The sequence below is a fragment of the Xenopus laevis genome, chromosome 3L (genome assembly GCF_017654675.1).
Source record: "Xenopus laevis strain J_2021 chromosome 3L, Xenopus_laevis_v10.1, whole genome shotgun sequence".
NCBI lineage: Eukaryota > Metazoa > Chordata > Amphibia > Anura > Pipidae > Xenopus > Xenopus laevis.
Window position 1 is genome coordinate 92,936,703 of NC_054375.1, and position 106,975 is coordinate 93,043,677.

At 38.0% G+C, this 106,975-nt stretch overlaps 2 protein-coding genes across 13 annotated transcripts; one reads left to right on the forward strand and one right to left on the reverse strand.

Annotated features, from left to right (window-relative positions):
- Positions 1-12,439: 12,439 nt before the first annotated feature.
- tspan33.L (tetraspanin 33 L homeolog) lies at positions 12,440-97,519 on the reverse strand. Of its 7 annotated transcripts, none has more exons than XM_041586602.1 (9): positions 97,296-97,516; positions 89,608-89,766; positions 25,060-25,117; positions 22,355-22,482; positions 21,324-21,362; positions 21,057-21,152; positions 19,455-19,583; positions 16,510-16,671; positions 15,433-16,074 (listed from the first exon to the last, which is right to left on the reverse strand). In XM_041586602.1, exons 1-9 carry the CDS (start codon positions 97,350-97,352, stop codon positions 15,973-15,975), a joined length of 930 nt encoding a protein of 309 aa, XP_041442536.1. In that variant the 5' UTR covers positions 97,353-97,516; the 3' UTR covers positions 15,433-15,972. The 7 variants fall into 7 exon arrangements, 6 of the variants coding, with proteins under 6 accessions (XP_041442536.1, XP_018106401.2, XP_041442537.1 ...); XM_018250912.2 differs by having other exon boundaries at positions 21,324-21,398; positions 97,296-97,513; XM_041586603.1 differs by lacking the exon at positions 97,296-97,516 and adding an exon at positions 92,487-95,101 and having other exon boundaries at positions 21,324-21,398.
- LOC108711245 (coiled-coil domain-containing protein 136-like) lies at positions 45,407-74,993 on the forward strand. Of its 6 annotated transcripts, none has more exons than XM_041586597.1 (10): positions 45,407-45,802; positions 51,493-51,588; positions 54,911-55,102; positions 57,029-57,103; positions 58,668-58,982; positions 60,391-60,508; positions 63,162-63,423; positions 64,521-64,655; positions 68,421-68,529; positions 72,341-74,993. In XM_041586597.1, the coding sequence occupies exons 1-9, from the start codon at positions 45,754-45,756 to the stop codon at positions 68,517-68,519; spliced, it is 1,341 nt and encodes a 446-aa protein (XP_041442531.1). In that variant the 5' UTR covers positions 45,407-45,753; the 3' UTR covers positions 68,520-68,529; positions 72,341-74,993. The 6 variants fall into 6 exon arrangements, with proteins under 6 accessions (XP_041442531.1, XP_041442532.1, XP_041442533.1 ...); XM_041586598.1 differs by having other exon boundaries at positions 73,014-74,992; XM_041586601.1 differs by having other exon boundaries at positions 45,414-45,802; positions 68,467-68,529; positions 73,014-74,992.
- Positions 97,520-106,975: the final 9,456 nt, after the last annotated feature.

Here is a 106,975-nt window from a genome sequence, read left to right on the forward strand (position 1 = left end):
GATAGCTGCTATCTGGTTAGCTGTCCATTGTTCTGTTGTTAAGGCCCCCATACACAGGCCGTTAAAAGCTGCCGACTGAGTCGGCAGTTTATTGACCTGTGTGTGGGGCCATCCGACGGGCGTCCCTGTTCGATATCTGCCCGAAAGTCGGCCAGATCTCGATTGGGCAAGTTAAAAAATCCTGTCGGATTGTGGTCAAATCTGTGCGTCTATACGGTCCTGCTATTCGACCACCCATATCGGATCCAATCGTTGGGCCCTAGGGCATTGCCAACCAGGCGGATCTCTACGTCTATGGCCACCTTTAGGCTGCAGAAGGGCTGCTGGGGAGGGAGGTGATATCACTTGAACTTGCAGTGTAGCAGTAAAGAGTGACTGAAGGTTTATCAAAGCACAAGTCACATGACCTGAGGTCTCCTGGGAAACACAATATGTCAAGCCCCATGCCACAATTACAAAATTAATTATAAAAAAATCTGTTCACTGTTTTAAAAAATGGATTTCAAATCAGAATTCTCCTGGAGCAGCACTATTATGTTCTGATCGTTGGGCCCTATGGCATTGCCAACTAGGAAGGACCTCTACGTCTATGGCCACCTTTAGGCCGCTGAAGGGCTGCTGGGGAGGGAGGTGATATCACTCGAACTTGCAGTGTAGCAGTAAAGAGTGACTGAAGTTTATCAAAGCACATGTCACATGGCCTGCGGTCTCCTGGGAAACTAACAATATGTCAAGCCCCATGCCACAATTACAAAATTAAATATAAAAAAATCTGTTTGCTCTTTTAAAAAATGGATTTCAAAGCAGAATTCTCCTGGAGCAGCACTATTAACTGATGCGTTTTGAAAAAAATATGTTTTCCTACAACAGTATCCATTTAAGCAACATATAGTTTATATCAAATTAAATGGCATATTAAAGAATATTACCAAACTGGTATATATATTTAAGTAAATAATACCCTTTTACTTCTCTTGTCTTGAACCACCATTTCCTGATTGTCTGTGTTTTGCTTTAGAGATCACCTGACCAGAAATACTACAACTCTAAGGGGCAGATTTATCAAGGGTCGAATTTCGAAGTAAAAAATTGAACGATACGAATGATTTTAGCGTATGATCAAATGATTTTACTAAATGCTGTAGAAGGTCCCCATAGGCTAACATAGCACTTCAGCAGGTTTAATTTGGCGAAGTATTGAAGTCGAAGTTTTTTAAAAGAGACATTTCTTAGATTATCGAATGGTTGAATATTCAAACTATTTTACTTTGAATCGAATTCGAAGTCGAAGTTGTAGTATCCTATTCGATGATCGAAGTATCCAAATATATTACTCGAATTCGAATTTTTTTACTTAGAAAATTCCCTCAAATTCACTTCGACCCTTGATAAATCTGCCCTCAACTTTAACAGGAAGAAGTGTAGAAGCAAAAGACATAACTCTGTCTGTTGCCACCTTTTAAAATAAACTTTACCGGCAGTTGGAGGGGCGGTCTTAAAGGGGCAGGGCTGGGGCGCGCCATTGGCTGGCCGGATTGTGACGTCAAAGGGGCGGAGCCAAACACACAAATTTGGCAAGAAGCCCAGGAAAAAAAGTAAGTTTGGAGCAGGCTGGGGGCAGGCCACGGGCTTTTTTTAAGTGTATTACAAATTTACCGGCAGCTACATTGCCGGTAAATTTGTAATACCGGCCCCGGCCTTGGCTGGTGTTTTACCGGCTAGGCCGGTAAAATACCGGCCGGGTGGCAACACTAATTGGCTCATGTGACCTAACATGTATGGTTTGTTTGTGTGCACCATGAATCCTAGGATCCCACGGGGTGGCCATTATTTTTTAAAATAGCAATTTCTATTTATGATTACAAAATGGCACATACTACTAAAAAAGTATATTATTATGAAAATGGTTTATTTTCATGAAGCAGACCTACATTGTTCGGGGGTATAGTTTTCCTTTAAGGAAGATATAAAACAGGGATGAACAAGTTCAGGAAGGCACAGGTATGGGACCTGCTATCCAGAATGCTCGGGACCTGGGGTTTTCCGGATAACGGATCTTTTTGTAATTTGGGTCTTCATGCCTTGTTTACTAGAAATTCATTTAAACATTAAATAAACCCAATAGGCTGGTTTTGCTTCCAATAAGGATTAATTAGATCTTAGTTGGGATCAAGTGCAAGCTACTGTTTAATTATTACAGAGAAAAGGAAATCATTTTTAAAAATCTGGATTACTTGGATAAAATGGAGTCTATGGGAGACAGGCATTCCGTAATTCGAAGCTTTCTGGATATCTGGTTTCCGGATAAGGGATCCTATACCTGTATTAGATTACATTTTGTACATTTGTAAAGATATAAATGTTCCCTAATTTACTAATATGGCAAATGCAAAAGTCAAATAGGGGCAAACTGGAATGTTTTTCTAAAAATGCAGCATTTTCCCAAGATTTCCAGAATAAACGTGCCTGTGAAATTTGCCACAAAATTGTGCGTTCTCTGCTCTCTATTCTATGCTGGGATTGTCTGATATGCCCTTTATGTACTGTATGATTTGCATGTCCAATACAGAAGAAATCAGATTTCTCCAAAATTAACACACATATTTTTTGAAGGCTCATATTTTTACAGCTGGCCAGGATGGAAAGGAAGGCAGCACCACCAGCTCAGCTCAAGGCAGCCAAGAAATATTGGTGCGGCATCCAAGTGTTACCGCCCAGATTAGTACCTGTAAAAAGGTACTGTAGGTACATGATCCAAAAGGAACTGTGATACGATGCATTAAAATATTTTTTATTTGCATTACGTAGAGGGCTATGTGATTACTTATTTACATCATGGCTCTTCATTTTAAGTCATCCTCTGTAATGTGTTGCATTTAGGGGCTGAAAAAATGATTTAAGTGCTCACTAGGTACTCCTTGGTTACTGTGATAACAGCGAATTTGTACTGCAATATATTTTAGGGAGGGCGGCAACATGATGAAGTTTGCATTGGGTGCAAAAACACCTTTTCACAGTTTTATTGAATTTAGGTTCTGGTTTTCAAATATAAAGTAATGATTCAGTTTGTTCAGAGAAGGTGGAGGGCAGTACAATTGACATACTAGCTTTGAATCGGCCATGTTCCTTTTAGCTAAAGAGTTAAACTCATATAGCCTGAGCCAGTGAACAGGAGGGTGTGAGCAGGAGGAGGTGCAGGGTAGGGATGCAGTGCAGACCACACACACAGCCTCCTGCTTCTAATCCTCCTCTGTGTTTGGAGCAAGCCAGGCAGAAAGCAGCCAGAAGAGAAATAAAAACACCCATGTTACTCAGAGCTGCCAACTTCTCTTTATTCAGTTTAGGGCAACTTTCACCCTCATACACACTGTAGGAATCTAAGGAATGTTGCCTGGAGGGGCCTGTATAGAAGCTTCTTATTGAATGTGATGCCATAATATAAGGAAGCCTATATTAGATGTTGACTGTCCAGCACTAGTACTTTTCTGTTTTTTGTCCTTTTTTGCACATGCCCTGGGCTGCAGTCAGTTACTTGGCTTAGGGACCGACTCGAAATTTACAGCACACATAGAATATCAATATAAGGTGGATTAGTAATTAACATGGGTAATTACTATAGGGTGCCGTTTGTGCCAAATACATTCTGTATACAAAACTATCCCTAATACACAGAATGAATGTCTCTCATGTTATATAAGTATTTGTGACCATACACAGAGAAAAAAAATATACAAAAGACTTATTTCTATTAAAGAATGAAAGCAAAATCTGGTTAGTGCACAAAAGGATGTCATTATATCACAAACTCCATTCTGTACAGTTTAACAAGCAATCTGTCGCACAAATGTATAACCTCCATGTAACGGACGCACTTATGTGCAAAATTACTTACAGAATGAATTATGTAAAAACAAAGTTGGACATAATATATAATAGTGTAACTAACTAGTGCTTGTCAAGCTAGATTTGACTGACAAAATAGATATCTGTGACAGAAAGCAAGATTTTATAGTACAGGATTCATTCTTTCCACAAAATGACAGTTTTGTTTCACAAAACAGATAAAATAACCATTCTGTGAAGCAACACTGTCAGTCACATTCCTGAACCAATAAGAACAAAGCTTATTGCCATATACAAACAAGATGAGAAGTGGCCAGCTCTGCTCCACATGGCTAAGGCAAAGTATCTGACCTGCTATAGAGGCGCCTCTAATGTCCCCTGTGCTGCATAGTAATAAACATGAACAAACCTTTCCTAAAAGAGCTGCTGTTAAACACTACAGGTTCATAAATGGAAGTTTTTACAAATGGCTGAGAAATATAATGCTGCACTTATAATGATTGTAGAGAAAGAAAAGTATGCAAAACTTATATAAATATGATCATTTTAGGTGATATGGCTATTCTTATTGTAGTAACCTGCTTGTGTGGCCATTTTGGTTAAGGGCATTCCTGCTGTTTTGCCATTATCTTATGACTCACTCCTGTTCCTCTTCCTGTCTAAGCTGAGAGCAATAATGGGACAGGCCACACCCACCTGCGATGTTGTATTAAATGTACCAGAAGTTACTGTGCTTGTCTGGCTGCTTTGCCTGACTCTCAGTCCCTTTTTCAGAGGGACAGTCCCTCTTTTGACAGCTCAACCTGAGGTCCCTCATTTGTACTGGAAAGTCCCTCTTTTCTCTGCACCGAACAGCCAGAAAAAAAAACAAAGTTTCTAACTTAATTGGCTTTTGGCAGAGAGGCCAGTACAGCTAACAGGTGCAACTAAGATGCTTTATAACAATTTTGAGATAAGAAAATAAGTAATTTTAACAGTTTAGATAAGGAGAAATATTTTCACATTTTTATAACCTGCCAAACTTTGTAAAATAAACATGGTAATTAGGGGGTGCAGCCACAAAATGGGTGTGATCAAAAAAATTGCTGCACTACATGCAAAATAATTTTTTGTCTCTCTTTTTATTTCCAAAATGTTGGGAGGTATGGTTCAACTACTACATAATAGCTTTAGCCAGAGACTTGGGACTGATCATGTGCACAGTGCATACCTCCCAACTGTCCCTTTTTCGGAGGGACAGTCCCTCTTTTGACAGCTCAACCCGCAGTCCCTCATTTGTACTGGAAAGTCCCTTTTTTCTCTGCACTGAACAGCCAGAAAAAGAAACAAAATTTCTAACTTACAAGAAGTCATCTGTAGTGTGGGTACTTCAATGTGGTAAACAAATTACTCACCACGTAAGGGAAGTGGCCCAGATGCACTGCCCTGAGCCCTCAGCATAGGGGGCGGACGAACCGAAATGTAAAAAGGAGCAGGCACTCAATGAACGCAGACTTCCAGCAGGCACCAATTCAAAGTGTAAAGATCTTTATTGTGTCCGAAATTTCTAACTTAATTGGCTTTTGGCAGAGAGGCCAGTACAGCTAACAGGTGCAACTAAGATACTTTGTAACAATTTTGAGATAAGAAAATAAGTAATTTTAACAGTTTAGATAAGGAGAAATATTTTCAAACTTTTATAACCTGCCAAATTTTTTAAAATGAACATGGTAATTATGGGGTGTGGCCACGAAAATGGTGTGGTCAAAAAAAATTCGCCGCTCTACATGACTACAAATTTTTTGTCCCTCTTTTTACTTCCAAAATGTTGGGAGGTATGACCATGCATTCTCTATAGTATGATGTGTAGGTTATATGAGCAGCCACTCCTGAGTACTGTGTGTAAACAAAAGGGGGTAATTTAGGCAGGGGCAATTTTAGTGGTTCATAATCTATTTATATAGGCATATAAGCAACAAGCTGCCTGAAGGGGGGCCCAGAAGTGCTGCATTTTTCAAAGAGCCGGGTCCCCTTTACGAGCGCCCGAGCCATGCGGCCATTTCGCATATTACAGAATGCGGAAGTGCCGAAAAGACGAAGCTGAAGTCCCAAAGCAGCGAAAAGACCCGAATTCACGAAAGGAGGTGAAGTTGAAGTCCTGAAGCCTTTTGTTTACACACAGTACTCAGGAGTGGCTGCTCATATAAGCTACACATCATACTAAACACAATGTGTGTTCACATGATCAGTCCCAAGTCTCTGGCTAAAGCTATTATGTAGTAGTTGAACTATAGCTAAGCACATTATTAAGAGACTACTACAAGCTAATTGGTGCAAGATTACAGCTAGGAGGAGATATTGGAGTCTAACTATCATATACAAAACTTATAACTGACTCTGAGAGTCAGACAAAGCAGCCAGACAAGCACAGTAACTTCTGGTACATTTAATACAACATCGCAGGTGGGTGTGGCCTGTCCCATTATTACTCTCAGCTTAGACAGGAAGAGGAACAGGAGTGACCGAGTGAGTCATAAAATAATGGCAAAACAGCAGGAATGCCCTTAACCAAAATGGCCACACAAGCAGGTTACTACAATAAGAATAGCCATATCACCTAAAATGATCATATTTATATAAGTTTTGCATACTTTTCTTTCTCTACAATCATTATAAGTGCAGCATTATATTTCTCAGCCATTTGTAAAAACTTCCATTTATGAACCTGTAGTGCAGTGGTCCCCAACCAGTAGCTCGTGAGCAACATTTTCAAATTCCAGGCTTGGAGGCAAGTTTTGGTTGTAGAAAAACTAGTTGTACTGCCAAACAGAGCCTCAGTCTTGGTTGACAATCCATATAGGGGCTACTATAAGGCCAATCACAGCCCTTATTTGGTACCCAAAGAATATTTTTCAAGCTAGTGTTGCTCCCCAACTCCTTTTACTTCTGAATGTTGCTCACGGGTTCTAAAGGTTGGGGATCCCTGCTGTAGTGTTTAACAGCAGCTCTTTTAGGAAAGGTTTGTTCATGTTTATTACTATGCAGCACAGAGGACATTAGAGGGCGCCCTCTATAGCAGGTCAGATACTTTGCCTTAGCCATGTGGAGCAGAGCTGGCCACGTCTCATCTTGTTTGTATATGGCAATAAGCTTTGTTCTTATTGGTTCAGGACTGTGACTGACAGTGTTGCTTCACAGAATGGTTATTTTATCAGTTTCCCAGCTGCCTCCAGTCATGTGACTTGTGCCTGCACTTTAGGATCAAACTACTTTCTGGCAGGCTGTTATTTCTCCTACTTAAAGGGATACTGTCATGGGAAAAAAATTTTTTTCAAAATAAATCAGCAGAATTCTGCACTGAAATCCATTTCTCAAAAGAGCAATTTAAATTTTGAAATCTGTCACATGACTGGGTGCAGCTGGGAAATGTCTAGCCCCATGTCAGATTTCAAAATTGAATATAAAAAAATCCGTTTGCTCTTTTGAGAAATGGATTTCAGTGCAGAATTCAGCTGGAGTAGCACTATTAACTGATGCGTTTGAAAAAAACATGTTTTCTGATGACAGGATCCCTTTAATGTAACTGAATCAGTCTTAGTGGGACTTGGCCTTTACTATTGAGTGTTGTTCTTAAATATACCAGGGAGATGTTATCTTGTGTTAGGGAGCTGATATCTGGTTACCTTCCCATTTTTCTTTTGTTAGGCTTCTGGGGAGTGATATCACTCCAACTTGCAGTACAGCAGTAAAGTGCAGAATTCTGCTGGAGCAACACTATTAACTGATGTGTTTTGAAAAAAAACATGTTTTCCCATGACAGTATCCCTTTAATAATCTGCCCTTTAACATCAGCTTATATGACAGGCCAACCTCATTTTCTGCTTGATAATTTGCGTTGACCTCTAAGCTTAGCTTCTCAATAGGGTTGCCACCTTTTCTGGAAAAAACACCGGCCTTCCTATATATTTATCTTTTTTCCCTATTAATAAAATTGGGATCAACCATCATTTTTACTGGCCAGGCCAGTAAAATACTGGCCAGATGGCAACCCTACTTCTCAACAGCTGCTCAGAGCCCACTGAGCTTGTGAGTGACACTTTCCAAGATGGTGACCCCCTGTGACAAGTGTGAAGTCCTGGATCATCGCTGCTATTGAGAAGCTGAAACTTTAGGCTGGTGCAATAAGTTCATTATAAAAAAATATGGTATTTTTAGTCCTATGCATTTTTAGGGTTTAGTTCTCTTTTTAAGGCATCAATGACGGTTCTCGGGTCTGTAGCATAATTAGTAATTAGTAGCCAAATTAGATTTTAATCAAACTGAGTCAGTTCTTATGCTATGCATGTTCTTATGGCTGGCCTTTGTGGTGCTGATCTTGGCTGTCACTCAGTGTAGTATAAGAGGAGGGAAAAAATGGCCATTATCCTTCTCTATAAACCCTTGAACACACACATTACAGTAAATTTCTGTAACATTGAAGCACTCATGGGCAGAGTGGTTTATCTAAGTTCGAGAAATATTCTCAGCATTTTAGCAGTGAAACGCAAGATAAATATCTCTATATTTCCTGCATTTAGAATTTACAGGCATGTCTGAAAATTCTTCTCAAGTTATATGAATATCTTATAGGCTTCTACTAAACAGATTCTTTCATAACTGGTTTGCCCTATTGGATACAATGGATGTCGTAACCTCTGCCAAGCTGTTTAAGTGAGAAAACTCCAGTGTATACATGTTTGCAGAAAGTTGACAGTTCTAGTTTTTAGACCAATACAATGCTTCTTTTTTTTTTACACCATCATTCAGCTACCAACATGCTTGGTGTAAAAAGGATATGACCACCTAGTGCTTAAAACTCTTTAAATAGTGGCAGATACAATCAATAATAATAAATATACTACAAATTTGTTAAATGATTTTCTAAGTCAGGGGTCCCCAACTGCCGGGCTGCAGACGTCATAAAACTATGTCGCCGAACCTATCATTCAATTAACGTGATGCTCCGAATTGGACGCCAGTGCGACAGTATTGGATGCTGACCCCCCCCCGGTCCCTGCAAAAAATTTTGCTCTACACCTAAAAAGGCTGGGGACCGATGTTCTAAGTAACATTACATGCTTATAGCAGTTAAAGGTTTTCATGCCTAGCAATTATCCAAGAATACCATAGACCTATTGAACTATATAAAATAGTTTTTTATTATTATCTACAGGGTGTTACATGCAGGCTTTGACAGCGAATGCAATGACAGTTATCCTTTGCATTGCTTTCATATCCATTTATTTCAAATTCTCATTTAACCAACTGCCTATGTATAAGGTATGATTAGTTTCCCTACTGAGAAAAAGGAGAAGGAAACACCTGCTTTTACATATACACCTAAATAAGGAAAAATAAGGAAATCCGACCTTGTTGTTTCTGTGACCAGGATCAGATTGACAAGCAATTAAAATACTGTATACCCTAACCCTACCCCAAGGGTACAGTAACAGCTAGCTATTGTACTGTACCAGAGGGCATAGATCAGGGATGCCATTTTACAGTATTCACAGAAAAATGATAGGCCCAGATCCTGCTGTAAGAAGAGCATAGGATTCAGAACAGAATGACACTTCCGAGCTGGATGATTAGTGCTTAAAAGCTATAACAACATTACACCTCAGTGAAATAGGCCTAAAAAAATAGCACCAGACTTTGGTCTTAAGCCATACTTTCTTTGGCTATATCCAGAGAAATTGGGCAGAACTCTGACAACACCACATGAAACATGAAATTCTTCTTTAAAAGAACCTTTGTGCTAGGGAAGGCTGCTGCCATGACATCACTCATTTGAGCAAAATGGAGGCTTTGATGGCAAGCTATCAGGAAGGAAAAGCCTGTTTGCAAAACACTAATTTACAAGAGCTTTAAATAATGATATTCTGTATTCAGTACATGCAAATAAGTGCAGTCTAATCTTATGCAGGAAACTAAAGCAGTGTGTCCTGCCTGTGTAGCAGTTTTGCTAGTCCTAACCTCTCACTGCTAGGATTCCAGTAACATACATGCAAGGAAATTTGTAAATAACATGATGCAGTTAATGTGCACAGTTAAGTATACATAGTCATCTTTTTACAGGTATTGTCACATACACAACAGTTTGGCGCTTCACGGCAACATCGCTAAGTTGAAGCAGTACTGTGAAGCCAGTGTCAATACAAAGGGACCTGGCAGATGCACACTAGATACCATGAAATCATGGACATGTCAGCACTCCGAGTGGATGTGTAATTTATATCCTTAATGACCACTGATGCCAATGCTCTGTGCCAGGTAGGTATGCCACAGTCCTGCTGGTCCAGTGTAGGTGCTCCAGATTTGTTCCTGCATTACCCCAAGTGTGTATTACCCTGATTCAACACTGTGGGGCAAATTTACTTACCTTAAAAGTTGCGCCAGCGTTGGCTTCGCCGCAATTCGCCAGGCGTAGATTGGCCAGGGCTGTGCAAATTCACAAAGATCCGAAGTTGCGCACAAGTTACCGATCGTTTGCGAAGTTGCGCTAGTGATGTTACGATCAGCGGTTCGAAGTTACACTAGCATAGGCAAATTTGCATATGACCTGCAGTTAAAGTACAATGGCCGTATATGCAGCAGCAAACACATTACACTAAACAAGGCCAGGGAACCTTAATAAATGTGTTCTAATGCCCTACACATGTGCCCACAGTATAGTTTAGGTGCCGTATGTTATCAAATGAAGGGGGAAGGAGGGTAACAGCGTTTTTTTGGGACTTAGAAAAAATGTAAAAATTTTTTGGACCATCCCTGTCTAGTCTATTGCACTTCGCCTGGTCTGAGGTGGCGAAGTAAAGTTTGGCGCAAGAGGTAACGTTCATGAAAATCCGCAACTTAGTGAATTAGCGCAGTTATGTCCCTTCCCCTTGGCAAAATGACGTCACGCCGGCGAATTTTCGCTAGCGTTAGCCACTTCGCGCTTTAGTAAATTTGCCCCTGCTAGTTCTGCCCTGCTATTGTTCATAGACTATGATAAGTGTCTATGAAAGTGTTAAATTAGAGCCTACCACAGTAAAATTCCACTAGTCTCAGGATTTTTTGAGTTGTTTTTTACAGGGGATGAACTCTGATTTCACACATTTTTTTTTTTTTTTAAAGATTTTTGTTTTCCAATCGATTATGACAGATGTAAGAGAAAAGGGAAAAGAGTAATGAGAGAGAGAATCTGGAAAACAATTAGAAACCTTTCTCAAATCTTTCCTAAGCAGAAGAACATCAGAGCAACCTCTTTCTATCTCCTGACAACTTCCTTGACTACTTGGTGGTCAGAAGCTGACCAGCAAGTGGCGCTGTTGGAACAAAATTCATTCATATTAACAGCACATGTATCCCTTAATATCTTGGAATAAATAAATAAATAAATAATGAATGTAAATAACAGAAGTGCTTAGAAAAGCACTCTCATCAATTTTACATAAACTTCTTTTAAAGGTTTACTTATCCTTTAAAGATACATACGCACACAAACTACAGGTAAAAACACAGAAAGTTGTTAATGTGTACAACATACATAGTAACATAGTAAGTAAGGTTGAAAAAAGACACGTCCATCGAGTTCAACCTTTTTTTTTTTTAACTACCTATCTGCCAGTTGATCCAGAGGAAGGCAAAAAACCCATCTGAATCCTCTCCAATTTGCCTTAGAGGGGGAAAAATTCTTTCCTGACTCCAAAATGGCAATCGGACTAGTCCCTGGATCAACTTGGACTATGAGCTATTTCCCATAACCCTGTATTCCCTCACTTGCTAAAACGCTATCCAACCCATTCTTAAAGCTATCCAGGGTCGGACTGGGGGGACCGGGGCCCACCGGGACTGCTGGTCCAGGGCCCCCGCCCCCCTACTGCGCGCATGCGCGAGCGCACTTCTCGGCGCGCAAGCGCCGATACGCATGCGCAAGCGCCGATGCGCATGCGCAAGCGGTGATGCGATGCGCATCACCGAAAACTTTTTAAAATTTTTTTATACTATTAGAGGGGGTCTGGCCCGGCGGGGGCCCACGAGGGTCGGGGCCCACCGGGTTTTTTCCCGGTGTCCCGCCGGGCCAGTCCGACACTGAAGCTATCTAATGTATAAGCCTGTACAACTGATTCAGGGAGAGAATTCCACATCTCCACAGCTCTCACTGTAAAAAACCCCTTCCGAATATTTAGGCGGAACCTCTTTTCTTCTAATCGGAATAGGTGACCTTGTGTCAGCTGGAAAGACCTACTGGTAAATAAAGCATTAGAGAGATTATTATATGATCCCCTTATATATTTATACATAGTCATCATATCACCCCTTAAGCGCCTCTTCTCCAGCGTGAACATCCCCAATTTGGCCAGTCTTTCCTCATAGCTAAGATTTCCAATACCTTTTACCAGCTTAGTTGCCCTTCTCTGTACCCTCTCTAATTCAATAATGTCCTGTTTGAGTGATGGAGACCAAAACTGTACAGCATACTCTTACTGCTTTGAATAAAAATGTTGCATTGTGTATGGCTGAGGAATGGGCACAAATGGAGTTGCTGGTTTCTAGTCTTACAAAAAAATATGGGTATGTCAAACACAAAATTTCCTTGTAATATGTTTTGTTTTATTAGACATCTTTACACATCAATTGTATTCTCAATATTGAAAAAAGTAATATACCAACTCTTCACTTTTCATATTACAATGTAAAAGCAATATTTTGTTTCAACACAAGGAAAAAAGGCACATCCATATTGCAAGGAATATAAAAATGCATCCTATATGCTTACCTGCTGCACTTATAGGTCAGGACAGATATTATATAACACAGTGGTGAAGACATATTGTTTTTAAAACACAGTCTCTACATACTGGAGTAATTCGATATTAAGCAAAACAGAAGTGTATTTAATACTGCTACACTTGAGTGAGAACACATTTTTCAATATGCCAAGACTACAGAATTCTACTTCAGAGTAGGCATAATCCATCCATGTATATAGGTGTATTTATTAAGGTGGTCATACACCACCTATGCTTGTATATGCTTGTATGCTTCCGTCTCAATTTTCCTGTTTAATGTTCATTCTATGATTGTTCATTAAAGCCAAATACACAGACATTTTCAAATCTTACGAATCATCCACCACTGATCACTGTGTCATGATTAATTATGGCCATTGGTAAAAACATGAAAGCTCTGTGCAAAGCACCTACACATCAATAGAATTATAGATCTATGTTGTTTTAAACAATCTAAAGAGATCCCAAAATAATTGTATCAGGGCTATGGGATATTTTATCATTTTTATTGATGTTAAGGACATCTTTAAAGTACTGGAGCAAGAAATATCAAAAAATAAAATAGTGAATAGTCTTCTGTAGGGATGCACCGAATCCAGGATTCAGCCTTTTTTTTTTTTTTTTTTTTTTTTTTTTTTAGCAGGATTCGTATTCAGCCGAATCCTTGGGCCTGGCTGAACCAAATCTGAATTTGAATATGTAAATTAGGGGTGGGAAGGGAAATCACTTGACATTTTGTCACAAAACAAGGAAGTAAAAATGTTTTTTTTTTTCACTTTTTCCTTTCCCGACAATAATTTGCATATGCAAATTAGGATTCGGTCCGGTATTCAGCCGAAACTTTTCACGAAGGATTTGGCCGAATCACAAATAGTGGATTTGGTGCATTCCTATTCTTCTGTAACAGACTACAGGACCATGTTTATCTATGGCAGGGGTCCCCAACCTTTTTTTTTACCAGTGAGCCACATTCAAATGTAAAAAGAGTTGGGGAGCAACACAAGCATGTAAAAGTCCCTTGGGGTACCAAATAAGGGCTGTGATTGGCTATTTGGTTGCCCCTATGAGGACTGGCAGCCTACAAGAGGCTTTACTTGGCACTATACTTCGTTTTTATGCAATTAAAACTTGCTTTCAAGCTCGGAATTCAAAAATAAGCACCTCCTTTGAGGACCCTGAGAGCAACATCCAAGTGGTTGGAGAGCAACATGTTGCTCGCGAGCTACTGGTTGGGGATCACTGATCTATGGGGACTATTACAGAAAAGCTATTATATTTAAAGCCATTCACGGAATGACTACAAATGAGCACAGGAAAGAAAAGACACACATGATCTTGCATGAAATGGTCTGCATAATTTCAAATATAGACTGCAGAAATATTCAGTGCACAACCACAGAACCAACATTTTGAACATGTACATGTAAAAATATTAGATACATTTCCCTTTAGTTCTTTGTAATTTTTCCAAAAGCAATCACAACATTTTTGAATTTACACGTTTGATAATTGTTCATTGTATCATAAGCCTTTGACCATTATACCCGTCCCTGGGATCTGGTGTGCAACCCTCAAATTTATGCACAATGGTGACTATTAGAATAAAAGAAAATAAGACAGGCACTCTATACAACACAAGTCTGCACTCTATTCAGCTTCAAAATGAAATTATAAAGTGCAAAAAGTAAGGATATTCAGTTGTAACAGACATTCATGATCTATTTAGTGAGCATGTCATGTATTTTTATTTCAGTTTGATAAAGGGTGTTGCTTTGTGTGAGAGATCCATCAGTTAAGATGCTACATCTTCATAAGCATATAAACAGGTGCTGCAGACTTTGATGCATCTGGCACACACTAAGCAAATGGCAAGTCATTCATTTTTGTGTAATGAAAGATGTTGAGAAGGGATATTGAAGAATTAATATTTTCATACACATTCAATAGTCTGTCCAGGGATAAAACATAAAAAGAAGAATGCATCAAATGGGCATTTAGGGGAATTATGGCCATTAGTGAAAACAAAGCTCTCTGTGCACAACAACCTTCCATTTCCCAACTACACCAAGAGAAAATAGTGTTACTTCTAAGAACATTATTTTTCCTTGCCCCTGAGAAGCCACTATTTAAGTTTCTTTATAATACTTGTCACATTCAACTAAACCTGCTCTGTACTACATGTTGTGTCCTAAACTCTCTGCAAAAACAAAATAGCATGACCTGTCTGCAGTAAAACACATTGAAGAATTTTCATTGGTTTTTACAAGACACAAATGAGTACGGTTATGCTGAGAATACTGTGTGATACTAAAGGGGAACGGTCATCAATATAAACACGTGCTGAAATTATAGTGGACATTTAATTGGTTTTTTGAAAATGATCCTCAATAAGCAACAGCCAATTTTTTTAACAAAAAAAACAAGGATGGTCTCATGACCACCCTGGGTTTACCAGGAAGAGAATGGTGCACCCTTGCTCCAATTCATTGCAAATGATTTGTTTATGACTGAAACGTCTGACAGGCTGAATAATGAACTTTCAAGGTTAGCTTGAATTGGAAGGTACAGTTAGAAAGAATTCTGATGTGATCCATGATCAAGGCCTTAGCTCAGATATACAAGTGTGGGTTGTCTTTATACATTTATACAGTACATACATCTGGATCAGGGTTAGGGTATTAGCTATTATTCTCTATTTTTATAGCACCAACATATTTTGCAGCGCTTTACAGAACCAGTTAACCTGCTTGTATGGTTTTAGTCAAATGTGTCTTTTTTTGTGGCTTCTATTATAAAAATAACAGAATATTTTAAAGGCTCCATATAGCAAGAATCATCTAGTCTTCTGAAACAGCTGTCAGTATACAGTGAAGAAAAAAGTAACAATCTTGGCAATAATTACAAACTATTTCTTTTGTGTATCAGAAAATAAATATAAATTGCAATGATAAAAAAGTCCAAGCTTTTATAACATTCCTCTCTGAATAGCACACCTTGTTTGGACAATATGGATCCTTTTCCTCCTGGACTGCACTAATTCATATATTGTAAATCAATTAATGTCTTCCCACAGAAATGCAGACTTTATCCCTTGAAGTGTTATGCTCTGTAAAATACATTAAATCAAAATGCCACAATGCAGCCTCTGCCAAGACAATTGGAAACTATTCTGGGAAATGATAGTGCACCACTGTAGCTCTCGTTTTGTTTTTCCATAAAGCTAAAGCTTTCTGTGGCAATCAATGTGACTTGAAATCTGCTAGTACTTTTCCTGGTCCAGGAGATGTGCTGCAGTAATTGTTTAAAGCAAAGTTGGGCGCATGCACCTGGCCCTCTGTCAGTACCAAGGGTCTGTCTTGTGCTGTTGGTTATACCTCTGTAGTTTGATCTGGTCCCGAATTTGATTGATGAGAATTTGGGACAGGAGGATTCCAACCAGCTTTTCAAAGAAATAGAAAAATACATTTACAAAGCATTACAATAACAAAATTCAGCAAGGGCCTCTCTCTATTTGGTGGCATCATTTAAAGTATACTCACGTGTTCTACATGAATGCAATAAACATTATTTTTGGCTACTCCTTTACTCAAAAAAAAAAATCCAGTGTTAGTAATTTCATAAGCTAAACAAGGAAACTGAAACTAGTCCATGCTTGGGCCTTGTAATGTAGAGAATTTCATTCCAGTATACAACACCCCTCTTCCCTCTTGTTAGCAGGAATCCAATATGCAGGATTATATGTGCACTGCCTAGTGGAAAGCCTAGCCTGATATTAATGGCCTCCATATTTGCATGGCCTCCAAAATGCACTGTATTACACTTGTATACCTATCCTCCATGTATAAATTAACTTTGCCCTCAAATGCTTTGTTACCTGTGGGATTGCCAGTCCCAGGGCCACACCTCCCAGCAGGAAAAGATTACTGTGAATCCAGTTAACAAGTCTGTCAATGCAGCCATTGGTATGGATAAATTCGCCTGCCTCTAGATAGTCAAGCTCCTGCATTCCCTGTCCGCACAAGGTGTTGATGACAGCCTACAAAAGTTAGAGTATTACAAAATAAGATGTACAGAAAAGCACTTGACCATACAGAGTCATCTACTGTGTATATTTGTGAATATAATGCAGTGGGCAGATGTTAATAAGCAATACTAGCTTCAGTGATAACTAGCTTCCAACATGCATGCACATGTTCACTGGAAGCCGACCTATCATTCCGGTCCAGTGTATACTCGTGGCTTGCAATTCCTGCCATGAAACCTTGTAATGGAAGTGATGCAGCTAAACATGGTGGCTGCAGACACTGCTGTACAGCTTCACAGCCAAGAAGGTGGAAAATCTGAATTGCTGGTAATTTGCCCGCCCTATCCCCTGCGGTAAGAGATAGGGTGGGGAAATTGTGCCCTGGACTTTAAAGGAATTGTTCAGTGTAAAAATAAAAACTGGGTACATAGATAGGCTGTGCAAAATAAAAAATGTTTCTAATATAGTTAGTTAGCCAAAAATGTAATGTATAAAGGCTGGAGTGATTTTATGTATAACATGTCAGTCTGAACACTACTTCCTGCTTTGCAGCTCTCTTGGTTTACACTGACTGGTTACCCTGGTTACCAGGCAGTAACCAATCAGAGACTTGAGGGGGGGCCACATGGGTCATATCTGTTGCTTTTGAATCTGAGCTGAATGCCGAGGATCAATTGCAAACTCACTGAACAGAAATGTACCATGTGGCCCCCCTTCAAGTCGCTGACTAACTCAGAGTTATAGAGCTGAAAAGCAGGAAGTTGGATTCTGGACATCTGTTCACTCCAGCCTTTATACATTACATTTTCGACTAACTAACTATATTAGAAACATTTTTTATTTTACACAGCCTGTCTATTTACACAGTTTTTATTTTCACACTGAACTATTCCTTTAAGGTTAAAAATGGCTGGCAGTGTTTAGTTCCCCTTTAATTATATATGTACATTGCTTATTGCAGTGATAGTGTCTGACAAGTGCGGCAGGGTAGAGAAAGTAGAAAAAAATATCAAATTACTGTGCCTTCATTTTTTATGGGAAGGTAGAAAACTTGTTCAGAAGACACTGTGTACTTTCAAAGGTGATCAATAAAGTTTCTCTCTTGGTCTAGTGCTTCCACCTACTGGGTATTAGGGAGTAAGATAATTCTAAATAAACCAAAAAAAAGTAGAAATTTGGAACAAAATTAAAATTATGTAGTTATATAGTGATCTAGAAGATTCAATTGGTCATAAAAGTATGTTGCCAACTACTAACCCATATATATTAAACATCAGACAGCACAGTCTGCTCTTTAAAAGGGCACCTAGCATAGTAAAAAAAAATTTCCGCTGGAGGTACAGTCTAATAGAGCCAACACTCTGGTTCAGGAAAACCATACAATTTGGGACAGAAATTGCTCCTAGCAAGTGCTATGCAGTTTGTACCAGGAGTTAGGGTGGCAATGTTGGCTCTGCAATGTGAATAATGAGGAGCACGCAGCTCACTCATTCTGTACGTGTCTGACATTACATACATAATAAGTTTTATGTTATATTGTGAACACAGTAATGACTTATATGCTTTGCCACAAACTACAGTGGCCCTGGCCCTAAAGGATAAAACTACACTGAGCAAATAAAATAAATAGCAAATAAAGGTTTCGTTTATGGCTAAAGATATATGTATGATCCAGAAAAGACACAACCTATGTGCTGTTCATTCTACACCCTACAAGTTATCTTTCTCTCAAGCTTTTCAAAGATATGTTAGCTGCTTGCTGAAGAAGCAATACCTCTGACAATTAGTCTTTACTTTCTTGTTATTTCTTTGTGTTTTTGTTAAAAACACAACAAAACACAGCAAAATAATATTTAGCCTTGGAAAAGTCAGAATCTATAAATACACACTCTGCAAATGTCAAGATACTGAATTTGCATACTGTATCGACACACTGGAGTATTCACCTATAAACATAGCCACATTCTATATACAGGATCATCCATCCAAGGCTGAGAAGAATTGGATGATCTGTTTCAGACATTATTCAAGCCTTCTTAATGCAAGGGCCCTCAGCTACTGAAACTCCTGTCTCTACTGATGAACTACACAAAAACAGATACACTTCCCTTTAAGTACCAAGCACCAAATTATTATATTATTGTTACACTGCATTTAAGAAATGAGAAAACAATAAATGTGATCTTCTAATTAAGCCCCAGTATAAACAGCAACAGCGTCTGGTTTACCTTTTTTCTTTTATATGGGATGATGCATTTTTCCAATAATTAAGGGACTAAAATGACTGATTTCAAGGATTCTTAAAACAGATGCCCAATAGAATTCAGTGTAGTACTGCAAGATTTCTGCCTATTAAACTATGGAATGCCATGGCTTTTAACCTGGCAAACACTTTCTGATGATTATAAAATGGAGACAGTCAGGAGAGCGAAGATAAATTAGATAAAATTGGAACTGTTGGGAGAATGCCAGGAAACATTCAAGAATATTTAATGTTTAATATCTAACCCACCCAATGTAAATATCTGTTACTAACTAGTATAGAACAGCTGCATTTCTATCCCCATCTGGTCTCGTACACCCAATTATTTGTGCCGTCTACAGTTCAAATTTGGCCTATCGTGACAAGAACCATGTGTTCATATTAAGAGGTAATATGTGGAGAAAATAAACAACTGCAATTATGCCCCAATATATCACAGAAAGGCATGTAAACTTCACATCCTCTCTCCTGTTCTGCTTGCGTTGAAGGCTGCAGGATTGTTGTATTAAAATTGTTTTAATTCAGGCCTTACCTCCCCTTCATCATGTAGGCAGCAAGAGTAGGGTACAGAGCAGCGCTCCTGGCTGCGGTTTTCTGAGGAGCAGTTGAAATACATGTTCTGGGACCAGTCCTTGTAAGAGATGCCCCCACAGCAACTAAACTAGCACCAGGCAAAGCAGTTAAATGGGAAAGAAAGAAACACAGCATGAATTATAAAAAGCTGAATAACGAGTCATGACTGATAAACTAATATAGGGCAGTACGAAGCCAGTGGAACCATGCACTGTAACTATAAACCGTCTCTTTACATGTTTTGGTAGATTGTGTATTTATCAACTACTTTCAGGCAAGGTGAGAGAAAGATATGTACAAAATCTTTTAAAATTTTTACATTATTAGGTTATGCACAGGACACATGTCCATGCAGCACACACAAATACGCCATGTAAAAGGATGGAGGCGTTGTGCTTTAGCAGGATCTAATCTGGTGCAATTTAGTATTCATATAGATAGCCAGGTTGCAGCTATCTCGAGGAATACTACCTGCAATAATGAATTCCGTTCCTCTAGCAGTGTTATGCTGGGGATTTTAAGGGTTTCCTGGCATTTGCTGCTCTCCTATACACACCACAAATATTTAATGGCAACTTTTCTTTATCACCTTTTATTCTTTTGTGTAAGCAGTCTTTAGTATCCCATAACTTTGTTTTTATTTGATCTTTCAGGTTCACGTACTTTATGACAAGCATGCCGGCAGCTCTTTCACATAGCGTGTGTTTAAGTGCAGCTGTGCAGAGATGGAATGTTTACTGCACACAGGAAGCTAAAGGCTCATACTTTACAGTGTATGTAAATACAGAGACGATAATCCACACATATAAATGTTCAACAATACCCCTTTATAAAGTCAAAACATAATCAGCATGGTCTATTTATAAATTAAGGTGTAACTCACACAGCATATTGCCTTAGATAATGTTTTAGAGCTCATTGTCATGGTTACTCTGATTTGCAATACCTACATTTCATAGAACAGGAATGTGATCTTATTTAAACATTTTAGTTTGAGTTTTTAATACTTGATATCAAATTGTGGATGGTAGAATGATTTAATTTGATCAAATCAAACTCACTGCTTTGAACAACATTGATGTTTAATTTTTTTCAACAACTGCCCAGGAGGAACAGAAAAGTGTCTCTGCCATATACTATATATATATCCAGTTAACAGGTGGACAAAAAACACTTTACATCCCTGATACTGACCTCTCTCTTAACATAGGATGAGATTGATAATAGTAACACCCACATTAGAATAATATATTTTAATCCAGTAAACTTGCATTTTCTTACATTATATTAAGGTTCAGGTAAGTGAACTCCACAGTCTCGCCATTCTCACGGTCATACTCTTTTTATACCTTTCTTTGATCTGAAGGGATGTTGTTATGCCTCCGAGTCTACTGGTAAATCAACATCCATCAAGTTTGTTCAGGTGTCTTATTTACTATTACATTGTCAACATATACATCTTTTAGCTACCTAGAACCACAGCCTTCCATTTCATATAAGTTCCATTTCACTCATGTTCTAATATAGAATTTATTTACTAGCAGGGTCAGGTAATACTCACCTCTTTCTGCCCAAAATCTATGAGATTCTGCAAGTCAAGGTCATCGCGGTAATGTTCAATGGCATTGCTGATAATTTCACTTACTTTTCCACGCGCCTATAACAGATACAACCCACATTAAACTTCAATATCTTGTATCATGTAAATGTAAATTATTATTTTCAAACAGCTTGTACGGTACACAGTTAAATGATGTCAAAGGTCACCAGGTAATTCCTCAATTGAATTTCTTTATTCAGAAGCAACTTGGTCTTGGTAAAAGATTACCTTGTCTGAAAAGATGAATCCCACAATGCCCACAGCCAACTGAAGTAAGAAGACAAGCGTAAGACAAATTGAGAACTGTGGGGGGGAGGGGGAAAAAAGCAAAAATACTGCACATTAAACAGAGCAAAATACTACCACTATATAACCATATTAAAATCAAACACTGGCTTCAGTTTAAAATGAAAAACTGGAGCTCACTGTTGCTATTTGTTGCCTTAAACATGTATTTATGATGGATTAGATAAATTACAAATCAGCATGTTATTATTGGAGTAATGTCTTATACCTGCAAAACCAACCTCACCCACCCCTTGCTTCTCTTCTACGGAGACCTAATAAACATACATAAAGTACAAGTAAAATAGAATTTAACTGTAACCATAAATTTGCCTTTAGACCAAGGGCAGAGGGAGTGTTAGCTCCATTGCGCTCAGCTTTGTATTTTTCAGGCAGAGAGAAATGGATCTGCTCTGTGCCCCATCTCCATTCCATTCCATGGAGATGGGGCATGGGGCAGATCAGCTTCTTTTAGTTTGAAAAAAAAAAAATGCAGGCTGAGAGCAGCGGAGCCAAAGCTCCATCTGCCCTTGGCCATAGTCTGTGCAGAGAGATGATAAAAAATACACATGCCGATACAAAAATCAACTGCTGTGCTTTATGTGACCTACTTATTTAATAATACTTACTCCAATAAGGTAAACATTCAGTTTAAGATAATGGTGAATAGGTCATAGAAAAAAAACAACTTAATTTTTATCTTAGGTGGCAAATCTAAGTCATGCTTAAAAGTGACACATTTTTTTTTAACCTTATGAAAAGAGCCTGTTCAGTAAATAGGTTAAGCATCTGCAATATAAAGATGTGTGCAGCTCCTATTTCTCCTTTATGGCTGTGAAGTAGCACACACACAAATAAATTGTGTTTTTGAGTCTTGGAGTGCCAATTAATTACCACCTTTCTGTAACTGTCTGGCTTCTTAACTTCTAAAACCAAATCTGCTTTACTATTAAGTAGCAATATAGAGAACTTACGGTTTGCAGCAGGCAGATGTTTTCCCTCAGAGATCCAATGCAACCACAGAATGTGATAAGGAACATTAAAATCCCAACCCCAATAAGCAACAGGGCAGGATCCACAGCAAGACAGGCCATGGCAGCCTCTGCAACAAGGGAACAGGTGATCAGATTTTTGACTGCTGGAGCCTTTCAGCTTTTAAGTGCCCAACTTTTTCTTAATTAAGAAAGTTCGCTCAAGGAAAAAAACTCAACTAACAAGATTTTTTCCACCAAACCTTGGGTAAGTTCCTTAACTCACGCATAGGGTTGCCACCTTTTCTGAAAAAATACCGGCCGTCCTACATATTTATCTTTTTTCCCTATTAATAACATTGGGATTAACCATAATTTTTACCGACCAGGCTGGTAAAATACTGACCAGGTGGCAACCCAACTCATGCAGGGTTTCCTTAATTACTGCTCGAGTTAAAAGGCTTGAGCAGTCATAAACTGGCCCTAAAGTGTAGCAGTGAAAAAAAGACAGAGAATTCTGAATTACACAAAAGGTCATCTCTCATAGAGTCCATTTCAAGCAAATCATTTTAAAATCATTAAAATTCTTTTTTCTTTACAATAATTCAGCAGTCCCTTGTACTTGACCATAACCAAAACTCACATTTGGGTTTATTAAATGTTTTTCGCAGACTTTGGTGATCCAAATACAGAAATACCCCTTATCCGTCTAAAGGACCTGAATCAGCATCTTAAATCTGCCCATGTATGGCCAACTTTAGTATGGCATGGAAAGGATAAAAAGCAAATTTATGGTCTTTTGCCACTGCTTACATTGTACCTGTGTTGCACAAGTGCACAAATACAATAAGTTTAAACCGAAGAAGGTTACAGGAAATTATTCTAGGGGTTTCTGTCTCACTTGTATCAAGTGATTTATTTAAAATTTCAATGTCCTCAAATATTTCAGAACTTTACAACCTATTAACATAAAATGATGGCCTCTCCCTGTGCTATGATCTGGTGGGGTTGCCCCTTTCATGAAGAAAGCCATTTAAAGAAAAACTAAAGCAACCTTACTTTTTTTAAATGTCGCTATTATACCCCCCCAGGTCCCCTCCCCAACCACATAATCAATTGAAAAATGCTAGAAGTTTACTGTGACCCAATAATAAAATGGGAAATGCAGTGTTACACAACACTGCTGGTAGCCCTGCTTGGATCTCCACAATGCCTGGGGCATGTACATAGAAAATGCTCAGAAACATTGTTAAACGTAGACAAACTATATAAGACAGTAATGCTTCCATGGCTTAATAGTCTCTCTCTCCTTTCCAATTCCAGTGCAGATCCATTGCCATTTATACCAGTGCTTAATAAGGAAAGGGAAGCTTGGCAAATAGTTAAGGGAAAACTGTGCTCTTATCAAGTCAATAGTGTCTGAAAGAAGATGTGGCCACCATTTAAGATTTAGAGAATGCTTATTTTATACTATTTGCAACTTGTGTTTTTTTAAATCTACTTTTTGATCTGAAATTATCCATTCTAGAGTTTAAAATGTTGTCTAGTTGCTAGAGTCCTACTTACCGTGTTTTTAATAACAGACTAAAGAATTAAAAAAAAAAGATAGAGAGCCTAAATAAAGAGATAAGAAAACAATATTTGCAATAATAATCTACCATCACAATCAATAATTTCTAGCTTTCTAGTTGCTAACTCATTTTGGCTGTGTGGCAAAAATTATCTTTTGTGTTGTGCCCACTTTTTAAACCCATGTACAGAGAAGTGAGTGGGTCAGAACAAGTACACAATTATTTGAGTGAACCACAATTTGTGAGCAGCTCAGAGGGAACATTGCTGACAACCAGCTAGCATTTTACATTTAGGCAGAATATAAAAGCATATACAGTACATATACAGATGCTATTAAACAAGACCAACTGTAAAACAGTCTTAGAACAACAGTTTATATATCATCATATAAGTATAACATATATATCAATTTCACTTAAATGGCTTCTTTTAAAATAACTGTAAGCAGTGTTAGGTTTCTTAACTGGAATTATACTCGAGACCTTATGTTTGCCAAAAGAGAAGTGCAATATGAAACCCTTCACTAGAAAGGGAACATTCTCTCATTTCCAAAAACAAACATTCACATAAACCTATTACTACAGTTCAGCCCAGCAACCATTCACATGCACCTTAAACAAAGATGCTGCTTTATTTCATCTGATTTGAAAGTATGTATTAGTAGATACTCATTGTAAGTGTAAATAAATCTGTTTATAAAAGTAAAGGCTTATATATATGCAGTGTGGGTAATCATTGTAATCTTTGCTTGTGATTAGCCTATTCCAAGGCACTGTAACCAGTGCATGTACCCACCAGTAGTGATGGGCGAATTTGCGCTGTTTCGCTTCGCCGAAAAATTTGGGAATTTCGTGCGAAATGGAGAAAAATTCGCGAAATGGCCCGTTTTTGATGCTGGCGCCGTTTTTTTGACGCCGGCGCCCGTTTTTCACGCCGGCGTCCGTTTTTTCGGAAATTTTTTTTTGACGCTGGCGAATTTTTGCCGCAAATTTTCGCGGGCGTTTCGCAAATTTATTCGCTGGCGGCGAATTGCGCAAATTCGCCGCAAATTCGTGCCTGGTGAATAAATTTGCCCATCACTACCCACCAGAAAAATGTACTATAAAAACATTGCACAAGTGGGTCAGTATACTCACCAGCATGTTTCAAAAGACGGGCATAAACTCCAATACCCACCATCACCATGGATATTACCTGCAGTGCAGAGACAAAGGCAAATCAAAAAACATTTTTAGATTTCAATAGACATTGAGCCTCACCTCAGTGATGAAATCAACCAAGTAACCAGGGTAGAGCATGATTTTAAAGAGTATGGCATCGGAACCTCAGCTTTTCACCTTCAGAGTTACATTAAGACAGTAACAAATAAAACATATGTGCATGTATATTTTTGCTATATAACATTTTCCATCATTTCTTTAAAGGGGAACTATCGTGAAAGTGAATTGAATCAATTAAAAATTCTGTACCGTTTCTGAAATAATCAAGTTTATCTTTTTTAATTTCTCTCTCAGTATCTTTTTCTGTTCATTCTATATTTATGGAGGAGTTGGGTGTCAGATTTTCATTGACAGGGTAAAACTACACGGGAGATTGTGATCAGATTTTGTGGGTCAGATTGTATCTGATCTTGCCGTGAAACACCACGAGATTTGTAGGATCCTTCAAAATCTGATCTATGGCTAGAATATAAAGTCAGATCAGATTAAGCAGGATGAGTTTTTTGAAAAATCCCATAAATTCGAAATTCGACCAATTGAAATTTATTCTTATAAAAAACAGATTTTTTGTTTTAAACTCGGATAAATGGAATCGGAAAACTCTCCGAAAACAAACTCAAAGGTCAGGAAGGCTGCAAACAACTCCAAAATTATCTCTGGACCTCTCCGATTGACTTAAACAGCAATTCGGCAGGTTTTAGGTGGTGAAAAGTCAAATTTTTGTTCTTAAAAGGGCCAGAGTATGATAAATCTCGAAAATCTAATTCAGATTTTTTTTTTTTAAAAAAACGCTAATCGAATTTGAATAACTCCCTAGTCGAATTTGACAGTTTTGACCATAAAATTATTTGAATTTCGAACTTTCAATTCGACCCTTGATAAATCTGCCCCCAAATGTCAAAGGAAAAAAAATAAATCAGATTTTATCTCGTCAAATAAAGACACAGCATGCTGAGTTACCATCTGACAGCCACGTTGGATGGAAAGATTTCCATGTAGTTTACACATCAGATTTTTGTATCAGTCCCATTATATTTTGAACCATGTGACTACATCTGACTTGTGTCTTTCTGACACCATCCTACAAAATCTCCCATGAGCAAGCCCGGATTCGTGGCATGGACCAGTGTTGGACTGGGACACCAGGGGCCCACCCAAGAACCTTAGACCAGGGGCCCACTCTCAGTACTATTATTTCTCCTCTTCTCACTCAACCTCTATTCTTCTAATCTCTATTCTTTACACACTATAAACTATTATTCCATCTATTTAACTTAATAGAAATAGGGAATGGCCATGACATCTGGGCCCACCGGGAGTTTTCCTGGTATCCAGGTGGGCCAGTTCGACACTGGCAAGGCCACAAAGACCCAGGCCAAGGGTGGAAAAATTTCAGGCATGCCTCCCAGGTGTGTGTGTGGGGGGGGGGGAATGGGAGCGTGCAAAATCAGGTGGGTGCTATGACCTGGTTGCCTAGAGGGGCTAAAGAAGTAATTACAGGCCTGCCAGTGGAGTTAGCCAATATATCTTTTAGGGGGGGCTCCGTTTCCAAAGTGGATGTATTAAAAGCAATGTGGTCCAAATCTCCAATTCAAAATGTTTATCTCATTTCTTAGAATTGATAGAACATATGATGAATTCTGATTGATGAATGTTCAGCTGTTGTTGTCCTTAGAAGTTGTGAACCTTCATTTACTAATAAATACACAGATTCAGGAAGTGATTCAGACATGGATACTTGAGTTGTAAAGTGCCTTAAAATGAGCAACAAGGTGCTCTATGCATGGAGTATGCAATAGCATGGTAAGATAAGAAATAAATGAATGTGCGCAAAACACAGGCCCTATAGAGACCTATAGAGTTAAAAGTAAAAAAAAATAGGAATCCTGCACAATGATTTGCAGCTGATGGAAATGACCTTCTGTTTCCATTAATAGAACTCTTGGCCATTTTAGATTAACAATTAACTTAGGATGTCAGCTAAAACCAACCCATAAGTCGTACAGAAAACAGAAGTTTAGAAAATGAATCCTTTCCTTTCACAATAAGGAGGAACACTGATTATATAGAGCACAGCAAAGATGGCCTGGGGTAACTGCAAGGAGAAAGGAATATCATATTCACTGCTTACTACCCTGCAATCATCTAGCAAAGGGCTTTACAATATATCACATATAGGCTATAGATATCTCTAAAGGCTATTTTTTCAGCAAGTGTTTTTTTTTTTAATTTAAAGTCATTCACAGCCATAAAATTTCACTAGTACACCTACACATCCAAGTGTTATAAGGATTGTAAAAATGAATAATCAACAAAGACATTTCTACAATAAAAAGATATCTTGCACTTTCCCAAGATATATGGTGTGTAATCAAAACACAAGATACAAGCCGAGTGGGGTCTAAAAAAAAAAAAAAAAAGGAAAATTGTCTCTGAAGAATTCAAGCTATTTTTTATTTTGCTTTTCCATTCTAAAAAAAACCTTCAAGATTTTCAGCATCATGAACATTGAATGTAACAATGTTACAGTTGAATATTCTATGCAATACCTACATATAATACTGCCAGTATAAGAGGTTACTTATAGTTACAAAAATGTTTCCTTCCTTTATACAAATCAAATGTCTTTGTGAACTGCAAACGCCCAATACATTCACTTTCATAGAACAGCCGCTGACTGTAAAGTATCAGAACCAAATATGCTGGTTATTTGCAACAAGCACTGGGAGCATTTGGTCACCATAGAAACTGGATGTTTTAAAGCATCAATCATCTCAAGCAGGTAACCAACTTATATTGCAGTAGAATATTATGTATCAAGTCCTTGTTAGATAAGCAGCTATGTTGTGTTTTAAAGGGGCTGTTCACCTTCCAACACTTTTTTTCCATTCAGTTGTTTTCAGATTGTTCACCAGAAATAAAAGCTTTTCAACTGCTTTCCATCTTTTATTTTATTTTTACTGTTTTTCTAAAATCTATGTTTAAAGTTTAATATTTCTGTCTCTGGTGTTGCAGTCTGGCAGTAAACCAGGTGCAGATTCTGAACTGTTACAATTTGCTACATTAGTTGATACATTTTTCAGCAGCATTAAGAGTATTAGCAACTATAACCCTTTAAATGAGCACAAAAGCCAAAAATAATGTACACATTCTCAAAGTGGTGGCCACCTCTGCAGTTTATTTATTTTTTGCTATTTAAAGATATTACCCTTTTCTATTGTCAATATCAGTATTTTAACTCAGCAATAGGTACTTGCCAGATTGCTGACAGGACCTGACCTGAGAAATTGAATCGGGGCATACATGTAAAGATCCACTGGTTTGGTAAACTTTACCTTTTTTTTATCACCCATAAACTGTGCCAAAACGGCTGATCCTAAAGTTTTGCACTCTCTGCAAAGCCGGGCCCCCCTTTCAGCTCAGACTTTGCCAGGCCCAGGACAACTGTCCCCGCTGTGCCCCCCTGATGGCGGCCCTGGATGCAAGGAACACTGCCACAGGGAATTATTAGCATAACCCATCTGAAGTATGTTCAAAACCTTGAGCACTTCCTTACTTTTCATTATATAACTAAAACTAAAAATATATATGTATACATAGCCACCAGCAAACACAGTTGTGCATCATTATGTTTATATTTTATATGTTATAGTGATAACATAATAATGAAAGTGTTTTAAAGTAATGAAAATATCTGGTAAAACTCTTCTTCGCACGTGTCAGTTTTGGGTTTTATGCATGCGTTTTTTCTTTTCGGTGCATGCATGACATCACTACACTTGCTGTGAAATTCAAATACTCCCATTGCCCAATGTAGGTCTATTGTACATAGTTCCAGGGTGCACCTCTAGTCTGTGTTCTCTGTTCCTTGACCATCACTCAGGCGTAGGCAACCCTGCAGGTCCGGAGCCTCATGCAGCTCTTCATCCTGCTTGCTGTGGCTCGGTCTTGCGGCTTTGCCTGTCACGTCATCTATACAGCCCTCGCACTTTCTGGCGGCTTCAAACAGTGACAGACAAGACCAAGCAGCAGCAATATTATTCATCATGGTCCTTACCGCGGTCACACACTCAAGACAAGAGAGTGAAGATCAGCATGGAGCTTCAGAAACAGACGTCACATTAAACAGATAAGAACACTAGCATTGAATTGGGCTACTCAGTGTTTAATTTATTTCAAAGTAAGCCTACACATACACACTGCACTTCTGTTTGTTGTATACTGTTGTTGTACCAGTTACAATTAAAAAAAGGTTAGAACTTTTAAAAGTTTATAAGCTGTGTTATGTTTTGCGGCTCCAGTCTATTTTTCTTTAGTGGAAGAGGGGACAAAATGGCTCTTTTGATAGTAAAGGTTGCTGACCCCTGCCATCACTGTATCGCTGCCTAAACCCACCTTTGCCTGTTATAGACTACTCTTCTGAATCCAGAGCTGGGCCAACCCGGCCAGGCGCCCTAGGCAGCAACTGATTTGTTTTGACCCTGGAGTGTTCTACGACTAAGCTTTGCTCTAACCCCGTTCCTTCTGTCACAAGTTTTGGTTCCTTTGTCTGCAGAAAACTTTTGCCTTGGTTCTCCCACTTTAAGATCTGGTGGCACCTGAATAGCGGAGGGCTCCTCCCGAAGCAGCTGTTATAGGCAGAAGCATGAGCTGTGACAAGAACCTTGGTGTCTGTTCTGGGTTTTGGGAAACCATATATCTTTTTCCCCAAAATGACTCACTAGGGTGGAGTGGGGGGCATGGTTTAGGGTGACCCTCAGGATATCCATGAGATGAAGCATTTGGCTGATAAATACTCCTAATGGCATAAAGGCATGTAGCACTTTGGAAATCTACATAGTTATCGATATCACATTTGACTTATCAGTAGCTTCTGATATCTTGCGGACAGGATATCTCGGCTTACATTAGCTTTGCAGAAAGTAGTTATAAAGGAAATATAAAAGGGAGTAGAGGTTATACAAGTATATATATGACAGACAATGCAAATGGGTGGAGAGGGCTCTGCTTGACAGAATTTCACAAATCCAGACTAGGCAGGTGCATTATAACTATTTACAAGGGCTGGTTTTAGTTTACCCATAGTACAGTTTTACCTGTGTAGCTCCAGTGGAAATAACCCAAAAGGTGATTCAGGGGATACATAGAATCAAAGTTCTTTTATAGATCACGAGTCATTTTACAGTAAGAAAGTGGGAGATTTTTTGAAGCATATAATAGCACATAAAGTAATGGAGTCACTAGAAGACACTCAGTAGGAACAAACTGTACTAGACAGTAACATCATCCGTTTATGCAAGAAAGCAACAATGGCCGTGCTGTTTAGACACAGGATAGGTTATTCCAACTGATCCACAACTATAGCTTATAACTATTCAGAAATAATTGAGCTGACAATAACCTGGCCGATAAAAGATGCTTACATGGCCCCTCTAGACTGACATGACAATAATTATTGACCCATATACAGGGCCCTTCCAACAGCAGGTTCTAAAATCCCGTAGAGTAAGGACAGCACTGTTTAGTTGATGCAGTCACTGCATCTCTGTAGGCCACATTATGATGCCAGCCCCCTCCTAGAAGAACATTGGGGAGCATATATGTAATGTAAAAGAATTGGCAAACACTTGTACGGCAAAATTATAAATAGTATGCACAGTTAATGTTATGATAGATGTAAATAAAGGTTTAATATTCCCAACTTTGGTGGATCTCTGAAAGAAATGTGAAAACTAGCACTTTAAGCCAGCCATGCTTAACATGGAACTACTGATTTATACAGGAGGTTAAAATGGCCCTGCTCAATAGAGTTTGTAATCTAAATTCTAAAATACCACATACATTTGGCAAGTTAAGAATCTTGGACTTAATGTCAAACGGTACTCAACACTAAAAAGGTAAAACCTTGGACAGAAGTTCAGGAGTGTTCCTCAGTACTAATGCAGAGGGTGGTACATTGGGTGGTACATCTGGTGGTCAGGCAGCAATGGATTCATACAGGCGGCCACAGGTCTCTGTGCTGTGAAATGGAGCAGTTCATATAGGGGGGAAGACAATGCAAATTGCAAAACAAATGTCAGATTGTTCCATGTACTTACATGCCACTTAAATATAATTGGATCTAATGTGCCTAACACAGAATGTTTCCATAAATTTGTAACCTTTTAATGAAGTGTGTGTGTGTGTGTGTGTGTGTGGGGGGGTACATACTAAACACAAGATCAATCTAAAAGGGGTGCTTGAACCAAAAATGTACTAAGATCATAGGTGCATTCTTAAAAAAATATTGACTGTCCACAGATCAGCAAAGATGCTTTACAAATCAGGAGCCTTTAATATATGGTTCACTCTGTTGAACTACAACTCCCATCATCCTATGTGCAACATTCTGGGCTAGGCTGACCAGTTTCTCAACAGCAGCTGAACATTCCCTTAATAAAAGCTACAGGTCCCCTTCTATAACAGTCTGTCTTCACTCTTAGCCAGCTAGAACCCGAGGCTATTGCAATCCTAAAGATGTTGCTGTGACAACAGACAGGAGGAGCAGCAGTATTCCCTCCAGTGCTGCAGAATAACGCCACACATGTCTCACGGTTTAGACTAGTGATGCAGCCGCTGTTCGTGTATAAAGCACAGGGACCAACCTTGCACTTACCCAGAAGAGCATGTTGAAGAAGATCAAGAGATATTTCACCACGGGGCTAACGAAGGTGAAGTCTTCCTCCTTACCAGAGCCTGGAGATTTCCTGACCATGGCTGGAGGAGAGCAGGGAATCTGGGCTGCTTAGTGCGGCACTTGCAGGCAGGGTCTTGATCTCGCAATAATACAACGACACTAGCGCTCACAGGCAGCTCAGTTGCCTTCTGTATTTCACAATTTTTCTGGCCTCACGTTCAGAAGCTCTATTTGCAAACTCCGCCAGCAGATTGGAGGCAGTCCACTAATGGCGCCTGTTGATTGGTGGGTCCAGCAGTCGATCAGAATGAAAAGGCACGGAAGGAATGAACACCTGTATGGGGCAGTGACCGATCAGGGAAGCAGCAGGGAATGCTGTGAGGTTCGCTGGGTTTGGGGAGGTGCGTGTGTCAGCTCTTGCTGCCTGGCTTGCGTCTTAGCGCCACCCAAACTAAACAACACAGTGCAGGAAACTGCCAAAACCTGAAAATCATGGGCTTTGGGTATTACATGGTATGGGGAATTAACACACAGTGAAATGTAATAGTCTTACGTTGCTGGAGTATTGATTTCTATGTGCTGCAGGCATTGATAGTGACGATTACAGTAGAACCCCCATTTTACGTCTTTCAGGGGACCAGGGAACAACGATGTAAAATCAGGGAAAACTTAAAATCAGGGAAATGTGTTAAAGACCCTTAAATGAGTATACAAAGGAAATAAGGTCAGAAGTCATCATTTTATTTAAAACACATATACTGCTCCCCTTATGCTCCAGCAATGCTCACCACTTCTCCGTGCTGCTTCTCAGTCTTCTGCTCTCTCACAGTACAGCTCCATACAAGCCCCCTCCTGCTCCACTGCAACACACAGCTTTCTTCCTTCCCTGCTCACAGCTTGCCATTTTTGCCTGTCAGGTCACATTTCTACTGCCTTCCTTCTCCATTAGGGCTCACCACTTTTGCCTGGACAGTCATATTTCCCTCCCTCTCATTCTCACTGCTGTCGAGGGAAAGTTTCAGGAGCATACCTCCCAACATTTTGGAAGTAAAAAGAGGGACAAAAAATTTTTTTCCGCATGTAGTGCAGCATTTTTTGACCACACCCCTTTCTGTGGCCACACTCCTAATTACCATGTTTGTTTTACAAAATTTTGCAGGTTATGAAAGTTTGAAAATATTTCTCCTTATCTAAACTGTGTTTTTGTGTCTCAAAATTGTTACAAAGTATCTTATTTGCACCTGTTAGCTGTTCTGGGCTCTCTGCTAAAAGCCAATTAAGTGAGAAACTTTGTTTCTTTTTCTGGCTGTTCAGTGCAGAGAAAAGAGGGACTTTCCAGTACAAATGAGGGACTGCGGGTTGAGCTGTCAAAAGAGGGACTGTCCCTCCGAAAAAGGGACAGTTGGGAGGTATGCAGGAGCCTTAAATCACTAAGTAAGGGGTTTTTATCTGATAATATAGCGATTAGCATGCCACAGTGCTTAAAAAACGATGTGAAATCAGGGAAAACATAACATAAAATGAGGGAATTGCACCCATAGGAATGCATTGAGTCTGGTGGGACTGTAAAAAAAGAGACGTAAAATCAGAGGACCTAAATTCGGGGTTATACTGTATTACATATCTTCCAACATCTGAAAAACAGAAAGAGGGTCAAAAAGATCTGCTGCTCTTAGCATAGCGACATTTTTTGGCCACGCCCATTTTATGATCACCCCCCCGTAAATAACACATCCATTTTACAAAATTTGGCAGGTTATGGAAAGCTTGAACATATTTCTGGGGGTTTTAGGGTCAGGGTTTATGTGTTATTATAGTTGTACAAATGAAGGTGAATTGCCCTTTAAACTGCAAGTCACAGTTTCCCTAAGAGACCTGCTTATCTTAAATAGTTACAATTGTATCTCTGCTTATCTTAAATTGTTACAAATATATCTAAGTGCAACTGCCAAGTATTCTGACTGCCAAAAGCCTCTGATTTAATTAAATATCAGAAATGTTGGATCTTTTTGTAGCTGTTCAGTGCAGGAGATCAAAGAGAAACGCTGGACACTTCACTAACTATTCAGGACTGCAGGTTGAGCTGTCACAATTGGGACTGTCCCGTGAAAATCAGGACAGTTGAGAGGTATGCTATTAAATAGTGATGGGCGAATTTGTGCCGTTTTGCTTCGCCGAAAAATTAGCGAATTTTGCTTCGCCGAAAATTTGCGAATTTCGCGCTATGGCGAAAAATTCGCGAAACAGCTCCGGCATCTCGTTTTTGACGCCGGCGCCCGTTTTTGACGCCGGCGCCCGTTTTCGCTGGCGGCGAATCGCGCAAATTCGCCGCAAATTCGTGCCTGGCGAATAAATTCGCCCATCACTACTATTAAACTCACCAAACATACTTATTGCCTCAAACTGCCCTTACTGTCCATGACCACCACCGTTTGTATACTCCCAGCATACTTATATAAACAATAGTAGTGTTTCTGTTGTCTAGCAACAAATGAGCTGGGATTAACAACTCTGCATGGGAAATATGATGTAATCAGTATTGCTATAAAAGTGTCATATGAATGGGCTGTAAATATAGAAGTATATGCCTTGTTCTAAAGCTAACAGGCCAGGACTGCAATGTCTCCACAGATGCTGTGTTTCTGCCCATCTCTCCAACTGGTCCCCTGCCACATGTCAATTGTGAATGATTACTAAAATTTGCACTTTTACACTCCTTAGCACACTTGGACTAGCACAGGGGCCATTTAAATGGCTTCTAGCAATGTTCTGGTGTTTGGAGAGAGATAAGGTTTACACCCAGAACTGCAGGCAGTTTTGGACTGGGGGGCCCAGGGAAGAGCCCCCTCTCCTCCCCAAGCCATCCCATCCCATTACATTTTTGGTGTAAGCACAGACCTTTGAAAGACACAAACTTTACACAGTTTAGAATAACAGGACATTATTTGCCACAGCTATGTTTCTTGGGATCTCTAGAGTGAGAATATGAAGATTTGTTATGATTTCCACTGTTATAATCAGCTGTAATCACTAGAAGCATGCAGAAGGGTACATTTATTGGATGACCTGTTTAGGCAGTCGTTGCTCCAGTTGGAATATTACTCAGATTGAATTTAATGATCAATATTTATTTGATATATTTATTTGGAACTGAAAAAATTGTTTTTTGATTAGAGACCGCTGGTCTAGACGTTAAGTGATCAGCCTTTGATGTTGAATCTCTTGCTAGAGATCCTGGTTGAATTCCTTGTGACCCTGGACAAGTCCCTTAACCTCCTGATGTCCCAGCTACTTAGTGCATTTATAATGCATTTATAATGGCTGCCTTGATTGCTGTAAAAAACGCTATGAGTCCCATGGGAGAAAAGTGCTCTATAAATTAATTCCCTTTCCCCCTTTTTTGTTTACACGGCTGCTAGCTGAAAAAGGCCAGGACAAGGGTATAAGAGAAAGAGAGAGAAACAAAACAAATAAATATTTAAAGGAGTGGTTCACATTCAGGTTAACATCTAGAATGGCCTAGTATTAGAAAGTTTTCAATCAGTCTACTTTTTAATAGGTTTTTTTTTAATTATTTGCCTTCCTCTTTTGAATCTTTCCAGCTTTCACATGGGGGTCACTGGCCCCAGAGGCCAAAAAAACTATTGCTCTGTGTGGCTACTCATGTATAGATACACATGTATCTATTTAGGCCCTCTTATATTCATATTTGTATCTATTTTTCAAACCAGTGCCGGTTGCTATCTTTAATCAGTGGCGGAACTACTGGGGGTGTGGGGGCGCAATTGCACCAGAGCCCGCAACCACTCAGGGCCTGCTATTGGGAGAGAACATTACTGTTGGAGGGGGGCGGTTGCACATCCTGTACCCGGGCTCTGTCAATTAGTTATGTTACTGCATTTAACTTCACCCTAGCAACCAGATAGATGCTGAAATTTCCAATAGAAAAGCTGCTGAACAAAAAGTTAAATCATTAAAAAAAAGCATGTGCTGCCATCTGTCTGTCTGTAGCTACATGTACTGCATGACAGCCACCCTCCTACATCTGATTTATCATAATACATTTCACTGGAATGATATAAATTGTGCCCCAGACACTGGAATTTCAAATTATTAATATTAAATGCTACTTACAAACCATTTACATTTCATCCAAACTATTTGCAGCCAAATTTAGCTACTCACAAAGTGTAAGCCTATGAAGCATGTTGCCATAGTGTTATTCTACAACACCGGCTGCTTAGGCTTCAGCAACTGCCCGTGATTTTAGAGCAACAAGCTGACAGCTGTTAAGAAGCTTACATCATAAAAATGCTCTTTTAAAAACCCTTTCATTTTCAGCAGTAAGAGTAAGTAGATTGTGTATATATTATTTATATTATTAATGAGTCACTTCTCGTTGAAGTTACTTCATCATAGATGCAGAAAATCCCTAAACACAGGCAAAAATGTAAAAAGCATTGTTTTAATGAAGGGGAAGCTGTGTTTAGATTGAATATCATGCCTTTAGAAAATCAGCCCTTTATTAAGAGAATAATTTACACTCCAGTCACAGCCTAGTGAGAATTTCCCATTATGTGCAGAAGAACAGGCTCCATCTTTCAGCTCTGCAGGAGATTGGCATGTGATGGCAATCCTTCTACTCAATGGAACAAAGAGTTATAATCCCTGTCTGAATATCTACTGCCTGTATACACTATTAAAATAAGCATAGACGCACACACTCACACGTACCAAACTGAATAAAAATAATTACATTTTTAGTTTATAAAGGCGGAGGTATGATTTATGTTAGGGGGGGTAAAAGTTTTGCCAACCTTTATTCTAGGTAGTTCCCTTGGGAAGGTTATGGGCAGTTAAGAGCTGGTCCTGATTTTCAGTTGGAGGGGGAGATGTTTCCCATTCCTGGGTTAAAGTATTTTCCTGTTTATGAAAAAATAGCCGATACCTGTTTTTACTGCAAACGGGGATCCCCCGTTTGCAGTAAAAACAGGTATCAGCTATTTTTCCATAAATTGGATTCATTGCTGGCGTGTGGCTGGGCCAATGCCATATACCTGCCTCCCCTGAATTGACTGTGTTTATAAAGTATTTTCCTGGCAATTCAGAGGGCTGTGAAGTTCCCTAGTTATAAAAAGGGAGACCCACATGTGCTCCTTTGGTTCCTACTTGCTGGAGGAGGTAGTGGAGGGCCTAAAATAGACGTAGGTTCCACTACATAGTAACATAGTAACATAGTAACATAGTAAGTAAGGTTGAAAAAAGACACATGTCCATCGAGTTCAACCTTTTTTTTTTTTAACTACCTATCTGCCAGTTGATCCAGAGGAAGGCAAAAAAAAACCCATCTGAAGCCTCTCCAATTTGCCTTAGAGGGGGAAAAATTCCTTCCTGACTCCAAAATGGCAATCGGACTAGTCCCTGGATAAACTTGGACTATGAGCTATTTCCCATAACCCTGTATTCCCTTACTTGCTAAAACGCTATCCAACCCCTTCTTAAAGCAATCAAATGTATCAGCCTGTACAACTGATTCAGGGAGAGAATTCCACATCTTCACAGCTCTTACTGTAAAAAACCCCTTCCGAATATTTAGGCGGAACCTCTTTTCTTCTAATCGGAATGGGTGACCTCGTGTCAGCTGGAAAGACCTACTGGTAAATAAAGCATTAGAGAGATTATTATATGATCCCCTTATATATTTATACATAGTCATCATATCACCCCTTAAGCGCCTCTTCTCCAGCGTGAACATCCACAATTTGGCCAGTCTTTCCTCATAGCTAAGATTTTCAATACCTTTTACCAGCTTAGTTGCCCTTCTCTGTACCCCCTCTAATACAATAATGTCCTGTTTGAGTGATGGAGACCAAAACTGTACGGCATATTCTAGATGGGGCCTTACAAGTGCTCTATACAGTGGAAGAATGACCCCCTCCTCCCTTGACTCTATGCCCCTTTTAATACAGCTCAAGACCTTATTTGCCCTTGATGCTGCCGACTGGCATTGCTTGCTACAGCCAAGTTTATCATCTACAAGGACTTCAAGGTCCTTTTCCATAATGGATTTGCCTAGTGCAGTCCCATTAAGGGTATAAGTGGCTTGGATATTTTTACATCCCAGGTGCATGACTTTACATTTATCAACATTGAATCTCATTTGCCACTTAGCTGCCCAGATTGCCAGTTTGTCAAGATCATGTTGCAAGGATGCCACATCCTGGATGGAATTAATTGGGCTGGATAATTTTGTGTCATCTGCAAACACTGATACATTATTTACAACACCCTCCCCTAAGTCATTAATGAACAAGTTAAATTAAAGTGGACCCAATACTGAGCCCTGGGGGACCCCACTAAGAACCTTACTCCAAGTAGAGAATGTCCCATTAACAACCACCCTCTGTACCCGATCCTGTAGCCAGTTTCCTATTCACGTGCAAACGCCTTCATTAAGCCCAACGGACCTTAGTTTAGAAAGCAGTCGTTTGTGGGGCACAGTATCAAACGCTTTGGCAAAATCCAAATAGATCACATATACTGCCCCCCCACTGTCCAGAATCTTACTTACCACATCATAAAAAGCAATCAAATTCGTCTGACATGACCTATCCTTCATAAAGCCATGCTGATTGTTGCTCATAATGCCATTCATTAGGACAAAATTTTGAATGTGATCCCTTTACAAGCCTTCAAATAATTTGCCTACCACAGATGTCAATCTTACTGGCCTATAATTGCCAGACTGAGATCGTAATCCCTTTTTAAATATTGGAATAACATCAGCTTTTCTCCAATCCATAGGCACCATACCAGATGACAGTGAATCTGAGAAAATCAGAAATAAGGGCTGGTCTAAAACTGAACTAAGCTCTCTTAGAACCCGGGGGTGTATGCCATCAGGCCCTGGAGCCTTGTTTACATTAATTTGTATTAAAGCTTTTTGAATCATATCCTGAGTCAGCCACTGACTAGATTGAGCTGAACCATTCGTGCAGTTATTAAGTGAGCCTGTGAACCCAGACTCCTCTATTGTATACACTGAAGAAAAGAACTGATTTAGCACATTTGCCTTATCTGTATCTGTTACAACCATACTGGTACCATTATTTAATGGAGCAACACTCTCAACCTGCATCTTTTTACTATTAATATATTTAAAAAACTTTTTAGGGTTAGTTTTCACCTCCACCACAATTAACTCTTCATTTCTTTTCTTAGCCTTCCGGATTGCTGATTTACAACATTTATTAAAGTGTTTATATTCATTAAATGCAGCTTCAGTCCCTACAGATTTGTAGTTTTTAAATGCCTTTCTCTTCTTTCCCATTAACTTCTTTACTTCTGTATTAAGCCACACAGGATGATTCTTAGAGCTTCTACGTTTAGTCCTTAAGGGAATAAATTGAGAACAGTAATGATGTAATATCATTTTAAAGGACAACCATTTCTGTTCTGTGTTTTTAGCTGAAAACCTAATGCCCCAATCAATGCTCTGTAGGGCAGCCCTCAAGGCACTAAAATTAGCTTTTCCAAAATTCATGGTTTTTGTTGCCCCAGTACTAGGAGTAGGCAAAATTTTGTAATAGCTTGCTCTAGGAATGAGAGGCTGGATCAGGGTAGCTAGTAGAGCAGCACTGTCAGTGTGCCAGTATAGGGACCGAAGTGGTGTGGCTCAGAATTCCTGTGAGGTTCGTCTAGTGCTGGGGATAGCTTCATCAAGGCAATGAGTACCACCTCTGCAATGTGTGAATGCTGTAGCTGAGTTTGTGTGAGTATTATCTGAGGGATGAAAGTATTTGAAGTAGCTGTAAAGTCATTGATGTCTGTGGTAGTGATGTGCGGGTCAGGGTTTTCCTGACCCACACCTGACCCTAACCCGCCCTGCTTGTCTACTACAAACTACCAAACCACAAAGCAATGGTAAACGTTTTTTAAAGGGGACCTGTCATCCTAAGAAATAATTCCAAATTATTATTTATTGTGCTTGTTAAGCAATATAAACTTTTCTTACACTATATAAATCATTTAAATCTTGGTTGCAGTCAGCCTTGGAATTTACCACCACAGCAAGCAGGCAGCAGCCATTTTCTGGACAAAATCTTGTTTATGCACCAGAATTTGTGATGTCCATGCCTTTGCATTAGTTACACAATTATAGACTGTGAACAGTGAGGGGGGATGTGGGAAGTGCAGCAACATGTAGGAAATACAGAATGGAAAGTGAAAGTAATTGCCTGCCCCTCCTCTATGCCTTACTAGATGTCACTGCTCTCCTCACATTCCCCCAGTTCTCTTCACCATTCAATTGGGCAGCCAGTACATGGGGATGGACATCAGGTCACTCATTCTGGTGCACACACAAGATTCTAATATTATGCAAGGCTTGCCTTAATAATGGTGTCCACAAAATGGCTCCTGCCTGCTTGCTATAATTATGAGTTTCCAGACTGATGGAAACAAGATTTAAATAATTTATACAGTCTGATTATAGTTTGTTTTCTTGACTTCCATGATAAAATAGGATTTGGAATAATGTTTTTAGGTGACAGGTCCCCTTTAAAAGAAGCAGTTACATTCACAAAATGTATGAATAAATAAATGAAGTATATCTGAATCAATTTTAATCAGGTCCCTATCACATTTACAGACTATGGTTAATTTTAGCAGGAGACAATTTACCTTCCTGTTTGTTTTTGAAATGTGGAAGGAAACCAGACTTCTCAGAAGAAACCCATGTAAGCATGGGGAAAGGTTAGCTCAAGTTACCCCCTATGAATTTATTATGGTCACAGAATTCCACAAACACATCTAATATCATTTTAATTTTATATTTCAAAGTATTGAGGTCATTTATAAAGATAAATATGGTACATTACACAATACAGATAGATTGTGCGAGGAGAAGGCATGGAAGACAGCATGCTGCCATCTAATGATAAAACAACAAATAGCAGCAACTTTACAAGATGATCACAACATATATAACAGTATAACAAGCATGTAAAAGGTAACAATACAATATCCAAAATATCACATTTATTCCAGAAAGCAAAACGTTTTGGGATTAAGCCTGCTGCTTGCATGTGGATTTTGGCTACGTCTCCCATATGCATTTCTTCCTTTAATTGATGTAAAGTATTGTCCCTGCTTCTCTGTTTGTTCCACAGATTATGTTTCAACTTACATATATTCAGAAAAGTAAAAGTAACAGATCATGCTGTTGGACAGGAGCAAACTAAAGGCCACTTGCAATTTAAGGTTGTAAATACTGAGCCCTATTGTTTTCATTGCTAGAAAGCAAACAATATAGTGAATGTACTGCAGTTCATTTTTCGGGGCTGAATTTATGGACTTTGGTTTTTTTCCAGCTTCTCTGCATGTGTGTGGGGCCCTTAGATGAGCCTGCCTGCCTGATATCTGGCCAAAAATTGGAAATTATAGTATATGAGCATATGGACTGTAGGGGTTCAGATGACCATACACTATAAAATAAACAATCGGATTACAACATCAGGTATACAAGCGATGCAATGCCGAAATCAAACCCGCCCAATTGACATCTTGCCGATTTTTGGGCAGGTATTGGTCAGGTGGTTCCCATACACAGGCAGATAAGCTGTTGAAACAGTCTAAAGGCCTTTTGCATGGAAGATTCGCTTCCATATAGTTTTGGTTGTGTTGCTGCTTTCCCCCTGCCCTCTTGTTCTGAATTTTGCACAGTTGTACATATTGATACCGGCTAACCCTGGTGAAACCAAGTGGTAGCCTCCAGGGTTCCAACAGAAACCTGTGTCAATCTCTGTGGCATGTGCTGGAAATGACACCACAAGAATTGTACTTCAATCGCCTCTGGTATTGAGGTTGAAGTGTAAAAGCAACTGCATCAATTTTGAAGTATGGGACACAATTGTGTCAGGTGTATGTCTCCCTTGTGACCACAATCATGGGGAAAATGCTGGACTGTGGGTAAGAAAACATGGTGAATTATGTCTAAATTGCACTTTACAAACTGTGGTGCGGCAATTAAATTACCCTTTGTGTGTGAGAGAAAGGGAACACATTACTAGCCTCAATTTAAATGCATGTACTCTGTACACTTTTGAGACACGTATTTTTGAGCAGAGACGAAGCCCACTCTTACACGTGCTTCATACACAGCTTTTCCAGTAGTCTCCTTAGAATATAGTGTTTGTTCAGTGTTCATCAGGGGCAGGCTGGAGGAGGGACATAGGTGTGTCCAATCCCCCCCCAACTTCCATCAGACACGCAACTGGTCAGACACACAAGTTAGTAGTTAGGTAGTAGACAGTGAAAACTTAATCCATCAGTATACACAAGGCATGCCAAGTGACAGGCAATATAACAATGCCTATATTGAATACACTTCATACCCATATAACATTCTTTGAGGATCTAAGTATTGGGTAGGCGACTCACAGAGCAGGAAACCTGTATAAGTTATTGAATATTGTTGGAAGAAATGGCTATTACTGGATGTTATTGCTGTAGCTGTGAGATGCAATGGCCCCTTTTCTACTAAATGAAACATTAATTACAGACATCCTCTCAACCATAACCAGTATCTGTTGAGAAATGTAATTTCACTTTGTTTTTTCTTATATGTTTTCTGGGTTGCAAAATGGGCCCATATCAGCAATCACCACTTTTGTCACAAAAGTCTTGCTTTCAGAGGACCACATTGATATCTGTGGTGTTAAAGCTACTGTGGGATGATGCCTACAGCAGAAAAGGGGGACCCATGGTTTCATGTTGTTTTAACTGATTATGGTTTTGAGCAGGCACATGAGATTGTTTTCATTATAAGAACACTGAAATGCACACACACACAGTATCCTTGGAATTATCTCTACGAGCTACTAAATAAATATGCTTGACACGTCTTTCCTAATAAGAATATACTTATCAACAGAAAATAATCAATTGGTAAAGTTTGTTTTAAGGGATCACATTCAAAATGATGTCCTGGTGGATTTATTATGAACAGTAATAAGCATGGCTTTGTGAAGGATAGGTCATGTCAGACAAATTTGATTCCTTTTTGTAATAAGGTTAGTAAGATGTTGGACAGTTGGGTTGCATTAGATACATTGTCCTACAAATGACTGCTTTTTAAACTAAGGTATTTTGATCTTAGCAATGTTGTCTGTATGTGAATTGGAAACTGGCTAAAACATTATGTGCAGAGGGTGGTTGTTAATGTTAAATTCTCTACTTTGAGTAGGGTTTTTAGTCGGGTCCCACAGGGTTCTGTATTGGGTCCACTTTAACTTGTTCATTAATGACTCAGATGGCATTGTAAGTAATGTATTAGTGTTTTCAGATGCACAAAACTATGCAGCCCAATTGATTCCATCTATTATGTGGCATTTTTGCTGCAGTATCTTGAAAACTGGCACTCTGGGCATCTAAGTGGCAGATTCAATATCAATAAATATAAGGTCATGCACCTGGGATATAAACATATACAAGCCACTTATACCCTTAATGGGACATTTTTTTTAGGAAAAACCATAATAGATAATGACCTTGTAAATAATATACTTGGTTGTAGCACACAAAGCAAGTCAGCAGCTGCAAGGGCAAACAAGGTTTTGAGCTTTATTAAAAGGGGCATAGATTCAAGGGAGGAGTGGGCCATTTGTCCCCTTTACAAAGTACTGCTAAATTACCATCTAGAATATGCTGTGTAATTCTGGTGCTCAAATGGGATATTATTAGAGATTTTTAGAGAGAGTCCAAAGAAGGGCAATAAAGTTTGTAAAGGGTATGCAAAGTTTCAGTTATGAAGACAAACTGGCCAGGTTCGAGTTATTTACACTGGACAAGAGGTGATAAAGGGGGGGGGGGATATGATAACTATGTATAAATATGTAAGAGGACCATGTGTAGTACTGAATTTTGGATATTCAACAATAAGCCCATACACGCAATGGGTTAACAGATATCTGCCTTTCCATCAATGGCAACTGTGAAGGTGCAAGCCTGGACAACAGTCATCCTGCCATAAAACAATCCTTGCAGCTACAGTAATGTCCATATCAAAGAGATGCAAATAACTGGACACACTGGTGTGGGTGCAAGGATAGCAAGAGTTCCCAAGGGAATGACACTCTGCTGGATCAACAAAGGGATATCTGGAGCATTGGATTATGGGATTTCTTTCACAGTGCATCCTAACTTGATTTCAGTCCCTTGTCTATCTAAGAAGAGATGAACCAACTTCAAGAACAGCTAACATCGACCTGATTGGCTGGGACTGTCTTTTGGGTGTGGCTGTTTTGGGAACAGGGTAGTATGTTTGTTTGAATGGTCTTACTTATGTGTATATAAAGAGCATTGTAAATACCTTGTTAGTTAGTCACTTTCCGCTCCCTTCCATTGCATCTTTCCCTATCCCTTTCTACCTCCCTCCATCTTAGTTAGTTCCCTTTTTATGTTATACCTTTTAGCTCCTTTGTAAATAAATACCACTTATTTAAAGATCAGTCTGTCTCAAGTCATTAGCCTGGCACCCCAAAATAGAGCAGATCCAACACCATGTAATAATTATGGTATGTCTAGCAAATTTCTGTAAACAAATGTGTGAACTTCCAAGTCAAAGGTGCATAAATGAAACATATTTTAACCAAATCAGGCCTGGTGTATAACTAGTTTGCAGTACCCAATATCTTATACACAAGGGCACCCATTCCGATTAGAAGAAAGGAGGTTCCATCTTAATATTCGGAAGGGTGTTTTTATAGTGAGGGCTGTGAAGTTGTGGTATTTTCTCCCTGAATATGTTGTACTGGCAGAAACATTAGATAGCTTTAAGAAGGGGTTGGATAGCTTTTTATCAAGTGATAAAATGCAGGGATATTGAAAATAGTCTTAGTACCCTACCAAGCTGATCCAGGGACTGGTTCTATTGCCATCTTAGAGTCGGATGGATTCCCCCCCCCCCTCTGAGGAAAATTAGAGAGGCTTTGATGGTTTTTTTTAACCTTGGAACAACTAGCAGTTAGGCAGGTTTTATATAGATATAATAGGTTGAACTTGATGGACATGTCTTTTTTAAGTTACTATGTTGCATTATATTACAGGTAGGTCTAGCCTAAATAATTTAAACTGTATGTGGCACACCTCCATGAGGTCTTCAGATTTCACTTAAAAAATTTGGTGACCTTTGTCTACGCACAATATAGTCTATGCAAATGCAACGATCGGTTAGGAGTGGGGTAATCCCTTAACCCTCAGCTCCATTGTCAGAATTTGGAGCAAATGTTCAGTGATGTACTCCGGGTAAAAAAAAGTGGATTTCTTTCAATATCTGCACATGTGTGCTCATTCCCTAAAGCTTCATACAGTATATTAAATATGGCTTGTCTTTTTGTTGAAGGCTGCTATGTTGGTGCCAGAGACTAGGCTTACACTGATTCTATTGTTCTGCAGTGCCGGCAACACAAGATAGAAGAGAGAGACATTAGTTCTGATACAGTCAGGCAGTGCAGCAGTATTTAAGACTCAAAACCTCCCTTAATTTTCACACCCCTTGCTAGTAAAACCCACCCTCCGCTATTCTGGGCTAATAGCTGTGGGTGAGTAGGGATCACCAACTGTGCCCCCCAGCAATGCCTGCACTCCCCTCCTCCAGCACTCCCAGCCCCGCCCCTTATTCTCACTGATTGCTATGAGCTTTTGCCCAGCATATCTCTCACTAAGATCCCTTTGCTCAGACATGTACTAGTTAATCATCCTCTGTATCCATTTGTTCTTGCTGCTACCTCCTGCTCCAATCTCTGCTATTCCCAGTCTCCCCGCCTCTTATGTTCTCCCTAGAACTGTGATATTCCTGCGGTGCATCCTATTGCCTGGCACAGCCTGCATCTCCCCTTGCTTGGGTTTGTGCCTGGCTGTGGTACAGCTGCAGTATGGAGGATGTGGATGGTCAAGCTGCAGGCAGAGCACAGCAGATGGCAGGTCAGTTATACTGCATGCATTCTCACTGCCGGTCTCCTCTTTTCACATCACTTTGGCTTTAATAGAAATACATCACATTCCCCACCTCTGCAATAGAGCCCTAGCTGCCATAATAACCCATTGTGCCTCTTGTTCCCTAGTGCTGCACAATGCCACTTGCCCATCGGCTCCTGAACCCTGTGCTGTTAACTTGCCTCTCCTTTTACCATCTGTGCCTTATCCTCAGCACTGCTGATCATTGCATGCTTTTATTTCTCTGCAAATCTAGCCAATTGAAGCAACTGCATTAGATAATGCATCAGATAAATTCTAGCTCACTGTCATTACAGTATAATGACGTAATGCTAACCTGATATAACCCATATGTTCCCACAGTGTACAGACTGTTCTGCTTAAGGTGCGACTATGCAAGTGGCTCTGGTCCACTCTGCTCATAAAATTGCCTACACCTCATAAAAAACAATGGTTTGTACATGGTTTGTAGAATCAATACAATGAAGCTATTTTGTGCTCTTTTGCCAGATGCTGTAACTTCAATATGTGTAGTTCAGTTGTATAAAAAACTGGAATTAGGCTGCACTAATTTTTCATAACATGCTGCACTAGTGATAAGAGTCTGAAAAAGTTCAGTTTTAATTTATTTTAATTCTACAGGACATAATGTGTGGGACACTGAGGTTAAAAGAAGTGTTGATTTTCAGTGTTAGGTTCTCACTGCTGACAATAGGCTTTTGTAAAATGAAGTATTCTTTGCTGTAGGAGTTTTCATTCATCTCATTGTCAACGAAGAACAAATTATTTAAAAAGTTAGATCATAACACTACCATTATGGTGCATGTATATATTAATGTATTTATTCATTGTAGATTAGAAAATGAATGTACAGTAGATACATAATCACCAATGTAACCTTTCACTGCTAATAAAGGTTTTGTTCTGTCCAAGCAATTCTATGTGCATTTTGTTTTTGCTTTTATTTTTTTATCAAGAAATGATTTTACCTTAAAGGGGTGGTTCACCTTTGAGATAACTTTTAGTATGATGTAAAGACTGATATTCTAAGACAATTTGCAATTTGTTTTCATTTTTTATTATTGAAGGTTTTTGAGTTATTTGGGGTTTTATTCAGCAGCTCTGCAATTTGCATCTTAACCAATCTGGTAACTAGGGTCCAAATTACCCTAGCAACCATGCATTGATTTGAATAAGAGATTGGAATATGAATAGGAGAGGTCCTGAATAGAAGAATCAGTGATAAAAAGTATATAAGGGAGTCAGCGACGCCCAATTGAAAGCTGAAAAGAGTCAGACGAAAAAGGCAATAACTATAAAACTATAAAAAATAAATAATGAAAAACAATTGAAAAGTTGCTTAGAATTGGCCGTTCTATAACATACTAAAGGTTACCTTAAAGATGAACCACCCATTTAACTCTCTCTCTGTCCTCTAAGATACAATTTTTGAGTTATTTGTATTGAGGAGTGAAAACAGAGTTCACCACAGTGCCCCAGATGGAAATCTTATAGTGCGCTATTAACTGCATAGAATTTTAGGGGCTAGGTTATCATACAGAGAAAACAGAGTTTGCTTTTCACTGTTTCCATGCTCTCATATATCTATATATATATATATATATATATATATATATATATATATATATATATATATATATATATATATGTCCCTTAAAATCATATACAAGTGAATGGAGAGCATTTATATACAGTATTCTTATTTATTTGTACTTTTTAAATGCTTTCTATTTTGCCTTGGACCTAAAGTTTAAAATGCTTTATGATAAACAATAGCTAGATATACAATTGCAAGGAAATGGAAACCTCCGTCACACCCACAAATGCAAGAAATGAAAGAAAGGATCAATTCTCAAGCAAATATGGATAACTTCTACCAAAATATTTGGGCAGGGGCGTAACTATAGAGGAAGCAGGGGGCCCAGGAGTGTAGTGAGGCCCTAATTAATGAGCAATTTTAATAAATCCTGGTAGAATAGGTCAACTTATCAATATTTTCGGCCCTAAATTGAAATTGCTATGGGGCCCAGTAACATCTAGTTACGCCATTGTATTTGGGCAATCCAAATAAATAAAACATGCGGTGGAAAGGTTGGTTGAGAAAATATTGGGAATTGCCAAGTAACACCACAGAATAATTTTACTATGGGTAATAGATATATCCTTTATTAGCATGTGTATTGTTATACCCCCCAAAGCAACAATGTGGTCTTCTGTTATTATTGTACATATGTGGTTTATTATACAGATCCTGGTTAATAATCTACTTGCAAAGACAATTCAGTGTTATAATAATAGCACATATGTTATGGTATAATGCTGAAAGTACAATATGTAACATTCTGTCAGACAACCAAATGTTTTGTCAATTACCATGTTAAAAATCAAGATTATGGTAAAAAAAAATGTTATATGATTATAAGGGCTAATGAAAATGGCATATATTGTAACCTCCGCACACCTGTAGTTCACTCTCCCTGCTTATGGTGGTGCTGGACTTCCCTAGACCAGGCAAGGTCCGTTAGCAACAGTGAAAAGAAGTAACCTGATCCGCACACACGCAACTTTTTAGCAGTCGGGGAATATCCCCTTTTATTGTGGACTGATGAAGGGTGGGTTAACCCCCCAAAATGTTGATCTTGTTGTGGCACAATAAAAGGGGATATTTCCCGACTGCTAAAAAATTTCGTGTGTGCGGATCCGGTTACTTCTTTTCACTAATGAAAATGGCAGCCAAACAGCGGTTTAAGGCAGTGGTGTTAGTAAATGTTACTGGGCCCCACAGCAAATTCATGTTAGGGTTTCCAACATAAGCAGAGATTGTCTATTTTTTTACCAATACATATTGTAATTGCTCAATATTTAGGGCCTCATGGTACGTTCTGGGCCTCCCTGTAGCCGCAGAGGGGCCCAGTAAGGCCCTAATTAACAAACTATTTCAATATTACCAATATTGGTAGAACCATATCAAGTTATCAATGTTTTGGGGCCCTAATTAACAAACTATTTCAATATTACCAATATTGGTAGAACCATATCAAGTTATCAATGTTTTGGGGCCCTAAATTGAATTTGCTGTGGGGCCCAGTAACATCTAGTTACACCACTGGCTAGATTAGCATTGCAATTAATATTGTCCTACTATTTATACCACATATTTGTCTTCCAGTGACCCTAGCAACCAAGTTACAATTACAATTATCTATTGTCAACAAATTATTTCAAACAATTTAAAGATTATCCTAGAATAACACTGTCTACATCATACAAAAACAAGTTAATTACAAATTTATCTTCCTCTTAAGTTTATTAAATCAGGCATATTAGTATTTCTCTCTATTCTTATATGACTCCACATTCTGGATTGTATAATTGCTACGCATTTAGAGGCACATTACACCAAAAGAAAAAATGCTTTAAATGCATTTAACCAGCGTTCAGCAGTTATTAAAATCCTGCATCAAGAAGACTACCCTAAACAGCATGGCAACCCAAAGGTTAAGAATCTGTTCTGTATGGGAACAGACAGTGAGGATACAGTACACAGCAGCAGCCTCCCTATCCGTGCTGTTCTGTACAGTCTGTTTTGCAGTCACTGCAAATCCCATCTTGTTATCTTTTGCTAATCATTTTGCTATGGTTTGCAGTAATTGTGGCAGTGATTGCATATGCATCTTCATAATATGTTCAATGGCTGTATTTACTATATTTGATTATTTATAAATTAAGGAACACAAAAAGGCAAGTGTGTATTTGTGTGTAGAAACTATTACACATATATATATGATATGTGTCATGTATTTAACCTCCAGAACTGATAAAAATGCTTATGCAAATTAAAGATCATGGCAGGTACCATATCCCCCAAAAAAATTCTGAACCCTAATTTAAAACCTCAAATATGAAGCATAATTTGCATATTAAAATTAGAGAATTTTTTTAAAAAAGCCATTGATTGTGCATTCATACAGATATAGCAGGTTTCTATTTTATGAAAGTTTGAATCTATGGATTAGTATGTATCCTTTTTGGGGGCTGGAAAAGTGATCAGATCTCCAGGGTCTTCATCACTTGAAGATGCTGAAAAAACATCACCCTGCTTCTGTCCATTATCTAAGCTAGTAGAAAAAAGGGGTGCTTTGCAGATCACAACTGAAGTACCAAAGTTGCTTATTATTGTAAGCGACCCACCTGGCCTTAACTGTAGATAACTGTGCATAATTATAACTGGCTGAGAAGATCTACCCTATTCTAATGTAGATGTAATCAGGGGTGTAACTACAGAGGAAGCAGACCATGCAGCTGCAGGGGGGCCCAGGAGGTATAGGGGCCCCACGAGGCCCTGATTCATATACCATTGCAATAAATATTGGAGAAACAAGTCAACTCTAAACATTTTGGGGGCCTGAAAAATAATTTGCTGTGGGGCCCAGTAATATCTAGTTATTCCACTGGATATAATGTGAGAAATATTGTATGTTAGTTTTGAGAGTTACTTTGTGCGGTGTGTACCTTGGCTGACTCTCACACTTACACCATTGCAGTTCTAGGGCATTGTAGTAGACACTTTGGGGTCTATTTATCATGATTTGTAAAAAGTGGAGTGAAGCATTACCAGTGATGTTGCTCATAGCAACCAATCATATCTTTGTTTTTGTTTTCTAACTATTGAAATCTAATTGCTGATTGGTTAATCTTGCAAACACCATTCACTTTTTACACTGCTTAACTCCACTTTTTACACTGCATAATAAATAGATCCTGTAGAAATGACAGAATGTTGGGGCTCATTTATAAACACATGGCAACTTTGCTCCTGGGCAGTCATTCATGGCAACCAATCAGATGATTGCTTTCACTGTTCAACCTGCAGCTGACTGAAAAACTAATCTAAACCTAACTAAAACCAATCATTGATTGGTTGCTATAGGTAACTGCCCATGAGCAAATTTGCCCAGTGTTTATAAATCAGCCCCTTTGTCAATTTATCGGCTCATGTGACCAACATGTATGGTTTGATTGGTCTGTTTACAATATGAATTGTAGGATCCAAGGGGCGGCATTAGTTCTCAAAATTGCAATTTTCTATTTAGGATAATCCAATGGTATATACTGCTAAAAAAGCATATTATTATGAAAATGGTTTATTTACATAAAGCAAGAATATACTATATAATATGATCTGTTGTATGCAATATATATTTTATAGAGATCTACATCTGGAGGTATTGTTTTCTTTTAATCTCCTTATCCTTGGTCCCTAATCTCTCCCTTATATAACGTCTCCCTGGGGACTCCCCCTATGCAACATTACCACCTGGTGACCAATTAGAATCAACCTAAGTTACCCTTCTCCTTACAACTTTCTTCTGGTTTCACTTGAAGAAGAAAGAATATACTATATAATATGATCTGTTGTATGCAATATATATTTTATAGAGATCTACATCTGGAGGTATTGTTTTCTTTTAATCTCCTTATCCTTGGTCCCTAATCTCTCCCTTATATAACGTCTCCCTGGGGACTCCCCCTATGCAACATTACCACCTGGTGACCAATTAGAATCAACCTAAGTTACCCTTCTCCTTACAACTTTCTTCTGGTTTCACTTGATCTACTGTCAACTGTTGTACTGTTTTTCACCCTTTGCCTCACAGGATCAAGTCCAGTTTCTGGAGTTACCAGTAGATGGCTCCCTCAGCAAATCGCAGGAAGAAGCCATTCCTTTCCCAGGGAACTGCTGAATGGTGAGTGTAAGTGCTAATTATATATTTCCAAGCATTTATTCATTAACTTCATCCATGTTTGTTTCTTTGAATACATCAGAATAAGGAACATGAAGGGAGCCACAGAAACTGCAGAACTGTGATGCTACTTTTTCTTGTACAACATGTTTTGGATTACATGGACCCTAGAGGTGGCCATAGACACAAAGATCAGCTCGTTTGGCGACATCACCAAACGAGCGGATCTTTCCCCGATATGCCATTAACGAGCATGGCTATATCGGGGGTAATCTGAACGTACGGCCGTAAGACCACACGACCGATCACCGGAGGAAAGATGTCGGCACTCTCCACACACGATCCGAAAATCCTACGAATCTTCGATTCGTACGATAGGATCTGTGCATCTATGGCCAGCTTTACTCAAGTGTTTCACCTGAGAATGGGTCCATGTAATCCGAAACCTACCGTGCATAAAAAGGTGCAGCACAGTTCTAGGATTTGTGTGACTCATTTCATGTTCATGTTTCTGATGTATTTCTGGTGTTTATGTTGTGACCATGTAGAGGTTGAACCAAACTTGTAACTAATAATAGGGGTGCCCTGGAGAGCATCTACTGCTTATTTATTTGAAAAGCCTTTGTAAAATTGCTTCTTTGTGTATTGAAATCATATTTACTTGCAGACACCATTTATTGCAGGTTTATTTAATTTAATTTAGGTAGCACTAGTAAAGGAGTTGGGTTGAGGTGCCAGATCACATGGGGTTGTGCATGCTGCAGTTGACATCAGTCATCACCAATGTGATTTTCTACTTTACTCAATAGTTGCATTTGCCCCAGTAATCTTTTTGGAACTATACATGTGCCAGTAGGCAGGCTGCTTTGATTGAGTTAGTAGCCAATTTCTTCTTTATGTGCATCTATACAGTTGCTATTGTAGCAGGAATATTATATATTGCAATTGTCAAATGGGCACCTTCTTTTTCAACATTCATTCAACAAATATGGCTTGTATTGAATTTAATTGTACCTATTATTTTAATGAAGAAATATTTAAGGGCAGATTTATCAAAATGTGAGTTTAGATTTGAATTAATAAAAACACATCTACACTCTATTCATAGTGTCTTCTAAAATTACCATAGGAATTAATAGAACATGGGTGAGCTTTTATTTATTGAAACTCACATTTTGATAAATCTGCCCCTTATTGTTGTATTATTTCTTGCACTACACAGGGCAATGTCTGATATTTTAAGTAAAGTTGCATTTTACTTCAGGTTCACATAATGAAGTTAGATCACCAGCCCGCTGAGAGGCCCTCTGTATAAACAAATCGTGCATTAACAAACCCCTATCCTCCAACAATTGTGGCCTGTTAGTCTGTAAAATATGGAACAGCTGGGCTTCTCAGCGGACTGTTAATTTGTCTGTAGACTGGACTGTAAATTGTAACCTAGTGACCTTGAAGAGGTGCATTGGTATTGTGGACTATGAAAAATGCCTCATTATAGTCTAGTTTTCACACATATAAATGTAAATAATAAGCTTTGTGATTATAATGTTAGGTATCAAAAAAAAAAGAATTAGTGAAATAGGTTATGAATTAACAGCCTCTTACGATTCAAAAAAATAATTGAATTGAAATTGACATTTCAAATTTCAGGGATTATTGTATTCTCAACTCTTCAGACAACATTTTTGTAGAGGTAACAAAGGTGCTACCCTGGGACTAGGAGCTCGTGGTCCCATGAAGCACAAGTAATTTCATGAACTAAACATTGTCAGAGACATTTAGGTTGGCGGCTTACATTGAGGGTGTTACATATTGCCCTAATTCAGGCTTTTTTTTAGGTTCCCCTGCAACCATGGGCACAGGATATACACTGATACGAATCAATAAGTGATTCGCTTTTCATAGCTAGTGTAGCTGCTGGCATAACAAAAATTTGATTGGTTACTAGGGGTTACAGACCACATGCAAATTTCCCTGTAGTTGATAAATGAGTCATTTTAGCATTCAAATGGAATTGAGTTAAATCATCAACACTTTTTAAGACGTTTCACATTTCAATACACTAGGAAAAGATAGGTGGCAAAGTTTTTGTTGCCTAAAAAAAAGTCAGAACCCCTAGAGAACCACTCTGTGGCTCCCAGGCTGGAAACTGTATGGCAAAGTAGCAGTTAACTTTACAGCGCTGCACAGAAACCAGGGCAGTGCTAGGAATATCTAGCTTCTCAGTGCAGTATTTTCAGCTGACTCCTTTGCAGTTCCTTGGAAAAACATTTGCTGTGAGATACATTATATAGCAATTCATGTTGCTTCCCTGTGACACTTCTAGTTCAGTGCTACATTTAGAGCAGCTTAGCTGTTAAAATGAGTTGATGAATTTCAGTTTATTAGAAAACCTTTTTCTAGAGTAGGAATCTAAAGGCAACCAGAAATGAACCGACTAAGATCCCACAAGCCTTAATTTGGGTTCATTTTGCTGCAATGCAGAATCAAATGTATTATTCATCAAAAACAAGGGCTAGGACTCAAAGCAATCAGTAGGGGATACATAATGTTACACTCACTATGTAAGATTTAATAAATGCACATGTAAATTTAAAGCAGATTTAACTGAATAAGCTGAGGTAAGGTAAAATAAAGACAGTGTGCAGTGCAGTGTTCATCCATGGGATACACATGATTATGCAGAGCGAAGGCGGCACTTACTTGGGAACTGGCACTGTTTTAAAGTTTGACAGATTGTCACACCTACAAGAAATTTTCTCCCACTACTTTGCCATAATACTGATGAGTAATTAACAAGAAAGATATATCTGAGACTGTTATGTTAGCAATAGCTACCAATGTGCTGCTTTTATGTGATCGAGCATGCTAAATTGTTTACAGATGTGTGTGTATGGCAAGGTCCTCATCTTGAGTATAGTATTCCATTTTGAATAGTTCTGTCTGAAGGAAAATATAATATATATCATAGAAATACATATAATGTATGTACATGTATCGCCTTTCCAGCTACAATAAGTCCCAAAAAAATTCAGGTTTCCACTAGAACCCCAATTCATCAACTCTTCCTCTCAAAACTGGGTACACCCATTGTCATGTACCAGCAAAGTATTTGGTTGCCCTATAGATAGATTGTAGTATTTTGAGCTATCATTCCAGGGCTGTAGAATACTTGTGACTTACCTCTTAGATGAATTAAAGTGCTGTAAAATGTAAGGGACTTGTAATTACATGGTAGTAATTTTTTAGAACAAGCCAAACTATTATGGGCCATACTTGCGCAGATTTGTTATTTAGCCGTGGTCCAGAAAATTGTTTTGTCCATTTTTAGATTCTGAAGATGAGGATCCTCCTGACCTGGAGTCTGAGTCTGGGGATGTTCCTAGTGGGTCAGAAGGTGGTTCAGGCAGCATCATTCTGGAGAGCCAGGATTTGAGGAGCCAGATAATCCAATTGCTGACTGAACTGGAGGAAACACGAGAACTGGCGCTGAAACATGAAGACAGCTTCTTGGAGATGCAAGGTAATGTCAGAGTAATGGAAAGTAACAGCCTCCATATGTAGTAAAAGGCACATAGGCAGAAACCCATGGCAACCAATAAAATGTTAGCTTTTGAACAGAAGACCAGGAAATGCTACCTGCTGATTGGTTGCTATTGATGATAAGAAATTTAGCAAAATCTCCACCATATATTATATAACCCCATTTTTAATGCCATTATGCCAGTAAAAATCTTATTCAATATATCTCTTCCTGGCCAAAGAGGACAACAAGATTAATTTCTTCCTTGATTAAGAGTTGTACTTTGTAGATGTCTAATAATTTTTTTATGCGTTAGTTATGGTATGATCCACTCTATTTAGTTCCTAATAGGGATGCACCGAATCCACTATTTTGGATTTGGCTGAACCCCCAATCCAGAGACGGAACTAGGTGGGGGCGGGCCCTGGCCTTTACCTCAGAAAAGTTGATCTTTTGGAAGTCTGAGAGGATGACTATCCGAAGGCTTTCTGAATATGTAAATAATAGATTTGTTAAAAATTCTGTCAAATGGCTATTAATTCTGCTATCCTTTACAAAAATGCTCTTTAGATTGTTTTGTATGAAGTAAAAAATATTAATATTGCCAGTTAGCACAAACAACTAAAATGTGAACTGTAAAACATCAGCTACAGCAGTGTTAAACTGCACTGTACTATGAGAAATACACATACACAAGGTCCATATCTAGGGATTTCAGTTTAAAAGGCTGCTCAGTTTTAAATTTTTCCTATGGTTTTGCCTAATAGAAATACTGAAAGTCTAATACAAGTATGGGATGTGTTATCCGGAAAATTGTTATCTAGGAAGCAATGGATTACGAAAAGGCCAACTCCCATGACAAAAAAAAGGTACCTTGTACTTGATCCAGCTAAGACATGAAACCATACTGAAGGCAAACCATTTGTATTGGGTTTAATTAATGTTTAAAGTATTTTCTAGTAGACTTAAGGTATACAGATCCACGTTACAGATTCCTGGAAAACCCCAGGTCCCAAGCATTCTGGATAACAGATCCCTTCATGCCATGGACAATTGTTTTTTTTAATAGCCTGTACAGTGAGATATCTTAAAGTGATACAGACACTAAAAAAACTACTCTTCAAAATATTAATGTACCTTTAAAGTTACCTATAGATCATATTGCATTTCTAATGCTAACAGACCATTGCTGCACAAATATGGCAGCCCCCTCATAGAGGAATACGGGGATCAGATAAGTAATGTAAAAGCAGTGGGCAAATACTTTTATCATGCATAGACAATGTTATTATAGATGTAAAAAAATATTTAATTTTTGGTGTCAGTATTTCTTTAAGCTATGCTAGATATTCATACCTCCCAAATGTCCCATTTTCAGCTGGACAGTCCTGCTTTTGACAGCTCAACTTGCAGTCCCGTATTTGTACTGAAATGTACAGGCAGAAAAATATACAACGTAACTTAATTGGCTTTTGGCAGAGAGCCCAGAACAGCCACAAGGTGCAACTAAGATACTTTTGTAACAATTTTGAGATAAGCAAATAAGTAATTGTAACAATTTAGATAAACAGGTCTCTTGGGAGAACTTAGACTCACAGTTTAAGGGGTAATTCACCTTCATTAGCAAAACTGTAATAACTGGAAAAAAAACACAGAAATATGTTCAAACTTTCATAACCTGCCACATTTTATAAAATGAACATGGTAATTAGGGGGTGTGGCCACAAAGATGGGCATAGACAACATTCTGTTCTTTGTCAATTTTTATTAGCATCTTATCAGGTCATAAGCCGAGTGTCCAATCAAAATGGTGACATGGTTGTTTGCCACCACAAAAATATGGAATGGAAAATAAATTGATGTTTTAATGTGTTCGTTTCTGGATTTTTTTTAAACAATGGCTGATTATTTCATTCTGATTCACAGGTATCTTGGAGGAGGAGAGACTGGCAAGTGCACAACAAGCAGAGATCTTCACCAAGCAGATTCAGAGACTGCAGGGTAAGGAGCAAAGCTTTCAATCCCTGTGATTAAGCTTTGCATTAATTTTCAAGTACCAAGAGAACAACACAGTTTGACACCAAGCAACTACTCATGAGTGCACAGGGAGTATTACATAAAGCCTACACAAGGAGTATTACATAAGGCCTATACAACATCCTGTTAATAACATTCAGCAATATCTATAAAACATACAGAGCCATCTGACATCTGTGAATTGGCATTACAAAATGATAATGAATAATCCTATGTAATTTTTTTACACAATTTGCAGTGTTATATTTCACATTGGAGGTTTGTATTTTAGATATTTACTTATTTAAAGGCTCAGTGGTTTGGTTTGTTCTGCCTCATTCATAACTCATTCATAATCTTGTCAAATGTCTAAAGGTGGCCATACATGGAGAGATCGTCAAATGAGCGGATCTCTCCCCGATATGCCCACCTTGAGGTGGGCGATATCGGGCTGATCCGATCGTGGGCCCTAGGGGCCCACGATCGGATCCTAACAATGGCTAACGGGCGGTCGGATCGCGGGACCGCATCAACAAACAGATGCGGCTGCGATCCGACGGGATTTTTAGTCCCGTCCGATCAACATCTGGCCAACTTTCGGCCAGATATCGATCGGGGAAAGCCCGTCAGAGGGCCCCATACAGGGGCCAATAAGCTGCCGACTCGGTCTGTCGGCAGCTTTTATTGGCCTGTGTATGGCCACCTTTACAAATGTATCTTGCAGCTGCAGTGTACCAAAATCAATGTAACTTTTAGATAAAATGGAATTGATCCTACTTTGTTTTTAGTTCTACTCTTAAACTGATCCTAATGGGTTGATGCATTAAAAAGTCTTATGTTTGCTTGCCCAGCTGACCAGTAAATGTTACTTGCTAATTAGTTGATATGGGTTACTACTGTTAGGAAGTAGTAACTACTTATTATGACTAAATGCTGTTTATTATAATGACAGCATCCCAGTGGCCCTTCACCCAAAAACATCACCACCCGAATCACATTTAATTTTTTACCTCCCATATTTACCTACTTTAGATTTATTCCTCAGCATGCAAAATTGCTCTGCAAAGAAGATACAGAACAGGAAAAATCATAAAACCACTGCCCTAAATAAAAATCCTACCATGCTTTACTACCTAAGGAATCGGGATAACAAGTAGGATTTTGAAATGATAATGAGAAATAGTAACAAGTAAAATTCATATAATCCATATGATCCATTTTAAGCAAATAATGCAAATTTATAATAATTATTTCCCTTTTTTGTAATAACAAAACAGTACTTTGTCATTGATTGTAACCAAGCTATATAAATTCATACTGATTGGAAAAACAATCCTACTGGGTTTGGTTAATTCTTCAATGTTTTTTAGTAGTCTTAAGATATGGCAATCCAAATTATGGAAAACCCCTTATCCAGAAAGCCTTGGGTCCCAAGCATTTTAAATAAAAGATCCTATACCTGTAGGTATTAAACGGAACGCTGAGAACAGCAAGGGACAAGAGATCTTCCATTGATACTTTGAATTTGTCTCTTTCTTGACTCTTTCAGCCCAACTCCGATCTGTTCAAGAGGAGGTTGACAGCTTGGAGCAAGAGAAAGAATGTGAATTGCTGGAAGTATCTCAAGAATTGCGCTGTGCACAAGAGGAGATCATGTCACTGAGACAGAGTGCAGAGGAGGCTGCAGTTGAGCGAGAGAGTGACATTGCATCTTTGCAAGAGGAACTGTGCCGCCTCCGTGCAGAGCTTCATGAATTGCAAGAGACACGACAGGAGTATGAGATGGAGATAACCACCCTGAGAGCAGAGATCAATATGAAAAGTTGCATTGGGCATATAGGTCAACCCTCAGCCACACTACATGGTAACAGTGACCTCAATAAATCTAAAATCTCTTCTTTGTTGCTAATTGATCCTTTTTTATATTTTGCATCCACATTTCTACATACTTAACATGACCAGTCTTCTGTATTTCCCATGCACTCCGCATAGCTAAGTGCCTTCAGGTGTTCCTAAGGAACAGTATCACTGATTCCTCTAATCAGTTTAAAGGGGACCCGTCACCCAAAAAAATTATTCAAAATCCTATTTTATCACATTAGTCAAGCAAAATGAACTTTAATTACACTATATAAATTATTTGAATCTTGCTTCCTTCAGTCTGGGATTTCAAAATTCTAGCAAGCAGGCAGGAGCCATTTTGTGGACACTATTATTAAGACAAGCCTTGCCTCATCTCAGAATTTTGTTTGTGCACCAGAATAGGGGACCTGATGTCCATCCCCATGAACTGGCTACACAATTAAATGGTGAAGAGAACGGGGGAATGTGGGGAGAGCAGTGACATCTAGGAAGTGCTTAATGGAAAGTGAAAGTAATTGTCTGCCCCGCCTCTATGCCCAGGGCATAGAGGAGGGGCAGACAGTATTTGATTGACAGCTGAGATTTTTAAAAGAGATTACAACAGCTATGAATGCTTTAATAAAAAACAGAAATTGGGTTTCATGTTTAATTTGAAAAGGACTTTTATTATACAGATTTTTGTGTCTGGGTGCAGGTCCACTTTAAGTATTTTACCATTACAGCTCTACTGTCATTGATATCAACATGCCCTCAGACTTTAGTGGATGCTTAATAATTCTTTATCACATGTTGGTTTCATTATTTTTTTCCTAATAGTTTTTGAGATGACATCATCATTATCAAGTACTTGTATTTATTAGATAGTCATATGTTGTTCAATCGGATGCAAATGCTTTCAAGTAGGGCCATTTAAGGTAGTGTTTTACAAACTATGCTGGACCTCCTAGGTGCAGTGGCAGGGAGGTCCAGACTAAAGGCCATTTAGGTTGAGATAGGGTGAAAATATTTATTTGGTTGCTTATACTTCACTGTTTGTGTGGTTCAGTTGGGGTGATATTTAGGGTAAACATGTTACCTGTCTTTAAAGAAATAAATCCAGCAGCACTCTGATATGTGAATCAATGATTATTTATTCATGCAATTAGCAGAGCATGTTACCTGTCTTGATATTCATGTAACTATACCTACATGGCCAATAAAGTGTATTTTTAATGAATAACCATATTATGAGCTATGGGGGAAGGGGAGTCAACCAAACTGTGGACCACAAACATGCCTTGAACTGAAGAAGATGGTAAACCATTGGTTAAGAGCAATATTATTAAATGAGCTCACTATGTTTTAGTGCCATTATTTTGTGGAATATTTTTACGCATATTTGTCACTGTATTTTCCTGACCCTGGGACAGGAGAATTGCAGTTTTTGCGAGATCAGTGCCAACATCTGGAGATGGAGCAGAGCATCCTGCAGGAGAGCAACAGTAAGCTGAAGAGTCACCTGCTGCTGCTTGGGGAAGAGGTTACAAGGTAATGTTTTTCTTTTTATCCCTACAATTTCATGTACGGATAACCTGTTCATGTCCATATTTGTGGAATTAGAAATCAAAAGTCAGAAATTGATGTGAGCTTCTGTTCCTACTTCTGTAACATTTGTAGCACTAGTTAAAATAAAAGAATAAAAAATTAAGGTCGTCAAGTTGAATCCTTTTAAATATCTATAAAAGGTGTTTCAATGAAAGCAAAGGGAGAAATTTCATACCATTTATCTAAAAATGGAATCAGGGGAAAATACATGAAAAAACATACATACAACAATGGCAGTTGTATAGCAAACTGCAGTACTCATGTCGGATCGAATTCCAGTTGAATAATACTTTTTTCTAATAATTCATCCACTCCATCCAGTTTCGTAACAAAAGATATGTATTGAAGATATGTATTGGGACAGCTAACAATTAGGTGCAAAGTAGAGTCCTGCACGGAACTCATTTTGAAACCCGAACCTGACCAAAGCGTTTTTACCTGCTTGTATCCCCTACACCAGGGATCCCCAACCTTTTGAACCCGTGAGCAACATTCAGTAAAAGGAATTGGGAAGCAACACTAGCATGAAAAACGTTCTTGGGGTGCCAGATAAGGGATGCGATTGGCCTTTTGGTAGCCCCTATGTGGATTGTCTCTGTTTGGCAGTACATATGTTTTTTAGACAACCAAAACTTGCCTCCAAGCCTGGAATTCAAAAATAATCACCTGCTTTAAGGCCACTAGGAGCTGAAAGTCCTACCCACTTTTTTGTGGGTAATCCACAGGTACCCAACACACACTGCAGAACTCTAAAACAGTAGTGGTTCTTCACAGTGAGGGCAGTGAGGTTGTAGAATACCCTGCTGGATGAGGTTGTGGAATACCCTGCTGGATGATGTTGTAGTGGCAGACTCTGTTAATGCCTTTAAGATTCACTGAATGATTTCTTGAACAAGCAAAATATCCAAGGCTGTAGTGATCTTAAAGGGGATCTAAACTCCAAAATATGAATTCATGTAAACATATTCCTCTGAACACCTTTAAAATGTATATGTATTTTCTGTTTTAAATGGTTTCTGAGATATTTACAGTTTTATATTGCTAGGTAGACTTGGTTCAACAACTGTCTTTAAAGGGTCAGCTATACTTTTCTTTAGATAATCTATCTATCTATCTATCTATCTATCTATCTATCTATCTATCTATCTATCTATATCTATATCTATATATAACTACTACAAGAAGGTCCGCCCTCTCAGGACTTATAAAAATCATAATATTAATTATAAATGACTAACGTTTCGGCTAGGTCCCTAGCCTTTCTCAAAGTAACAAACTGAACATAAAACCGCCTTAAATATACACTGTGGCTGGAACAAACAGCTGGTAAAAGTCACATGATCAGTAATTCAAGTACTATTAGTATTTTCACTTTAAATACTTAAATTATCTAAAATCCACATATAAACCAAAACTATACAATATATATATCCCCTAGTTCATTTCAATTACAGTTAAAAACAAGACATTTGTAACTACTGATGTTTATCTATTTAGTTACTTTAACATGAAACAAAAATTAACAATTATGTTACAATAATGTCCAAAACTTATATATATTTGGCACTATGTATCAGTCTACCAAACTATCATGGGCTATTGCATCCATAGTTAATTTAATTTAATCCTATTATAAAAGTTATATTTCTCCATTCTTTGGGAGCTCTCTATATGATAAGGTGTCAATGGTTCGACTATTACATATCCTTGTTTTAACGTACCTGTTCCTATTTTGCTCTCTGGAGAAAGTAACCGAATCTGCTAGTTTGTGGGTCTTAGACATATCGTCAGGCAAACTGTGTATAAGGAGACTGTGTTTTATACATATTGAATCCATTTATAAAACCTATAGCACGCAATGTAATCTCATAGGCACAAGATATAGGTTTGGAACCATAATTTATACAATTATATTCACGTGTGGATGGTGTGGGAGTAGGTCCCTTCTATAAATCTTTAATGATATAGATATTACCGCACTTATATGAATATATGTGCAATAGCCCCAAATGTAGGATAAAATAACCCCGTGTCAATATAATAAAAGAAAAATATGTGCCCATATATCAAACTTGTATGATTATTACTTACTCCCCAAACCACACCTCAGGGTAAAAAAATCAGACTTTTTTTGCCAAAAAAACCTAAGGATAAAAAATGAAAAAATACTAAAAGTATTTACGATTATACAACACCATGTATGTGGTTATAACTCCCTCTATGTAAATGAAAGTTCCATTCTTTAAGTAGTGTCCACCTATTCATCCAGTGAAATTTTTGCCAAAAAACCTAATGGTAAAAATAAAAAATACTGAAAGTATACAAGATTATGCAACACCATGTAAGTGGTTATAACTCCCTCTATGTTCACCTATTCATCCAGTGAAATTTTTGCCAAAAAACCCAAGGGTAAAAAATGGTCTTGTTTATATATATATATATATATATATATATATATATATATATATATATATATATATATATATATATATATATATATATATATATATATTTTAAACTTCTAGATATTAATCACAGTCTGTGATTGTTCTAGCAATTAAATACCTCATTGTTATTTTTTATTATCTTTCCGCAGGCATGTGGACACTGATCCAGAGGAAGTGGTAAATAGTTTAACACAAGAGCAAGAGAAAGATATAGAAGAGCTGACAGTAAACACAATTGCTCAATATGATCAGGTAGAATCTATTCCCCTGACTGGTGGTGTGGATGCAGAGGAGGCTCTGGTCTCTGAGGAGAGCATACAAAGGCAAAAAATAACTAGAGAGGAAGAAAGGCAGAGGCTGCACATTCAGCTACTAAGTGCAGAAGAAAAAATACAGCATGCACAGAGTGAGGTAAGCATAGCTGATGTTTATCTTCGAGAACCTGCAGAAAGTCTGATACTTTAGTTCATTTTGAAATGAAAAGTGATGATTTTTGGCATAAAGGGTGAGATTGCAACCCTCTGTTCAGCCAAGTACAAGTGAGTCTACTGATTGTTCATCATGCCAATATTTCCCTGCTGCAAAAAACAACAGCCAAAATGATTTACATTGCACAATGCACTTACTGATATGTGCAACACAATATATACTTTATTTCACCAGCCTTCATTGTAGACACCTCTATGCTGAGTGCATCAACAAGTATATGCTGTAAATGAGGTTCCCATAAAACGAATGGAAAACCTAACCTGCCTTTATTTCTTTGATTCTGCATATTTCAGTAGGCTGATTTCCAGCCCACTGGAATACCTATCAGTGCAGACTTTTCATTATTCATTTAGCAGATAGATCACTAGTAATGCTAGGAAATAAAAAAAATGGCATTGTTTAAAAAAAAAAAAACCAAAAAAAAAACAAACAAACAAGCACCTATAGTTTTTTAGTAGGATTTTGAGGACAGTTCATAACTCCATTGAACACAATAGGGGCTAGGCTCACTTGATTGATTTGACTAAGGCTGATATTTATCATTGTCAATATCTCAAATACCATAGTAGACTATGGACAATGTTGATATATTTTTTTTTCTTGATATACGGTAATTTTTTTCAAATAAATTTGATCAGTATTATTTAGGGATGCACCAAATATACTATTTTGGATTATAAAGAGGTCTTGAATCCTTTGTGAAAGATTTAGCCAAATACTGAACCGAATCTGAACCCTAATTTGCAATTCAGGGAGGGGGAGGAAAAAAGAGAGCCATGCGTGCATCGGGCGATACGTGGCCGAATACCGAACTGAATTCTGGATTCAGTGCATCCCTAGTATTAATATTGATCAAATCCATCTTTTTGATTTTCAGGATAAGCTGTAAAAGTGAAATCATCAGAATCAATCTTTCCTTAACAATTGTTAGTTAATTAGCCCATACCTATCTCTGTCCATCTCCATGTGCACTATAGCATTACTATCTGACCAGCTCTTCCTCCCATTCGGCTTTTCAGTGTGAAGGGCTCTTATCTGAGATTGAGGAATTGCAGATGCGTCACCGATTAAGTGAAGAGGAGCAAGACAAGTTACAGGAGGAGCTGAGACTGTGCAGAGAGGAGATTCACAGACTGAAAGACAGTGGCTTACAGGTGAAACCAGCACTGCTGCATGTTGCCATTCTGCTTTATCACACAGAGTTTCTAATTGCAGTAGCAGGTTGCACTCCCATATATTTAGTTGTACCCTATTTAATATTCCCCTTTTTGCCTACTTGCTGACTGTGGCTGTTTTTCATTCATGGGGAAGGGGTATGTACATTTTTTATTGCATGTGTACAGGTGAAAAAGTATATGTGTTATATACTGCACACCTGCTTATTGCCATGTGTGCTGATTGTGTGACTGGTGTACCTGAAGTTTTATGAATGTAGCAAAATAGAGCACGTATAATTTACAGCACAATTAACTGGTTTAACTGTTCAGGAGAATACACAGAGATCCCAGTGCACAGTCTAATCATGTTGCTGGAGCTGATTTTCATTGTACACTGGCCTTTGGCAAGCACCTTAGCTCAAAGGACTAAATGGTATATAATCATCAGAGTTACAAAATTGTATAGTTCCCTACCATGTGTAGATAGGGTTGACAATTAGCTGGTAAATCACCAGCTAGACGTAGGGCCAGTTTTGCAAATTTATCAGCAATGTAGTTGCTGGTAAATTTTTAATCAGCCATTTTTTCCTCCTCTCCATAAAATGTTTTACCACTAAACCCTGCCGTTTAAATCATCCTTCCCTTCTCTAACCACTTATATTCTCCCCAATCTGTCCATATCATGCCTCTGACATCATAGACGCACCTATTGCCTGTCCAGTGAAATCATTGGCCTGCCAATTCCCTGCCCCAATGACATCACCTATCAGCACTTCCCCCTACAGGACATTAAAAGTCCATCAGAAAGGTGGCAACCCTACTTATACAGGGTTATTATTGTTAGATGCATTTGAAATTCAACCATTTTCTAGGCACAGAGCACTGCGCATTGTTTGGTGTTCTACAGAACTGTGTATATTTGGACTAAGCCCAAGCAGGGGCCTTATATACTAACACTGGATGAATTGTCCATGGGCAGTAACCCATGACAACCAATCAAGTCTTTGCTTTCGCTGCTTCACTTGCAGCAGTTTGACACAAGGCTAATTACTAATCGGTTGCCATGGTTTAATGCCCAGGTGTAAAATTGACCCGGTGCTTTATTGGTGCTGTTCACATTATGCTTTTTTTTAGTCATAGTTGTAAGATAGTTCACAATTATATTGTTCCTAATATGAGACAGCCTAATAGTAACTGTTTCCAATATCCAGTTTCTCTGCTACACATACAATGAAACACTTTAACTATTTAAACACTTTTTCTATCAATGATAAATGCAAAATTTATTAAATTAAAATTTAATAGAAGCTTCAGCATACTGAAATAAGAAACTTTCTAAATATAATCAATAAAACATTCTGTACCGTTTCTGAAATAATCAAGTTAATCTTCACTATTCCTCTCTCGACATCTGTTTCTCTTCATTCTGTCTTCATGCAGGAGTTGGTTGTCCGATAATATCTTATAGGGGGGCTCCTTTTGCCTAGAAGAGGTATTAGAGCTCACTCTATTAAAATCACCAGACATCATGGCTCTCTACATGCAGGATTTGTGCAAAAGGCAGTTATTTTGTTAGATTTAGTTTGTACTTGAATCAGTTATGTGAGTGAGCTCTAATTCATCTGTTAGGAAAGGAGGCCCCCTATAAGATATATTGGATCTAACTGTCAATGAATATCTGACCCAACTGCTGCAAGAAGACTTTTTGAGACTTATTATACCCCGATGCTGCAAAAAGTCTATATTTGAAACTCCACCATCTCAGACCTGTCGAGGTCCTGGATAACTCAATGGTAGAGGCACCTATCTCAATATAAAGTTTTCGTGGTCTGCGCTGGGTTTAGCCCAAAAATCCGACTTTTTGGGGTATTCGGGCAAAAACTTGAAATATGTAAAAAGCCCAAAACAATTTGAGTAATTGGCGAAAAAGCCCAAAAAAAGATCCTGGTTTTTGCCCCAATTTCATCAAGTTTTTTCGCAATCATATTGCGAATCCCAAAAATCCAAGGTTAAATGAATACCTTATAACCTATGTACGATATGAACCCCAAAGAGGGTTTCTCTACTTTATTCTGATGTAAAGATACATCAAAAACCTCAAATATAGTACATTTCAATAAAAGAACATCAAATTGAAGTCTTGATTATAGAGTTTGTATAATTATAATGCTATGGCTACTGTATAGTTCAGTTCCCATTTTTCTCAATCTAAATGATTGTCATTGTTGCAGCATCATGTGACATTAGAGGATAGATCTTTTATAAACCAGAATTGAATACATTTTCCCATCTGTGTCCTTAAACAAAGAAGCAAACCAGGTTTTTATATATTCAATAAACATTTCCATATATTCAATAAGCGATTCTAGCATTTGGATGAAAAAAACTGAGCACAATTGCTTCCTGATGACTCCAACATAACCAATGTATTTCTTTTTCTTCCCCTCTTTTTCAATCCTGCTCCTTTTTATCTCTACTTTTTTCCTTCATGCTTATTATTGTTCTTTTTTGTTTATTTTCAACACATTCAACGACCCTAATTGCATTTTTGCATCTACATTTTTCTTCTTCTCTGTAACTCATTGGTTCCACCATCACGGTGCTTTTATTTTACTTGTTAATTATTCTTCAAACTTTCTGCTTAATGTCAACATTCTCTGACATTTATGCATGTGTGCATGTTTGCCTATGTGAAATTACTTTTACATGCCTTCTTCTGCCCTTTGACACATGCTCTTATAATTACATAAATCTCGTGTACATCCCTACATCTACCAATTTATGTATAATCCTATATATCTCCTTTCATAAATTATTACATTTCGCTAATGCCTTCTTATCTCAATGGCCTTAACATGCCCACATTTACTTTGTCTTGCTCCCATAAATACATCACCTGCTTTTATCTCCATTCTTCTGATTTTATATCACCTTGTTTTTAATTCCCACTTGTACCCATATACATACTCTTGTAATGTTTAATACATTAATATATTACCTTTACATCTCCCTTTTTACCCTCTGTGTCTGCCACTATAAATACGTCATAATGTTATTTTACTTAATTTCTTTGACAATTTTATTTTTGTGTTTTTAACGCATCCATATTAATATATTATTTGTACTTCTTATTTGGATAATTAATATTGCTTTTTATTTTCCCATTTTTCTGTTTTATTACATTTTTCATTGAAATCATTTTCGTATCTCTTTGTCTCCTTAAAACATCAATAACCATTTGCTTTATGCATTTTATATGCCATCTGCCCTCTCTTTTTTGGTTACTTGTCACTCTCAATCATTTATGTTTTGTCCCCTTTTATTGTAATTGCTATGTCTCATGTCTATTTTCATTTTCTGCTTCTTCTCTCAATATCCATACTGTTCCCACTTTCACACTATGCATCTTTTATATTACATCTTTTTTGTATTTAACAATATTCATATTTTGTATTGTGGTAATTTTTTTTATTGCTGTTTGTTTCTTCTATTCCATTATTTTGCTGGCCTTCAAATTTTCTATGGGGTTCTCTTTTCTTTTCTTTTTCTTCCTTGCGATTACCAACTCCTTTGCTCTTAAACATTGCTATTAATTTTAATGGTCACATTGCACATTCACATTGAAAACAAAATAACAAATCTTTTTGCCTTTGCCACGTTTAATTTCTGGACCTTTTATGCTTTACTTCCATTTCTCATTTCCTCCTCCACTTCAATATTTACCCCATTCTGCTATTTTCATTCTCTTAATTTCTCTCTCAGGCCCCTTGTGGATCTGACCCTCCTGTTCTTTCCCTTCCCCTCCTAGGACTTATTATTGTAGTGGGGATGCTCTGGTGCTGGTGGGCTGAGACGTCCTAGTGCGCATCAGGTACTAGTATTCTTGTGACTCCTTGTGCCCTGCACGTATTGCTTTGCACAGCAAGGAGTGGCTCTGCTTCCTCTGCTTTCATGCCTGATGCCATGTATGTCTTCCATTGCTGTACTATGTGTTCCTTTCTTGTATTCTTATTCTTGTCCTTTCACTTCTATCCTTTCTTTCCAATTGACTTAATGGTGTTTTATTACACAATTTCCCTAAATACTGTAGTGTATAGAAAATATTTATTGCTATTAATGTGTAGTTTACTGTTGAACAAAGCTATTGTATTGTTTTTTTACCAATTGGAAATTGCACATAGCTAGATTATGGCCAATATTCTTATAAGGCTTTGAGGTTTACTTGGTGTAAGGTTGAGGTTAGTGGGGACCATATCCTCGCCACAGTTTTAGCAGCTTTGCTAACTTTTATTATGAACAAAATAAACTGCTTCAGCACACTTGCTTCAACATAGGATTAGCAGTCCTGCTTCAACACACAGACTGGTGTGCAAAAAAACAAAAGATGTTCAGGACTTACAGCATTAGAAGCATAAAGTCCAAGAAGCCTCTGTCAGGGCTTTTAGCACACAGTCTCTTAGGAGGGATTTTCTGTTCCTCTCTCCAGTCACACTTTGTGCTATATCCTAAGTCCAGCTCAGAGTGGAAAAATGCAGTCTGCTTCCCAGCTACTATCTCACACACACAGACTGAGAAATGCTGTTTAAATAGCCCATGTAAGCACAAGAAAACCTGGCCTGGCTACATGGCCGTAAACCATGACCTGGGACAGATATAAACTGTGTCCAGGACATTCTCAAGTATTCTGTCAGTCATCCTTTTACATTGTCACAAATAAATTTTGCATTTGAGCACTTTTGCAAGTTTAACAGTGTGCTGCTGGTGATTTTCTTCTATCCTTTTACACTGTGTCACACTTGGCACCCTATATCCAGAACAAGTGCTAGGCTCCCTAGTCTCGGCTCTTGCTTCTGCCTTTAACAGCTGCCTTTCACCTCGGGAGGAGCCCTCGGCTAATTGGATGCCGCCAGGTCTTACTAAGAGAGGAGCAAAGCTACAGGTTACTGGACTAGCAAAGGGGCCCAATCGTCTCACCAAGGATACTGGATGGAAGAACACCACCAGGAAGGCAGGCCAGAAAACACAGCATGGAACAGGCAGGCCGGGCCAGCACAAGCATAGTTAGAATAGTCCAAGGTTCAGCTTGGAGAGGTCAGAGTAAACAGGCAGGCAAGGGTCAGGATACAGAGTTTAGAATAGTCAGGTAAGGCAAGGGTCAATAACCAGAGGATCAATAGGAATCACTAAAGAATAGCACCAGGAACAAACTAATTGAACCTAACAACGGGCAATGTGTTAATTTCAAAAGCCTCTTTAATTACCTTGTGAATTTTGCGATGTTGTGCGATGACGTCATCACACCGGCACATAAACCCGGAAGTGCTCGGTCACGCACACCATAGAGGAACCGGTGCTGGAAGGGTTCAGACGCATGCGGCAGGCGTCTCCGCTGAGGGCACGGCATTCGCCCCCATGTGGCAACGACCACCAGGGTAACTATTCGTTACACACTGGCAAGAAGTAAACTACTTGGTCATTTTTTGCCAAGAATCCCTTGTTCTGTTCTTACTGAATCTTTCTGACTCTTCTCACAATTTGGTATTAAAATTGGTTTCTGGTAATCTCATCAGCAATCTGTAATGTTGTATAATATTCCTTTATTGTTTATTACATAGTTACAATCCATGAAAACAGTTCAGGTTATCCAACATACTGTATATCAAGTAACTTGACAATTATTCCCTGGTTCCAAGAAAAAATGTACCTGAATATTTTTGTTTTTTGGTAACATAGTTTACATGATTTTTATAGTTGTTATGGTTTTGGATGTAGAATATACTGTATCTTTAACTGTCCATTTCTTTTATTAATCTGTTTCTTATTCCTATCTCATTTATTTTTTTTTTGGTACCTATAACTAGATTTTCTTTTCACATTCAATGGTACATTATTTTTTGTTAGCTCAGCAAAGTCATATGCCTTTTCATGGCTGAAATGTACAGATAAGGTAACTTATTTTTAAATACTCTTGGAATCATGTAGTTTGCCTTCTTCACAGTTACCTAAGATTACATATATTTTTTCAAAGGACATTTCTCGATATTGACCCAAAGTAAATGACCCCTGTGGTCTTTTATTCAGATTCTTCCACTTTGCTCTTTCACTACCATACTGTGCTGTGTTCTCTGTTCTGCTACACAGTTCCCTTTTTGCTCTCTACTTCTTTCAAACTCTTTCTATTATTTTTCATTGTCTAGTCATCTAGCAGAGTAGCTACACTGAAAGCATTATACAATGAATCAATGACAATGCATCAGGCTCAGCTGCAGCTAATTTCTGTTATGAGCATGGCACTTTTCCCAATATGACTGGGTACAGTCTGCTGTCTGATTTCATGCACTGGGGGGAGGGGGGTTGATTTAACTTTAAATGCAAGCCTCTGTGTTGAAACTGATTCAATGCTTAAAGGAATTGTTCAGTGTAAAAATAAAAACTGGGTGAATAGATAGGCTGTGCAAAATAGAAAATATTTCTAATATAGTTAGTTAGCCACAAATGTAATCTATAAAGGCTGGTGTCTGGAGTGACCAGATGTCTAACGTAATATCGATAACCCAACTTCCTGCTTTGCAGCTCTCTTATTGGTTACCAGGCAGTAACCAATTAGTGACTTGAGGGGGGGGGGCACATGGGTCATAACAGGTTGCTTTTGAATCTGAGCTGCATGCTAAGGATCAATTGCAAACTCACTGAACAGTTATGTCCAATGTGGCCCACCTTCAAGTCGCTGACTAACTGAAAAGCAGGAAGTTGGGTTCTGGTCTGTTATGTTAAACATCTGCTCACTCCAGCCTTTACAGATGACATTTTTGGCTAAATAAATATATTGGAAACATTTTTTATTTTGCACAGTCTATTTACCCAGCTTTTTTTTAACACTGAACTGTTCCTTTAAACCCAGAGGTTAGAAGTTTGTAGAGTGAGAAGTAGGGCTGAATGTAGAGCAAAGAAGACAAAATATTAAGATAATGAATGGAAGAAAAATATAGGTAAAGAAATAACAGGATGCTATAGAAATGAGAGACAGACAGAATGTCTGTGAACAGTGAATAGTGATTCAAAAGGAAAAATAATGAAGGTATTTAATTTGATGGAATGATAATAGAAGAGAGAAGGTAATGAGGATGAGGAGAAAATATACTGGTGAGATTCTCTGTGAGTCAACTTCACCATCAGTTTCAGAGAAGATGCTCCCTATATTGTGTGGACTGAGTAGCTACCTGTTGGTAATCTGCCAGATGTGTAATTTATTTGCAAAATATTTAAATTTATTTGTACACCAAATATACACATGGTGGTGCCAGATCAAAATGCATGTGGTTTGTGGCCTGCTTGTTGCTGTGTCTTGTTCCTCAATTTTCTATACTATTAAACATGATGATGTTACAAGTTTAAAAACAGCATCAGCTGTAGTAACATATGCCTACCTTAACTGGGTACAACTGTACCACCAAATACCTAGTTAATATATTACTTTGACACTTGAGTCAGAGGGCAGAGTCCTTGTGGAGTATGTGTTGGCAATAACCACTATGATATTAATCTCTAATTGTGTGCCTTTTAGGTTTCTTTGTTTTTCTGGAAAACTGGGAACACAACACTGGGCACTAGCTTTGTAGCATATATAACAGCAATAATGTTGGCAGTATGTCATACTTTTATGTTCTATCTTTCTCTCTCAGGCTGCTCTGTGGAATCCTGTTCTGCTCCTGGCAGTGGCTTCAGCTGTTGTGTTACTGTGTCCCAGCCTGAGGAGGGGGCCTGACTGAGGGAGGACAGCAGCAACATAGCACCCCATTTCTACCCCATTTACCACAGCAGACTCCCTTTATGTACTTCATTACATACACACTTTCTCCACAGTGAATCACACTGCACCAACATTATATTGCATAGGACAGTACAGTACACAATAAGCAAGATACTTTACAAATAACCTATGCGACTGCAGCTGGTTCATCATTGTGGCAGATCTAAGGAAAATACACACAAAAAGTATGTATTTAGATATACTGGCATGAACATAGACTCCATAGTGTCTTAGTTTAGAACTATCTAAATCCTCAATGGCTGACAGAGTTGCAAGAACCTGGGGTGGTGGCAGCTGTATTCCTCTCTCAGTACCATTGTCGAATGTTTAGGCATGGTGCACTATATCTGTCCTGTCCTTTGTCAGGCTGTTTTGCTTAATGTGTCCAGTTGTAGAAGTAGCAGGCTCTTTGTCTATATGTCTGCTATATTCTGTTGCTATAAGGCCCTATTCTGGTCCTATACCGTGCAAGATGTGCCAATCTCTGTGACTATCCTTTGTCTAAATTAAGAGGTGCTAAACTCTGAATTTTAAATGTTCTTAAGGTGCAGGCATTATCTCATATACTGGAGATGCTTTCTACATCAGCAGCCAGTAATATCATCTTTGTCCTACTTGGCGTCAGCAGGTGCTTACAGAGACAGTGTGACACAATCGTGGACTAACTGAAACGGCAGTTTATGGAAAGAGAAGCTTGGAGCAGTCATTGAGACCTTATAATAGAGAGTTGATTGAGCAACATAATAGGATAATTCCTTCACAGGCTGCATGAATATTCTTCTAGTTTATTAAAATGGGTTTGGTTTTGGTGAAGGTTTTCCAAGGTGAATTTATTTCAAGGAAACTCTTACCCTGGACATTGGGAACTTTTTCCATCCCCAGGCTGTATAAATGTGCAACTCTTGTAGCTGGTCTTGCTTGTGAACATTAAATGAAACATTGAGGTGTAGGTCATGCTCTCAGTGTACTCTCCATACACTGTCTGTATGTAAGCATGGAATTTATTATTGTATTTTGCGACATTATTGTCATACGAGCAAATACATATTTAACTTGTAGTTTGTAGATTTAAACTATTTTATGTGTCTGTTTACAATTCTGGCAGGGGTGAAATATTTATTTGCAGAAAATCACTTTTTTCTATGTACATTTTTGCACGTAAAATAGTGGTGTATTTTTTTTAGAATGTAATAACAGTGCAGTACAATTCTGATAATGGATTGCAGTTGATCAGCTTTTGTGCTTGTTAAATCCAGTCTGATCTGAAGGCTTCTCAATTCTGCAGTTCTTGCTCATCCTGCCTAAAAACCCACTACAGCTGAAGCTACAGCTGAGTCCTTGTTCAATTTATCCTTCAGCTTTTATGCTGTGGAAACAAAGAAATACACTCATTATTGTTCAAGAAATTGTCCTTCAAAAACACAAATATAGGAGGCTGGAGTGTATATCGTAGTGCCATTGCTTCGGCAAAGGTCTTAGTAGGCTCTTCTTCCTCCTCCTTACACTTGTGCAGGATATTTTATTTCCCTTCCCTGAATTCTTAAAATGCAGAACATTTTATGAATATACTTTAAAAGGATGACAAATTGCCTCCTGCACATGGATGAGAAACATGAAACAGTAGGAGTGCATGAGATCCACAGAGAAACTATTGGGGATTGTAAATTTGATAAATTTATGTTAATTGTTAAGGCACAATTATGTCTCCTTTCCATAAATTAGAAAATGGCTTTTTATCAGTATTGATGGTATATACCATCTTAAGCAATCTTAATGAGCATGTATTCTATATAACATCCTAAAGTATACAACTTATATATTAATTATGATTACACTAAAAATGTGCTTGCTGTCCTGAAATCCCTACACGGTGTTTCTGCACTCAAAGAAGGACCTTTGTCTACTTGCCTATATAAATATCTAAATATTAATGCTAAAGCTAAATGTAAGAATTTTGCAAACATCATCTATAGAAACTCTATTAATAAAAGGCAATATTGGAAACATTTAAATGTGAACATACCATAGGGTTTTCCAATGTTACATTCTAATTTGACTTAGATGCAACCATTTTTTCTAATTTTCCCAGGCTTTGTCATTGTCTTGGAACAAAAAAGCAATGAAGTTACTGGCTCAGACCTGGTGAAATCCAGTTTTTAGGTATATGTACTGTAACATAATGGTACTGTTGGATGGTCTCTGCAAACTGTCTCCCAGTATTACCTACATTTTGCATGTATATTGTATGTGTATATCTATGAGCCTTTGGCATAATGCTGCCAGTGGCCATCATGGGTCTGCGCCTGCTGGAAGAGCCACCCTGGAACCTGCCAGCTACTAGAAAATATGGCACAAAATATGTTTTTTTAAAAATGTATTGTTATATTACATGATCAACAGGAAGCTGCTTCCAAAAGCCATAAAAGAAAGTACAGGTATATGAACTGGGGTTTTCCAGATAAGGGGTCTTTCTGTAATTTGGATCACCATACCTTTAGTGTAATAAAAAATCATTTAAACGTTAATTAAACCCAATAGGTTTCTTTTGCCTCCAATAAGGATTACATATGTCTAAATTGGGATAAAGTACAAGGCGCTGTTTTAATTTTACAGAGAAAAAATATATTTAAAACATTTTTTAATTGTTTGAATAAAATGGAGCCTATTGGAGGTGGCCTTCCCATAATTCAGAGCTTTCTGTTTCCGGGTAAGGCATTCCATACCTATATCTATAAAAAAGCAAAACCATTCTTAATGTTCTATTTTATGGTTTCTGTTTGTGTGGCAACTTCCCTTTATGTTTCAGTGACATTCTTGCAGTTAAAGAGCCTAGAGACTAAGTGAATAATTCAGACATCTGGTCTCAGGTAGACTATCTCTAAGCAGGGTAATTGTTCCAGAACCATAACTTCCATTATCCTCTACATCACTAAGGTTATGACATTGCTTACTCCCAGACACACCATTTTAATCAATTCACAATTTTAAGATGATTTTCTTTTTATCTGTAATAATAAAACAGTAGCGTGTATTTGATCCTAGTTAAGATGTAATTGGAGGTAAAACAAGCCCCCTACATGGGGATACAAATAACAGAAAGACCCCTTATCCATAAAACCCCAGGTGCCAAGAATTCTGGATATCTGATACCATACCTGTACAGAATGGTAGAATATGAGAGCATGTATTGTATCATACATTATTTTCTCTCTTATAGAGCACAACTAAGTGAATATATGTTAGGTCCTCTTTGTGTATATATGATCTTACTTAATTCTGTTGGAATATTAACTTGCTTTCAATGGATTATTACATATTTAAAACCTTGGCAATTTTTGACAGATTTTGACTGATTTATTTATATTGTGTTAATATTGTTATTAATTAATATATATGCATCATATTGCAGATTCTGTGTATTTAATATGCTGGACCGCACCTTAATTGTTTTCTATTCTTGCACTTGGTGCTTGGGCAGTTTACAAAATCATGGACCTTATTGTGGTACACTGTGAGGTCCTAAAGAATGTCAGACTGATCCCCAACAATTAGGGGATTATCTACTAAAACTCGAATTTATCTTATCTTTTTATTAAACCAAGCTCGACCAAACTCCCATCCACAATTTTATCTTACTTATCAATAAAATAACTTGAAAAAGTTCGGGAAAATACTCGATAAAATCGAATTATATAAATTATTCGGATTTGATGCCGAATTGCTCAATATTTTTTGGGTTATCACCTGAAAACCACAAATATTTCAGATTATCAGACGAAATTTAAAGCATGTCACAATATCTTTAAATTGTAAAAAGGGCATCTGCCATTGACCATCTACATGACCTTGACTGGTTTTGGGTAGGCAGATTTTCGGATTTTTCAGGGTATAATAAATTGTGAAAAATTATAGGTTTTTTTTCCTCTAAAAATTTGCATTTTTGCCCAAAATAAACTCAACCAGAAAAAAAATCGAGGTTTAGTAAATAACCCCCTTAGTATCAGCAGGTAACAGTTTAGAACCGGTGCTAATTTTAAATTCTGGAGATTTTATTTCCACAATTTCCAGAACAAAATGGTGCAAACCCTTCTAAACATTCTTCTTATAAGCAACCAAGTTCTGGTGCTTTCTTATATCACCACAAACGGTGTAGTTAACAATCCATAAAGCTCTGATCTATGCCAGGTGGTATTCCTTACATACTGTGTAAAGTTCTATGCCAGTATTGCTTCTTTATTATCAACAACGTCACATATTTGGTATACATATTGTCTTGTATCTGAAGTCCATTTGTTCAATTCTATAGCAGAACATGGATAACCTACTTGAAAAAATAAGGGAGGCCAATCATCCAGAAGTTGTTGTATTTGATGCTGGTTATCCGGTCTGATTTTCCAGCTTAGGTTAATGCTCTGATGTAATGATTTTCAGGTAGGCAACAATGGGGAACTGCACTGAAAATTGTACCTACTGGTTGTGTACATATTTGGATTGTCTATATGGTTTGCATTGCGCAAGTTGCAAAGCCACCAAACTGAAACTTGCCCTACTGGGAAGAGGATAATTGAGTCTATTATTACTCTGTTTTTCATTTTCAGTACAGGGTATCCTGTATCTGCCTAAATCTGCATTTAGTGGCAGTGATGGCTGGCCAATCAAACAAGTAGGCATCCTCGTGGTCTTCTGAAAATGAATGGTCTATCATGAAAATGCAACACCTACATGCTGAAAATAGCACAATGATTTCCAATTCACACCAGTAGGTAATCTTGATACCATATGGATGAAGGGAACCAACTAAAAGAGTCAGAGAAGAGTAACTGATGATTTAGAAATCTTTCAGTGTAAAAGGAAATTGAGAGCACCAGAATTCTAAAAATTTGATTTTGGAAACCACTATATTCAGTGTTTTAAGTTTAAGTCATTTGAAGAAAATCCCTTGATCTAAAGATAAGTGTCAGATGCCTCATTTTTCAAACATAAGAAGCTTTTATCCATTACAGAGTAGAGTATATTAAAAAAAAATCTTCATTTAAAATGATTGGTGCTTTGTTGCAGAGTTTTAAATAAAAGGTTCTCCTGCACATCTTGATAAGCTTTCCAAAAACATTCATCCTTTGCACAATCAAAACAGCACTTGATCAAATGATGTTCTTATCTTTTATATTCTTCTGAGCAAAACATCCAAATGTTACTAATGTTTCTTAAAAATAAATGTAAAATGTAAGTTATAAAAACATGGTAAATGCTATACTTCTATTTTATCAGATGGCATTTGATAAAGTTTATGTATATATAAATATATATATGTGCGTATGATGTATGTTTCAGAGATATTCAGTATTTGTAATTACTGTGAAACTGCCCTGATTAAGGTTTGTGAAGAAAAGTTACAATAAGTAATGCATATGGTATTGGAAGACTAACATGAGCCATATAAACAAAGCTAATACTGCTGATCTGCAATAGTATACTGTATATATTTCTATGTAGCACATTTCCAGTCCATGACCCAGCCTGGAGTACAAACACAGTGCACTTTAGCTTGGAGGTGTTTATGCACATAGGATTATTTCCTTTCCAAAGAGCCAAAGATGTAGACATAGCACGGGGCAACAGTGGCCGGAAACACCTAGGAATGCAAATTGGATAATTATTTCTATCGCTCCAACCACTATTTCTGGGAAAGTAGTACAAGTATGTGGCATTCTCTTTAGCAAATATAACAACTATGAACCATTTCTCTGCCTTTTGGATTCATTGAAAACTGTTCTTTTCACCTGCCTTTAGTATGTTAACCAGATCTAAATTAGAAATATCAACTGAATGTCCAATACACTATGTATTGAATAGTGCACCTTTTAAACTTTAGTAGACTGGCGCTTAGTTGTGAAATTTACTTAGGTATCTGAATGACTTTATTTGAACTCTACCATCTATTAAAACATACCTTTTATTTACATACAGTAAATAAAAAAACACTTTGCTAATCCATAAAAACAACATGGGATTAGGGAGGAGGGGACCCTTTAGTCTATATCATTAATGCAAGAAGCAGAAACATTAAACATCAAATTGTGTTATAATTTGCAATGCCCAGTAGGTGGCAGTTTTCAAATGGGGTTCTCTAACCGACATCCAAACAACTGTCGCTCTGTGAGGCTACAATTTTATTAAAACCAGAGAGTTGATGAACAAAAAGCTAATTAGGAAATACACAAAAAATACAAAAATTAAGACCAATTGCAAATTACTAAAAGTTAATTTTAGATAAACAACACTTTTAATCCCGACCTTTCATTAGCATATAGATGGGACACGGAGGGGAATCCCCTCCCAACATTCCATGGAAGCCCTTGGATGTTATTAAATGGTATGTATTTAAATGGCTCTTCCTAATATGTTATTTTTATGGGAAAGTTATTGCATATGAATAAAGTGTATGTTTTTATAGACAGCATCTTTGTTGGTCTTAATCAGGAATGTTGGAATAAAGTCAGTTGGATATATATAGTTAAGGTGCAGTCTAATATTTGTATAGAATTCCATTCCTTATTCTTATTAATGAAGGCATGTAATTGGTTTTGCTGAAATGGAAAAACGTATGTGCTAAAGGTTGGCTTTCCCTGTTTGAATCAAAGGGTAAACTGGCAGTTGATTCACAGTTTTGTGCCCTGAAGGGGTTATTATCATACCAATGGGTAGCTTTAGCCACACCTGAAGCATCTATATTTTCTTTCGGACAAAAGGAGTGTACTGTGCAAAATCACCATGGATATGAGAACTAATCTGATTATACCAATTAGTGGCTTGATGTTTGTGTCTCTTGGTATCAAAGTGATGATAAATAGATGCTGGGTAATGGACTGGAGCTTAATGTGTGATGGATCTTTCCTCTGACATTTCTGCTGTAGCTGTCTAAATGTGACACCGTTCTGCTTTATACTTGACTTTTCCAAATAACAGTGTTAGGTAATGTTTGTATTATTAACATGCTAATAAAATTGCATTTATTTCCTCTGCACCGAGACAATCAATTTGTGTGTAAAGATGAAACAGTATTTCTGTATTTTGCTTGGTATCCTTTTGCAGTTATAGCTGGACAGTTATAGCCAATGGTCTCTTGAAAAGAAAATAATTCAGTTAAAGATGATGAGTTAAAGGAAAACTTTACCCCAAAAATGAATACCTAGTCGGCAGCTTATTGGCCCGTGTGTGGCCAAAAGTTGACCAGATGTTGATCGGGCAGGGTGAAAAATCCCTTCGAATTGCAGCGCATCTTTTTGTTAATGCGGTCCCGCAAACAGACCGCTCACATTGCCTCCATTCTGATCGGATCTTTGGTCCCTAGGGCCCACGATCGGATCAGCCTGATATTGCCCACTTCAATGCGGGCAGATCCGCTCATTTGGCAATAATGCCAAACCAGCGGATCTCCTTGTGTATGGCCACCTTTAAGCAACAGATCCGTTAATAGGTTCATGTGACCAAACATGTATGTGTGCCCTTGGTTTCTTTGTGTGCACTGTGAATCGTAGGGGGTGGCCCTTAGTTTTCAAAATGGCAATTTTTTATTTAGGATTTCCCAATGGAACATATATGAGCTGCTTTATGCAATATCTTTTTCTACAGACCTACATTGTTTGTTGCTATAGTTTTCCTTTAAGCAAGGTAGTTTATTATGCAAAGTCTCAGAGGCACATGAGGAGAACAAGTAGCTATAAACTCCTGCTATAAAATTAGTCAGCCAATAAAACGTATTGCCTTGACTAAGACTGGGACCTGCTCTTTTTTGGCAAAACCCTAAACTACCATCTACTTGCTCTAAATACTAAAGCAAATTGTATGTTCCAAACTTTTTAGGCAATCGTGGAGCTGAATTTTTGCATTACAGAGGTACAGTCTATACAAGCATTTATGAGCATTAAGCCCTGTTATTAGGGTTGCCACCTTTTCTGGAAAAAAATACAGGCCTTCCTATAGTTTGGCCATTTTTTCCTATTAATAACATTGGCATCAAGCATCATTTTTACCGGCCAGGCCGGTAAAATTACCGGCCAGGTGGCAATCCTACCTGTTATGGTTGTGCAAGATATAATGCAGTCATTGTGCAAAAAAAAAAATGGCAGGTAAGTGTGTCTAAAGCCACTCCTGTGATGCAAAAAAACTGCCAGGTACATGTGTCTAAAGCCACTCCTGTGGTTCCCACTGCAGTTTTAAATGACCCCTTATAATGCATCTTTTTAATAGTCTGCACTTGTCATAGCCCATGTAGTTTAGCCAATACGGAGCACTCGGAGTGATGTGTTAAAATCATTAAATTTTAATAATCCATATTAAAAGAAAGTAACAGCGTGTCAGCATACAAAATATCAGATCATCCGCTTAACGCGTTTCATGGCTTCTTGCCACTTCATCAGAAGCGTACACCTGGTCCCACTACATACCCGCAGTTAAATAGCATCTAGTCCCACCCATAAAAAACATTAACAATCGTATATTACATTTACAGGGTATGCATATCAATTGGAAACATCACTTGACTATAATATTATTATTCTATAATATGGTGTCATGGTGTTATGCGAGGGTTAATGTTTTTTATGGGTGGGACTAGATGCTATTTAACTGCGGGTATGTAGTGGGACCAGGTGTACGCTTCTGATGAAGTGGTGAGAAGCCATGAAACGCGTTAAGCGGATGATTTGATATTTTGTATGCTGACACGCTGTTACTTTCTTTTAATATGGATTATTAAAATTTAATGATTTTAACACATCACTCCGAGTGCTCCGTATTGGCTAAACTACATGGATTTGACCCTGAGGGGGACGGATGTTACGTGCAGCATGGAGGTGAGACTGTGAGAGAGATGTGATGCTCCCCGTACCTGGCTCCGACTTGTTATAGCCCAGCAGTGGTCAGAGTGTTCCTTCATCAGCTTTACGTTCCACTTGGTGTATCCTAGTAACACTTTGCTGCAGCTACAGAAGAACACTAATAGTTACTTTCATGCAGCTTTATACAAGTAAACATTTCATATTTGTCATTATTGAGCTCACTTACTAATGCTGTATGCAAGCACAACATTGCACCCATACTGCTAGAGCCTGGTGCTAGTGCAAAGACATTGGCTTTCTTCTCCCTTGTGCTGGTTGCACTTTAATGGCTGCAGATGCAGATGGGTACAATTATTGGTTCATTTAGGGAGTAGCAAAAAAGTGACTTGTATTGTGGGTAAAATACCTGTTGTTTTTCCCCTCCTTTCTGTTACTTTTCACTTTAAAACACCTTGGTGTATATGAGCCTATGTGTTTTGTCTTTCCAAAATTTGTGCATTAAAATACAGAGAAATGTTACCATTATAGTCTGTGAAAGTTGCCCAATACTGAGTATTTACGTTGCAGCCACGTTGTACACTGCATTTTACAGCAATCCTTGTTTGTACATTTCCCAGTATTTTTTTGTAATATGTTTAAATCTCATTATGCATTCAGTTCTTTTGTGATTCTCTGCAAAGTGTGAGGTAATGGGGAAATGTAATTTCACAGGGAGCAAATATTTAATTAACAAACAGAAACTATTTTCACTGGCATCGGATTTCATAACCATGAATAGAAGGTGGGAGTACATTGTTCTGGCAGAATCCTGAAGATGAAAACACTGATTATGAGGAAAAGTGGATAATAAGAGTCATTCTTATCTATGAGACAAGAAATAACTACTGAATTCTTGGCGTTCACCCATGTCATAGGTCAAGTCATACACAAAGCAAACTTTAATGACCACCGGTTTTATAACTTCACCATAAGCCTTTCCATTGATTCCTTTGTAAGGCCATGAACAAATGTACTTTGATTGCTACAGGAGGTCATTTATATAAAAGGCAAAATTACATGTATGTTTTGCCTACCCTTATTATGATCATAAGCTTAAGAATATAATGGTGGAAAGGAGATGCCCCAGGCTGTAAAGCTAATATTACTGATTAATCAATGCTACTATTTACATGTTAATTTAATTACTTTAATGAAGTGATTATTTTGTAAAATATTGTGCCATCTGCTACTGGTGGTAATAATGCTGTGAGCACACCTGGAGCTAGTGAGGAGCTGGGTATGGTCAGGGCATAACTGGGTGGGTCCTGAGGAGTCTGGAGGCATGGCCAAAAACATTCCAGAAATCTCTACACAGGAAGCCCTTACCCCATGGTAGAGTGATATTCTGAGACAATTTGCAATTAGTCTTCATTTTTATTTTCTGTGGTTTTTCAGTTCAGCATCTCTCCAGTTTGGAATTTCAACAGCTGTTAGGTAGGGTCCAGTTTACTGTTAACAACCAGGTAGTGGTTGGAATGAAAGACTGGATTATCAGGGGAGTGAAAAGGAATTTAAGTATTGAAAAGTAACAATAACAATAACATTGTAGCCTTACAGAGCAATGTATTTTGGCTGCTGGGGTCTGTAACCCCCATCTGAAAGCTGGAAAGAGCCAGAAGAAGACAATCAAAAATAATAAAGAAAAAAACAAATAATGAAGACCACCCCTTTAAAGAAGCCTTGAAAATAATGGCCTTCTAGGGTGTTGGCAAAAAGGTGCATTGGTCTTCCCTTGGAGGCCACAATACCACTACCGCTTCAAATCACCAATACCCAAACTGTATTGTAAAAAATGAAATGCATTATAGGGAAAGCAGAAAACTGAAATGTCAGTAGTAATTTCCATTGCACAAAAAATCATATGGGTGTGAAAAAGCACACAATATAGAAAAAAGTGTCTGACAATGAATGCAAATAAAGTATAGATATCATGCAAATCTGTGGCAATAAAACTCTTTTTATGGCACAAACACATCTAGATGGAGAATCTATGTTCATAATTTTAACACTAAGGGGGCCGATTCACAAAGGGTCGAATATCGAGGGTTAATTAACCCTTGATATTCGACTGGGAATTAAAATCCTTCGACTTCGAATATCGAAGTCGAAGGATTTTAGCACAAATAGTGCGATCGAACGATCTAAGGATTATCCCTTCGATCGAACGATAAAATCTTTCGAAGGATTTTAATCCAACGATCGAAGGAATATCCTTCGATCAAAAAAACTTAGGAAAGCCTATGGGGACCTTCCCCATAGGCTAACATTGAGTTCGGTAGCTTTTAGATGGTGAACTAGGGGGGGTCGAAGTTTTTTCTTAAAGAGACAGTACTTCGACTATCGAATGGTCGAATAGTCAAACGATTTTTAGTTCGAATAGTTCGATTCGAAGTCGTAGTCGAAGGTCGTAGTAGCCCATTAGATGGTCGAAGTAGCCCAAAAAACACTTCGAAATTCGACGTTTTTTTACTTCGAATCCTTCACTCGAAGTTAGTGAATCGGCCCCTAAGGGGCAAATTTACTAAAGGGTGAAGTGGCTGTCGCTAGTGAAAATTTTTCTAAATTTTTTAGAAAAAATATACACCAGTTTTGCGAAAAACTATTAGGGTAACATAAAACTCATATCCGAATTCAAGCACAAAATTTACTATGACATTTTTTATCCATGACTTCTTTTTTTTTTTTCCTATAGCACTGTTTGATCTTTTTTTCTCTCAATTTATATATTTTAACCACTCACACTACAATAAAACAATTTCTGTTCAGTCTTGCACAGTACCACCAGAGGGCAGTAGCTTGTCACTATATACATGTATGCGTGGAAGCGTGGCCTACAAGTATATTCCTATAAACATTGTAGAATGGTGCTTTCACTGGAGCCCTTCCAGATTTGCTATAACTGGATGTACTTTAGCACAAATAAGTTGCGTAACTAGATATTACTGGACCCCACAGCAAATTAATTTTGGTGCCCCCAACATATCCAGAGGTTGTTCTGTTTTACCGATATATGCTGATGCTGCTTTTTATTTGGGCCCCGGGGACCCCTATACCCCCCACAGGGTCTGCTTCCTTTGTAGTTATGCCCCTGGCACAAATATATGATAATTGTTAAAGGAACATAAAAATCACCTATGTTCTATCAAATGTAAAGAAATTTCAAAGTGCCAAATCAGCAGCTCTGTAGTAGTTTCAATAAAACATATTTCAGGGATTTCTATATGAAGCAGCTATATATTCCACAGAGGACAGAACAGAGGGGTTTCCAGCAGGATTACATAACAGTAGTGTACAGAGGAATATGCAGGCACAGTGTAATGTGGTAAACCTGGGCCAAAATCTAATGCTGAAGCAAGTGTGAAACATCTGGCACAAGACATTGGTTGCCTTTTTTGTCTTTTGTACAGATTTCCCAGAGCTCTGATTTTTCCCTTCCCAAACAATAAGAGCATTGTTCAACAACAATAAACTCACACAATCTGGAAAGTAGCTGCAATTGAAAAGTGATGCAGTAAAATTCATAAAGTAGTTTTACCAGCTAACAGATGGAAACACCCCTCACCCTGAATAAGCACAGAACTTGCTGGTGGTGTATGCCATTACACTAGTATAAAACAAGATATTCTTGTAACATATCAGGTACTATATATCCCAGAATATAACACATTCATACCTACCAATCCCTTGGCTAGCTTACAGATACAATACAAGCATATTTCACTGTTATTTTCAGTTATTTTATGTGCATATATATATATAGAATGAGAGAGAGGTATGGGATCCCTTATCTGAAAAGATTCACCGGCACACAGGTATTGCTGGCAGGGTGAAAAACCCTTGCTTTAAAGTTTAATGGTGCGACATGCAACGTTTTGGGGACAACCCCTTTATCAAGCATGCTTGATAAAGGGGTTGTCCCCGAAACGTTGCATGTCGCACCATTAAACTTTAAAGCAAGGGTTTTTCACCCTGCCAGCAATACCTGTGTGCCGGTGAATCTTTTCTTCGTACAGTTGCGGGGTTACCGAAGCCCCTTTTTTTCCGAGCACCAGGGTTAGTATATCCTCGAGAGGGCTTGGGTGTGCGTGGGCAGTTTTGATTTTATCCCTTATCTGAAAACCATTATACAGAAAAGCTCTGAATTATGGGAAGTCTCCCATAAATTACATTTTAAGGAAATAATCAGTTTTTAAAAATGCATATCCTCAGCAGAGGTGAGTGCCACTCTCGTATTATTATGTGTTGCTGTGTAGTTATTCTGGTGGGCTTATTCAGAAACTACTGTGCAAAATTCTTTGGAACTATTTCATTCAATATAAATGAAAAGGCCCCCAGCACTTCTGGGGACTGAGACAAATAGAGGATCAGCCCCCTTCCAGGAAAATGCAGTTCCACCACAAGAGAACAAGTGTAACAAGGTAAGCCCCTACACATTCGATTTTCATAATGAAATGTTGCATGATGAGAAATGTAGAGCTGCTTTGAGATAATATATAACTATTCAGTTTGTTTTCTTTTAGACTTTTTGCTACTGGTCACCATTTTATTATTATTATTATTAGCCATTTTTTATACATGCATTTTATAATTTATTTGTATAGCATCACAAATGTATGCAGCAATTTACAAGTTAAGAAGACAAACAGGGGGTATCATAAATTAGACAAAAATAAATACAGAAGTGCTAGGAGATTTAATACACAGTTGGAATGAGGTCCCTGCTTACTATACGTATTACCCTGACATTCTAAAGTTACTGTCAAATTTACACAACACACAAGGGTCAACTTTATCAAAAGCTATTACCCTGCTTGTTTGTTTTTGGAGTGTGGAGGGAGACCAGAGTACTCAAACCCATACAGACACAGAGAGAACATAACACTCCTTGCAGAATAGTGTGACCTTTACTGCCTAGTGTATCATATTGAGATGCCATGAAACAATATCCATTAATAACCTGTATCCAGTAGTTGTTTGAGGAATTTGATGTTTTAGCTTTTTTTCTGCTAGTAACTAATTTTTCTATTATGTAGAATCACGTGCACATTGTACATCTTATATGGTAACTAAATAAACAGCTGAAAGCTGATGTCTGATTGGTGTCATTGTTTGATGATTGGTGAGCTTTTGCCTACAATTGTGAAAAGCACCATTATATTTTGCACAGCATTGAATCCGTGTTTTTTAATCAGATTATATCAGTGTTGGCCTGGCCCACTGTGATAGCAGGAAAACTCCCGGTGGGCCCAGGTGTCAGTGAGCCCTCTTACTTCTAATCATTTGGCCTATATCATGGTCAGTCCATATTTCTTTAAAGGGCTTTATAATTGAAGAATAGAGTATAGTATGTAGAGATAAAAGACTAGGAGTAAAAAGGAAGAATAATAGTTTAGAAAGTGGGCCCACAGTCTAAGGTTTTCTGGTGGGCCCCTGGCATCCCAGTCCAACACTGTCTAGAGAATTTTTAGAAATAAAGGGAGAAATAAGCAAGAGAGACTATGGGGGGGGGGGGGTACTGGTAGTAATAATTAGACTGACACCAAATTCAGTTTTTGTGGGTTGGTTTTATTTGGCAGTTTTGGTGTGCAGTTATGCCAAGCAACATTCCTGGCATGGATGTTTTAATCAGCTATTGCTTAGATTATTGACAAAAGGCCTACTACGTTTTGGGGATAACTGTTGCATGCTTATATGTAAGGCAAACAGTTGTATGAAAGGATATAACAAATGAAAGAGTCTCCTAAAAATGGTCATTAAGAATTTTGTTTTACACAAAGAATGTCCAGTCTGCTCTCTGCAGAAGTTTGGAATCTGAAACTTGCACAAATCACTTCCATAATGTGCCACTACAAATGTTACAGCTACACGGTTGGACTACACAACAGGAAGTGATGTCATACCAGGAAGATGTGATATTGCACTTTCTGCCAAGCAATGTCTGTTTTGCACAAGGAAGCAACAATTGCCCTGGTTTTATTTGATTGTTTCAGCTAAACCCTATAAACTTTTCTCTGCCTTTTTTATTTTACCTTAATAAAAGCTAAAGGCATTATTGTTAGCTTTTTTAGTTGACTGTATATTAAACCAGACTTTATTTAAAGTCTTGGGTTCTTTACATTACACAGCATATCCACTTTATCTAAAGATGACCCTGGATTTTTCTGGAAAATTTATTTATCATTTCTCAGAGGGGCTACGGTCATTAGGTTACCACCATGCAGAAGGAGGAGTTATCTTGGTAGGAACCCAACTTGTGCATGACAAAGCAATCTGTCACAAGATGAGAGCAGTGACATAATCTGGTTATTTAGAGGGCTACTCACCCTTTCTGCTAGCATGATGGCATGGTGAGAGAACTAAAATTGCCTCCAGCATCTTATAAAAAGGATTTATGACCCCAGGATACTCAAGGGGAGGTTGAAGAATAAGCCAGCAAACACATTACATTCTGTCCAGGTCACTGACTCTAGACAACTGTCTGGGAGATTAAACAAGAAGTCCTGCATGAATGTAATAACTGAGTGTTCTGGTGATGTTTTGGTCTTTGAGGGGATACCTCAGAGCAGCTAGAGGGGACAAATAATTAGATGGAAAGCATCACCAGATTTTGCCAACATTTGACATCCTAGCTACAGTATGCTGCCAATAGGATTTTTCGAAGTGCGGTTTCCAGATCTAGCCTATAACCCTTCTAGATGCATTTGCACACTTATTTTAAAAACAACCCCCCTTCTCTTTAGGTAAACACATTTTTGATAATCGGTAAAGTTAACTGAATTTTAGTAAACCCAACAACATTTACCAACACTGTACACCAGTAGGAGAAATGCCATTAACTGTGTGCACCGATGCAATGAACTCACAGTTACTTCAACATGTCTCATATTTATTGTGCCTGCATACCACAGAAACCATATGTTTTGCAGCAACCATGTTTACTTTGCCTGCTATTAGTATATGTGCAGTACAAATTGAATTGGTAAAGGGGGTAATACCACAGATAAAGCATAGCACTAAAAGTGCAGGATGTGCTCCCTTGTTGTATTATTGCATCTGTATTAGGACCTCCACATACATGAAGATAGATGCTAAGGTTATATCTACATTTACATTATATTATAGCAACAACATGGTTTTTGCAGATACCACTATTCATTTGTCAAATGGAATGCAAAATGATTAATGTTGCTAAATGAGATATATATTTTTCTCACTTCCTTATTGCCTTCTCTGTTTAACAACCTTCTCAGATCAAATGCCCATGTAGTTACGAAAGCTATCATCTACTATATATAAATATATATATATATCCACTATGATATGAACATAGGCTATTCTCAGCACATGTTTTCATCTCAGTCTATGCATTCTGTAGCCTACATAGAGAAGAGAGGCTAAAACTGGATAAACATATATAGCACATACTGAAAACTGTAAGTTAAAAAAGGAAGTTTATTAACCGTCATATTTTAGTGTAATTTGAACTTTGCATTACACGTCGGCCATTTAAAGCATAGTTATTTCCTTAAAATGAACATTAGATATTTTTTTATTTATAGAGGGCATGGTCATACTTTACATGTGCAAAAAACGGTGTGCCTTGTGCATTGATATAGTTAAACATTTTGTAAATTACATGGAAAATAATTGTGTATGCTGTCAAAATATAAATGGTTTAGCATTTCCTTACACTTAACTTTTAATTTGGCAGGAGGATTGTCTGGTTTCCCTGAGAATGGCTTTATAAATAAGCACACGTGAAAAAGCATGAGGGGAAAACTTTGGATATCAAATTCTTTTCTAGCTTTGTATGCAGTTTATTGGAATGTCGTAAAAAAGGATCCACAAGTCATAAGAAGAAGAAAAACTGATTTGATATTACATTAAAATAATGAACATTGCTCTTTTATAGTTGTCTCTTTTGATCCTTCATAACTCTACTCAAACTGATGAAAGAAGACAAAATCTATCTGATTTATCAAGAGTGAATGTTATGTTATTAGGTGCTGGGAGACTGATTCTTCTTTTTATTATATATATATATATTTTTTTTTTTTGAAAGTTTGTTTCATTCTTTCAACAGGGAAAGGAGGGAAGGGGTAGGGGATAAGAAGTTTTTAACAAAAAGACAAAAACACGCACATAAACTAAAACTTACAAGTTGATGTCTGCTGTACTATACAGCAATATAAGTTGTATTTGGTTGTTACATATCAAATAATTTGTGTAGATAATCACACAGTGTGGGTTAATACCTTACACGTTCACAGTTCTTGTTCTGGGTGTAGTTCCAACCAGGGGGACCATATTCTCTTGCTTCATATGTTAGTTTTATATTTACCAAGGCCTTTTCTATCAATGACAGCCAATGTTGCGTTGTGGGGGGCTGGGGGCCATCCAATTCATGTCCAGGGCTTTTCTAGCATAGAATAAAAATGTTTTAAAAAGAATTCTAGTTTCAACCAGAGGGAGTATGCCTTCAACTATTCCCAGCAAGCATATATCTCTTCTTTTTGTTATATTTAGCTCATTTAAATGTGTCCTTATTTAGAGGACAACGTGTATTTATCCCCCATTTCACAACCCTCCAGCGATCTGCCCATTGGTCTACGGTGTAATGGTGTCTTATTCTAAATTGTGTTGGTGAGCTAGCAATTAAGTGTCAGATTTTCAGTGTCTGTAATCAATACTACACAAGCTTCCCAGTTTGACTGATTGCCAGCAGGTAGATGCCCAGTGTATGGAAGAGTATAATAATGGACTACAGTCCAATTAGCTTAGGTGCCCTAGTTGTGTGGCCACAAAGATGCACTAATAAAGCATTATTTTTATTGATCTTTGCAGTGATGTGGCTTTCTTTCTACTACTATTTGCACTCGAGGAAGGGGTTTGTCCCCCAAAGCTTGTGCCACAATGTCTGCAATAAACAAGATGAAGGCTTAAGCCTGTGTGAATTGGTGTGCTTCTTCCCCTTACATAGCTTTCTTTCTACTGTAATCAAGTATTGATCATGGCCCGCATCCAATAGGATATGTCTGAGACCCACCACAGAAAGGTGTCAGGTGAGGAACTGCCGTTGCGGCTTTTTCTATTGACTTTACTACACTGGATTTTAATAATGCCTTAAAAGTTAGTGGTCCCAAAAAAGGATGTAGAAGCTGATGTAGATGTAGAAGTCAGGATGTCTCTGTAGCTGGAGCATTCACATATAAGTAGTGTTATTTGATCCCAGCTCCTCCAGACAAGTGGGCAGTTGTTACTGAAACCACAAAGAATTTTAACTGGGCCAAAAATAAACTCAGAATAAAGTGTTATAATTGCACGAACCAGGTATCAGTCACCGCCACTGCACCTGGTTCAGATTTATATTTAGTGGAGTGGGAGGGTTATGGCACATGCTCACAGAAGATCATAAATAATATTCCTTAAAAATCTTAGAAAAAATATCAAAATGGTCACACTTAAATTTCTGCATAGTCCTTTGGTTAAAGAAACACTGTAATCAGAATGAAAATAGTTTTGGTTTGTGCTTGAGAAGAAAGCATAAAGGTACTAATGTGTCACAGGAAAAAGATTCTTTTTTATTTTACCTTTTTTATTTTTTCAATCAAGCAAACAATCAAATTGCCCTCAGGGGCCATGATGACATTAAAAACAAGAAGAAATATCAATAGTCATTTCACATCAAGTACAAAAATTAAGAACAGAACATGTACACGCATGACATCAAGGTTTACCTTTCCATTTTACAGGCAATAACTCTTATGTATCTTATCAAGTGACAAGTAGTCTGTATCAAGGACCATCAATCTGTCTCTTGCCCATTGGAAAAAGAAGATTTTTATTTTTAGGTATTTTTTATATGTTAGACTAGAAAATCAGAGCGCATCAACTTTTTTCTACATTTACACAGAGAGTGATGAGAGAAATTTTTCACCAAATTTTGCTGCTAAAATTACACTCCAATGGGTGAAAAAAAAATGTGTGACTTCAATGCATTTTGGCAATTTTTTTAACCATTTCGCCAATTTTCGGTGAAGCAAAATGGGTCAGATTCGCCCATCACTATGATAGGACACAACCACACATTTTTTTGATATAATGATGCAGTAGTAGTACAGATGTAGGGCTAATTATCTGGAATGCTTGGGACATAGGGTTATAATTAAATAATACAAATAATTAAGACAATACTAAAGGAAGGTAAAATAATAACTTCTTATTTAACAAGGTACTTATAACCTGCAGGATTTTTCTTTTACAGCCAGAGAGATACTTTCTCCCATTCTATATCAATGCTTGAGCCTCTAACAATGGAATCACCTAAAAGTATCAACTCCAGTCCCGTGCTGTATGTTTTATTTCTAGTGCCAGACAATTTTACCTTCTGTTGATGTGCTGTGACTTCTCAACACTATACAGCAACACATGCATCATCACAGGGCATTCCCGTTCTAAAAACAACAAAATGTTGCTTCATATCTGATGTTTAGCCTGTGCTAGAAGACCCTATTAAATGCAGGCGGAGTAGAAGGCCTATGTGAACAGAACGAAGGTAAGACTGTATTGGTTGGGGTGGCCACTAGTCTCTGTACGTCAATATAAAGCACAGAGACCTGTGGCAATCCAACTACAGTGGCATATTGCATCTTTTTTTGGACTTTGCTACCTGCCTTAAATTTCATAAATAACTGTTAAACTCCTGACATCTATCTATATATTCATAGATAGTGTGTGAAAGACTGAAAGTGCAGGCTGAATTGAAAATAAAGCAAAGAAAAATCTAATCGAATTAATTTGCAGATTAAAGTGCAGTGATGAATGCAAACTGCAAGAAACAGGCACAAACCGCCATGTTGTTGAATTTATTACCCTGCCCTTTGCATGTCACTCCACTCTAAAATGGAGCTCAGAGACCTGTTTACGGCATAGGGCATTTACACACAGCAGTGAGGGGGTATTTGAACACTGGGCCTGGGTGGCCTGGAAAACTTCCATGCAGGAGGCTTGGCCCTATACATTAAGCCACTCAGTGTACATTATTAGAAATGTACAATAAACTGACAAAAAGTGGCAGATTAAAGCTTGTAAATGGGGATATTACAAAATAATTGTTGGCAAATCTTAATTATTTCTTACGTGATTCTCTGCAGATTTTCAAGACCTGGTAGCCTCTGCAAAGCTTCAGTGTTCTGCATTACTATAGGGACAAATGTTCTTATTTTTAAGCTGCAGTTACTGCAGTGGCTCAGTCAGATGCTCAGGATGTCACTGTCCTGATTTAGAGGGTGAGGCAGCCCCTTAGCTCGCTGACTCACTCAGACTAGTACAGCCTGTATTCCAGGCACAGCTGAAGATCCCCCTGAGGGGGACTAAGGGGCAGCTGTCTAACTCACTCCTGGTAACCTTTTCACTGCTTTTTTTTGAGCCCACTGTCAGGATGGGTTAATATAGCAGCAGTGTTATACAACTGTATATCCAAAAACTATTTCACTGAATACCTTCTGTGTGTGATTCTTCCACACCTATCTTAACTAAATGTATGTTTGTGCAACCACAGTTTTCTGTGTCTTTATCTCAACAGTTCAATCACTTTGTGACCATTGTAAGGCAGTAGAGTTGAAGTACCAGTTTAAAGGTTAGATAGTACAAGAATCTATTATTCAGAATGCTTGGAAGCTAGAGTTTTCTGGATATTTAATTTAAAGCACCGTAACTTAAGCCTGCTAAAAAATTATTTAAATCCAGTTTGATTGTTTTGCCAATATGGATTCATGCAAGGTACTGTTTTATCATTACAGAGAAAAGGGAAATCATTTTTAATTCGTTGGAGTCTATGAGAGATGGCCTTCCTGTAATTTGGAGGTTTCTAGATAACGAATTTCCAGATAAGGGATCCCATACCTGTACTTTGATTTGAAAGTCCTGAGAATGTAGGATTCTGCTGTCTGTTTTTTTACCATAATTCATGAAAGTGCTTAGTTGTAAGACATATATATCTCAAAGATGTGCTGGACCACATATTTATTGGAATAAAGATTGGCACAACTCACTCTACTGCTTTTGTGTTCTAAAACTACATGTGCATATACCAGATTTTTAAAGTGAAATCTAAAATAGCAAAATTGTAATTAGGCCACTCCTACTTTTAAAGGAGTTGCTTGACCACACCCACTTAAAATCCATTCAATTAAAAAAAAAGAAAGAGCTGATGTCAATGTTGCTGATAATGCAAACGCAGCTCCCCTAGACGAGAATTGTGTGTGGGTGAGGCAGACAAATAGGGACTTGAGGGGTACTTTCCCTGGAGGCCATGGTTCTGGAACAGAACCTGTCCCACTGAAACAGGGCCTGATGGGAAACCTAGCCTAAAAAAAGTAATTTGCACCCCCTAGTAAACCATGATAACAAAAAATATATATTCTAAGTAAACTAGACATTATTTTTGGGTTGAATATGGAGTTTCACAGGATGCCAAAGAAGTAATAAAATAAACTTCTGCCATTGCCATATTTATCTGTAAGACAAATCTGATGTTTTTAACTTTCAAATAAACTATAGGTATATTGTAGATGGGTCTATTCTAAAGAACATTTCAGTTTTTTATATAGTTTTTTTGACTTGTTAGCTTTCCTCTTTCAGTCTTAGCGCTGAATATGCTTAACAGAGATTATACATCAGTCCCTGCCCCAGTCGAGCGTACAAGTTAAGGCCCCTATCATATTCACAGGCAATCTCCAATGAACCTGCCTGTATTGTTTTGTAAGTGTGGGGGGCAAAATTTTTCACTGGGTAGAAACACATGGAAGTGAAGGAAGAAATTACAAACTCAACTTGATCTGATCAAACCTAGGATCCCAGAGCCTCAATATAGCAGTAAAAACTGCAACAACACTGGAACAGTTTTGAGATCAACTAATGCTACCTACATTTTTTTTTGCAACAAACGGACTACTTTAATACAATCATTAAGTGCAATATAGCATATCATTTACCATTTTACCACAGGTGGGGCAGATTTATTACTATATGGGCATAGGGATCAGGTGACTACATCTGCAAAAACTCTCTCTGGTTTTTACTCCGGCATTGATTACCATTTTTCATGAAGCCAATTTTTTTTAACAATCCTGTTTTTTCACAAAGTAAATAGCTTGCTGGGTTTCAGGTGGCAAGGCTCTACCATTTTGAAAAAATAAAACAGGATTGTGGGGGGTAAAAACTATTTTTGTAAAACAGGGCGAGTTAAAGAACTCACTTCTGGATTATACTCTACTTTATAGCTAATCCTCCACATTTCCTGCCACTGAGAGACATTCTTCTGGCCATAAACCATATTAATATATGTCAGCATGCCATGCATTATGAAAACTTTTACCTATTGCTATACAACTATACATAATGCCAAGGGAACAGGCATACTGGAATATTAAATAGATATTACTGTTCCGTTAAACATACTCAGTTAGGGCTACAGACACTGTCGGGCGGCTAAACATGTTAATGGTAGAACATGCATACTAGGGCATTCTCATACAGTGCACGGACATTTGCATTATTATGCATACTGGTGAAATTCATTAAAACATTGATGAATGGACATACTACTGGCAACAAATGCATATATAGATACATACCGTATATACTCGAGTATAAGCCGAGTTTTTCAGCCCCCAAAATATGCTGAAAAACTGCACCTCGGCTTATACTCGGGTCAAGTGCAAAAACGGTCGCCGGCGTCTAAGAATAGTCGCCGGCGTCCAAGAATAGTCTCCAAGAATATTCGCCGGTGTCCAAGAATGGTCGCCGGCTTCCAAAAACTAGACGCCCGGCACCTCCAATGGGAGCAGAAACCCTCAATTTTTTGATTGAAACTTACCAGAAGCTGCTGCATTTCTCACCCTAGGCTTATACTCAAGTCAATAAGCTTTCCCAGTTTTTGGAGGTAAAATTAGGTACCTCGGCTTATACTCGGGACGGCTTATACTCGAGTATATACGGTATATAGATGCATATACATGGTATAATAAGGGCAGGTAAAACCAGCCTGTGAGGATAAGACTAAAGCAGGTTTACTTTAAAAGAAAATATTTTTTTTCATTTAAATAATATTAATAAATATTTTAGTCAGAAAGAAGGAATGTACTTTAGTACATATAGTCTGGGCTCATCTCTGTCTCCTGATGATAAATTTATGATGTGCTTTCCTTTGTTTCTGATTGTTAATAGGCTGCATTAAATGGCTAGCTATAAATAATGTAATACTTATAAGATATGCTGAAAATAGTTACATTATTGTTTCCTTTCTTTAGTTTTATAGTTGGGGCAGTTCTTGTAATGATTATGTGAGGGAATTTCTCAGAATGGTACATTTTATCTCTGGACCAAACATTTAAGCAGGTATAGTTAAAAATGCCTTGTCTGAATGTTTCTTCTTGCCATTTGTTACAAGCCATTTTCATGTGTTGATATGTTTTGCAAATATTAGTAGGATTGTCTATTGTCCGGAATTAGGTTTTCTCTAGGGGTAAAGCAGATCATGGCACAATCACAACTCATGAGTGTAGTCTCTTTTCTGCAGTTTATTTTCACTTGCAGCAAATACACAAAATAAATCCTTGTGGATTATGATAAACAAATTATGCCGATTGGAGCAACATTCCAGAGGAAATATTCCCAAAGAAAGATCCAAGATTTACAAATTATTCTAAATTGAGAAAGCCAGTTGGATGACTAGTGAAACGTCTTCAAGGAAAAAAAACACAGCAAGTCCAATTGATTTGACTTATTTCTACATATATACTAATGTCAATATATCCCTTTACAACTCACTTTTCTCTGCAGTGGACAGACCCTTTCACCTGCTGAACATATCCATAATATTAGGTCACCAAACTCATATTTCAGAATTAGAGTATGTAGGAACAATACATTTTATTCTGACGCAGGAGACTCCAGGCAAATTGAACAGTGCAAGATAAAATTCAGTATCTAAAATAAAATTTCATTGATTTTATGGTAATGTACAGTATACAGTACAAAAGGGTCAGACTGGGGGGACAGGCCCATGGAGGCTGCTGCTTCCATGCCCCCAGCTCCCCTGGCATGAAAGATACATTGGCACCCCCTTATCTGGAAAACCCCAGGTCCCAACCATTATGTATATTTTGCTGCAGATTCTTCCGAAACTGTGAATGAAAGTATTGCTGAACAGAGAAAATGGGCAAAAGGAAAGGGGAGTGTGTAGTGTGGTAAATGGGCAAAGGCAATAAGAGTAAGAAAAATAAATGGTGCAGAAGCATAGAAAGTAGAGGAATGGGGCAGCATATTACAATAATGTATGGGGTACTTTCTTGGGCATATTAGATATTTTTGTGTGTAACAAATAATGTACATTCTACAGTAACTATATTAGAAGCCATCAAGGAGATTTGTCATTATATAACCGTAAAAGGTTGCAAGCAAAGAGCATATATGTAGGTCAAAATCTGGTAAAAGGGGATGTGTAGCAGGGAACTACAAGTGCAGGAGCTCTGGAGGACTACTAATGACAAATGGAGGAATATGCAGCATTTGTGGGCATATCACATATGGCTGGCCTGCAGAAGGTGGACTGCATGGTCCATTAGTGAATAGCAGAGAGGAAGGGCCCAAACAAATCATCTTTTGCTAAAAACTGATCAGAGAGTATTTCAGGATGTAAGTTTATATATAGTATATATCAATATTAATAATATTATATCAATATTAATAATATACCTCAACCCACTTACTAGGGTTTTGGTTCTTTTGAGCAAGCAGACAATGAATCCACACCAATGAGAGTATAGTAAAGTGATATATTGTAAAATAAATCAATTGATTGTTCTACGTTAATGATTACACTTAGACTAAACAAAAATTACATTATTTACAGTTACACATTACACAAGTCTACATAGTTGTTACCAAAAAGGCAGGGGAATAGAGTTCGGCTTCATCTCTGCCTTCCCCTCTGGTCTTCATTCCTCACATGTCTTGTCCCAGGCTCCTCTCGCTCTCTAGCTGCCTCCTCTCAGCTGCCCAGCTCTCCTCTCTACTGCCCAATCCCTTCACATGTTGTCTAGTGTTCTTTTATCCTGGGTTCTCACCTGCCCCCACAGAAACCCTCCCAACTGCCAAGATGTTGTGATAAACCCCCAACTTGCCTACATCCTGTTGAGCAAGTTTTCTCGCATACAAAATCAGTTTTATGGTCCCCACAGCAGACATAGGCCTTAGTAATCACAGGAAAACCTTTGTTATGATAATCAGGGCTTCATGTAAGTTCCCTGAACAACAGCTTTTATATTAAATAACAAAATCAAGATGCCAATTTCTTACAAGGAGAGCTGGTACTATATATACTCTATCTAGATACCAGATTGGTAGATAAATGTTTATATTGTGAAGTCTGACTGTAGAAACAGATGTTTATATCTGTTATTTCCCAGCACAAGAGAGTAGCAAACAGAATGATACATTTCACTGTATATTTAAAGGTATGGTTCACCTTTAAGTTAACAAAGGTTTATAATGAATAAATAATAAAAAATTAAAACCAATTCTCTTTTTAATGTGTTTATTAGCTCTTTAATCCACTTTCAATTGATACACACATATTTATCATGATTATGTGAATGTAGATAATCAGAAAAATATTATTACCTTATGTTCTGAAATAATATGTAGCATGTGCTCAATATAGAACTGAAATTTATTTTAAGAGTCTTCTCGACTATAAATACAAGTAGCTTGAGTAATCTCACTATTTTATTTGTGAATGTACTTGGCTGTGAATAAGTCTGGAGTGCCCAGCTCATCCCACACACTGACAGATATGATACCCAAGGTGCTATAGGAATTTGGGATTTTTGTTTCCCCTCGTGTTTTAGCTGGTTATGCTGTATATTATTTGGTAATTGTGATTATTTTATCTTTGCAGTGTTTCTGCTTTGAGTCCCATGATAAGTTATTTGTCCTTGTGGGTAGATAGACTCTATAGGACTTGTTTACTAAACTGCCACTATTGGTGAGATTCATCATCAGCTTTTTTACCCACAATGCAAGTTGCTGTGTCGATGAGCATACCAGTGCTGGTAAGTGTTTGTACCAGCCAGAGACAACAATTTAGAGCACATATTAATTTTGAAAGGGATGCTCATTAGTAATTAGTTGTAAATAACTTGAATGTTATTTTAATATACCTTTTTATTTAAAGTTTTTTGCCCATGTTCTTCTACGTCTTTGATTATGGAAATAGTATATAAATACAGTTGGATGCTCAGGAATGAGGTCTAAATCTCAGCTGTCAATCAAATATTGGCTGCCCCTCCTCAATGCCTTAGACATAGAGACGGGGCAAGCAATTATTTTCACTTTCTAGATGTCACTGCTCTCCTCACATTCCCCCAGTTCTCTTAAACATTTCATTGTGTAGCCAGTGCATGGGCATCAGGTCCCCCATTCTGGTGCACAAACAAGATTTTGAGATGATACAAGGCTTGACTTAAGTGTCCACAAAATGGCTCCTGCCTGCTTGCTAGAATTATGAATTCCCAGACTGATGGAAACATGATTCAAATAATTTATACAGTGTAATTAAAGATAATTTTGTTTGATTAACATGATAAAATTGGATTTGGAATATTTTTTTGGGTGACAGGTCCCCTTTAAGTTACACCTATTACAGTGTTGTTACAGTTACACTTGACATCACAAAATTCACCATAAGCCCAAACTCTTTGGAAACATAGTGCAGTGAGCAGAGTGTAATTTCAAGTGCAATCGGTGCACCATATTCACCAAAATTAACTTAAATGCATGTGTGCTTCATTGCAAATTGAGTGCAGTTGTGCCAAAGTCTGCCTGGTGTCATTCGGTGTTTGGTGGCATCATTTCTGGTGTTTGGTGTGCAAGTGATGTGTATGCCTTATTCTTTCAGTGATTAATGCTGAGGGAATTCCAGAGCTACCGATTGGTCCAGAGGTGATGGTAGTTTCAGGGTTACCCTGCATCACTAGCAGCGCTTAATTAGAAAAATAATGCAGGAAGGACTGAGAAGCACAGAGTGCATCTATATGATATCTTTAATTTAATGTTTGTGTTATGTGCAACTGACTGTGGGAAAAGTGGGGGGACTGTAACTGCATTTGTGGGTGTACATGAGCCCTAAAGAGTTGTGCATGACAGTTCCAGCAGAAAACTTCTGAAGTGAGATGCATTTTGGGAAAAAAAACAAAGCTCTTTGTGCCTGTTCTTGTACTTGCCTCTTCATTTATAAATGTGCCCTTTGTTGCTTTTAAGTCTTGAATCCTGCTAGATTTTACAAGCAATCGTACAGATACATTAGAATTAATTTTGTGAACTGGTATATAGACAGAAAGAATGTCCTTCACTGCCCAATCCTGCTTCCAGCCACCTGAACACTGTGGATGGGTTGAATGGTGACCCTTGCGGTGGAAACATCGGTCAGTGAAGTAACACAATGCATTTCACTGAGCCTAAATCAGAGGTTTGTAGGCATTTTGGCTTAAGCCACTCTTACAGGTTCAACTCTTTAGCTGAAAGAAGGTTACAGAAATAAAATCTGAAGCATGTAAATAAGTATTTTTAAAGTTATGGTGTCGTTTGGGACAATCATACTCGGCCTTATTTACCAACATTTGGCAACTTTGAAATCATCAGTTTACTTGCATTAGACAGAGCAAATCTAATTATTGATTGGTTTACTTACAATGTCTTTTGGTCTGGACCACACTCAGTCTGCCAATCTGGTGGTTTTGGGCTGATGCAAACTGGACTTGACCATTCAGTCATTGCATCAGTCTTATAGTTTGCTGTCAACATTTTAGCTTTAACACTGTGCCAAAACGAATGTCTCTTTGTAACCCGTTACTGCTTTTGGGGATTGATGATGTAAAAGTCCTATAAGAACAAAAGACCAATATAGTCATATCTTTTCACAAAACAGTCTGGACAAAGTAAGACAACTAAAAAAGAAGCCAAAATATTAAAGAACACCTGAATTAAATAGCAGAAAAAAGGACAATTATCTTCCAGCACTATTATTATTCATATTCTTTGTATTGTATAATAGCTGGATTAATGCCCTTGAAATCAGACCAGAATATGAAATCATTCTGGAGTTTGGCAAGTAGATTGTCTGATACAGTTGCAAAAAGAGGCGGAGGGGCTAGAAAGGAAAATTAAGCAGATAAAGGACACAGTTATAAAGCATGTGTAGGCTTTTGAGATGATAGTATTACATCTCCAGTGCCTTGACAAGCATGTTGGTTTATGCATGCTTGAATAAATAATGCGACTAAATATGTCTCTTTTTCAACTGAATGCAATTATTTCCCCTCGCTGCCTGTAAAGTTGGTGATTCACTTGTACTTAACATGCATCTATGCCACCTTATATCTCTGAAGTTCTGAGAAAGTTGAATCCTATATAGTTAAAATATGTTTGTGAAGATTCTCATTCATCCAGGTATATCTCTAGAAATAAGTCAAATCAATTGGACTTGCTGTGTTTTTTCCTTGAAGACGTTTCACCAGTCATCCAACTGGCTTACTAAATTCAGAATAACTTGTAAATAGGATCTTTCTTTGGCAATATATCCACTGGAATGTTGCTCCAATCAGCATAATCCATTTATCATAATCAGCAAGGATGTCATGACTTTAGGTGTTGATTGTATTAGCAAGATTGGAGCTTTGAGGTGTTATTAAACCTTCCAGGGAGAGGTGCCAAAACAGCATTGAAACGTCTTCAATGAAAAAACACACAAAGTCCAGTTAATTTGACTTATTTCAACAGCTATAAAGTTAAACCATGTCTAATGCACCGAAATTTACTTTTTAAACTATAGGATGAGCAGCATTATTGCTGAATATGTACACACGCACACACACATATATGTATATAATCCACAGTGTAAATATAGTGGCAGGAACTAATGCATTTTACATTCATATTCCCCAGAACCAGGCTATATACCAATGCCAACTGTTAGCTCTCTGCTCAGACCATGGCAGATGTTTCTGTTAGAGATGCATCAAATTCTGGCTTCAGTTCGGCATTTGGCTGAATCCTTGCCTTTTTTGGCAGGATTTAGCTGAATCTTAGACTTTTGCCAAAGACAGTCACTAGCATTCGTTCGCATCCTATTGCCAGGCGACTTTTCCATCTGTCGAATGGTTGTTACTCCGCAAATTCACTAACATGCGAATTTTACTGAACGCTACCTCTTCGCCAGAGTGTACCTCACCACCTTAGACCAGATGAACTGATAAAATGAAGCAACATCCTCCCCAATCTTATGTCAGTGACATCATATCCTGTATGCCATAATGCATTAAATTTGTAAAAAAAAAACGCTGGCGACTTTTCTTTTTTTAAATCGGCATTGCCTTCAAAAGTCTGACCTATAAAAGGTATATGTGTGAACAATTTTTTTAAACTAATTTGAGGGGCATGCCACATTTGTTTAAAGGAGAACTAATCCCTAAAAATGAATATGGCTAAAAATGTCATGTTTTATATACTGAACTTAGTGCACCAGCCTAAAGTTTCAGCTTCCCAATAGCAGCAATGATCCAGGACTTCACTTTAGTGAATTAGCATATTAGAAATGAATTTGCGCCTGGCGAATTTGCCCTTTAGTGAATTTGCCCCGAGGTGTCTGGCTAAGCCAAATCCAAACCCTTAAATCACATTATTAAAGAAATTGCAAATCATGGACATGCAGTTGAATCCTTAGTGAAAGAAGTGAAAAGATTCATGATTCAGATGAATCACAAAAATGTGAATTTGGAGCATCACTAGTCTCTGTAACTAACAGAAGGCCAGGAGGACTATTGACATTGCATGAGTACTGATGTCATCATTTCTTCAGGAGCAGCGGTGATTGGTCAGAACAGAGACATCTGCATGGAGACTGACTAATATGGATGGGGTGCCCTGGCAAATGATATGCTTCACCAGAAAAAAGGTCTGTCCATCACAAAGTATTCTAACAATCTCTGGTGTCCATGGGTTTAACAGCTGATGGCAGCTGGGGAATTAGCAGCAGCTGGAGGACAGTCCCTGCTCTATAAAGCTAATGAAATCATTTCAGTTGTACTTAGGTGCCAAAGAGAATCCCTCTTCTCATGGATTCTTTTTAAATCTAATATTTGACTCTAAAGATGACAGCTTACCACATGAGTCTAACCAATTCCTCATTATCATCCTGCTTGAGTGAATTTGCTGATATATTCATAACCTTCTCTACAATCCCTATTTTTCATTACAAACCCCTTTTCCGAATTTTGTTCCGAATAGACTTTATCTATGAGCCTCCTTGCACTGGCTGTTATGGTAGATATCATTTGGAATACAAATCTCTGGGTCATCTTTCTTTTAACCTCTATATTCTTCTGGCTTGCTGTCAGTGCCTGCTCCTCTCATTCAGAACACATAGTAATCCTTGCACCTCTAAAAAACAAGGCACAATTTCACTGTGTGTCAGGGCCAGATGACCGTAGATGATAGGTGTCAGGACCAAGGAGGAAGCCTGTATGTAGATTTGCCAGTGAAACGTCCAATTTGCGGTACCAGAGGAGTCGATTTTCAGGCAAAGAGTCAAGGGCAGGCAAAAAACAACTGTGTCAGGAACAAAGCAAGTGGTCAAATTCAACAATCAGTCAAAAGTAGTAATTTTGAGCACCCAGGAACGCTTGAAAAGTAGGACCTATATTTGGGCATTGAATCCAGGGACGCTAGCATCTTTTAGTTTGAATTTGGCTGCAAAACCGTAACACGCCGGCAGGTGCCGCAACCTTGGAAGTGGTGCCGAAGAGGAGTGGTGCACCTCACACTATGCTTATTACAAATATGTATTAACAGTTCACCACACCAAGATAAAACATAACCTGTGAATAAAACAAGGATCCATTGATGTTAAGAGCAAAGCCAAATTCTACAGGAACACTCTAGTGTTAGGGCTCTTAGGATCATTACACAGACATGTGTTCCTTTGTCCTTCTGCATTCTACTGCTGGGAAAGCAGGGACAAACTCAGCTCACGTTTCCTGATTGAGCTGTACCCATTGAGGCAGATGGTGGAATGAATCAAGTTCAGCGCTCACATACACCTCAATGAGTACAGCCTGATCATCAGGAAACATGGGCTGCATTTGTTCCTACTATGTGCTCTGAATCAGAGTTGTAATGGTGTAAGGGTCTTTACAAATTGGTGTTTTTTATGCCTATTTGAGGTGCAGGTATGAGCTCATCTAAATACATTAGCGAACTGATTCCATTATATTCTGCCTGGTTGTACTCATGAGCGTTCAGAGTTGTGTTTTGTTAACATTTACATTTCATTGCACAACATGCTGCATTTTGTTGCAATTAACAGGAGTTTGCAGCTTGCCACTGACAAGTACAGCTGCCTTCAGGGTTGGACTGTGCCGGCAGGAAACAAGGAAAAAACCTGGTGGGCCCTATCTGTTGAGACCTGCTATTACCACTGATCCCTGAACTCCTTTCCAGCCCAGGTTGGCCGCCGCCAGCAGGAAAAAAATGTAGGCGCAGGGGGCTGGAGGGGGGTTGCAGTGCAGGGTGCTAGAGGGGGGGTTGTGGTGCGGGGGGTTTGAGGTGTCGTCGCTGCTGGGTGGGGAGCCCGGGGGGTTGGGGCCTCAAGCAGCAGCCCCGGTGGGCTCTGGGCCCTGACTTTGCTTCTTCCTAAGTAGATGTACACAGTGATAGGCCTGAAAATGGCTAAGCTGCACTCAGGTGGAAGCTGTACTTGTCAGTGCAGATACACAAAGCTGTGGAAGAAAGTGGATCTGCTTTTCTCTGCCTTTGTTCTGTTGACAGGTGGAAAGAAGTGGAGCCAATGCGCTGTGTGACTTTGTCCATACTCATACATTTTTACAATTGGGCAGTAATACCAGGACATTAAAATTCCCTAAATACATGTACTTATTGAGGGAAAATTTATCAAAGGCTGAATTTTGACTTTGATCTCTCCCAAATAGTATGACTAAATAAACATTTGGATGAAGCATACTTTTTATGGAGTAACTAGGGTATAGTTATTATACTCTGCAATAAAATGTGGTGCAGTTCATTACATCATGTCAACATGCTTGATTAATTATAATGTGTAACCACATTCAGAGCATGGGGATCTTTTTTGTTTTGTGGTTAGTACATACATGCCAGTATTTAACAGGACAGTAAGTGGCAACATAGAAACTATAACAGGAATATATTAGTGGTCAAAGCCACAAACTGTCTACTACTCTTATCATGTACATAACTCAGCAGCCTTTCCAGAACCTTCACTATTAGGCAAACTAATATGTCCCAGGATACAAAGATTTGCTAAGAATATTGTTTATTTAGCTGTCAATCTTCTAGCATTTATTATAACAGACACCACCAGGTTAATGTTGCAAAAGCAAGATATATACAGGTATGGGACCTGTAATACAGAATGCTCAGGACCTGGGGTTTTCTGGATAAGGGATTTTTATGTAATTTGGAACTCCATACCTTAAGTCTGCTAAAAAACATTGAAACATTAATTAAACCTAATAGAATTGTTTTGCTACCAATATGGATTAATCCTAATATATTACTTAGGATCGAGTACAAGGTAATGTTTAATTATTACACAGAAAAATGAAGTATTCAATAGGATATTCCCTTACCGTTATGCAGCATACTATATATATATATATATATATATATATATATATATATATATATATATATATATATATATATATATATTCAAGCATTGTATTAATTATAGAACTCAAATCACAATTAAATAGAAACAAAAAAAGATATGAATGGGTCATGTTGCATCTTTAGTGTAATAAGGATCTTAGACTAATGTAAAGCTGGCCATATACAATTAGGTCTACTTGTTTGGTTTGAATGCCAAAGCAGAATATCTTTGCCTGATTTGGCCATCTACATTCTGGGTCAAATTGTGCTGATCCATTTGTTCGGCCCGGACCCAACGATCAGATGATCATTTTCAACCAGTGCCGCCTTACTCATTAGTCAACCATATAGTAGTAACTATACCAAATGACTCACCATTGTTTATTTTTTTAATAGCAGCTCAATACTTGATTCACACTGATGTTCTGCCCTGAAGCTCTTTTCCATATAACCTCTTTTTGTCTCCCTTCAATATATAATAATGCTGCCATCTGTTTGGAGACTAGAGGAGCTCCATAAAAAAGCTTTTATTTTACTTTTTATTCCCTCTGTTGTTACCCCCAAGAGACATTTCTGCTGACCCTTTATAACTGTACTTTTTGATGGTAGTTATGAAAAATGCTTTGACTTACAGCTAACCAGAGCATAAGAACATCAGTCAGAATCCATGATGGGACTATAAATCTTGTATAGTCAGCTTTTTGAAACATTTGAGCTTTCCCGGCTAGTAGAGTTAATTTTCTTGCAGAGCCAAATAGGTATTAAGATCTGACGTTCCTTCCATGTGACCAAAATAGAACCTGCAGCACTTAAAGTCCATACAGTGCCCATAACAACTATTAAAATACCTCCTGTTCCCATACCTCTCTGTCCATTCTCTTATTTCCTTTTACCTTGAAAGAATCAATGTTAATGCTTCATAAAGCCTGCTATAATATAACAGCAGTGTCACTTTTTATTCTGCAAAGAAAGTATAAATTGCCTTAGTGGCGTAGCTTGGGACCCACGGGGGATGTGGGGGTCCAAAAAGAGGGTTGTTGTTTCTGCCAAACAGCAGCAGCATTCAAAATGCCTTACATGTCATAGATCCTAGTAATGGCATTATAAGAAGCACATAATGGGGTGCACGTAACCAGTTTAATGTCAGCATGACTGACTAGTAGACAAAGTAATAATTTATAATTAAATATGTGATTTGGTACTGATAAGCTACTGTGTGACAATGACTGTGCAGTCCTGTCTAATGTTTTCAGAAAGGAAGGATGGGAATCATGGTTCATGATGGATGGTTGGTGACTATGTGGGACAGGCTAGATAAGGGGTAGTGTCGGAGTTAGATGTAAGCTGCCTGTGTGTTGTTCAATGGCCACACACATCATCTGCTATTCTAGGAGCAGCATCACAGGAGAAATATGAACTCCCCCTCCCCTACTTGTCTCTGTTCTTTTCCCTCCCTGAATCTTTCCTTCACATTAGCCTTCTAGCGTTATGATCAAATCCTTTGAATCATTCTTATATTTTACTTTTATAATTTTACTAGCTATACAGGATGCTTTATTTGCATTTCTTTCTTACCTACTTATCCCTTTCCTTAAACTCTAATCCTATGTCTGGGTTTACCAAGAAGCACACAACAAACCGACACAATGTTTTTACAAAAAAATGATGTTTTAAGAATTAGTACAATGTAATATTTGGAAATATTTATATACGAATAAATTTATTTAAAAAAATACATCCATTGGCTTTGGGGATGGGGAACTAGTATATGTGAATAGAGACAGACTGTTATGGGTTCCTTTCAAGATTCCTTTTAATCTGTGGGATCAGGTATGTTTGTGTAGAAAATATAAATTTAGATTTATATCTGGAAGTTCAGA

Excerpts from the sequence above, each read along its gene's own strand:
- LOC108711245 (XM_041586597.1), top strand. The coding sequence starts at position 45,754 with ATGGAGGATGTGGATGGTCAAGCTGCAGGCAGAGCACAGCAGATGGCA. Across the intron at positions 51,589-54,910 it reads GGAACTGCTGAATGGTGAGT|ATTCTGAAGATGAGGATCCT; the intron begins GTAAGTGCTAAT and ends GTCCATTTTTAG. Across the intron at positions 63,424-64,520 it reads TACAGCATGCACAGAGTGAG|TGTGAAGGGCTCTTATCTGA; the intron begins GTAAGCATAGCT and ends TCGGCTTTTCAG.
- tspan33.L (XM_018250912.2), bottom strand. The coding sequence starts at position 97,352 with ATGAAGACCAGAGGGGAAGGCAGAGATGAAGCCGAACTCTATTCCCCT. Across the intron at positions 16,672-19,454 it reads GCCTACATGATGAAGGGGAG|GCTGTCATCAACACCTTGTG; the intron begins GTAAGGCCTGAA and ends TAACTTTTGTAG. Across the intron at positions 16,075-16,509 it reads TGGGACTGGCAATCCCACAG|CTGGTTGGAATCCTCCTGTC; the intron begins GTAACAAAGCAT and ends TTCTTTGAAAAG.